This window comes from Heterodontus francisci, chromosome 38 (genome assembly GCF_036365525.1).
Source record: "Heterodontus francisci isolate sHetFra1 chromosome 38, sHetFra1.hap1, whole genome shotgun sequence".
NCBI classification, from domain to species: domain Eukaryota; kingdom Metazoa; phylum Chordata; class Chondrichthyes; order Heterodontiformes; family Heterodontidae; genus Heterodontus; species Heterodontus francisci.
The window spans coordinates 19,266,111-19,410,289 of record NC_090408.1 but is presented as its reverse complement, the minus strand read 5'-3'; positions in this window follow the sequence as shown (position 1 = coordinate 19,410,289).

Genomic DNA, 144,179 nt, shown 5'->3' with positions numbered 1-144,179 from the left:
TCAGCTGGTGGACAAGATATCTTTTGCAGGGTGATTGAAATTATCATGTGACAGAAATGGTTCAAGCCAGCTGTGACCTTCACAACCACAAACAGACTAAGTCTGGTCACAAAGGAGACTCTCCAGTCTTCTGCTGGCATTTGACAGAGTCCAGTAATTGACATCATGAAGAGCCTTAACTTTCTTTGGCACTGCTGCTTTGAGAGTGCCATATTAGATTATGGCCCTTTAGATCGACCCTCTCCCTGAGGTTTAATTTTCTCCTACAAGTCCTGAGCTTAAGAGTCCTTCCTTTCCATTTGGATTACTTCTGATCTGACAGGTTGATGATGTCATGACAGGAGGAAGATCTGCATTGCTGGCTTGTCCTTGTTGAACCTTACCTATATGCAATAGTTTTGACTATGCAGAAGGTGCAGTGTGGCCCACTTTAATTGCACCTATCCCATGTTTGATGAGTTTCATTGGTGTTTTGCCAATAGCTTCGCTAGTTCTGTTCCAAAATGAGAAACAGTTGTCAAAAATTGACAATCTCAATCCCAATGGAGAGCTATGTTGAACCACGCAGCACCACTATTTCCAAGTGTTAGACTGTCGTCAAAATTTCTCACACCCAAAAACTCACTTGCTATGAAATTAAATCTGTATCTGTTAAATGACTGACTGATATGATACACCTCCACTGCATTATTTAATGAGTAATCTTTGACGGGACAGAAAATGATGATTGGTATACAGTTATGAGATGTATAATACAAGAATCACTGATAGAAATTTAGCGTAGTGTATGTTATACATGTCATGGATGATATATTTCATGAACAAAGAAAAATAATAGCAAATTCTGCTCATTTGCAAGTTTGATTCAGTTGTGTGTTTTCCAAATAACTTATGTGAAACTAAGGCTGAATTTTCCTGGGCCAGTGATAACAGGCTTGGTGGGCTGGGGGGGGGGTGCGGTTGGGGGGTGGGGTGTTGGCGGCAGCATTGGGGGATTGGGGGGGTGGTTGGGGAAGAGTGCAGGAAAACAGTGAGGAGCCAGGTTGGGATGGCTCCCTGATATATTCCCGTCACCAGGGAACATTTCCAGGGTCTGGCCAGGAAGCAAATCCATCGCCCACTCCACAGAGGTGGGCAGCCAACTTACTTTAATAAGATTCCAATTAGGGGCGATTTAGCAGCCTCTCTGCCATTTTGAGAGCGACAGAGGGTCCCCCCCGCCCCGCCACATGCAGAGGCTGTCAACTCATTGAGGGCAGCCTTCCTGCAGCAGGCCAGGGGGCCATTGTAGCCAGAGGCTCCATGCCGCTAAGAGGGTGCCTCACTTACAAAGGGCCGCAGTCATGGCCGCGATCAATCCATCAGAGTGGTTTCCCCTTAAAGCATAAAGTGCATTCCAGTGAGGGCGCCTCCATGTTGAAGCACCCTCATGGTCCCCGACCTGCCTCAGCAGCACCCACTTCTCCTGGTGGAGCTGTCGTGGCTCTCGAGCTGCCAGCCCTCTGATAGGATTGTTAGCTCAAAAGGTGGCCAATTAGGAGGCTGCTTCCAGGAAGATTGCTCTGCCACTCTCAGTCCTGGGCTTGGGACCCCCATTTGGTCCCATGTCGAGGTCCTGAAGCCTGCGGCAAAATCTATCCCTAAATTTATGTACATGCCAGTGATCTAAGGTGTCTGAAATCTACATCAGTAATGTTCACTTTAAGAGCCACTTAACAAGAGCCTGCCAACTACTGGACTCCGCTATTCCACAGGTCCATTTCCACCAGTGTTGCACGCCTAGGCCAGGACTATCCCTGTGGATCCTCTCAAGCACCGAAACCCTGAAAATTGTGAGGTCAGCTCACAGAAATATCATTGATAGTTCAGTAGTACAGATCCCAGGTTAGTCAGGAGCAGTGTGCTGAGGGTACTTGGAGATTGTCAGTACAACTTCTAAAACACCAAGAATGGCTGAAAAACCCCACACAGCAGAGGAGGAGCAGGTAAGTGGGAAAGTGTTTGGCACAGAGAGCTTACTGTGAGGTAGCTGTACTGAATGGTTTTCGTGCGATCTTGGGCCACTTTTAAAGAATGTCTTCAAGCGGAAGGCTGGCAGAAGTACCCAACAAAAGGAACAGAGCATTATGAGGCAGAAAAGAAGAGAACACAATTTCACTGAGAAACATTTTTGGATAAGATGCAGCAAAAAGGGAGAAAGACTGCTGGATACCCATTGGAGGAAACCATAGGAAAATGTCGCACATGTCATGTGAACAGAGATGGCAGTAGCACTAAGTGTCACCTCTCTAATCCTCAGAACTGCAGACCAGTGTTATAAAACGTTCACTGGCCTAACGAGGGAAAGCTATAACACACGGGCCATTCTCCCTTTCCTTCCTTGGACACGCTGGGTACACACACCATTCACCTTTTTAAAATATTTGATGCGCAACTAACCCTTCATAGTGGTCAATGGTTAAGGCAGTCATTAACAGGGATCTTAAAATATGGGTAACCATCTTTCCTTTCTCCAATTTTGCAGGGCAATACCAGCAAATTGTAAACCGTGGCGCGGAGTCAACTCCCCCTTGTCCCCTTTATTCCCTATACCCAGTTGATCCTGGCCGTCACGTGGGACTGAAGTCCTCTTAATTCAGGCTCAGGCTGAGTGTTTGGGATATCAGGTTTCAGGAGAGCCACCCTCCAGCTTAATCCACAGCTACAGTTACTGGCTTAGTACAAAGAGGAGGAAACTCAGTCAGTTCTTTAACTATCAATTTACTTTATTCACCTTGTTGTACAATGTAAGAACAAGGATAATACACTTAGTTAGACAAAAGCATACAACTCCCACAGAGTTATACAGTTAATAACAAAACTAGCTAGAATTCATAAGCACACCTACTAGGTTCCTCTGACCTTTCCCTGACCTAGTCACAGAATACAAAGGATATTACCCGAAAAAGGGAGAGTTAACGCTGGCCAGGCGTTCCGTTCTCTCTCTCTCTTCTACGTCGTCGCCGCATCGCTCACGCAGGGTCTTCCGCTTCCACGATGGTTGATCTCCAGAGTTTTCACTGGCTCTATGCCCAAAAAGCTCTATTCTCACTCTTATCTCTCCAAATCTGAGCTATATCATTCCGGTTGGCTTAAGCTTGCTCACCTCGTTCACATCTTCTCTTAATTGGCCCAGGCCCAAAGACCCCGGTATCACACCGTGTCCAAATAAGGCCCTTTTCCTGTGATCGATCCTTTGTCTTGTCTCATAAAGTAACTAGTTCAAACTGGTTTTTACCAGCACAGGCCAGTGTCCGAGCTCCAGGTTACTGCAGGTCAAACAATCTCAGCAGTTTGTAACTGATTCTGTATTTCTTGCAGCCCCTGGCCAACAAAATTTATTACATCCACTATCTGATGCTACCTGGGAAACATCCCTCAATTGGAAGTCTTCAGCCAATTCACTCAAACCTGTGAGGCAGAAACTTTTGGTCAATGCCCATTAGAGGCAATAGATCAGAGGAGGCATACTGGGCATCAGAGAGCCGACCTCCTTTGAGGAGAAGGCCATGGAGCTGTTGTTTTCTAGCCATGGGAGGTGGTGAGATTGATGGAACAGTGTAGGTATCAGTTTAGTGAGTGCCCACCTGCACAAACACTTGGGCATCCCTGTGAACCAACACACTGGCACAATCTTTCAAAGCTTTCTCTGTTTCCTTTATCCCAAAGGGGTTATGCTCACCTATTGATAGCTTATTCCCTCCTTTCCAGCAGATTCATCACAGCGACAGATGGCAGAGGTTGGCGAAGAAAAGGAAGATGATGAGGAGAAGGTGCAGCAGGAGGAAAGGAAATTTTTCCTGATGGATTTCTTCATCCACACCAAGATCATGATAGATGTTGAGGACAAGGCCACATAGGAGTCTCAGGAGCAAGATCCAGCCCCATGTTCCTCTTCCACAACCTCGATCTCGCCACATACCTCACTTCATTGCTCAGTCCCATGCACAGCTCAGATACTTTCATTTGGGGAATTAGTATCAGTGAAGCTGCAGTGCCGGGTGATTCACAGGGCATGAGGGAACTGAAGGAGTGGATAATCAGTGAAGATGTACCACAACCGAGGCGAGGAGACATGGCACCTAGGTTACATGAGTACTATCCTGAAAAGGAGGATATTCAAGGAACATCACACCCATGTGCAGGTTCTTAGGCCAGTCTCCAAAGATGTGCAATAACTGACAGCTGTGATTCTAGAATTCACAGTCTTAATCAGAGAAAGTTTACTGCATTGCAGGAATCAATGATGCATGTCGCAGCTGCATGGGAATCTGCAGCAGTCTCCAACCTCAATAATCCAGGACCAATTTGTACCTCCTTCTCCACGAAAGCACAGACTTCAGTTCTGGTGGTGGTAGAGGACAGATTAGACAATATCCTGAGTACTGAAATAAAAGCAAAATACTGCTGATGCTGGAAATCTGAAATAAAAACAAGAAATGCTGGAACCACTCAGCAGGTCTGGCAGCATCTGTGGAAAGAGAAGCAGAGTTAACGTTTTGGGTCAGTGACCCTTCTTCGGAACCGATGTACTGATCTTTGGGCCCTGGTTTTTGGGATACTCGCTTATGATTCTCAGGACTTTCAGGATCTGATAGTTGCCATTAGACGAACAAGCCCACTGATCATGTGGACATAGATCCCGAGCATAGTGAAATGCAAGTGGTTCGATGTGATGGCTGTGCACAGTACAACTTCACTATTCGAAAAAGCCTGGACATGAACATTCTTTGGCAGAATACACAGAATAGATACATTCTAATGGGAAAGAAAAATTCCAAGGGGAGGACCCACTATCCGAGGTTAACTAAAAAAATTGAAGCGAGTATCAAACTTGAAAAAGCATATAATTGTGCAAAGATAGGTGGCAGGTCAGAAGATTGGACAGAATATAAAAAATAGCAAAGAATGGACTGAAATTTATTCTCCCACCGCCGATTTCAGTCGCAGGCAAAAACAATGGCTGCCACCTGTGCAGGCCACATGTTACGGAGCTGACGTGGTATTAAGTGTGGCGGCTCACTTAAGTAGCCAGGGCGGGTCAACCCCCACCGCCACCCACCCACCAGTAATGTGCAGGGGGTGGGCTGGCCATCTCCGGCAAAGGCGTCAGCTGCCTGTGTGCAGATGCTGACCCCATTTTTAAAAGGGCTTCGAGCCCTACTGTTCTATTTAAATATTTAAAGAGAAATTTAATTTAAAAAATTAAATACATTTATTCTGCACCTCTCCCACCCCCAATAACAATTACATTAATTACTTGCCCGCTCCCCCATCAAAACACTTAACTTGCCCAGCTGACCTTCCCCCCACCCCTGCAAAGTACATAAACTTTAAACGATAACCCTTCCCACCATCCCCGACACCAATGATATTACTTTGACACCGCTCTCTCAACACCCGCACTGAGAAACTTACCTCCTTCCCCCTCCGCATCGGCGTTCCACCTCAGTACCCCAGATGGGGATCTGAAGCGTGGGAGTGCCGGCCATGGGACGAAGATTGCACAGGGACAGACAGCGGGAAGGTAGGTTTCATTAATTCATTGATTTCAATTAACTTAAACATTTTTTTAATTCATTCATGGGATATTGGCATCGCTGGGTAGGACAGCATTTGTTGCCCATCCATAATTGCCCTTGAGAAGGTGGTGGTGAGCCGCCTTATTGAACTGCTGCAGTCCATTTGGGGTAGGTACACCCACAGTGCTTTAAGAAAGGGAGTTCCAGGATTGTGACCCAGCGACAGTGAAGGAATGACGATATAGTTCTAAGTCAGGATGGTGTGTGATTTGGAGGGGAACTTGCAGGTGGTGGTGTTCCCATTCATTTGCTACCCTTGTCCTTCTAGGTTGTAGAGATCGTGGGTTTGGAAGGTGCTGTCTAAGGAGCCTCGGTACATTGCTGCAGTGTATCTTGTAGAAGGTACACACTGCTGCCACTGTGCGTCGGTGCTGGACGGAGTGAATGTTTGAGGATGGGGTGCCAATCAAGTGGGCTGCTTTGTCCTGGATGGTGTCGAGCTTCTTGAGTGTTGTTGGAGCTGCCCCATCCAGGCAAGTGGAGAGTTTTCCATCACACTCTGTGCCTTGTAGATGGTGGACAGGCTTTGGGGAGTCAGGAGGTGAGTTACTCACTGCAGGATTCCTATCCTCTGACCTGCTCTTGTAACCACGGTATTTATATGGTTCAATTTCAGGTCAATGGTAACCCCCAGAATGTTGATAGTGGGGGGATTCAGTGATGGTAATGCCATTGAATGTCAAGGGGAGATGGTTAGATTCTTTCTTGTTGGAGATGGTCATTGCCTGGCACTTGTGTGGCGCGAATGTTACTTGCCACCTATCAGCCCAAGCCTGGATTTTGGCCAGGTCTTGCTGCATTTCTACACAGACTGCTTCAGTATCTGAGGAGTTGAAAATGGTGCTGAACACTGTGCAATCATCAGCGAACATCCCCACTTCTGACTTTATGAAGAAAATAAAGTAATTGATGAAGCAGTTGAAGATGGTTGGGCCTAGGACACTACCCTGCGGAACTCCTGCAGCGATGTCTTGGAGCTGAGATGATTTACCTCCAACAACCACAACTATTTTTCTTTGCGCTAGGCATGACTACAACCAGTGGAGAGTTTTCCCCCTGATTCCCATTGACTCCAGTTTTTCTAGGGCTCCTTGATGCCATACTCAGTCAAATACTGCCTTGATGTCAAGGGCAGTCACTCTCACCTCACCTCTTGAGTTCAGCTCTTTTATCCATGTTTGAACCAAGGCTGTAATGAGGTCAGGAGCTGAGTGGTCCTGGCGGAACCCAACTGAGCGTAACTGAGCAGGTTATTGCTAAGCAAGTGCTGCTTGATATCACTGTCTATGACACCTTCAAATGGCAGTCCTTTGTATAGAAATATAAAAACAGATAGTAAGAGTTTCTATAGATATTTTAAAAAGAAAAGAGTTAACAAAGTGAGTGTTGGTCGTCTCAAAAGTGAGTCTGGGGAATTATTAAGGGAAAATAAGGATATGGCAGATGAACTGAACAAAGCAGGGCACTTAGAAAAATTCAAGTAATCAGGCAGAGTCAACATGGTTTTTGAAAGGGGAATCATGTTTAACCAATTTATTGGAGTTCTTTGAAGAAGTAACATGTGCTGTGGATAAAGGGGAACCGGTGGATGTACTGGAATGAGATTTCCAGAAGGCATTTGATAAGATGCCACATCAAAGGTTATTGTGGAAAATAAAAGCTCATGGTGTCGGGGGTAACATATTGGCATGGATAGAAGATTGGCTAGCTAACAGGAAACAGAGAGTAGGCATAAATGGGTCATTTTCTTTTTTGGCAAGATGTAACAAGTGGTGTGCCGCAGAGATCAGTGCTGGGGCCTCAACTTTTTACAATTTATATAAATGATATGGATGAAGGCACCGAAGGTATGGTTGTTAAATTTACTGATTTGACAAATATAGGTAGTAAAATAAGTTGTGAAGAGGACATAAGGAGGCTACAAAGGAAGATACTCAGCAGGTCTGGCAGCATCTGCAGAGAGAGAAGCAGAGAGTTAATAAAAACAAGAAATGCTGGAAATACTCAGCAGGTCTGGCAGCATCTGTGGAGAGAGAAGCAGAGTTTAGGTTTCAGGACAGTGACCCTGTATCAGAGTTCTGTATTTCCAGCATTTCTTGTTTTTATTTCAGATTTCCAGCATCTGCAGTACTTTGCCTTTATTAAACAAAGGGAGATAGCTAGGTTAAGTGAGTAGGTAAAGATCTGGCAAATGGAGTATAATGTGAGAAAATGTGAAATTGTCCATTTTGGCAAGAAGAATAAAAAAGAAGCATTTTATCTAAATAGTGAGAGATTACAGAGCACTGAGATGCAGAGGGATCTGGGTGTCCAAGTGCATGAATTGCAAAAGATTAGTGTGCAGGTACAGCACATAATTAGGAAAGCTAATGGAATGTTATTGTTTATCGTGAGGGGAATTGAATACAAAAGTAGGAAGGTTATGCTTCAGCTATACAGGGCATTGGTGAGACCACAGCTGGAGTACTGTGTACAGCATTGGTTTCCTTATTTAAGGAAGGATGTAAATATGTTAGAAGCAATTCAGAAGATTTACAAGACGAATACCCATAATGGGCAGGTTGTCTTATGAGGAAAGGTTGGACAGGCTAGGCTTGTATTCCTGGAGTTTAGAAGAGTAAGAGGGAACTTGATCAAAACATATAAGATCCTGAGGGGTCTTGACAGGGTAGATGTGGAAAGGATGCTTCCCCTTGTGGGAGAATCATGAACTAGGGGTCACTATTTAAAAATAAGGGGATCGCCCAATTAAGACAACGATGAGGAGAATCTTTTTCTCTCAGAGGGTCATGAGTCTTTGGATCTCTTTTCCTCAAAAAGGCAGTGGAAGCAGAGTCTTTGAATATCTTTAAGGCAAAGCTAGATAGATTCTTGATAAGCAAGGGGGTGAAAGGTTATTGGGGGGTAGACGGGTATGTGGAATCGCGGTTACAATCAAATCAGCCATGAACTTATTGAATGGCGGAGTAGGCTCGAGGGGCCAAGTGGCCTACTCCTGCTCCTAATTCGTATGTTTGTATGTTCATAAAAGAGGGAAGCCCATCAACCCCTCCTCACTTGACTGCAACAGAAATTTGGGGGCTCAGGTCTGGGATGGAACCCAAAGAAAAATGGGAAATTGGAAGCAGAAAACCAAATTGATCCCTAGCATAATTTTAAAACTACAGTATTGGTTTTCTTGTGGTTTTCAGTGCTAGAGTACTAAAATGTCCACATTCGAGGCCAATACCTGGCTAGAACGGAGTGAAGTAACATGAGCCAGGATAAAAGTCCTATCTGTTAAAGAATTGAGGAATGTCACTGGGCAATTAGAGTTTACTATCCGTCCAAAAGCTAGGAAGTCTGAAATCCTAAAGATTGTGGCCATTTAAAAATTGACACTGAAGAACTGAAGACAGGCATAGAAACAGACACAGTAACATTAGTTAAGATACAACTAGAACAGAGGAGACTAGAATTAGAATTCCTGAAAGGAGAAATACCAGAGAGAGTTTCAGGAAAGGGATAAAGAAAGAGCTTTCCAGGAAAGGGATAAAGAATGAGCTTTCCAGGAATGGGAGAAAGAACGAGCTTTCCAGAGAGAGAAAGAGGAGAATTCCAGGAAAGGGACAATGAACGGGAGGAAAGGGAAAAAGAAAAAGAAAGGGAAGAAGAAAGAGAAGAAAGGGAAAAAGAAAGAGCTTTCCAGAAGGAGAAGGAGGAGAGGGAGGTAAGGCAGCTCGAACTAACTAGGGGAAGACCAATACAACCTGTGAATGCACCGCTAGTGAGGGAGGTCCCCCTAGCTCAGGACTATGTGCTGATCTCTTAAAGTTCTTCCAGTTGATACCAAGGTTCAATGAGGGGGACATGGAGGCACATTTCATCTCTTTTGGAAAGCTTGTAAAACAGCTGAAGTGGCTGGCAGAGAGCTGGACACTGTTATTGCAAAGCAAACTAACAGGAAAAGCCCATGAGGTTTAATCACTGTTGCCTGGTGAAAGTTCATCAGACTACGAGATGACTAAAAATGCTATCCTGGGCACATATGAGCTAGTACTGGAGACGTAATGCCAAAAATTCTGAACCCTCCGAAAGCAGCCTGAACAAACTTAGCTCGAGTTTGAAAGAGTTGAGCAGTTTGCTTTTGGCCAGCGGATACGGGCACTTAAGATAGAGCCCACCTATGAAAACCTCAGACAGGTGATCCTCCTCGAGGAGTTCAAAAACTCACTTCCCCTTTCCATAAGAAAACATGTGGAGGAACAAAAGGTTCCAAGAGCCAGGCAGGCGTCAATCCTGGCTGATAAATATACACTTATTCACTAGCCCTTGCCCTAAGGGAAACCCTTTCCTAGTCACCTCCAAAAACCTGATAAGGATATAGATGGGAGGGTGATAGGAGGATGAATAGCCATGAGTGAGAAGAGAGAGCTGGAAACACAGGGGGCCCTCCTCAGTCCAAACAGGATGGTGCTAAGAACAGGAGATGACTAAAAATGCTATTCTGTATGTTTCCATTGTAACAAGACAGGTCACCTTCGAGCTGACGGCCCATAGTCATATTTAGGGATACAGGGGCCACCTAATCCTTTCTGCTGGAAAAAGTAATGACCTTTCCCTCAGAGAGTGCATTGAATGCTAGAGTGCTAGTAAATGGTATCGGAGGAAAGTATAAGCCCATATCTTTATACTGGGTACACCTGGAGTGCAACCTTGTTTCAGGACCTGTAACCATGGGGATTTTCTCCAGTTTATCTGTGGACTGGCGTCAACCTGCTGCTGGGTAATAATTAGGCTGGGACGAAGATAGGAGCTTCCCCAGTCGCTTCATAGAGACCCAAAGCGGTCAGGGAGCCAGAGCAATTACAGGAAGAGGTACCTGGCATTTTTCCTGACTATGTCGTGACCCGGTCCATGGTCAAACAAGTTCCATCAGAGGAGGCTGAACTGGCACTGCAGACAGATGACCCTATCATCTGGTTATCTGACAACTTCTTTGGGAAGTTAGAGGACCCAAAGGATGGGTTCAACAGGTCTTCCTTGGTCGACGCTCAGCAAACCAACCCAGGGTTAAAACAGTTAGCACAGACTGCCCAAACTGAAGCTGAAGCAGAGGGAGTACCAGAGTGCTACTATTTAAAGGATGAGGTGCTGATGAGGAAGTGGAGACCCCCTCATAGACCTGCAGCCAAAGAGTGGACGGTGGTTCACCAGGTAATGGTGCTGCCGAGGTACCGTTTAGAAATACTGAGAAATATGAGGTTCCAATGGCTGGACATGTCAGTATCAGAAAAACCTAAGCCCGCATAAGACAGCATTTTCATTGGCCACAACTCCACAAGGATATGATAGAGTTCTGTAAGACTTGCCACATGTGCCAGGTTATGGGGAAGCCTCAACCTGCAATACAACCTGCACCCCTAATTCCCATATTGGCTTTTGGGGAACCGTTCAGCAGATTGCTGATAGATTGTGTGGAGCCCCTGCCAAAAACAAAAGGGGGCTACCACCATCTTCTCACCATTACAGATGTGGCTACTCAATTTCCAGAGGTTACTCCTCAAAGAACCATCTCTGCCAAGGTAGTGGTGGAGGGGCTAACGCAATTCTTCTGATATGGGCTGCTAGTTTGATCGGCCAGTGCGGACACGATGGGCTGAAAGGCCTCTTTCTGTGCTATAATTTTTCTATGGTTCTATATGGGCTGCCTGCTTAGATCCAGTCAGATTAGGGCACAAATTTTATGTTGAGTATTTTTCAAAAGATCATGTGTAATCTGGGCATAACCCAACTAAAGTTCTCAGCTTATCACCCACAGCCACAAGGGGCACTGGAGTGGTACCACCAGACCCTAAAGACAATGATCAAGGCATACTGCTATGAGTAACCCCATGACTGGGACAAAGGGCTGGGATTTCTTCTGCTTGCTATCAGGGACTCATCCAATGAGTCCACTGGCTTTCTTCCCTTCGGATTAGTTTATGGACATGAGGTGAGAGGTCCTCTTAAACTAATCAAGGAGAGGTTTTTGGGACACAGAGATGAATATTCCCTGTTGGACTAGATCTCTATGTTCCAAGAATGGCTCACAAGAGCCTGTGCGGTGGCTCAGGAACACCTACAAACCTCCTAGACAGCTATGAAAAGGCGGACGGATAAACATGCTAAGGCCAGAACATTTCAGCCCGGAGTTAGTGCTATTATCAATTCAGGAAGAACCATCGAAAGCCCCGTTCAGTGGCCTGTACAGAGTAGTAAAGAGAATTATATAATTGACATCCCAGATCATTGGAAAAAGCAAAGGCTGTGCCACATGCTAAAACGGTATCACAGCCAGGAAGGGGACAAACAAGCAAAGATTTATCAGGCAGTCAGGAAAGAGGAGGATGAAAGGGACAGTGAGGATGAGTTAGAGGGAGGCCAACAGGATTCCCAAATTGAACCCCCTACTGTCCTGTTAAATAACACTGAAATGTTAGGGAAATTAGATGCCGTACTCTCCTATTTAAACGCAGAACAGAAAGGAGACCTAACAAGACTGCTCAAGGCATTTAAAGGGATCGGCAGGGACAAACCAGGGTTCCCAACCCTAACCCTACACAATGTGGATTTAGGAGACTTCTCCCATAAAACAAAATTCGTACTGCCTAGGTGCCAGGAAAATGACCCAGGTTCAGGATGAAAATCAGTATATGCTAGAGCACAAGCTGATTGAGCCCAGGCAGAGCAGTTGGAGTTCCCCAGTTGTACTCGTGCCCAATCCCAGATAGAAAATCTAAACTAGAGACAATGAAACTGATGAGAATGTGTGCACAGTTTCTTTTTAATTTGTGACCTCATAATAAAATGCTCCAGTTGTCACATTTCATTTCGCTTAGTGGGGAGAGGTCATGCCAATTTGCTTTGTTGAATGATAATTTTCTTTAATCCAGTGACTGGAGATCTGTATTTATATTTATTTTTTAGAAAGATATTTAAAAACAGATAAAAGACGACTTTGCTGGCAGCTTAGGATGGCCACCTAATTTGCAACACTGCATCCTACACTGCTAGGCCTGTGAGGAGGGAGATGAATTGTCTGCTCATTCCCCAGCAAGAACAAAGACCCAGGGGGCTGGATTTTAAAGTCCCTCCACCATCGGTAATGTTGGCGGAGGGGGTGGAGGGGGGAGGGGTGCAATGTAGATCAGTGCGGCGGAGGCCAGCCACCAGCCCCGACGGCAGCAGGCCAGGTGCCGATCTCGGCGGCGGCGGCGGTGAGGCCTTGTAGCAGTTACTCCGCCGCTCGACAATGGGACCCCTCTCTTTCAATATGTAAATTAATTTAATACCTGATTTAATGAGGGTCCCTTCGCTTCCTTAATCACCAAACCGATCGTCATTCGGGTGGCCGACAATGCCGTGCCCTTGAATCCCTGTTCGGGGAAACGTGGCGCGACACCTGTGGGGAGGGGGGAGGAGGATTTTTTCTCTGTACAGGTGTGGGGAGAAGGGTAACATCGCTGAGACTTGGTCAAGGGGGATGGTGATGGGAAGGGGTGTAGGGCAAAGTGGGGATGGGTGGGGGTGGAGGGGGGGGGGGGGGGGGGGAAGGTCAGATTCTTAATAAATGGATTCCATGGGGATAAAGGGCAGGCATGTTTTGAGATGCCATGGGGGGTGGGGGGGGGGGGGGGGGTGGGTGGAGAGAATTAATTTAAAGGTAATTTATTTCTGCTTTTTGGTAATTCAACTGACCTGGCCCTTTAATTTTTAAATCTCTATTAAGGGCTTTAAGCCCTTTAAAAATGGCACTGGTGCCTGTGTATTGGCGCCAGACGCCGTAGCCTGCGAAGGCTTGCCCGCCCCCTCTATGTCATCGTGAGGGGCGGGCAACATGGCCATGCAAATGAGTTGCCGTGTTTGAAATCGCAGTGGCTCCGTGACGCTGTGCCCGTGCGGGCGGGGCGCATTCTTTTAGGTCCGCCACCTACTTCGGCGGCGGACTCTTAAAATGCAGCCCAGGAAGTTTAAGGAAACAGCTTGTTCTTTTTCTTTTAGCAAGAAGAGATACTGCTAACTGCTTTGTTTGAATCACTGAGTGACTGACATATGACAAGCCTCTCCCCATCTGTGGTTTTAAGCTTGTGTTTCTCTGCATTCGCAGAGGGAAGCTTCTAGACTCTGGCACGTGCAGACCCAAGTGGAGGTCCATTTCTTTCTCTTGCTCTCTCTCCCTCCATTTCCACTTACAAGCTTTGAACTCTGCCTGTTGACTGATCACCTTTGTGTACTCCGGCTACAATCAGAAACCCCGTTGGAGGAAATCATCTGCATCGCTGTCTCTAGGAGACCCACTGAACCAGTCATCTACATCTTCAAACTAAAAGCCTCAGAACCACCAAATTCAGCTAGAAGCTAGAAGCCAGCCAAATCACCAAACCCCGCAGACTGTATACCCCTTTGTTCTTTGAACTCTGACTCAACCAATCTACCTTTCCCTACTCTGTAACCTTTTTGTGTATGTGTAAACCTCCAGTGTGTATGTGTGTGTGTGTGTGTATGTGTGAGAGAGAGTGAAAGTTGGTGCACAGTTTATTATTTTCATTAGTTCGATTTAGATGCAATAAAGTTAACCTTTTTCTTTGTTAAACTCAAGGAAACCTGTCCCATTGGTTTTTGTTATGATCATAGTAAGTAAATAATCAAACACCTACTGAATTGGCCAGTTCATCCACTTTAAGAAAGAATTAAACCTGTTGTGGTCAAGGAGAGGGAAAAGAGGGAAGCCCTTCGATCTCTCCTCACTTGACCGTATTAACTCTAACTAGTGGAGAGTTTTCCATTGTCTTTGTGACCTTTGGTTATCGACGCTTCAGCCATTGGAAACAGCTTCTCTTTGTTTACTCTAAACCCTTCATGATTTTAAATATCTTTCATCATTTTGGCCCACTAAATAAATATATATATATATATATATATATATATATATATATATACACATACATATATATGTGTGTGTGTGTATATCGTGAGAAGACACAATATCAAATTTTTTATCAAATAGCAGATTGGCTTAGTTGGTAGCTTTCTTTTGCGGAGTCAGAATGTTGTGATTTCAAGTTTTTCAAGCTCCATTCCAAAATTTGAGAACATAATCCAAGCTAATATTTCAGTGCAGTACTGAGGAGGTGCTGTGCTTCAGATGAAATGTTAAACTAATAGCCAATCTTTCTGTTCAGGGGAACATTAGAGATACCGTGGCACTATTTCAGGAATAGAGAAGTGTCCTGGCCAACACTACTCCTTCAGAAACCACCACCAAGTGGTCATTCATCTTGTTCTTGTTGTATAACGTTGCTGTGTGCATCAATGTAACAGCAATAATTGTACAATATAAATCATTGTGTATGAAACAAGTGAGACATGATATACAGCAAGCCATCTGAAGAAGTCCAGAAAAATGGACTAATGCTCATTATCTTTCCACTTTAATGTGGTACTAGATAAGAATCACATCCTTCTCTCTTGTTTGATTGATCTATAGGTGGAATTCACAACTTAAGGATTAACTATTTGTTGCCACATAGATAAAATCATGGGGGTACATTTTAGATCCTGCCGTCAGCTGGAACACTGACATTAGTGGTATAGTCACCATGAAGTCAATGGGAAGAAAAAGAGGGCACAATGTATAAAGAGTAGTCATTGTGCTACCATCAGTTTTCCACCTGTTGGTGGAATTTAAAGTCTACCCCATTGTCCGTACTGATGAAATTCTTTTGTTTTTGGCAGTCTTCTTACGATAGTATCGCAACCTGGATTTGCTAACCTCAGATCTTCCAAGCTATAATATTTAGGGCACCAAATTCGGATTCAAGTCACAGTTACATACTTGTTTGAGGGACATAGCGAATACCTGCCAGGTACTAGGCCCAAACTCATTTTAAATATTTGATGGTTGTATATGCACATAATTCTAATGATACTGGGATCTTGGTTCTGGAAACTTTTAAACACACAGTTTCTTGACCGTTGCTTTCCCTTTCCACTCACTTTGAACATGTAAAAATACTAACTTCTTATGTAACAGAATTTACCAGCTCCTTCAAAGTTTCTTAGAATTATCTTGTATTTCATTTCACCCCATGTTTACAATTTGTTAACAATAATTACCTGTTTAAAACTATTGTCTCCATCCCCTGGGTTTCCTTTCTGCCTGGCCATGCCAATTAGAGGGTAAATTACGCTCAAATAATTGGCTGAAATGCTTGGCATACCACAGTAACTCTTCCAATCAGGAATATATTTGTGACAGACAATTAGAAACATAAATTTTCCTCTGTGTGCTATTTGTAGTGTAATTATGGATGTATTTATAAAGAGAACTTTTATGATTTCACCACAAGTGGTAACAAAGATGTCTTTCCAGCAAGACTCCTTGGTCATAGGATGTGTGGTCTTCTCCAGTCAGAATAGGTCTCCAATTAAGGTATGTGATGGTGGCAATGGTTAACCCATTATTCTAGAGTTTGAGGATTTTATGACAAGCCAAAGTACGAAAGAGTTTGCAAGTTCTCCCTGTGTCTGCATGGGTTTTCTCCGGGTGCTCCGGTTTCCTCCCACAAGCCAAAAGACTTGCAGGTTGATAGGTAAATTGGCCATTATAAATTGTCACTAGTATAGGTAGGTGGTAGGGAAATATAGGGACAGGTGGGGATGTTTGGTAGGAATATGGGATTAGTGTAGGATTAGTATAAATGGGTGGTTGATGGTCGGCACAGACTCGGTGGGCCGAAGGGCCTGTTTCAGTGCTGTATCTCTAATCTAATCTAATACAGTGTGTTGAATATTTCAACATTACAATAACTTGTTAATGTAAGTAACTTTGGGAATGGAAAGAAGTTACAAAAATTGACAATGATACATGGCAGTATATCCAGGTGATCCTTAACTGCTGAAGAGAAAATCAGAACTAAACTAGTAGCGGTCAATATTTTGAATTGGATACATTGACTTCTGTTGAATTGCGAATGAGAAATTATTGACTTGGCCTCCTGTAAATGATTCTATGGCTCTATGGGTTAATACAACTTTCTTAACGCAAGCTGGAAACCGTGTCAGGAATTATAACTGATCTAGAATGCACTGGCTGTGAGGAGAAATTTCTTTGCTGATATGGTTGTGAACTTTTAGAATTGTCTACCACTGAGAGCAATGGATGCTCAGTCATTGAGTATATTCAAGTCAGAGTTCAAAAGATTTTTGAATGGTAATAAATCAAGGGATATGGGGATAGTACAGGAAGGTGTATCTCAAGTACTGGGTGGCACAGTGGCGCAGTGGTTAGCACCGCAGCCTATCAGCTCCAGCGACCCGGGTTCAATTCTGGGTACTGCCTGTGTGGAGTTTGCAAGTTCTCCCTGTGTCTGCATGGGTTTCCTCCCACATACCAAAGACTTGCAGGTTGATAGGTAAATTGGCCATTATAAATTGCCCCTAGTATAGGTAGGTGGTAGGGAAATCTAGGGACAGGTGGGGATGTGGTAGGAATATGGAATTAGTGTAGGATTAGTATAAATGGGTGGTTGATGGTCAGCACAGACTCGGTGGGCCGAAGGGCCTGTTTCAGTGCTGTATCTCAAAATATATAAAATAAAAGGTGAGCCATGATCTTATTGAATAGCAGAGCAGGCTCAAGGGGCCTAATGGCCTACTCCTGTTCCCATTCCTTATGTTCCTATAAAAGGGTGATGGAAACAGATTCAGTAGTAACTTTCAAATGGAAATTAGATATGTGTTAGAAAATGACAAAAACTGCAGGGAAAGAGTAGAGGAGGGTGTCTAATTGGATAGCTTTCTCAAACAGCTGGGACAGGCACAATAGACCAAATGGCCTCCTTCTGTGCTGTATGATATTACATTTGCAAAGGAAATGTAGAGCTGATGGTTTACCATTGTCCTGATAACTAAAGGGAATGATCTGCATATGAAACAATCTAGTCACCTTTTGATGATTTTACTAAAATAAAAAAAAATTATATATACATGAGGGAATGGTTATCAATTCTGAATTTTGCAGTGCCAATCTTTGATATCTATGTCACATGTCATGCATTAAATTCCTAAACTAACTTGTTTCACCATCTTCAATGATATAGTGCGTAATATTTCATAGAAATATTCTTTGGGATAGTATTGGAGGAATAACCAACCTTTACTTAAAAAGATCTTACAAGTAGGTTGTTCAATAAATGAACAGATATTTTAGTGGTCAGGTCAACAGAATCACAACTGCCATTTAAACAGTCCCTTTAATACAGCTAAACATCCTCAGGTGCTTCATGGGAGTATAATCAGACAAACATTGGCATGGAAAGATGGTGGCGTAGTGGTGATGTCACTGAGCTAGTAATCCAGAGGCCCAGGCTAATGCCCCGGGGACACAGGTTCAAATCCCACCATGGCGGCTGGTAGCTTTAAGTTCAATTAATTAATTTTTTAAATTTGGAAGCGCAATTATTGATTGTCATAAAAACCTATCTGGTTTACTAATGTCCTTTAGGGAAGGAAATCTGCTGTCCTAACCTGGTCTGACCTACATATGACTCATGACCCTACAGCAATGTGCTTGACTCTTAACTGCCCTCTGAAATGGCCTAGCAAGCCACTTAGTTGTCAAGGGCAATTAGGAATGGCAACAACCCTGCCAGTGACACTCACATCCCAGGCAAGAATATAAAAAAGCTGAGCTAAAGGAGACATTATGATAGGCGACCAAATTCTTGGTCAAAGAGGTAGATTTTAAACAGTGTCCTAAAGGACGAGACAGGAGTGGAGAGGCAAAGAGGTTTGAGGATTGAATTCCAGAGCTTAGGTGGCTAAAAGCATGGTTTGCCAATGGTAGGATGAAGGAAGTGTGGAAAACGTACTTGACTGGTTGAGTGCCAGAAGGTTTAAAGTTTGAATTCTAGTAGTGTTCATCTTTTTCATGAATTAGGTATTATATTATAGAATAAATTTTATATTTTAGAATATGAGGAGAAAAAAGGCTGCATGGTGCTTGCCACACTATTTCAGTATTGCTTGACTGCTTGAAATTAAAACAGGAATCACGCCACATTCTCTTCATGTCTAATGGGCACCAATACTATACAGTCTCTCACTCTCCCAAGCCCTTGCTATACACAAGGATTTTTGTTCATGGCCTTGCTGAATGTGAAAACCTAATTTTAAGATTATACCTGGTATCAACCATCGGCATAAATGAGTAATATTTCTTGTCGCTTTTTAAACAGTTCAAATTTCTCTGATAGACCAATTTACAACTGTTTGAAAATGCCATTGTTCAGTGAGACTGGTCACCATAACATGTAAAATCTTTATTCTGAATTGTATTGAATAAACCTTATAATTTTATCTCCAAGTTGTAATTATTTCCTTCATAGTGCTTAAAAGTATTCCTGTTCTTGTAAATATCATTTTTAACTTGTCATTTTATTCATTCAGTTGTGTAAAATCATGAATTTTGCAGCAACTCCCTCTCGGGTCTCAAGCTCTTGAGAGTTTATTCTACAAGTGAGTTCGATCTGTTAACTTGAGTGACAGGATGGCAAGTTGAAATACCATGCTCTTTCTCAAGAGTGGAATTCCATTGCCCACACAGTTTCCCGTTGAGTATTCTGCTTATGCATGATTTATGTAAAATTTACATTATTTTCTAATTTAGCCTTAATGAGGGACATTACAAGGTAGCACTTTAATTCTTCCTCGTGATCTTGTCAGCTGGCTTCTCCCTTGTTGCCTAGGAGTGAGCAGTGGTCTACTTGATAAGTTATTTCGTTGGGATGGATAATGTTCATAAGACCCTCTCTGCCCAAACTAGAAGAAAAAAATGTCGACCTATTTTTATTATTTTGACCCCATTGTCGCTGCTAAGCTGATGAACAGGAATTTATTGACAGTAATATGGAGCTTATCACTTCAAGTCTGTACAGTTTCTTAGTTCTGGAATTGAAAGAAGCTTTACTTTTCTCTTCTTTGTGCTAGGAGATGTCCCAATCCTGAATAAGTCAAATGTTGGTTTGTGACATGATTATTGTATCATGTGCCTTGTATTATACAATAATAAGAGCATTGATTACTTTCGAGAACCTTTTCCTAATTGGCATATAGACAATTCCTTATAGAAGATGTCCACTGCTAAGCTGGAACTGTGTTTAAAATGGCCAGTTCCTTAAAAACCATATACTCCCAGTGGGGAAATGCACTAAATAGGCCCAATTTGGAGGGGAATTAGTAATTAACTCCTGCTCAGGGAATTGTGACTCAAGATTGGTATTTGGTCGTTGACCCCAGGCTCCTCTCTTTACCAAAGTCAGCTGAAAACAACAGGAAATACCTTGCTTACTACACTTTGACAGAATTAGTCAATTCAGATTTGTCGCTGTTTCATCAATATGATATTTGAGTCAACCAGTTGCAAGTAAGATATAGAGGGGAACTGTCTCACCTTGGACCCTGCTGAAACAACGGAACCATTAGTGGGTAGGGAACCCATTGAACTCTTCAGTGGGCTTTGCTGAGGCTCTTTAACTGAGGCACAGCATTAGGATCCTGGCTGTGGGTTCCCGTGCCAATCAAGGAGGGTGGGCGGGATGATGCATCAATTCTCTCAAAGGAAGGACTATTGATTAAAGGAACCATTGCATGGGTCAGAAAATCTCACCAACACTTAGATTTTTCAGGCTAAAGCACTGACAGGAATGGAGAGGAGATCTGGGAAAGCTGCTCCCTGGATATCTCACTCTTACCTGGAGTTTCTGCTGCTGGATTTGAGGGGCTGCAGTGAAGTGAGCTGTTTCAAGGACGGGAGGAAGTGAACAGCCTTTCCAACCAAGCAGGTGTGGATGGAAGTGGCCGAGGAAGTCAGCAGCAGGAATATGCTCCCTCCAACCTGGAGACAGTGCACCAAGAGGATCTAAGACCTCACCAGGGCATGACAGGTCAGTGGCATAACACCTTCAGGTGCCAAGCTCTACACTCTAACTTGCCCTGCATTCTGCTGCACAGCATACCTCAGGTCAGCATGTCTTGCAGCTCCACACAGATCTCTCCCTGCAGGCACCTTATGTCCCCAACCGAAAAGCCTACACCCACACTCGGCCTATTGCCCTCTCGCACCCGTGTGTCACAGTCACCCTCCACACATGGTGTACTTCCCTCCTCTGCACAAAAGCATTATGGGCCATGTGCTCTATTCCTGCTCCTATTTCTTATCACAAGCACTCACTCCGCTCTGCTTTGTCTCCTTTCAAGAGAAGAGAACACACAAGAGACCACCCTCCTCTGCTTGGCTGAACTTGTTCTCACACTGAACAACTTCTTCTTCAACTTCACTCACTTCCTTCAAGTAAAAGGTGTTGCTATGGGTACCCGCATGGGTCCTAGTTATGCCTGTCTTTTTGTGGGATATGTCGAACATTCCTTGTTCCAGTCCTACTTAGGCCCCCTCCCCCAACTCTTTTTCTGGTACATTGATGACTGTATCGGTGCCGTTTCCTGCTCCCGCCCTGAACTGGAAAACCTTATCAACTTTGCTTCTAATTTCTACCCTTCTCTCACCTTTACATGGTCCATCTCCGACATTTCCCTTCCTCGACTTCTCTATCTCCATCTCTGGGGATAGGCTGTCTACTAAAATCCATTATAAACCCACGACTCCCACAGCTACCTCGACGACACTTCTTCACCCTGCCTCCTGTAAGGACTCCATTCCATTCTCCCAGTTTCTCCGTCTCCGACGCATCTGCTCTGATGATGCTACCTTCCATGACATGTCTTCCTTTTTCCTCAACCAAGGATTCCCCCCCACTGTGGTTGACAGGGCCCTCAACCGTGTTCAGCCCATTTCCCGCACTCTACCCTCACCCCTTCCCCTCCCTCCCAGAACCGCGACAGTGTTCCCCTTGTCCTCACTTTCCACCCCATCAGCCTCCATATCCAAAGGATCATCCTCCACCATTTCTGCCACCTCCAGCGTGGTGCCACTACCAAAAGCATCTTCCCCGGTCAGCATTCCGAAGGGATCGTTCCCTCTGTGACACCCTGGTCCACTCCTCCATTACCCCCACCACCTCATCCCATTCCCACAGCACCTTCCCCTGCAATTGCAGGGGGTGTAATACCAGCCCATTCACCTCCTCTCTCCTCACTATCCCAGGTCCCAAACACTCCTTTCAGGTGAAGCAGCGATTTACTTGTACTTCTTTCAATGTAGTATACTGTATTCGCTGCTCACAATGTAGTCTCCTCTACATTGGGGAGACCAAACGCAGACTGGGTGACCACTTTGCGGATCACCTCCGCTCAGTCCGCAAGCAGGACCCCCAGTTTCCGGTTGCTTGCCATTTCAACACTCCCCCCTGCTCTCATGCTCACATCTCTATCCTGGAATTGCTGCAGTGTTCCAGTGAACATCAACACAAGCTCGAGGAACAGCATCTCATTTACCGATTAGGCACACTACAGCCTGCCGGACTGAACATTGAGTTCAATAATTTCAGAGCATGACGGGCCCCCCATTTTACTATTATTTTTAGGTTTTTTTTCTTTTTCCCTTTTTAAAAATATTTTTTTGTGATTATTTTATTTTATTTCATTTCATCTTAGTTTGTTCAGTTTGCTTTGTTTTTTTTCATGTTTGTACTTGTGGCTGTTCAATTTTCAGTCCGTTAACACCCTTTCTATACTAATGCTTTGTCTTTCAACACATCATTAACATATCTTTGCTCCATGACCTTCTGGTCAGCTATTCTGTGACCTTGTACTATCTACACCTTCTCCTTTGTTATCTCTTGCCTCACCCCCACTTTACTTGCTTATAACCTTTTACATTTCTAATATTTGCCAGTTCTGAAGAAGGGTCACTGACCTGAAACGTTAACTCTGCTTCTCCCTCCGCAGATGCTGCCAGACCTGCTGAGTGTTTCCAGCATTTCTTGTTTTTATTTCAGATTTCCAGCATCCGCAGTATTTTGCTTTTAAGAGAGCACACAAGTTGGCGAGAGAAATATACCTGGGGTGGGGGTGGGGGGGGGGGGGGGGGGTCGCCCAGTGACAGACACTTTGTTGGTCATTGGCAATGCATGCCCACCTGTTTTACTGGAAAGGAGGCCCTGCCCCAGAAGGCTGCAGATGTCACCAATGACCTGTCGTGAAAACCTGAGCCTCCTGATATACTTGCACATGTCGAGAGAGCTGATCCTCTGCCTGTGGACCCTGTGGTAAAGGTGTGACTTCCAAAAATTTGGCAATCACTTATCAAGCACTAAAAGCACCTTCTGAGAAGGGGTGCTGTGAGCAGCAGCCTTGCACCTGGCCATGGCCAGAGCCCTTCAGTTTCACTGATCAAAGGTTTCCCAGCCCGTCAGTTTCATTGAAGTAGCACTTCCCACAGTGCACTCACCTCAGGGACCCTGGAGAGTTCTATACAGTTCAGGAATTAAAACAGAACTTAATTGCTTATTATAATATTTAAATGTCTTACCTGACAGCTACATGGGGATTCCTTGCTCACCTTCAAATCCAAAAATGGGCGGGATAATGTTGGGCTCTGAAACCGACATCTCCTTTAGGGGATTTAACTCCCTGCATGCACCCAAATCCTTGCCTGAGAAAATCCCCATCACTTTACTTAGCGACATTTCGAGCCGTGGCTAATTTTCAGTTCTACAGTTCACTTGGTGAAACACATTCTAAATGGGGTCTGATTATGATCTAAAAAATCTGCTATTACAAGTACAGTCATATTTGTACTCCCCTTTTCACTTTTCCTCCACTGTCTCTTCCTATGTCATGCTGTGTGGTCAGTGTAAGGCGAGTCACTCAAGAGATTCTAGACACCATAGCCAAATATCTGGTGCACTGAAATTGGCATTGGACAACTTTATAGAGGAACTCTTCCTGGATCCTCACCACACTACCCTAAGGCAGAAAATATTGGAAAATTACCAAGTGCCTTTACAGACATGCTGTCTGACCCTCCCGATTTTTTGATAGTTACCTTGCCCAGTGTGCCTGGAAATTCTCTTCTCATTAATTCAGCATCCTGGATAAACCCCCCAACGTAGGAAATGGTCTTTAGGTTGCTCTGCATATTGCCTTATTCAACATATGGGGCACAGTTTGAACCGGTTCTACATATGGGATCAGCAAATATTCAGGCTGGACAAACAATTGCCCAAAAGGTCTTCAAGCTATAGTTACAGGAAAGATTGGAAGTTCTTAGATAGGACAAAGGCACACCAGTCAGTGTCATGTCTAAAGTTGACTTGAATGTGTCCTTTTGTGAAACGATAGAAGCAAATGTGTCCTGAAGGTTACAGTATGAATTGTGCCACCTAGCTCGCAGCTACATGTTATTTCCCTTCGCTAACCTTGTTCTTCTGGCCACCACCCCCCACCCCCCTTCCTCAGGAATACCCAAGAGCTACAGATCCAACACAAAAGCCTTCATTGGTTAGAAGTAGAAAATGGGACAATTTACACACAATGATATTTATAATGAACACAATTACAGCACATGTTATTGTGCACTCCTTATTACACCGTAAGTAAGTTTTAATACCTAAGTGCCTGTTATTCTAACTTTTCGCTAGATAACCTATAATTTTCACAGAACAGACCAATTTGCTTTGAGTCTTAAAAGTGTTGGATTACATTTTCATGAACTATTTTTTATGGGATGTACACCATCTGCTAAATACCCACTTATGTTGTGGGTAGTCTTGAATTGTTGACTGTTCAAATATGACACCAGTGGAAATTGCACTCTCGGCAGCTGTATTTATAATTTACGGTACAACAAAAGAAGTGTTGTATGTTTACAGAGTGAGGATTGGCGAATAAGAGAATGAGAACCAGTGCTGAAAGCAACATTACTGGAAACAGAAGATCGAACAACCTGGAGGGTTTTTTTTGTCATGATTCTAAAATAGTGTGTATTACAGAAAAGGAATTGGATACAGGTGCAGCATAATAAGTTATTTTACAAGTAATCAAGTATAAATAAATTAGCAAAAATAAAAAAAGGAAATTCCTCTGAATCATAACATTGTGAGTTCAAGTCCCACGCCAGAGACTTGAACAGGCAAATCTAGGCTGACACTCCCAGTGAAATACTAAGGGAGTGCCACACTGTCAGAGGTGCCATCTTGCAGATGAGAATGCACAGCACTATTTCGAAGAGCAGGAGAATTCTCCCTAGTATACTGGCCAAAGTTTACTCCTCAATGATCACTAAAAACAAAATTATCTTGTCATTTTCGCATTGTTGTTTGTGCGATTGATTTGCATTTCATATCAATGTGTTTATTTTTTGAGTAATGATGGCAGTTTGTTAAAAAAAAATCTTAATAGAATCAGAGGAATTCTTCTAAATGGTGGGGAAGATTTTTTGTTCTTTTCCCAAGGCAAAATAAGTTTTTTTTGGAGTGGTGAATTTACATCCTTGTCTTTTGCAATGATTTTTAGTTCGGGTGGGTCAATGAAGTAACGGTTGGATCTTATAGGATTTTTAGGGCTATTATTGCCCAAGCCTATTGATACACAGTCTCATTACCTAATAACCTATATTTGAAAAATCCATTTTACACATGTGCTTTATTAAAAATGTACGTATTTTCATCTAACTTTCCAACGGACATTTGTCAATGCTAAATTATTACGGTGCTACTTCAAAAATGGCACTTTTATGGATGCATGGTATACTCACAGTTATCACTTTGTTGCTGTCAAAACTTGAGCATATAATTTCGGCTGACACTTGTATATAGCACATGAGGGAGTGCTGCATTGTTGAAGGTAGTGTCAAGAGGTCAAACCAATGGCTCTTCGGGTTCTTTGGCTCGGTGCAAAGGCTGGGTGGTATAATGTGCTGGATTTTTGTTATGGAGGTGGGAAACGGGAGCCTGGTCTGGTTTCGGGTCAGAAACCGACCTCTGCTGGGAAATTGTTACAGATTCTCAAATGGGTAAGCCCTTAATTGGTATGAAGACTGGTTTCCTGTCCACTTAGAGCTGGTGGGGCTGGGAATGGAGGTGGGTCAGATCAAGTGTGGGGCTCGTGTAGACACCCCACAACAGCCATCATTGAGGCGGGGGTTTTCCTGAGGAAAAGATCTGCGTTTTATGCCAAAGCCTTCCACCAGAGGGACGTGAGGGGTCACAGCGGAGTTGGAAGTTTGGCACTAGGGGCAGGGCAGACCCTTCCTTCATCATGGCCGACTTGGATCTAATACTGGAGGATGTGAGGGAGAGAAGGGAGGTCCTCTTCCCAGAGGGTGGCAGGAGGAGGCCACCTCATCATGCTGCAGTGGGCACCTCTCTGTTCAATGTTAACCCCCTCCACCACTCTTCCTCCTCCTCCTCCCCCCCCTCTCCTTCCAGGGCCACACTATCCTCAAGGTCCAGACCTCTCTGGAAGGTCATGCTATGGAGAGCGCAGCAGACAATCACAATGACAGGGACTCTTGCAGGAGGGTATTGCAGGGTGCCACCTGACTGAAACCTGATGGCCTGCTCAATATCCTTTTTGTCCTTGTAATGAATTATTGTAAAAAGACTAAATCTGGTTGTCAGGCCTATGAAAATATTTCTGTCTTTGTCCCATACTTTTAAATCCATGGCAACTACCTCATTAAAGTCACATGCCAATGGAAAGCTTGCAACAGGATGTGACAGTGTCCTCCGATACAGTTTGCAAATTTCACACTTTTCACGAATCTCTTCAATTATCCTCGTACACTCATCAATCACACTAGTATCCTTTAGCAGAGTTTTCAAATCTTTAACAAGAAGGAAAAGCAAATTGTCTGTGTAACTTTAAGATAATTTGTTTTTTCCCCCTCTGTTTCTTATCACCTGATGTCCTAACTCTTCTCTAATACAGACTAGAAACATTAGGTTTTGTTAAGGGGATACAGTTATGCCCTGACTGGGGTAAATTGCAAACCCACTAACTCTCCAAAAACAATTGCCTTATCATGCTCCATATCAAGTTTCATTTGTGCCTTTTTCATAGAAGGTTTACTCAACAGTAAAGGTATCTCACTAGCGACTACATCAGCACTGATAAAGTGACTTACTCCAGCTATTTTACATGGAATTACTACTCTCGAGTGACTTCAATAAGTTGCCATTGTCAAACCTAAAGCAAGTAGTACTTTTATACTCTTTAATGTTGCATTGATCCTCACCACTGAGTGAATTCAGATAACATTTTAACCAATCTGCTCTACATACTATCAATGTACAAGCACTATCTAACACAGCACAGTTGAATGAATTAACACACTCATCACAGGACTAAAACTCCTTGTGACTGGTATAATTTGTTCAGATTCATCATTATCTTCCTCTTCTGCCTCAGAATCTTTCCTCATTGAGGACTCTGCTTCTCCGCTTTGAGCAGTTCATTCCATAATGATATATTGAGTCACACCTGAAGCACCTGTTAACTGTTCCTTGAACACCCCTGGGATTCATGCACCTATTCTTGCTGTTCCAATTCTGTCTTCTGCTGGGATAGCCAGACCTGCTAGAGATGCTTTCATCCTGTCTTTAACTTTTCCATTGAAATGGCAGTGCCTGGATCTGGACCATTTCAAAATCTGGCAGTCATCGAGTCCTCCATTCTTTGTGTCACTGCACAATGTCCCATTTTTTGACCAAGACTGCAGGAAATGACTCTTTCCTCAGATTTTTTTTTAAGGCAGCAGACATCTGATCCAACAGAGAGTCTTTTTCCAAGAACCGAACCCAAGTTAAAACCAGGAGCCTGTCCATATGTGTCACCCTAGCATAAAGTAGCAACTTAAATGCCAACACAGAACCAGGGATCTCCAAATTGAATTTCTTTAATCTTCTATACAGTCTTTTGAAGTCCATGATCTATAACTCCATTGAAAAACCATCTGTTTTCCAAAGTCTGACCATGCCTCATAGGCATTTAGTTAATCAACTTTCTTGTAAATCTCATCCAAGAATTCTAACAGACGATCCAAGCCTTCATTTGTATCCAACTGATGAGCATCCAATTCACAAAATACTCTACTTCTGATTTTACTTTTGGGAGGAAGTGACAACACCAAGGCCATACCTCGTTTCCTCTTTGATAGGGATGTCACCTGTCTCCACAAATCCACTTAATTATTCCAATGGTCATATGGTTCAGACTCAGAACATCGGAGGGTAATCATACCCTGACAATTTACACTTCCTTTCTGCCATTTTCCACAATCGGCACTGGGATTTTAGTTTTCGATACAAAAACTTTTTTTTCTTAGTTTCCAACCTTCACCTTTAAGCAAGATTTTGAACTGATCTAGCAATGCAAAACTGGGCATCCATGAGGCGCTGTGGGCCATCAGCAACAGCAGAATTGTACTCAACCACAATCTGTAACCTCATTGCCCGACATTTCCCCTACTCTACAGTTATCAAGCCGGAAGACCAACCCTGGTTCAATGAAGAGTGCAGGAGGGCATGCCAAGAGCAGCACCAGGTATACCTCAAAATAAGGTGTCAACCTGGTGAAGTTACAAGCCAGGACTACTTGCGAGCCAAACTGCAAAAGCAGCATGCGATAGACAGAGCTAAGTGATCCCATAACCAACGGATCAGATCTGAGCTCTGCAGTCCTGCCACATCGAGTCATGAATGGTGGTAGAAAATTAAACAACTAACTGGAGGAGGTGGCTCCACAAATATTCCCCACCTTCAATGATGGGGAAGCCCAGCACATCAGTGCAAAAGAAAAGTCTGAAGCATTTGCAACAATCTTCAACCAGAAGTGCCGAGTTGATGATCCATCTTGGGTTCCTCCTGAAGTCCCCATCATCACAGACGCCAGTCTTCAACCAATTTGATTCACTCCATGTGATATCAAGAAACGACTGAAGGCACTGGATACTGCAAAGGCTATGGGCCCTGACAATATTCCAGCAATAGTACAGAAGACCTGTGCTCCAGAACTTGCCATGTCCCTAGCCAAGCTGTTCCAGTAGAGCTACAACACTGGCATCTACCTGGCAATGTGGAAAATTGCCCAGATATGTCCTGTACACAAAAAGCAGGACAAGTCTAACCTGGCCAATTACCGCTCCATCAGTCTACTCTCAATCATCAGTAAAGTGATGGAAGGTGTCATCAACAGTGCCATCAAGCAGCACTTGCTTAGCAATAACCTGCTCACTGACGCTCAGTTTTGGGTTCCACCAGGTCAGCTTCTGACCTCATTACATTCTGTTCAAACATGGACAAAAGAGCTGATCTCAAGAGGTGAGGTGAGGTGAGGTGAGGGTAAATGCCCTTGACATCAAGGTAGCATTTTACCGAGTACGGCATCAAGGAGCCCAGCAAAACTCAAGTCAATGGGAATCAGGGGGAAAACTCTCCACTGGTTGGAGTCATACATAGTGCAAAGGAAGATGGTTGTGGTTGTTGGAGGTCAATCATCTCAGCTCCAGGACATCATTTCAGGAGTTCCTCAGGGTAGTGTCCTAGGCCCAGCCATCTTCAGCTGCTTCATCAATCACCTTCCTTCAATCATAAGGTCAGAAGTGGGGATGTTCGCTGATGATTGCACAATGTTCAGCACCATTTTCAACTCCTCAGATACTGAAGCAGTCTGTGTAGAAATACAGCAAGACCTGGACAATATCCAGGCTTGGACTGATAAGTGGCAAGTAACATTTATGCCACACATGTGCTAGGCAATGGCCATCTCTAAAAAGAGAGAATCTAGTCATCTCCCCTTGACATTCAATGGCAGTACAATTGCTGAATCTCCCACTATCAACATCCTGGGGGTTACCATTGACCAGAAACTGAACTGGAGTAGCCATATAGATACCATGGCTACAAGAGCAGATAAGAGGATAGGAATCCTGCGGCAAGTAACTCACCTCCTGACTCCCCAAAGCCTGTCCACCATCTACAAGTCACAAGTCAGGAGTGTGATGGAATGCTCTCGACTTGCCTGGATGGGTGCAGCTTCAACAAACTTCAAGAAGCTCAACACCATCCAGGACAAAGCAGCCTACTTGATTGGCCTCCCATCCACAAACATTCACTCTCTCCCCCACCGACGCACCATGGCAGCAGTGTGTACCATCTACAAGATGCACTGCAGCAACACGCCAAGACTCCTTAGACAGCAACTTCCAAACCCGCGACCTCTACCACCTCGAAAGACAAGGGCAGCAAATGTATGGGAACACCACCACCTGCAAGTTCCCCTCCAAGTCATACACCATCCTGACTTGGAACTATATTGCTGTTCCTTCACTGTCGCTGCATCAAAATCCTAGAACTCCCTTCCTAACAGTACTGTGGTGTACCTGCTCCACATGGACAGCAGCGGTTCAAGAAGGCAGCTTACCATCACCTTCTCAAGGGCAATTAGGGATGGGCATTAAATGCTGGCCTGGCCAGTGAAGCTCACATCCCATGAATGAATGAATTTTAAAAAAACATTCTCTGCTGCCATGTTTTACTCCAGAAGGCTTGTTGTTGAAGGATTATGCTGGAGCCAGTCTTTACTCAGTCTTGCATTTATTTTACAAAGTAAAAAGATCACAAACATGCAGCTCCTCACTCAAACCTTCACCCAGTTTCAATAAGTGTCTCCTTATATATTCTCAAGTAAGACCCTAATTACACCCTCCACCTGCATATCATTAAACACAATTAACACCCATTGTCATTTAGGTGTTACAACCTTGCACCCTGCTTTCAAAAGGGTCTTTGATCTGGGTTCCTCGTTCTCATGGTAACCAAGACCCCTGGCCTTTGTCTGGGCAAATTTTGTATGAGGTCACGTTTCCTCCGAATGTCCACTTTACACTGCATTAAAGATCACAGTTTTTAAAACATCATCTTCTTCTTCCTTGGCCTCCTTGTCTCGGGAGACAATGGGTAAGTGCCTGGAGGTGGTCAGTGGTTTGTGGAGCAGCGCCTGGAGTGGCTATAAAGGCCAATTCTAGAGTGACAGGCTCTTCTACAGGTGCTGCAGATAAAATTGGTTGTCAGGGCTGTTTTGCAGTTGGCTCTCCCCTTGCGCTTCTGTCTTTTTTCCTGCCAACTGTTAAGTCTCTTCGACTCGCCACACTTCAGCCCCGCCTTTATGGCTGCCCGCCAGCTCTGGTGATCGCTGGCAACTGACTCCCACGACTTGTGATCAATGTCACAGGACTTCATGTCGCGTTTGCAGACGTCTTTAAAGTGGAGACATGGACGGCCGGTGGGTCTGATACCAGTGACGAGCTCGCTGCACAATGTGACTTTGGAGATCCTGCCATCTTCCATGCGGCTCACATGGCCAAGCCATCTCAAGCGCCGCTGACTCAGTAGGGTGCATAAGCTGAGGATGTCGGCCACCTAGAGGACTTCTGTGTTGGAGATACGGTCCTGCCACCTGATGCCAAGGATTCTCCGGAGGCAGCGAAGATGGAATGAGTTGAGACGTCGCTCTTGGCTGACATACGTTGTCCAGGCCTCGCTGCCGTAGAGCAAGGTACTGAGGACACAGGCTTGATACACGCGGACTTTTGTGTTCCGTGTCAGTACGCCATTTTCCCACACTCTCTTGGCCAGTCTGGACATAGCAGTGGAAGCCTTTCCCATGTGCTTGTTGATTTCTGCATCGAGAGACAGGTTACTGGTGATAGTTGAGCCTAGGTAGGTGAACTCTTGAACCACTTCCAGAACGTGGTTGCCGATACTGATGGATGGAGCATTTCTGACGTCCTGTCCCATGATGTTCGTTTTCTTGAGGCTGATGGTTAGGCCAAATTCGTTGCAGGCAGCCGCAAACCTGTCGATGAGACTCTGCAGACACTCTTCAGTGTGAGATGTTAATGCAGCATCGTCAGCAAAGAGGAGTTCCCTGATGAGGACTTTCCGTACTTTGGTCTTCGCTCTTAGATGGGCAAGGTTGAACAACCTGCCACCTGATCTTGCGTGGAGGAAAATTCCTTCTTCTGAAGACTTGAACGCATGTGAGAGCAGCAGGGAGAAGAAAATCCCAAAAAGTGTGGGTGCGAGAACACAGCCCTGTTTCACGCCACTCAGGATAGGAAAGTGGTCTGACGAGGCACCGCTATGCTGAATTGAGCCTTTCATATTGTCATGGAATGACATCCAAGATGGCTCCTGGGCTGCAAGCTCCCTAGGAAGCTCCCTTGCTGTGCAACTCTATCCATGGCCATCTGCTCCCATTCTTCGTGCTTTCTCCACCAATCTACCCTCTTAAACTGTTTAAATTCCCCTGGCTCTTTAATCAGTACATTTTAGCCCTAACCAGAAGTTAACAGCTGGTTTAATGTTACCTTGGCCCACAGCCCTCTCCCAGCCATACATGCTCTTTGCTTTCTTCATTGAGCACTGAATTTTGCTGAAATTGACATCCAGTTTTCTGGACGCCTAGGCTACAGTTCTCTACTGGAAAAAAATTGAAAAGTACAGCTGGTGATACTCTGATCTTCTATCCTGTTGTTTTCATCGCCCAGAGCCTCCGCGGCCACGGCGTGCGGTGTCCAGTGCAGAGAGGTAGAGAGGAAGGAGCAGCGGAACCCTAGGGTAATAAGACCTAGTACAGAGGGAAAGCATTGAGAAAAAGGTGCCCCCGAACACGTAAAAAGCTACGACCCCGCCCCAGTTGACTCCATTGCGGAACGGCTTCTCGGCCACAACTTCAAAGCGCTCCCGGGAGATGTGCGGCTCGTAGCGCATCTGCAGCGCAATGTCGGCGGATTTCTGCTGATACTGGTGCCCGAGGCTGTCGCCCACCTCCCGGAGGACGCGGATGAGCTGTGACTCCGAGCTGCAAAATTTTTATGAAGATATGAAACAGGTTGCAAAGCAGACCCCTGTGGGTCTGATGACAATTGATGTGCGGCAGTGGTTTTGTGCTGGGTGATGAACCATTCCCCTTTGTCATCTCCATTAGTAATCCTTATGAGGAATCCTGTTAAATACAGCAGCAACCAACACACCAGGCACAGCGAGGTCATCTGGGATGGTGGGAACTGATGAAATGTTTTATTACCTGCACACCCTTCCCCGCCCCCCGCTTCCCTCTCCCAGCTCCCCCCTCGCACCCTCTTCCCCCACCCCATCCCCCCTCGCAACCCCTTCCCAGCTCCCCCCTCGCACCATCTTCCCCCCGCACCCCCTTCCCAGCTCCCCCTCGCATCCCCTTCCCTCCACCCGTCCCCCTCGCACCCCCTCCTCCCACCGGCATCCACCTATGCCTGAGCAGGTGCCCTAACAACCCCACTGCCTTGCGGGCATCTCGGGAGAGTCCAAGGCTAAGGGAGTAAACCCGAACAGAAAATCCGGAGCGGATCCCCGTAGGCGGTCATGTGTCACCTTTGGCATGTTTCTGGCAGTTCCTGCAGCCATACCGGTGCCAAACGCCGTGCTCTGCATTCCTTTGGACCCCACCAGAAAGGCTGAGAGGGGGGGTTTTGACGCTTGGGCAACTCACAACCCCCATACAATCGCCCAGGCATGCACCATGGAGAGGTCACTCCATAGTCGCCTCACAGCGACCGAAACAACACGGAAGGCAGCAGTTACGGGTTATAAGTCCAGCTCAATTGGCGTAGAGATTGGGCGCCATGGGTTGCCTTTGTCGGTGGGAGAGGTCATCGCACCTCACTGGACAGTTACCGCCCGCCTCAAACCGGGCAGCCCCCGGTCAATAAGGTTCTGTCCCGCCACAGTCCACCTGCTTCAATGGGTGCTTGGAGCTCAGGGTCATTGCCCGAAAAGTGGACTGCAACACCGCACCAAACAGCACAATAAAAAAAGGAAAGAAGGTGCCAGCCCTTCATTTTGCAACCTGGAATGTCAAAACTATGTGTCCTGGCCTGTCGGAAGACCTTACACAAATCAACGATTCTCGGAAGACCGCCATCATTAACAACGAGCTCAGTAGACTCAATGTGGACATTGCAGCACTTCAGGAGAAGGGGGGTTGTGAGTTGCCCAAGCGTCAAAACCCCCCTCTCAGCCTTTCTGGTGGGGTACAAAGGAGTGCAGAGCACGGCGTTTGGCACCGGTATGGCTGCAGGAACTGCCAGAAACATGCCAAAAGTGACACATGACCGCCTACGGGGATCCGCTCCGGATTTTCTGTTCGGGTTTACTCCCTTAGCCTTGGACTCTCCCGAGATGCCCGCAAGGCCTCCCTGCGAGTGTATCTCTAAGAGGGCAAGACTACACCTTCCACTGGCAGGGTAGGGATCCTGAAGAACCAAGACAGCATGGAGTGGGCTTCGCCATCAGAAACTCTTTGCTCAGCATGATAGAGCCACCTTTAAAGGGCTCAGAATGCATACTGTCCATCCGACTGCTCACCTCCTCTGGTCTAGTACACCTACTCAGCATCTATGCTCCAACACTCTGCTCCCCACTGAAGCTAAAGACCAGTTCTACGAGGAACTCCATAATATCATTAGTAGCATCCCAATACCGAACACCTGTTCTTGCTGGGGGACTTTAATGCCAGGGTTGGGGCCGACCATGACTCATGGCCCTCTTGCCTTGGGCGCTATGGCATTGGAAGGATGAATGAAAATGGACAGAGACTGCTTGAGTTGTGTACCTATCATAACCTCTGCATCACCAACTCGTTCTTTCACACTAAACCCTGTCACCAGGTTTCTTGGAGGCACCCAAGATCACGTCGTTGGCACCAGCTGGACCTCATCGTCACAAGGCGAGCCTCCTTAAACAGTGTTCAAACCATACGCAGCTTCCACAGTGCGGACTGCGACACTGACCACTCCCTGGTCTGCAGCAAGGTTAGACTCAGACCAAAGAAGCTGCATCACTCCAAGCAGAAGGGCCACCCTCGCATCAACACGAGCAGAATTTCTTATCCACAGCTGTTACAAAAATTTCTAAATTCACTTGAAAAAGCCCTTCAAAACACTCCCACAGGGGATGCAGAGACAAAGTGGGCCCACATCAGAGACGCCATCTATGAGTCAGCTATGACCACCTATGGCAAACGCATGAAGCGGAATGAAGACTGGTTTCAATCTCACTTTGAAGAGCTGGAACCTGTCATAGCCGCTAAGTGCATTGCACTGTTGAACTACAAGAAAGCCCCCAGCGAGTTAACATCTGTAGCACTTAAAACAGCCAAAAGCGCTGCACAAAGAACAGCCAGGCGCTGCGCAAATGACTACTGGCAACACCTATGCAGTCATATTCAGCTGGCCTCAGACACCGGAAACATCAGAGGAATGTATGATGGCATTAAGAGAGCTCTTGGGCCAACCATCAAGAAGATCGCCCCCCCTCAAATCTAAATCAGGGGACACAATCACTGACAAACGCAAGCAAATGGACTGCTGAGTGGAGCACTACCTAGAACTGTACTCCAGGGAGAATGTTGTCACTGAGACCACCCTCAATGCAGCCCAGCCTCTTCCAGTCATGGATGAGCTGGACGTACAGCCAACAAAATCGGAACTCAGTAATGCCATTGATTCTCTAGCCAGCGGAAAAGCCCCTGGGAAGGACGGCATTACCCCTGAAATAATTAAGAGTGCTAAGCCTGCTATACTTTCAGCACTCTGGGAGGGAGCAGTACCACAGGACATGCGCGATGCCAATATCATCACCCTCTATATAAACAAAGGTGACCATGGTGACTGCAACAACTACCGTGGAATCTCCCTGCTCAGCATAGTAGGGAAAGTCTTCGCTCGAGTCGCTTTAAACAGGCTCCAGAAGCTGGCCGAGCGTGTCTACCCCGAGGCACAGTGTGGCTTTCGAGCAGAGAGATCGACCATTGACATGCTGTTCCCCCTTCGTCAGCTACAGAAGAAATGCCGCGAACAACAGATGCCCCTCTACGTTGCTTTCATTGATCTCACCAAAGCCTTTGACCTCGTCAGCAGACGTGGTCTCTTCAGACTACTAGAAAAGATCGGATGTCCACCAAAGCTACTAAGTATCATCACCTCATTCCATGACAATATTTAAAACATCACTATACTACAAAATCCAGTGTTCCTCATACTCTGACTGGGGCTCCCATTGAAGGGTCAGTAGCCATCTCTTCAAGGGATTTCCCTTGTCCCCTTGAATCCATCCACACACTTGGGGGATGGAGTGAAGATCCAAGGTAGGCTGGACTGGCGGATGATGAAGGAGTCATGGCAGCTACCAGGAAAGTGAACGCACACGTGGGTCTGAGTTTTACAGACCCCTACACCCCCCCATCTCCACCCCCCCTCCCCACGCCGTGGCTCTCCCGCCGCTTGGCAATGGGAGCCAAATTTGCCTATGTAAATTAATTTAATTACCTGAATTAATGACTGGGGATCCGAGGTGGAACACTGGTGTGGAGGCAGGAGCATGTAAGTTTTCCAGTGTGTGGTGAAATTCATCTGATTGGTGTAGGGGATGATGGGAAGGGTTACAGTGCATAGTTTATGAACTTTGGGGGGAGGGGGGGATGGTCAGGTGGGCAAGTAATGAATTTTATGGCTATGGGGGTGGGGGGGGGTGCGGGTGAGAGGGGGCAATTAAAATTTTTACATTAAAATTACCTTTAAATATTTAAATTGAAAGTTAGGGCTCAAAGCCCTTTAAAAGTGGCATCAGCGCCTGCGCAAAGGCTGCTGACGTCATAGCCGGGGCAGACCACCCGCCCCCTCCACATTACCGGGGCTGAGGGTGGGGGGGTAGGGGGGTGTAGTCCACCCCGGCCATTTAAATGAGCCGCCACATTTAATATCACGGTGGTTCTGTAAAGTGCGGCCTGCACGGGAAGGTCATCTTTGTTTACGTCTGCTGCCGGAAGTATAAATTTCAGCCCGGGGAGGAAGCTCTTGTTGTATTTGCTGACCTGTTGGATGTTGAGGGAGTGGAAGCCCTTCCTGCTGATGGATCTCACTGGCCAGTTGCTGGGTACCTTGATAACCACATGGGCGCAATCAATGACGCCCTGCACCTGGGGGAATCCAGTGATGGAGGCAAAACTCAATGTGCCCTATGTCTGCACAGGCCCATTTATGTCAAAATGGATGTAGTCCCCTGCCCTCCTGACTATGGTATCCGTGAGCTCCCTGATGGCATGATGAGCTGCCGACTGCGAGATGTCATCTAGGTCCACAGCTAATCTCTGGAACGGCCTGGTTGCATAGAAATTCAGGGCAATGGTGACCTTGATGGCTGCAGGTAAGGGACTGCCATGGGGGGCTGTGAGGCCTTAGGCCATTGTAGATCAGAGAACACTGGTGCAAGACCATCTGCCTGGATAGATGTAGCCTCCTATGGCATTGCTGCTCTGTCATTTGCGGGTAGCTGACTCTTGAGCTGTGCACCCAATGGCTAGGGTAGCACCTTCTTCCCCTTGAAGCTCCCACTCACGTTATATTCCTCTGGCCTCCTGCTTGTACGGGAGATTGGATCTGCTGAAGTTCATCCAGGCTGCTCTGTCCAATGTCAGAGTAGCCTGTTCCCATCTGAACTCCCTCTGCTGGGCTTTGTGCGTTCACCAGCCCTTCTCCTGCCAACTCCAGCTGCCCCTGTGATGCCAGTGGCCTCACATCCCTTGTCAGATTCTGACCACTCAGCACTTAGGAAAGCAAGTCTTTCAGCTCCAGCAATGGCAACTCAGTGGCATTTCTGAAGCAGCTAAGCTTCATTTTGTGCCTCTGCATTATTGTAATCAGCCCTTCCCATAGCCCTCATGGTCCCCCGCGCGTTCATGACTTGTACATCCTGCCAAGTTCCAGACATGGCATCTTCCCCATTCCCATCCTTTGAAGATTGTAAACTGCTGCTGACAAGCCTGTTAATGAGCTCCTCAATGAGCTCAACAGGCACTTAATTGGAGGCACATGAGCTTGCCTTTCCCTCTCTCTTGGCATCCCTTTAAAAATTGCTTCATGTTCCAGAGCCGACCTCCGAGAACGTGATCTTTAAATCACGTGCACGCCTGCTCCATCCCCAGTGGACTTTAAAAATCTGGCTGAATGACAGTACTGATGTAGTGACAGTGCCGGTTAAAGAAAAAACTTGTATTTATATTGTGCCTTTCATGACATTCCAAAGCACTTTACAGTCAATGAAGTACTTTTTGACGTGCAATCATGTAGTAAATAAGCAGCCAATTTTCACACAGCAAGCTCCCACAAAGAACAATGTGGTAAAAACCAGATACTCTGTTTTTGTGATGTTGATTAAAGGACAAATATTGGTCAGGACACTAGAGATAACTCCCCTGCTCTTCTTTGAAACAGTGCTATGGGATCTTTTTTTCATTCACTTAAGAGGGATCTTGGCCTAATATTTCATCTGAAAGACAGCACTTCCAACCCTACAGCATTCCTTCAGTACTGCACTGGAGTGCCAGCCTAGATTTTGTGCTCAAGTCTCTAGAGTGGGACTGGAACCCACACCCTAGTGACTTCGGGGCATGAATGCTACCAACTGAGCCACAACTGACATCAACGTCATTATAGCAACAGTCCTGACACCTCAAAAGTAATCCATTGGATGTAGAATGCTTTAGGACACCCTGAGGTGCTCCTATGGTAAATACAAGTTTACCCTTTGTTTCTTCAGTATTTAAGCATCGGAAAACATTACCTCATCCTTTTAAACTATGCCACCTACATGTTTTCTGAGCCTCCAGCATTCTATTTTATCCACTCAAGCTTTAACTCAAAATTTTGCAAATGAAATCTATGATGCTGAATCTATTCTTCTGCACTCTGAAATATGTTGTAAACGTTAACAGTAGGAGATAGTGTGTAGCAACTATTTTCGTGACTATTCTTTCATTTTAAACAAGAGTCTGCTATTGAGGGTTCATTGCCAAATGTTGGGTAATGTTACAGTGTAAAGTGTATTTCAAAGCTATTGGTTCTAACTTATGATTTTCGGTTATTGTAGATGAATGTTTTAGCAAATATTAAAGAATTTTGTATCTGAATAATTAACATTCTTGTATTTATTTAATCACTGAAGTTAAATATTAAAGATTTTATATGCACATCTCTAAATAATCATTCTAACTTTTCAGTGCTGAATGTATCTGTCTCTTTGATTAAAAAACATAATCGATCACAATCTCTGGCAATTATTAATCACTTTTCAAATAATCAACGCATCACTAGTTTTAATGGCATCCATTTATTTTACTTTCTATACACTCTGTCTAAAAGGATGGCTGGCCCAATCGGTTGAGATAAATCGAGCTACACTACATCCAAAAGCTGCAAAAAGAGTTATAGGTAGTTGCTTGCAAGGATCATTATCTGCCTAGTGTATCCTTTCCTCTATTTATTAAGTCAAATCTGACTAAAGTAAATGCTTGGTAAACCACACAGCCAGACTCAGATAAACATGGGCCATTTATTTACGTTTGTACCTGACAGTTTGATGATACATGATTCTGGGAAGATTAATCTCTTTGGAAGGGTTTCCCCATCATTAACATCGTACACTTACACCACCTTGGCTTTGTGGTTACAATTACGCAATTCCATTTTCAAATGAGGTGACTTCATTTAATCTAGATTCTAATAATGATCAATACTGGTATAATTTGCTTTTAGAATCTTGGTCAGTGGTTAAACCATTAAACCATAAATTGACTAAGATGCTTATATACACATTGTATTTTCTCCCTTGCTACTGACTACAGTTCCTCTCTGGCTGCTCGCTCAGACAGAATTAGACTGAGTGCATTTTGGCAGCCCACAGCTGATTTTCAAACCTCATATTCTACCCATCACCAAGATCTTTTAGTTCCATCTTGGCAACACTGCCTGCCACCATCCATATTCCATCAAACAACTGCTAAAACATTACCCCTGGTCTCATTATCTCTAGATTTGAGTTTTCCAATGACCTACCAATGTTCCAAAATACCCACTATAAAATCCAATCTGTCCTCAACTAGCCTGCTCACACCCTCACCCATTTATCCATCACCTTACACTGGTTCCATCCTATATCGTTAGTATGCATCAGCAATTTCTTCTCGCGGCATATCCTTCCTGTGCCCTCTGTTACTCGGAGTCTGGCCTCCTGTACAACATGGTCCCTCAGCTGTTTCAACCCTACTCTCTGGAGCTCCACTTCCCCCTGCCCCTGCCTACCACACCCACCCCCAGAAACTGCTCCACCTTTATACTTCTCTCTTCCCCTTTAAGAGCCTCCTTAAAGCTCAGCCCTTCGACCAAAACCCCTCTAAGGCTTAGTGTTCATTCTTTTCTTCCTCTGTGCAGTACTAATGGGATGTCATTCTACTTTGAAGGCAATCTGTGAATGCAATTTGTTGTTGAGGTGAATTGAGCAAATTAAGCTTCTTTTTATATAATAAATAATTTGACTTCTAAAACCCAGAAATTTGTTTTGATGATTAAATTTAGAACTACTTTTAAGTGCTAGTCTTTGCTGTTGTCAAGTGTGACAACCAGAACTGGCAATTGCAAGTTTCCCACATATATTTTGCCGTTATTTATTCCCTCTCTTTATTTTACCCCATCCTGGATGATCATAGGGTGCTTGATTAGTTGGCTAGTTTATCACAAATCCAGTCAAATTTTTGATATTTGGGCAGATAGTTGATACATTTAATTGCTCATTTGAATCTGCATCAGTAGGTGCAGTGGGAGAAATCCATATTCTTCAGATAGAACCAAATCATCATCAGCAACCACCTGAACCATAGGAAGACAAGAAATAGGAGCAGAAGTAGACCATATGGCCCATGGAGCCTGCTCCGCCAGGAAGATGGGACATTGGTGTGATATCTCAGTGAAAGGATAGCACCTCCAACAGAACACCAGAATGACAGCCTACATTTGAGTTCAAACACCAATGTGTAGCTTGAACCCACAACCTCCTGCCTCAGAGCGCAAACTAGTGAGCCAAGTTGACACAGGTGTAGGCTATTGCAATGCTGGACTTACATTGTTCTATTCTATAGTGCTGCCAAATTCATAATTTTTCATGTCTCTCCCTCTTTTTCCATTTACCCTTGCCCCACGCACACTTTAGCCATTGTCACTTTTCCCAATACCTTGGTACATCCCCGGTGTGATTTCCACAGGACTAAGCCACTATGCCAAGGGACAGAGAACACATGGGAGCAGTTTATACACCCCCTAACAGTAGTTGTAATGTTGAGTTAAAGTATAAACCAGGAAATTGTAAGTGCATGCAAGGATAATGTTGACAGGGCTATAATCCTCTTACAGACTGGGCAAACCAAATTTGCAGTAAGTGTGGAGAACAAGTTCATGGAAGGAATTCAAGCTAGTTTTCTAGATCGGCATGTTGAGGAATCAACTAGGAAGCAGGCTATTTTAAATCCAGTATTGTTCAATGAGACAGAGTTAATTAATAACCTTGTAGTAAAGGAACCTCTGGGGAAAAGTGACCATAATGCAACATAACTATATCACTCTCAAACTCAATATTAAATTAAGTCCAAAACGAGGGTCTTAAATGTGAGTGAAGCAATCTCTATAAAGTATGAGGAAAGAGTTGGCTGGAGTATATTGGGAAACTGGATTAAAAGAAAGAATGGTAGAAAAGCAAGGGCAAACATTTAAAGAAATAACGTATAATTCACAATGAATATACATTCCTTCAGTAATGTTGAAAATAGAGACATGTTGTCGAAGCTTTTTGTCTTGGACGCATCAGGACAGCCCACAAGAATACCAATGTAAGAGAAAGCAATAACTTTCTACTGTATGAGAAGAGAGTGTTGATTGGTTGGCAAGTGAACTCTGATTGGTAGAGATGTTGCCAAGGAGAGTGCGCCAGTTTATGGTGACTGACAGTTAATTGTCAAGCTTTGTTTGAAATTGTAACCAGGCAGCTTGACTCTGATTGGTCAAGGCATTGCTCTGAGGAATGAACCAGCGAATGGCTGTCACTTATTTTGTTTAGCTAAAACAGGCGCATTGTGTGTACATGTTCTTTCTGTCTGCAAAGAACAGGGCCATGTGTATTAATATATGTCGCTTCCAGTACGCGCAAATGCACTACACCGCGAGCCCTACTGACAATCTTAAATTGGTTGGCAGCGTAATTCTTAGCACACTGAGGATTATTTAGCAAATGTTGTCCAATCGCGGAATCACATCAAATTTTTGACACTGTGTTTTGCATTTTGCAAGCATGGGCTGGTTGGGTATGGCCTGTAGCTTGACCGTTGCGAACAGCGGAAGGGGCATGTTGTTTGATACGATCCACCAGTCTTTGGGACATATGGCCTATATACCTAGCATCACACTGGCAACCAGCCCACCTCCACCATCTTCCGTGGCAGAGAGTTCCAATGTTGCACAACCCTCGGAGAAAAAAACAATTCTCCTCAGCTCTGTTCTAAAATAAGTTAAAGATAATATTAGGTTAAAAGGAAGAGGATTACAATGGGACCATTAGAACAACACAAAGGACAACAGTGACTACACTTCAAAAGTAATTAATTGTTTGTAAAGCTTTTTAGGATGTCCTGAGGTTGTCACAGGTGCTATGGAAATGCAAGTCTTTTTTCTTTTTATGCACTTCTGCATCAGTTAAAGTGAAAGACATTTCTGTGAAATTTCCTGAATTTCAGAAAAATAGAGACCTTGGAAGGAGCTGGCTATTTGAAGCCCACAGAACCTACTTGTCTGAAGCTAGGATACACTTGGTGAACTTAGTGCAATTTTTTTCCCACAGTTTTTGAAACTAATAGGATTGAAGTCTGCCATCCTCTTGGAGATTCATAAATACTGTTTCTCAGAAAAAGGGGGTGTGAATTGGACAAGATTCATGAAAGGAGGGCTTCAGCAAAAAAAGAAAGTTTGGGAACATTTGCTATAGATAGCTGGATGAGCCAGAATAATAGTGACAAGTATGAGATGATTACACATAGGGCTGAATTTTACCAGACCCTGGGTGGTGAGAACAGAGGCAAGGGGTAACCGTTAAAATAGTGGCGGCGTTGTTAAGCCACCAGGGATGTTTACCAGCAGTGAGCGGGAGACGGGCCAGGGTGTGGATCGGCTGCCCGCTCAATGGAGGTGGGAAGCTGATTTGCATAAGTGAAGCCCAATTATGGGCCATTAAGCAGTGCTGCCAGCAATTTACCAGCAGCAGGGTGGCCTCCTATCGTTTGGGGAGGCCAAACTTTGTGGAGGCGGCCTCCCTAAGGCAGCCCGAGGCATTATCGGAGCTGGAGGCTCCGTGGACCAAAGAGATTGCCACAGGCAGGGACGGCAGCCCCCACAACCCCAACGGTCCCCACAGGAGGAGGGGGCAGTCCCCTCCAACCCTCGGCCACCTGAATTACTTTTATTTTTAATTTACCTACCAGAAGGTGCCCCAAGATCTTTAACCTGCTTCAACACGCCCACATCTCCTGGTGGCACTGTTGAGACTTCAGAGCTGCTGGCCCACTGATTGGAGGCCACCTCTGGTAAAATAGTTCAGCTGATCCCACTGCCGGCAAGTGCAGGCTCGGGACCTAACCATTCACCCCGATGTCGGGGTCCCGAAGCCCACAGTAAAATTCAGCCCTTAGAGTTCACAATGTTTTTGTAATAGAACATTCAAACACTTACCCAATATGTATAAATATTGAACTTCACTTAATTTGGTAAATCAAACATTAGAGGTTTTTAAAGGTTGTGTGGACTTCCATCGAACAGGTCTCGTCTACTTTGATTGAGGAGGCCCTAGTGAAGGGAGTTATTCCACCCTCGCCTTCAAGATTGGCCAGATACAGCATATAAGAAACAATGCTAATTTTCTAGCCATATTAACTAAAGGCATTTACGTGTTCCCTCATTTCGGATTCTACATGAATTAGGCCAAATTTTGGAATTAACTCAAGGAAATTATGTATTAATTTTTTTCTTATCTGATTAAATGTAAGCCAGGGGCACTAATTAAACAATGATACACATCCTCTTCCAGCCTGGTTTAAAAGTGAGCTGAGGTAACTCACTGATATCACTAACCACGTAAGAGCAAGGTTCTGACCTAACTCATTAACAGAGAAGCATGCTCAACTAACTGAAAATATGGGACTCAGGATGTTAAAGGGGAGAGGGATGGTTCAACCCAAATAGATGCGACTCCAGATAAGTACCATCGATGGGTGGGATCTAAGATGCCTGCTTCAGCCTAGAGGACGGTGGATATACTGTGGGAATGAAATAAAGGTGTGTTCTTCTGTAAGGAATAAATGATAGGATTATAAAATAAATTCATGATGAATCATACAATACAGAGGAAATATAAATCAAAATTAGTGAGCAATTAAACAACTTTATTTGTTTGGTTGCAGCTAAAATAATAAACTAACTGCAAGAAAAATTGATGGAGCTTCCCAGTTAAATGTGCTTTTGGAGCATCAGTGAGTGATGTAATAAAATTGGATAACGGTTTGTTCAGATTGCACAATCCTATTTCATGTCAGTTGCCCAGCTACTGAACTGCTACCCAAACAGTGGCTTGATTCATCATTGAAAAATTGCCAGAAGTCATTCGCAGAACAGGATTTGAACAACTGGATCCAGCCTGTGTACACTCCTGTACTGTGCTCATACCAGGTGGCGTGTTGACAAGACAATTAGGTGGTTAATTTCCCGCTGAGTACAGTTTTTAATCGATTATACTTGTTTAATCAGTGTAACACTAATCGCAATAAAATTGTTCTGAAGAAGCGTTTGCGAAGATCTGCTCAGCAGGGTGATAACATTTATAATGCATCTTCACCATTTGCACCTTGAATCACTTTTTTTTAACCCTTCATAACTGTTCATGTGTGTATTTCTTTTGAAAAGGTGAACTTATACAAAATGCTTTGCACATTCCTAATGTTGAACAATATCCATTTCTTAATTTAGTTTGTGAGCTATATAATCTGCCCTTGATTTAAACAACAAATTAACTCTAATGCTTCCTTTGGTAGAATGGTTAGGCTGTAGTTTTTAAAGAGTTATTTCGACACCCTGCCACATAGAGCCAATGATCCTGCTAACTGCAGAGGTACAATACATCCTTACACCTAAAACCAATACCTAAAACAGATTATCTGATCACTTGTCTGACTGCTGTTTGTAGGACCTTGTGCATAAATTGACTGCCACCTTTCCCTACATTACAATAGTGACCGCACTTTAAAAAGTAATTAAAGGGCTGTAAAGTGCTTTAGAACATCCCCAGATTATGAATGCTACTATCAAAATGCAAGTCTTTCTTTCTTTTGAATATGTCCTGTTTGCCAAACAATGATAGTATGTGCAAGTAGCAGGATTACATCTCAGTCCTTGCAGGATAACCATCACAGGTGCACTGTTACTATGTGAATGGGAGTAGGAAGTTGCAATGCAGATTCTATCCACCACTTATCCTCTATGCCTCACCCTTTGTACTAAAACAATGTTCTCCAAATAAAAAAATAAATAGGTTATGGTCTAAAATGTTACTGCATCCTAGACTATTTTGAAACAGCGACCAACAACACCTTGCGATGAAAGCCAGGAGGAAATTCTAAGATAAGGCCAAGATCCAACATATTCAGATTCTGGCTTAACCTATGGGTCAGTTGTTGTATTCTCACTGATGGAAGTCCATCAGAAAGTTGTAACTCAATCTAGATACTTTGATTATGTTGTGATTCAGTAGAAAAGGGAAGTGCAAATTTATAGTTACAACTGTAGATAAAGATTTAAAATATGGTTTTAATTTTGTGTTGTGTGAAAAGGAATGACTCATTAAAATTAGTTATGCTAATAGTTTTATAAATTTTCAAAGTTACACCAAATCACAGAAGATTTGACAACTGTACACCAATACATGATTCTGTATCAGTACATCTATCTATATTTTAGTGAAGAAGTACTTATATACATACTTCAGGGGTAATTTGTAACTTTTAGCAATAGTGTCAAACAGGTAATATCATATTGGCAGCCCGCTCAACACCTCTCCTGATATTCCTACCCCCTCTCAGTCCATTACACTCCACCATCACTTTGAATATAACTCCAGGGTACCAAACATGCTTTCAAAAATAGTCTGGGAGTAGTGTCTGCAGAGCATCTTTTAAAGAAAAAAGCTGCATTGTTTCAGATGGTTAAGCACTCATGGTCACTTGCAACTCACAATCTAAATCACTTGAAGGCGAGAAATAAATCAGCTGGTTTGTAAAACTGTGATTATATATTACAAGGAGAATTTAGTATTGGCAGTTATAAAGTGAACTCTGCCTGTATGGATATCCATATTAATGCCAAACTATCAAATAGGAAATGGAGTGAAATTCAAGTAGGGCTGTAACAGACAAACACGAGTATCAGATAGGTTTTCAGCGTGCCACTTCTACTGCCAGTGAGGGAAAACATATTATAGGCTAATTTCATATGTCCTCATACCATGTCAGATACAGATATGATATGAATTATATGAATTACATAGTCAAATTACCATCTCAGCAGTGTACAGTGTTGATTCACCATGTTAATGCGTTCAAAGCTAATGTCAACAACAAGAAGGTGGCCTGCTGTAAACTCAGAAGGAGAATGACTTCATTGATTATTCAATTGAGATTAAAGTAAGTTTTTCCGTGGGGTAACCCAGCAGCTATCAACTAAACAGAAGTAGAACACTGCAGGGTCATTACACACTTTTTAGGCTCTGTTTTTATGTCAACTAAATTCCATTTAGACGTTCTTTTCATGCAGCCATGTGGCCAGTGAATGAGTGCCCCTTTTAAGTCTCTCATACCCTTATATACACATAAAAAAGTACAAGAGATTCTAGATCTGGAATAACATACTGCAATGGTTTTCTGAGCACCTTGTGTGTTGTTCATTGGTAAGATGCTAAGTGTACTCACTTATGTGTAGACTACAGGGCATTAAATACCCTAATGTAAGCATACCCTTTGTCTTGTTTGGAGCATACCATTGTGAAGCTAAGAGGCACTAAGCACCTTACAACTCTTGACTTGATCAAAGGATATTTGAAGGCCCTATTGATCAGCAGAGTCCAAGTGCCTTCTGCACTTACTACATTGACAGGGTTATACAAGTTTAACAGTCATTTGCTTCAGGATGAAAATTGCAGGAGCCCCATTCCAGCAGCTGGTGGATTCTGACCAGATAAGGGTCAGAGATTATGCAGTGGCATTCAGAACACACAGCCACTTTTAATTAGATATGGACAGCTACCATGTCACAGATGTATGGCTCCATTTATTTAAAAAAAGTTAACAATAAAAACCAAAGATTGTCATTGGGTGGGGCCTGGGAAGCTGCACCTTGGTCATGGTGCTGTTGGTGGACAGGAACATAAAGCTGAAAACGTGAATGGCTGAAAGTGAACAATATTTTTCAATGGTTTCACCCTGAGTTTTTTTCAGAACGTGGCCACTTAGAGGACGTCATACCAAACTGTCGGCACAACCATAAAAGAGGTCACAACCCATAGGGTGAAATCAAATTTTTAGAAGGGCAATTTTAGATGGCTGAATGTACAGTTTTTGCTAGTTGTGATTATACTAGAAGTTGGAGACCTGGACACCTGTGCTGAGTCAGGTGAATGTCTGAGGAGAGGAATGCCATGTCATTAACTAATACAGAAGCTACCCTGCCAAAAATGCCACAATCAGTGATCGAAAACAAATCCATCAACCATTAGGGAGAATTCAGCTCTGGCCCAAATTTTGTGGTGGTAACAACGGCAAAACTGTCAGTATTCACAATCATTTGCAATTACTTCACAGAACCTGTCAGAAACTTCAGGAGTCTGCACATGCACAGAATAACACAGAAACCCAGAAGTTGCTGTCAGTGATTTAACACGGTTCCAGAGAATGTGCAGTTGAGGTCCCACCGCGACCCCCCCCCCCGCCCCCCGCCAGACTGCAATCCCTAAGCAATCAGGCGAATTGACAATAATTTCCACTTTTACAAGTCTCTTTAAAAAGTTGCACCTTGTTGAATGAGGTGAAACTGGGTTTTTAAATGGTGGAATAACTTCATAATTACTGCTAAACAGCCTCACTGGCCTTGAAAATCTAATTTTGTATTTGTGGAATGTCAAATTTCTCCATTATAATAAAAAGAAAATTCTACATATTTTTAAATCATTTTTTAAAAGTTTGTCCATGATGTTTTAGCTTCTATCGTAATCTAATCATAATTGTTTATTTTGCTATCTATAAATTTAAATAAAAAATGATGATAATCAGTGCTTTTAACTTCCAGGTTTGCTGCCTGTGAATATACTTCAATGTGATTGGCCGCTTACCCTGCTTGATGAAATTACTGCTGCTGGACGCCTATAGATCCCCTTGACTTAGTGTCAGGATTAAACTGCTGCCAGGAAAGGGGAAATCCACATGACAGAGATTGCTCAATCATTGTGGGCAGCTTTCTTCTAAGTCAGCAGTGAGTGCTGTTGCTCTGCCACTGATGGCAATATCCAGCCCTATATTTACAAAAAGGCCATCATACCATATACTCTAGCCTCTGCTATGGCTAAATTGGACATGCAATAAAAGTGTATGTCTATCAAATTTTTGATTTTCCTTCCAACTGGTCATTGTTAACTGGATGAGAACAGCAAAAGAGATATGCAGGGTTAAGTCACATGCACGTCCTATGAGTGAGACCCTCCAAAGACGACTTATTTATTTATTTAGAGATACAGCACTGAAACAGGCCCTTCGGCCCACCGAGTCTGTGCCGACCATCAACCACCCATTTATACTAATCCTACACTAATCCCATATTCCTATCACATCCCTACATTCCCCTACCTATCCTAGGGGCAATTTATAATGGCCAATTTACCTATCAACCTGCAAGTCTTTGGCTGTGGGAGGAAACCGGAGCACCCAGCGAAAACCCACGCGGTCACAGGGAGAACTTGCAAACTCAGAATTGTACCCAGAATTGGACCCGGGTCGCTGGAGCTGTGAGGTGTGCAGTGCTAACCACTGCGCCGATTTATGGGAGGGAGTGATGTCACAAATTAATGAGTTAATATTTAGTTAAAGAAGCAGACACTTTCTTTTGGAACTAGATCACTTTGGCTTGCTGAATTGCTAATGGGCCCATCAATGTAAATAGCAGGTGTTTCCTGTAATCTTGAGTGTTACTTGTTAGTCAATTGTCCATGTCTAATTACACCTTACCCAACATATGAACAGATGAATTAGGAGCAGGAGTAGGCCACTCGACCCCGCAAGCCTGCTCCGACATTCAACAAGATCATGGCTGATCTGATTGTAATCTCAACTCCACATTCCCGCCTACCCCCAATAACTTTTCACCCCTTTTCTTATCAAGAATCTATCTACCTTTGCCTTAAAAATATTCAAAATCTCTGCTTCCACCACCTTTTGAGGAAGAGAATTCCAAAGAACTCACAAACCTCTGAGAGAAAATATTTCTCCTCATCTCTGTTTTAAATGGGTGACCCATTATTTTTAAACAGTGACCCCTAGTTCTAGATTCTTCCACAAGAGGAACATCCTTTCCATATCCACCCTGTTTCAATCAAGTCACCTCTTACTCTTCTGAACCCCAGCAGATACAAGCCGAGCCTGTCCAATCTTTCCTCATAAGACAACCCGCCCATTCCAGGTATTAGTCTAGTAAACCTTCTCTGAACTGCTTCCAATGCATTTACATCCTTCTTCAAAACAAGGAGACAAATACTGTACACAGTACTTCAGATGTGGTCTCACCAATGCCCTGTATAACTGCTCAAAACTTGATAATGGGTTTAGATTTTAGCGGACATAAATATAGTTACCTGACAATTAGTTCATGGGAATTGTATAGAGCCAGCACACTCACGTAATATTACTATTATTTGCAATATTTAATATGATATTTAGCTCAGCTGAAAACTTGAAATGAAGACAATAGACAGGTTAAAGGAAAAAGTTTTCTTCAGTTCAGGAGTATCTTCTGACTTCTCATATCTGGTCCAATGGAATTCTCCATGTCATTCCTTATGTGCTGGATTTTGTGTTGAAGGCAGGGCTCCTGGCACCAGGGCGAAAGCCCGCCTCTGCCTTTTCATGCCCCAATGCTGGAGTGATGCTCTGGGCTTTTTAAATTTCAGTTTCAGGAGCCAGGATCCTCAATCCTTTAAACATGGGGATCCCATCTCCAAAAGCTGATGGCCAATCAGAGGGCCGGCAGCTCAGCTGCATTGGCAGCACCAACGGGAATGGCGACCACTGCCGGTACTGTAGAGGCCTCGGACCCAGGCCCAGCACTGGAACATCAGACCCAAAGTGAGTGAGGTAGAGTTGCGGGGGCTAGATTGGAAGGCCCCCGGATAGGGGTTGGGGGGCTTGGTCATGCAGTCCAGGGTAGGGGGGTCCCAGGGGGTAAACTGGTTCCAGGCAGGGGTCCTCCTTGGGCTACAGATTACCCACGGAGGAGGGACCCCCCCAAACCAGCAGGGAGGGTGCCTCTTTTTACAAGGCGCCCACCCTACATGGCGGAGGCACCCCCCCCCCCACCCCACCACCCCCACCCTGCTGGTAAGATCACTTAATCATTAATAGACTACTACAATTGGCCTCTGGGCAGGAAGGCTGTCAGTCTATCCAGCCCCCAGGAAGATCGCTTGGTGATGGGAAGGCGATGGGTCTTCCAACCCCCACCCCTCTGCCACCCATCACGTTACTCCATGCTGCCCCGCCTCCAACCCCCCTCCAACGCCCCCTAACGGGGCCATATAAAATTCCGGCCTATGTGTGGGATGTGTTACATCCATTGAAAGTGAATTTCCAAGGGAGGGCTCTGCCAATGGGTTCATTGTAACTTTTGGCAGAAAAACTGCAGAAACCATGGAAAAATGTTCTTCATGCCATTTCCCAGGTCCTTTTGCCAAAGTTACCCCATGGAAATTCACACTTTACAACAAATTGCATTTATATAGTGCCTTTAACGCAGAAAAATGTCCCAAGACACTTCATAGAGACACTATCGGGCAAAATTTAACACCGAACCACATAAGGAGATTGACAAAGCTTTTGGTCACCAATCCTACAAAGAGGTAGGTTTTAAAGGAGCTTCTGAAAGGAGAGGAGAGAAATAGAGAAGCAAAGATGTTTAGGGAGGTAATTCCAAAACTTAGGGTCAAAGCAGCTGAAGGCATGACCACCAATGGTCGAATGATAAAAATCGGGGATCTGCAATTTAAAGCTTTAGCTGGTAGAAAAATAATCCAAGATGACAAAAAACAATGTGTATTTGTCATTCATGGATGAAATATTTTCCAAGAAGGAACTTTCATTTAATTTCCAAAAGCATTCTTTTAAAGGATAATTATGTATTGCAGGCGTCCAACACCTTATTTATGTTTTATAAAGCTCTGATTTGAATTTAAAAGCCTACAATCCAAAAAATTCTAGAGCGTAGTCTGAGATTATACGGTAAATTCAAAGATGCCATGGTCCCACCAGGGATCACGTTCAAAGTGAACATGGATTAGAGATAAGGTGACAGCATTATATCACCGATTTTCTCATCCATACTCCTTCTGAGCATGAATTCCCAGTGGGACTGCAAGATTGTTGAATATACCTTTAAATTTAATCCATCAAAATTATTACTGAAAATATTGTAATTTTTAATCCTCAACCATTTATCTCTGCAAGGGGTATATATCAAATATTAAAGGGGACAAGATCCACTTACAGGAATTGTGAAACTATTGAGATAGAAAATAGGTAACATGTTGGTTGGAAAGGCCTTTGTTTTGTTCCTCCTTACCAGCTTCTACTTTGGGAAGAATGCATATGGAAGATATTGAACAAAAGAAAGTTAGGTTAATTCAAGGTTAACTGCAAATTTCTCATTGCTGGCATCAAATTATCTTCCACATTGCCCAATTTCTACACCTCCTCGCCTATGCATTAAATAAAATTGGTTATCTTGCATTAATCAGAGCAGTAAAATAAATATATAGATGGAAAGAAAAGGAATTTATATTTGTGTCGCACATTTCATGTCCTCAGGGCATCCCAGAGTGCTCCACAGCCAATGAATTACTTTCTGAAGTGGCGTCACTGTTGGTTTGTAGAAAAACATAGCTTCATAGCATCAACCTTGGCTCAGTTGTACAATTCTTGCCTTTGAGTTATGAGGTCATCAGTTCAAAACCCATTGCAGAGTCATAAGCACACAATCGATGCTGAAACTCCATGCAGCACTGAATGGGTGATGCCTTTTGGAGACATGTTACACTGAGGACCCAACTGTCCCCTCAGGTGGATGTAAAAAATCCCGTGGGACTGAGCCATAGTTGATAGTATGAAACCACGGCTGGAATTTTACAGTAGGCGTGGATGGGAGCTGGCCACTGACTGAAATGTCGGTGGCGAATCCGCTTCCGCCTCGCCTGGGGATCGGACTTGTATTTTGCGGGTCCCCGGGCTTCAATTGGTGTGAGGTGGGACTTCCATCTGCTTGAGGTAGGAAGTCCCGCCTAATAGAACTGCTGACCAATCAGCGGGCCAGCAGCTCTTATTCCCAGCAGCGCCACTGGGGGCTTCTCCTGGCTCCAGGTCGCCTGCTTGCCACGCGTAAAATCCACATGGACGTGGGCGAAGGCCCATAAGTAGTCGTTAGGTGGCCACTTAAGGGCCTTGATTGGCCCGGGCAAGCGGGCCATTTTTTGCCACCGCCTACGTATAGTGGCGGCGGAGACGGGAATGGGTCGGGGAGGTCTCCCAGTGCCTCCCGCTCCATTTTACATCACCCCCCCCCCCCCCCCCCCCACTGCCACCATCCCGCTCGTTGGGGTGGCGTAAAATTCCGGCCCACATTTCAAATAGTACCATTTCGTTCATCTGAATAGGCAGATAGTTTAATATCTCATTGGAAATATGGTACCTCCAACAATGCAGCACTCCCTCAGCACTCCACTAGATTATATGCTCAAGTCCATGGAACAGGATTTGAACCCATGAATTTCTGGCTCAGAGGACAACTTCTAACATTGGAACAAGCTTGAAATAATATAATATACTGGCAGATCTCCCAAACCATTGATCACAATAAATCACAGTGCATGTTGCATGAAGGAGGTGTTTATCTCCACTGAAAGATATTTTGGAAAAGGGTTGTAAGAAATGTCTTTAGAGACAAGCTTTTTTGATTCATTCTGGAAACATAAGTGATGTTTTCTTTACCTACTGTAGATGGATAAATAAATATCAGTTACATAAATACATCTCTTCATACAATGTGAGGGAGCAGCACTTTACATTTAGTATTGCTGAAAATAGAGACATTTTGTCGAAGCTTTTTGTCTTGCACTCATCAGGATAAATCGCAAGAATACCAATGTAAGGGAAGCAACAAATTTATACTATGAGATCAGAGTGCTGATTGGTTGGCAAGTGGACTCTGATTGGTAGAGGCATGGCCATGGAGAATGTACCAGTTTATGGTGACTGACAGTTAACTGCCAAGCTTTGTCTGAAATTTAAACCAGGCAGCTTTACTCTGATTGGTCAAGGCATTGCCCTGAGGAATGAACCAATGAATGACTGTCAGTTAATTTGCACTGCAGCACTATATCATGGCAATCTAAACCCACCACCATTGTGTGAATCAGTATTCATTGAACTCGGCATCTCGCACACTTGATTTCAGTTTTAATGACACCATGTCTGCCCAAATAGATGGTGTTGCCATGGGACCCCCTCTAGGCCCAGTTCTTGCAAACATCTTTGTTGGGTTCCATGAGAAATGTGTCATCGAGGGAATGACACCTAACGTCCTACCTCTTGCATATTTCTGATATGAAGATGATACGTTTGCTATATTTGAATCCACAACTGCACGTAATAATTTCCTTACACGTCTTAATGGGTTCCATCCTGTGCTCAAATTCACTTTTGAAATGGAGCAGTAAAATGAGCTCCCTGTCCTTGAAATATGAGTTGAGAAATCTGTTAAGGGGTTCTCTACCACGGTCTACCGCAAGCCTACCTTCACTGGTCAATACACGCGTTGGGATTCTTACTGTTCCACGCGCTATAAGATTGGCCTTATCAGTAACCTCATAAATAGGGCCTGAGTCTTTTGCTCACCATGCAGGTTTAATGTTGAAATAGGACGGATCAAAGGCATCCTGCGTGACAATGGCTACCCTGATCAAATTAGCTCTTGCTGTATATCGCGCAAACTTATAAATAGGCCTAAGGCTGTCATTTTCATCCCTTAAAAGTGCCCAGTCTACCTCAGATTACCCTGGAAGGGTAATGTATCCCAAAAATCTGAGCAACAGGTGAAGCATCTGTTTCAAGCTGCTGCTATGCAGTAGCAACATGTGTGGTGTTCGCCACTAACAGGATACTGCTGTCAAGCCAAAAAGACGTTCTGCCTATCACACAAATAGTAATGTTATATATGAATTTCAATGCCAGTGTGATGCTAGGTATATAGGTCTTACATTCCAAAGACTGGTGGATTGTATCAAACAGATGTCCCTTCCACTGTTCACAACGGGCAAGGTACAGACCTACACAGCCAGCACGTGCTTGCAAAACTCAAAACACAGTGCCCAACATTAGATGTGATTCTTCGATTGGACAACATTTGCTAAATAATCCTCAATGTGCTAAGAATTATGCTGACAACCAATTTAAGATTGTTAGTCGGGCTCGCAGTGTGGTGCATTTGTGCATACTAGAAGCTACATATATTAATACACAGGACCCTGCTCTTTGCAGACAGAAAGAACATGTACACACATTGCACCTGTTTCAGCTAAACAAAATAACTGAAAGCCATTCACTGGTTCATTCCTCAGAGCAATGCCTTGACAAATCAGAGTCAAGCTGCCTGGTTTAAATTTCAAAGCTTGGCAGTTAACTGTCAGTCACCATAAACCGGTGCATTCTCCATTCTCTACCAATCAGAGTCCACTTGTCAACCAATCAGCGCTCTGTTCTCATATAGTATAAATTTGTTGCTTCCCTTACAGTGGAATTCTTGCGAATTGTCCTGATGAGTGCAAGATGAACAGCTTCGACACAATGTCTCTGTTTTCAGCAATACTCAAGTTCTGTACTACCAAACGTTTATTTTATATTTACTTTATATCGGTTTATCATATGGCTTTTTGATCAAAAATTAGTAAAACTGGAAAAAATGCTAATTTGCATGTTCTTCCTTTCCTCTCTACAGTAGCACATTGTTACCATGTTATATTTTATTCAGAATCCCTCTCCAAACTTGAATAATTTTGCTTCCAACACTTGCTCATATTTATCTTTACTCTGAGAACTCAAATCAAAGAAAAACAGCTGATGCAACTACTTAAAATATACTGCAAAATACAAAGACTTGCTTTGAGTTGTCCCACCAGAACCTTAGCTCACTCATCAGCTTTATTCTTAACTGTATCTGTGCTTAGCTTGCTCACTGTATTTCCCCATTAAAAGTTGCAGGAGGTCAGTTCGTGCACATAATACAGCATGTTTGTTTTTGATTTTATCTTAACAAAAGTTTAAGAGTCCATGCTTTCCCTTGTTTGAGATTGTTTTCAAAAATATAAACAAATTCAAATGATTGCTCATAATGATGCCTTCCATCATGGTCTTTCTATCTTTAGTAGGAAACAGGGCTTACAAACAGCAAGTACCATCATGCTCTGTGGATAGCTGGCATGGCGGTAATCATAAAAACAAAATTCAGCAAAATTGCAAGCACAAATGAATACCTGAAAGTGTGGCTAGCAACTTGCAGAGCCTCTTTAGCTAAAAGGAATGGCTCCTTACCTCTACAAACTATTGTATGCACACGTTTAATAGTTTTCTTGTAAGGTTAATATTTATTATGTTACAAAACTTTTCTCCATTAGTTAGTGCTCAGCTTAGTGAAGAATGCAACATGGAAAAGAAAAGTTGTTTTCCAAAAAATGATTTGAGGGATTGAGCTGGTATTTAATTGTCAGCTGCTGTTGACTGTCAAAGTTTGTTTTTTATTTGTATTTGTAGTTTTCAGACTTAGTTGCTATTTGCTAATTTGAAAGTTCCATGCTTGTTCTATTTTGAATAGCTTCTGTTTTATGAATATAAAATATATGAGTAACTCTTATCTATGCAAATGTGACGCAATATTTTCTGATAGCAAAGTCTGATGGCCAAATATTGTGCTAGGTACAATTCTTCATACATATTTTGCACACTTCACGCTTACTTCCTTTTTTCATCATACTTTGTTGAAGATATCCCTATTATAAAAGAACATATTCCCTCTATCACCATGGGAGATCAGCTTCTATTTTATGGTCAGTATATATTATTAGTAATAAATGGTTTAAAACTTGTTAGGTTTTTTAAAAATTAAAAATAGATTAACAAAAAAAGACAATAGATTTTCTCCTACCTTTCTTAGACTCTTTAGGCTTCGGTGGCGCATAAACACCAGCAGAAACTATTTGGGCAGAATTGCCTGTTTTTGTGCTGTACATTCCATGTAATTATCACACATTCCCTTACTGGTCAAAAAGAACTAAACAAAGGCCATGTAGGGAATTTTAGACAAAGGGCACAAGAGGAGGAAATTACTTGGTGAAGCATTTCTGCGATTTCCCATTGGATTGCCTGTATTATCCATAAAATGTAGAGGATAACGTGATTGAAAAATAAGGAGGATTATACTGGATGCTGAGCAGTCTATTTGGAGTGTGTTGTTTATGCGAGAACTCAGTTCAATGGATTAACATATCAAGAAAATATAGTCCTGAAATAGTTTAATCATGCACATCACTGTGGCATTATAAAGTACAGATACATACTATGTGCAGATAACTTACTATGTGACGTGTTTGCTTAAGCTATTTTGGATTGCTTAACCAGGTCTGGTTTAGTTAACTTGCTACACAGAGTGAAATTGAGTATTTCTTCGGATTTTAAAGTTAAAAGTTGCACCAAGAATGGTTTATTGGGAGTAATTATATACAAACTTTCTCAAAAGAGAAACAACTAGAGTATTGATGATTTGGTACATTCTGAACTGCCCTGCAGTGAAGTTTGTGTTCAGACTAAGTGGGTATCTGTGTGCACAGTCCAGTGGCTGGCTGTTGTAATTGTTGAGTAGTTCTTCAACTTGTCATGCTTGCTTCAGATTTGCCTATACTTTTTTTAAGTAATCTCTTTCTCCTCTCAGGCTTTGTGCCAAAGGATGCTGTCTATGCCATTACCGTAGCCCTTGTTACCAGCCACACACGAAACAGTGCACAGTGTTCAGAGGCTGAATAGAAAATTGCACTTGAGCGCCCTTACCTCCCCCTCCCCCTTTAACAAGGGGGCCCTGAAAGCTTTATAAATTTGCAGTGCTCTTGAAAATAAGCCCTTCACACCTGAAACCTTTCACACAGGCAGAAAAGCACCCCTTCAAACCCCTTAATTGCCTATTGCTTCCAAGCACGTTGAACAAGTGCATTATATGGCCGACTCCAAGACAAATGCCTGAATGCATGAAATGAAATGGTTTCTCCCAATGGTGTGTATAGTATTAAGACTGCAGTATCACTTTTTGTTGGCATACAGAGGCTGGAATCAAAACTATCAAAAATCACATCTATACATTGCATCCCCTTTGACCTCTGTTGCTTTTCTTGTTGTGCATAATTATATGAACAGAGAGTACTAAGAAAGCATCTTTATGTTGTCTGTAAGTTGTTCTCCATTATCTTTTTTCCAACATAATCTTTTGGAGTTTTGTGAATGCCCTCCAAATTCTCAGATCTTGGAATTGAAGGAAAATGTGCCCTCTTAGGCGAGCAAAGCCAACAATGAGCATACAACATGATATTTTAAGAACAAATGCTGTTAAAAATAAAACTTAAAAAGCAACTAAAAATTCAAACATAGCTTTAAAAAAGTATTATTTCATTGTAAATGTAATTTACACAAAAGTGTGAAGTAAATTTAGATGCGGCATTAACTTTTCTGTGGCCTTAGAAAACAACTTTGAGGTAAGATTGCACTTTTGTCATGTTAGTTTGTGAGGATGTTAATATATTCATAAGACATTCACTTGGCTATAATTTTAACTAAAGAACTAACCAGGAACTTGTTAATATAGTGCACATGTCTGTGAGAAATTTCTTTGTCCATTAAAGTTGTGGCAGAAGGAAATACATACTTTAACGCATTTGTATACTGACATTGCAAAGCACAATTTCATCCCATTTGTGTTCTTTCAATTTACTGTAAACTGCTAGTTTGTACAACTATAAAAACCAATACACATTAAGACAGTTATGAGTTAAATGCAGTTATCATATTGTGTAGCATGCTATTCTGCAGGTTTGTGTGGTTCACCGTGATCAAAATAGTAAGTTATTGCACAGATAGGATTTGTTAAGTGAAAACAGTAGGCATTTAATTGAAACAGAATACAGCAAGTCAATTTTGATTTTGGTTATTGTAGGTTTTACATTTTACAGTACAGCAAATTATGGACCTAATACTCAGAAAGGGAACAAATGACCATTAGTCAGAAGAGCCATCTTTCCTTAATGATGAGCATTTCTTTCTTTTATAAATAATTTCTTTGTTTTGGTCACATCAAGAAAGTATGACATTTGCAGTGTTTTAAGTGTCTAATTTACCTACCTGAAATCTCATTTCAATTCAGCTTTGTTTAAGTGTATGGAGAAACAGGACTTTCAGCTGTTAATTACATCTTAAATATTTCCTCTGCTCATTAGTTTATTTTCCTGAGGCAAACAGCAAAGCTCTGAATTCCTTGACAGGTTAATCATAAATTATTTTTAACAGCTACCACCCTTCAATGTTTTTTTTTTATCTTCAATCAGCTACTGCAGCCAATATACCCAGAATCCTGACCCACTGAAAGCGCTGGGGTCTCCCCAGATGTTCCTAGGGGAAAAAAAATCTAATCAGAAAAGGTAATCATCCTTGCACAGATGAAAATATGGGGCCCAGCATGTGCAGTACACAACTACAGACCACCAAAAAAGTCGACAGGAGTGAGAACTCCCACGTTTCTCATCTCGAAAAAAAATCTTAAGAAACCCCTGAAAGAAAATGAATCAGTTAATTATGTTCCAGCGCTAAAAACAGGACTAATAACCATAAATAGTCCATTGAGTAGCTCAGCTGTAGTATTTTTTTCCAGTTAGAAATAATCTGCTTACATAGTTAGGCAAGGCTAAGCTTGCTGACACTAATTACCAGCTGTTGTCCCTTCACGTAAAAGACCAACCGCCAAGCTCACTGCAAAGGGCCGACCATTCTCACAATACACCATTTGCAAATAACAACAAGTGGAATGAAATGCTTTTCAGCTATTGAGGGAAGCCTATCTCGCACCACTTTTTTTATTATGCACTCATGTGTAGGCTAATAATGTGAACTGGGAGAAAATGAACAGACTTAAAAATGAAAGGCAGAATGAATCAGGGCAATTGAGGTCCCCTCCTTCTCATTTTGCCATGGGGGGTTCCAGATTATCACTGAGTAGTCGGTTTAAGATGAAATAATGAATAACTCCTTTAGCTTTTAATGTTGTGTCCGTAGCCCATTGAATCTGGATACAGGATTTTCGCGAAGTTCTAAATACTGTGTGAAAAAAGCAGCTTCTCCACATTGTACAGCCATCACATTCTTAAGATCTTTCTCAACAGTGTTGTGCTAAAATAATATTTAAAAATCATGTGTGTATTTAAAATGGAACTGCTCTTAAATACACTCATTTCACTACTTTTGTTTAGCTCTGCAAAGTCTTCCCTAACACAGGGACATGCATGCCCTTTTTTAATTTATGTTATTTGCATGCATGGTTATCCCCTTCATCTAAAATGGCTTAAACCCTGTTAACTCATGCTTCCTTATCAGCCTCCCGGCAGCATTTGTGATTCATAGCAGTCATCAAAGTGATAATAAACTCATTCACAATACTAACAAACACAGGCTCCCAGTTATTTACGAGGCAAATTCACTTCGACTGCTACCGTGGATGAAAAAAATCAAGATGGTGTTGATTGATAAATTGACAGGTTAATTTACAAGCATATAATGGGAATAAGACCCAGAGGGATGACAGCCTGGTCTCCACTATGGCTGCAGTGCCATCTACCCAGCACCCAGGAAACTACAGCAGTTGGCTTTGTGTGACCAAATATGAAGATTACACATTTGAAGGAAGTAGAAAAAAGTGCATGGCAGGTTACCAATTTAGGTCATTTTAATGCAGTACTGGCAGTTGGCGTTGTCGCATTTTTACCACTTATTTCAATGACAATGGAAGCAAACTTTAACATTGCATAACAATCAGTTCAGTGTATTACATCTGGGATAATAGATGGATAATATGGCAGTGACTAACAAGGTTGTAATTCAACCCAGCAGCTGTGATATCATAAACCATAAGAGTGAAAGTTGCTCTGTTCCTGGACAGTCGCAGCACTCCAGTTTGAATTATAGCCTTTGAACTGACTGCCCATTGAATTGTTTTTAAAGAAGTCTACTTTGCTTCTCCTGAACATACTGGTATGATGAGAAGTGGTGTGAAATAGGTGAAAGGGTAATGAAGCAGGCAGTGATGTAGGGCCTAAATGAACTGTCTGCTATTCGACAGGCACTGCAGCATTATTATGGATTACTGCTAAATAAACTTTGCAGAAGATATACGTAGGATAAAATAGGTTTCTAGTGGCCTCCTTTTCACAACTTGTAGATTTGTAAAGGACAATAGAATAAAAATCATGAAGTGATTGCAGTTTATGAATTCATTGGGAGCATGTGACTGCTTAAGTGTGTGATTTTATTCATCTTTGATTTTATGTTATTTTCAGAAACTTTAGCAAAGGATTTTATGCTGAAATTATATAACACAGATATGTTTCAAACCGCAGTATTTTTGAAACAGTAAATGTCTTCAAAAGCTTAATAATGGCTGTGCATTACATTGAAACATATTTAGGGTCTTATTTGTGTACAAATGTGCAGTAATATTAAAATTCTACACTTCCTAATGACATGATCATTAAAGGATTAATCAAAGGTAGAAGTTATAAGCATATTTTAAATATAGTTACAGTGGGCTATGTTTAGAATATTCCCTTCAGAAGCCCTGTATATCAGAGAGTACAGGGTAATGTTTAATATGTGTTTTTTTGGTGAGCATAGCAATCCACCATCAAAGGAGTATTTTTAGTGGATCCATTCTTATTAAATATTATTGCCATGCTTTAAATAGAAATTTAACACTAACTTTCTTTCTTTCTTTTCTTTTGGGCTCCGATATGAATTTTGACATACTGATGTCATTGTTACCAATTAACCTAATGCTGTAGGATTATTAAAATTATATTAAAGCTGTATCAAGTGTGTGGTTTGGATCCACTTCATTATGTGCTGAAGGTAGTTGAGGTATCATAAAAGAGAGAAATAGCTTCAAGGAGTTCCTGTTAGATTTTCCTACCTTTTATAAGGTAAAGAAAACAAAATCAATTTTACCTCTTTGGGCTTCAGAAATCTAAGGTTGTCAATAGAATTAAGTATCTATTGTTCAGCTCTGCTGAAAACCATAAAACAGATGGATGTTGGCTAGAGGTCAAAGCTTTTTCTCATATATTTAGATTCACCGAGACTCAGAATAGTAGGTGTTATTGGATGGGGATTAAGAAAAGAAGGGTTTATGTGACATTTCTAAATTTCCTTTTATTCGAGGGATACAGTGAAGAAAATACATTTCTCATGTTTTTTATATTATCCTGCTATAATATTGTAGCACATTTTAACAGTAGCTTTGAGTTTCCCAATATAATGTAAAACCTTCTGTGAGGAACAGTTTTGTACTGAGGAATATGCTTACAGTTATAAAATGTAAGAGGTATGAATTTATGTCTGAACAAATATTCTCTTTACATGAAAATCCCAATTAACATGACTGATTAACACATATTGTTTACATTGGGTTTTTAATATGTGATTAATATTTAGATTATTTTTTCAAGTCTTTGAGCTAGATTGATATTTTTTCTACCTAATCGAAATTTCCTATTTTAAAAATCTGTATCTTGCATACTGTTCCAGTGACATAACTACAGTCCTAGTTTCATGGTATCTGTGGAATGTACTTGAGGAATTAGATTATTATTATTCTACCATTGTCTAATTCTAACTGCTGCAGTTCCTTTCTGTAACAGCTCCACAGATGTATTTAAAGGTACTAAAGCGTAAAGTGAGAGCAGAAGGATATTCAAATAAAGTTAGTCTAACTGTACAAGTTTAATAAACACCTGAGGGTCTGTGGCAGGCTTAATTAGTGCTAATGTGTAACCTATTTGCAGTAACATTTAACAAACTTTTCAGGAGCGTACACTCGTACATGATTAAGCATAAGTACTTGTGATATTTCATTAGGTTTAACTAGGTAACACTTACCTGTGACTTACTACAGTGTTTTCAACTGCCAGCTTCATTTTAGCAAGCTAATTTGATAGCCAGCACCTGATGTACAATGGGGAGCTAAAACGTGTACACAAACTCAGCTGCAGGTTGCATGAGTGAGAAAATAAAAATGTCAATAGGATTCAATGGAAGAGATTAAAAAAAGAATGTTTGTGCGTGAAATTCAAACATAGAGCTAAACTTATACACATTCTACATCATTCACTATTTTCCAAAAGATTTTCAGTCAAACCTCATTTTCAAAAAATATTGGTTTCTTTTTCCTCATGCTTGTTAGACCGCATTGATTTAAATATAACTTCTTATGTTCTTGTACTTGACTTCAGCTATTGTAAATGATTGAATGCTCCTCTCCAGTTGTGAAAAGGCACAGGGTTATCCTGTACAGCTTGCTTAAGATTGCTCACTCTTGGTTATTGTAGATTTTGAAGTGTACTCTGAATTTATGCAGGCAGTAAGGATTAAAATGCTCAATATTCATTTAAACAATTTAATTTAAAGACCACAATTAAATATCCCCCCCCCTTCCCAAATTTCCTAGAAAAATCTAGTGCTTTCTAAACTGCCAAATGGTTCAGTTAACAAAGAGTTCAAATCACCTTTCTGCTCCGGTCCCTCCTTGGCCTCTACAAAATAAAGTCCGCCCACAAGGGAAGGATTGCTAAGATGTAATTTCGTATCATACGAATGTGGCACCAGTGGGCCCACTGTGTGCGATCACACTGCAGAAGAGTGAGTGCTTTAGATCCCTTCATTGTGGAAGGGAGGCTGGGCTGTCAAACCAACTCTCCTGTGAAAACGTTCCACTGGGAACTCAGTCAGTAATAGAAAGAGCTTTGAGTTTGAATGTTAAAGTGGCCGCACATTCTGAGAGGTTTGTAATTGTTTTTATATTCAAAATGTACACCTGTACAATGTAGTCAGCCTTTACTGTCCCTCTGCCTTCACAGAAATTCAATTGGCTTCATTTTAAAAAAAAAATAAGTTAGCTGTTTGGAAGAACTTTGAGTACAAAAAATGATGTCCCTTTCACTCTAACTTGCTTCATGCTGCAGACGCTGTGCTTGGTAAACTAGTAGCAGCTTGTTAAACAGAAGGCTGTGGATTTTTTTTTAATACTGCTGACATTCAACATAGAGTAAAATGTGAGAAGGTAACAAGATAGAAAGTAATGCAGGAGAGAAAGAACGCCTGTACACTGCCAGCAAATAATTAAGAAGGGAAAAAAAAGAACTTAAACCAATGACCCTTATCGGCAATGAAAAGCTGAAGATTATAAAGTGTTTCATGCTAATTTCCATGGAGATTTCTTTAATTTATTGAAAATTATTTTCTTCTGCTTTGATTTGTCCAAATGGCTGCCCCTCACAGGTTTGATCGGGGTGGTCTTGCCCGTCACACTACGCCAACTGCAATCCCACTCTGCCCCCTCACTGGGCCAAGGCGTCATGAGATTACTCAAGCGGTTCTGACATCTCTATCAGCCTTCGCCACCACAGTGGCCCTTCTTTCTTCTTCGGTAGAATAATACATGGACTTTTGTCACATGACACCTTCATCAGGGGATGGCGGGGGAGGGGGGGGAGAGGGAGGGGAGGGGGGGGTGCGCTGGGGGCGCCTGAGCCTGAGTGCTTCACCCTTCCTTCTGATCCCTTCCTCCTGGTTCACGCTGCTATCTACCGCATCAAAGGAGATTTGAGGGTCAGTGAGTTACAGTCACCTAATATAAAGTCGTCAGCTTTTGTTGAAGTGGGTTGCCTGTGAAAAATCAATTCTTTATTGATTTAGGTATCCATATCTTTGTTATCCCACAAGACAGAATTGATAATTTTTCCATTAATGAATTGGACAAAAAAAAATGCTTATTGGGAGATCTGTTTCATTTCTCTTCTCCTCTTACTGTTGTCAACTTTTACTGTAATAGTGTTGTACTGCTAATGAATTCCTAGACATTTGGTGAATGAAACATTATTGTTAAAATATAATGTTTGCCCTTTATCACTGTAATGATTGGTGTTACTTTTTCACAATGTTAAGCTATCAGCTTCAGTGTTCTACAACAAGCAGTTTACTGTTAATTGCATTCTTCATTAGAGTAAATTTTAATCTTAATAGAGCTTCTTTCTGTCCTACATTTCTCCCTATAAGTATCCAACAAGGTGCTTATATGAGTATTAAAAAAAATAAGAAAATCAAAACAATCATTGCGGACAATTATTTCACTATGATTTGTACCTGTGTTAAAGCAACAATGTTATGCTAGAAAGTTCCAGACACTGCCACCAGTTAACATTTTCTGTTAATTCCATCAACACATTACACCACTACATTTTTCTGCAAACTTTTGCACCACGGGTGTTGACAGAAAGTATTGTATGGATGAAACTCAGGGACAAATTAGCTGGGAGGAATGGGTTGCCCATAATGAAGCCAGTCTGATATTTTTGCCCAATCATTTCACTTAGATGAACAGAAAATTGGGTTCGCAGCATTATTGGGTTGTGATCCCCACATGCCTGATATTTCTATTTGCACTGCATCCATGCATACTTTACGTTTATGTGCTATAGAGGAAAATCAGTCTCTGTGTCTGTAAATGCATATACAGCAAACTAATATTTTTCTGTTGTCACTGAGAGTGAAATACAAATCCAATAGCAGGGATCTGATCATCACAACTAATGGATGGGAAGGCTTGCAGATTTAAGTCTTGTCCCACTCAGCTCTCAAGAATGCTGGGGCACCTTTGAATGGAGGTGGGGAAGAAGGGTGCTCAAAACCAGGAGTCAGTCCATGGCAGTTTCTGGTGGGTGTAGACAGGGCAGTCAGCTCCTGGACTGGAGATGTGTCAAGCTAAGTGGGGGAAAAAAAACCCTGACAAAATTATAGGAAAATAAAATGAGCTGGAACCTCATAAAGGAATAATATGAAAAGAAAGAAATGTTTCAAGAACAAATGTGGACTAAGTGTTAATCATTTTAAAAGGTAGCTTTAAGAAAGCTAGCACGGAAATGGTGATGTGTGGCTTAAAAAGGAGCTCTGTTGTTAGCTGAAGCAGATGTTTTACTCCATCATGTCAGCTGTGCTGCGGGATTTTCATCCAAGTGTGAGCGCATGCAGACATAAAATGCCACCAATCAGAACTGGTGTTTTTTCAGCGCCAAATGGGTTCACCCAGAGCTGCTCCTCAAACTGCCAAGGTGGCACTGCAGCTATTATACAATGTCAAAACTTCAAAAGTGCCATGGTAGAAATAACAAGAAACCCAGAATGTCGTAACTACTGCCTCCAACTGTTCACCTATTCTGAAAAGTATCAGTGCTATTCTTGGTTTATTTCTCATTATGTGCAACAGGGCAGTAGGCATTTTTAGAAACAGGGTGCACTTTTTCATTCCCTGCTACTTCAGTTTATTTGTGTTGCCGATATGAATATGTGCTGGATGTATAATTAAAGCAGGAGCAACAGATTCACTGGGTGTTTTTATAAAGGGCATATTACATAAATGAGTAAAGTATTCACTAGGTGATTGGTGTATGGAATCATTATCGGCACCCATAAAAACATTCATATTATAATTCTGGTCAAGTTGTGTTTTAAGAAGTATAGTATGTACAAAAATGGGTATGTACAAAAATAGTTGCCAAGACGACAGTTCTGTACCCATTTTACAATTAACTTAATGCACCTGAAGTTTTTACTTCAGAATGATCTAAAACACTAAGAAGAAACGCTTATCCACAAATATGGGAATTCCTAGAAATAATCTAAGCCAATATTTCAAAAGTAAGAGATTATAGACAGAACGTACTTGTCAGGAATTTCACATTAATGGTTGCACAGTATTGCATTCTGTAATATTGTTAGAGAAAATGTGGCAAAACTGTTGTCTTAAAATATATTATTTTCAGTGTATGATGGCTAACACTACTGCTATTCAGTCTGCATAAATGATAATTAACATAGTTTCTTATATACAGATATTTCTATAAACCTTCACATTAATTATTTCTCTCTGAATGTTTAAATAAAATGAAATTGTATTGCGACTAAACTTATGTGGGCCATTGTGCATAAATATTACACTCATGTTTTATTTCAAGACACCCACTATTTTCCTCTCAGATAAAACTTAATCCTACAGGAACAAACTGAACCTGCATTCAAATAAAGCTAATTAGAATGTAATATTTGATTTTAATTGTAATTTGTCAGTAAACACCATAAAATCAAATAATGCTGTATGTTAATACTTGGCAGACTGTAATCAAATTATTTGAGCAAATATAATGAATAACAGAATTAAAACTTTTTTATTTCACCTATGTTATGAATTGAGAAATACTTTTTTTTCTATTGGGCATTTGTAGCAAATAACCTACCTAATATGAAAGGTGAGATTATGTTTAAATGTTTGACGCAGCAATGAAAGGTGATTTAATAAACTCCAAAAAAACTACAATATTACCAAAGTAGAGAAATAATTAATTGCTAAAAATATACAGAAAAGGGACATTTCCACCCTATATTTGTATATTGTATGACTGTGTTTCAATTAAAAAAAAAAGAATTATATATAATTCAATGATTGAATATTTCTCCTTTTAGTTTATGTTACAAAATGTGAAGGGCGAGACTGTCAAAATGATTTCTTTGTTCCGTACAAGGAAACATATGCATCATATCATTTTATATTTTAATTCAGCAGTCTGTAATTATCTCTTGCATTGTCATAACAGTTTATTTTCAAGTATAGAATAGTCCAATTATTACTGATATCCAGCTTTCCATGCACGGTCAGGATGTTTAGCAATAAATTTCTGGACTATTGTCTGATCATCTCATTTCATGCAGTAAGCACACACAGATAGCATTCTTTTCTTACAAAGTGAAACATACAATTCAGAGTGGAATTTTTAAACAGCTGCAAAGTCAAAGGCGTTCACATGGAGCCAGTGTCTATCGATCGCAAACTGTTATGTCAAATCTGCAGATCAAGAAAGCCACAATAATCTCTACCAGTAAATTTAGCACTGTAGAAAGAATTGCACATTGGAATGCCAATATTGTATGCACTAAATAATATTGTAAAATAACATTATATAATGTTAGTGTCGCTTGCATGCGATATTTTGTGGCAAATCAAAAATAAAAATTCATTGGTCCTAATCTATTCTCTCCCCAGAGTCAAGTATTTGCATTCACACTATTCTCCTGGCTGGGAAGATAGAACATGATGGCTTTTGAACAACCCATTCATCCATCAGCTCTGACTAGGAGAATTATCATGATGTGTGCTTAAACAGGAGGAAAAATGAACCCTTCTGGCAAGTTTTCTGTACCTGAGGCAACTTGCTCAAAACTGTCCAACTCAGCCACAAGGGAGACTGCTTCTGTTTTTAATTGTGGGCTCCAGTGTATTTTTACTTCAAAAATGCAGGCTGCAAATTGAAAAGAAATTGACCATAATGTCATTGTTTTACTGAGATGTGGAACCGTAAACCCGTTTCAGTATTTCCAATTCACATGGGAAGATACACCACATTCCATTAGTGGAGTACCAGTTTCATGGAGTTATGTTTACCTGTAATTGTGTAACAAATGTATGCCCCCCTAACCCCCACCATTGGATAAAGTCTGCAAAATGTGGACTTCAGCTACTAGAATGCAATACTTTTTGTGCTTTCTAAGTATCTGTAGGATTGATCATAGAATCTTACAGCACAGGAGACCATTCAGACCATCATGCCTGTGCTGGCTCCTACAAGAGCAATGCAATTCACCACACTACCCTACTCTTTCCCAATTGTCCTGCAATTTTTTCCATTTCAACTTGCTCTGTAATAAAAAAAATTATGCTCATTTCCCCTTTGCTTCTTTTACCCATTATCTTAAATCGGTGTCCTCTGGTGAATGACCCTTCCATCATTGGAAACAGTTTCTCCTTATTTATTCTATCAAAACTCTTCATAATTTTGAACCCCTTTAACCTTCTCTGCTATTTGGAGGAGCTTCTGGTTCCTCATTCCTGGTAACCATTCTAATAAATCTCCTCTGCACACTCTCCCAAGGTATTGATATCTTTCATAAGTCTTTGGTTGATGGACAGACAAGAGAGCTGAAATCCCTTCCATTTATTTTATTGAAAAGAAAAACCTGTATGAATAAAATGTTAGCAGTAAAGTAGACATTGGGACATATTTCATCCTGAAATTTGTTACCATTTTAATCAAAGCTCTGATGGTTAGTCCCACACATGTTTTAGAGTTAAGGTCTGTCTCTGCCTTTGGAGAGAAACACCCGTCGTCTGTTGTAATCTGGTCCAATAACCTACCATTCCGTTTTGCCCGGCAGGTAAGCTCCTTGTGAGCTCCGGGATTGAAACGGAGAGGAATACAAAAGTCATGAACTGAGTTGACAATTGGGTCACAATTGCACTGCAAAATAACAAAGTCTCACTCATGGCGAGTAGTGCAGGAATTGGCAGCATGGTACTGGCACCTGAAGACCCTATGACAGTCTGTGCCCCAATGAGCTGATCTAGCCTCTGAAGACAACTGGGTAACTTACTTTGACAACACCCCTAACTAGGAGAGTACTGAGTTTCTGAGGAAGGATTTCCAGTAGTATTATGATTATCAACAACAACTTGCGTTTATATAGTGCCTTTAACGTGTTAAAGCATGCCAAGGCACTTCACAGGAAATATGAACAAAAAAAAATGAACACTTTCCACAATAAACACACATTGAAGTACACAATACAGTTAACACTCTTAACAAATGGCAGAGTACATGGAATGGCTTACTCTGACAGTGCAGGGAATGCTCTAAGTACAATAGAAGGAATCAGCAATTGCATGATAGGGGAACGTAAGGCTTACAGCTGCTAAGTTTCATTGGCGTCAATGTGAATATGAATCTTGCTTATATTTGAATCAATTAGGAATGCATAAGCCATCTGAAAATGTGCTGTATTTCAGAGGTGTAATTTTAGGTCTGATGCCAAATATGTAATATAAAGACAGTTTAACATAATTGTTAATATATAATATTGTTTTAAATGTAATTTGGCCCTTCTTGCTACTTTACTTGTTGGTTTCTTTGAGCTGAAAGCTGTTCCCACAGCAAATGTTATGACTTGTACTTTTAACAGTTAATAGTTTTGTACATTGCACATGGTGCCCCTTAAAGGATAGTACTTTCATAAGCAGCTGTGCATTTTTAGGCTATTCTGAATTACAGATGTGTTGTAATTTCTTGTGTTAACATTCCTGATGTGATGCCTGTTTGTAAAGTGGGTCAGCTGTCAGGATTGGGTGCACTACCATCACTACTGTAATGGCACAACCAAACCTGCAAGTGCCACAAATACATTTTCACTTAATTTAAATACTCTGCACAAACCCTAATGACTATTCATTCATATCAACAAGTTCAATAAAGCAGCTGCATGTTCTACAGAGGGATGGGGGATATGGGACTTAAGCACATGCGTACTATTCATGAACGTGCAAGATACAAGTGGAATAATATTTGTGGTTTTATGTCTATCAACTATTTCAAAATGATAAATATTTTAAGTAAAGGGCTATGAAAGAAGCGAGCAGGAAGTCACATTAGTTTTGGATTGGCCTAGCAAAGAGCCAGTACAGATATGATGGATTGAATAGCCTCCTGCTGTGCTATGAATTTGTTTGGTTCTGCTTGTGGATTTGCCACATTTATATCTGCTTCACTGATAAAAATGAAATTGAAAACATCAGGTGGTTTAATTTCTTTTGTCCACTATCTTCAGTACATCTGTTAGCATAGGTTCCTGACGCTCCTATTTTAAAGAAAGAATTGTGTTTTTTCTCCTGACCTCTGGATGTCCCAAAGTAATTCACAGCCGATAAAGTATTTTCAAATTGTAGTCACTGCTGTAACGTGGTGAAATGCAGCAGCCAATTTGCACACAGCAAGATCCTACAAACAGCACTGCATAAATTACCAGTTAATCTATATTAGTGATACTGTCTGAGGAATAAGTATTAGCCAGACCCTTTCCTGCTCTTTTTCCAATAATGCCATGGGATCTATTACATCCACCTTAAGGGCAGACAGCTTAACATCTCAATCAAAGGGCAACACCTCTGACAGTACAGCACTCCCTCGTTACTGAATTGGACTGTCAGCTCAGACCAGATGCTTAAATCTCTGGTACTCTAAAGTGGGCTGGGAAAATAGACAAAAGGGAAGGTCAGTAGATGAGCAGTGGCAGACTTTTAAGCAGATATTTCATAACACTCAGCAAACATTTATTCCGGTCAGAAGGAAGGACTCGATGAGAACGATGAACCACCCATGGATAACAAAGGAAGTTAAGGAGAGTATCAATCAAAAACAAAGGCGTACAATGCGGCAAAAGCTAGTGGTAGGCCAGAGGATTGGGAATTTTTTAGAAACCAGCAACGGAAGACGAAAAAACTAATAAAGAGGAAGAAAATTGATCATGAGAGTGAATTGGCAAAAAATATAAAAACAAGCAGTAAGAGCTTTTACGGGTATATAAAAAGGAAGAGAGTAGCTAAAGTAAGTGTGGGACCCTTAGAGAATGAGACTGGGGAATTAATAACAGGGACATGGCAGATAATTTAAACCAATATTTTGCATCGGTCTTCACGGTGGCGGACACTATAAACATCCCAACAATAATAGATGAGCAAGGTGTAAATGGGAGGGAGGAACTTGTAACAATCTCTATCATGAGGGAAAAGGTGCTTGACAAGTTGATGGGGCCAAAGGCAAACAAGTTGCGAGGACCTGATGGCCTGCATCCAAGGGTTTTAAAAGAAGTGACTGCAGAGATTGTGGAGGCATTGGTTGTAATATACTAAAACACACTGGATTTCAGTAGGGTACCAACGGATTGGAAAACTGCTAATGTGACGTTCCTATTCAAGAAAGGAGGGAGACAGAAAGCAGGAAACTATAGACCAGTTAGCTTAACATCTGTCATTGGGAAAATGCTAGAGCCCATTATTAAGGAAGAAATAGCAGGACATTTAGAAAAACATAATGCTATCAAACAGTGTCAACATGACTTTATGAAAGGGAAATCATGTTTGACAAATTTGTTAGAGTTCTTTGAGGATATAACAAGCAGATTGGTTAAAGGGGAACCGGTAGATGTAGTGTATTTGGATTTTCAGAAGGCCTTCGATAAGGTGCCACATAAAAGGTTATTGCACAAAATCCAAGAGAGGTGACTTACTTCCTCATAAGGATGCAGGAAATATTCTAGAACAAGACAACACATGTCACGGCAGGTTCAAAAGCAATGGAGACCAGAGAGTGAGTTACCTTCCTGCTCTTATGTGAGTAATAGCACAAGGCACATGGCATTTATTAGAAAGAAAAATAACTTCAATGTGATAAACAATTTTTCCTGGAGTTCCTGCTTTTAAGTGCAATAAACTGTTTTTCTACTTTCTGGTTTTAGTTTTCTTATACTACTGGTTTACCAAATTTCAACAATCTGTAAGGATTATTGCAGCTTTAAATGTGCCTTTTCTTGAGATAACCTACTCCTGACTGTAATGACACGCTCAGTGTCAGCATCAAATACTCCTACCTTACTTTGGAAGAGCAATCCTGCAGAAATAAGATGTACCTAATGTCAACATCGAGGGCTCCAAGAATAACCTCCCACCCTTCTCCTTCTCCTTCTCATCCCTACTTACTCCCACCTTGCATACTTTCTCTTTCCCACTGTCATGCCCCCTCATGTACTTCACAACCTTCAGGCTTAAGATCAATGGTTTCAACGACTTCAGATCATCTTTTTCGAACAGCAGGTGCTGATTATACATGTGTTGCCATTCACAGCTCCTCTAGAGATATCTTTTGTTTCTTTACTTGTCCCATTACCAGCCCCTTTTGCCTTTCATCCCTTTTGTCATTTTCTGAGTGCATCCCTCCACCCTATCACAGACCTTCCCTTTTGTTCTTTTCTTCCTCCTCCTCCAGTGCCTCTCTCTCTGCTTGCTTAAAAATTGTTACATTTCTGACTTCCAGTTCTGATGAAAGGACATCAACCTGAAACATTAGGCTAGATTTTATGAGTGCGCTGCACTCCGCGGTGGCACGCTGTGAGAGCGGCGGCCTTTTGATTCCTGGGATGGCAGGACTGACGTATGAAGAGAGATTGGGTCGATTAAACTTGTATTCGCTAGAGTTTAGAAGAATGAGAGGGAATCTCATAGCAACCTACAAAATTCTGACAGGACTGGACAGACTAGATGCAGGAAGGATGTTCCCGATGGTGGGGGAGTCCAGGACCACAGGTCAAAGTCTAAGGATAAGGGGCAGCCTCACAGCTCCAGCGACCCGGGTTCGATTCTGGGTACTGCCTGTGCGGAGTTTGCAAGTTCTCCCTGTGACTGCGTGGGTTTTCGCCGGGCTCTCTGGTTTCCTCCCACAGCCAAAGACTTGCAGGTTGATGGGTAAATTGGCCATTGTAAATTGCCCCTAGTATAGGTAGATAGTAGGGGAATTGAGGGAAGGTGGGGATGTGGTAGGAATATGGGATTAATGTAGGATTGGTATAAATGGGTGGTTGATGGTCGGCACAGACTCGGTGGGCCGAAGGGCCTGTTTGAGTGCTGTATCGCTAAATAAAAATTAAATAAATAAAATAAGAGCTCAGGGTATTGAGGGTAATGTGTTGGCATGGTTTGAGGATTGGCTAACACACAGAAGGCAGAGAGTCGGGATTAATGGTTCTTTTTCAGGTCGGAAAGCCATAACTAGTGGCGTGCCACAAGGATCAGTCCTAGGGCCTCAACTATTTACTATCTATATTAATGACTTGGAGGAAGGGACAGAGTGTAGTGTATCCAAATTTGCTGACAATACAAAAATAGATGGGAAGGCATGTTGTGATGAGGACACAAAGAATCTGCAAAAGGATATAGATAGGTTAAGTGAGTGGGCAAAAACTTGGCAGATGGAGTTCAATGTGGGAAAGTGTGAGGTCATCCACTTTGGTAGGACGAATAAAAAGGCAGATTATTATTTAGATGGAGAAAGACTACAAAATACTGCAGTACAGAGGGATCTAGGTATTCTGGTCCATGAAACACAATAAGTTAGCATGCAGGTGTAGCAAGTAATTAGGAAAGCAAATGGAATTTTGGCCTTTATTGTGAGGGGGTTAGAGTTTAAAAATAGGGAAGTCTTATTACAACTGTACAAGGTGTTGGTGAGGCCACACCTGGAGTACTGCGTACAGTTTTGGTCCCCGTATTTAAGGAAGGATATACTAGCATTTGAGGCAGTTCAGAAAAGGTTCACTAGGCTGATTCCTGGAATGAAGGGGTTGTTTTATCAAGAACGGCTAAACAGGTTAGGCCTTTATTCATTGGAGTTTAGGTGATCTTATTGAAACATTTAAGATTCTAAGGGGGCTTGACAGAGTAGATGTTGAGAATATGTTTCTACTGGTGGGGGAATCTCGAACATAGTTACAGAATAAGGAGTCACACATTTAAAACAGAAATGCAAAGGAATTTCTTCTCTCAGAGGGTGGTGAATCTCTGGAATTCTCCACCTCAGAGAGTTGTGAAAGATAGATCACTAAATGTATTTAAGAAGGAGGTAGATAGATTTTTGAAATCTCGGGGAGTCGAGGGTTATGCGGAGCAGACCCAAAAGAAGAGTTGAGGCCTGAGACAGATCAGCCATGATCTTATTGAATGGCGGGGCAGGCTTGAGGGGCTGAATGGCCTACTCCTGCCCCTATTTCTTATGTTCTTATGTTGAACCCACAAACTTCTGACTCAGAAGCAAGATTGCTATGACTGAGCCCATGCTGACACCTCTATAATAACAGATTGGACACTGTGACTGCATACCAGAGGCATTAAAATAATAGTATATCTGCTTGTTAAACTGCATTGCAGTACATGGAAACAAGTGATTTAATTGTAATGGCCACCAGCCTACCAGCTGGCCCCTCACCAAACAATACCCTGCAATCCTTTGCACCTCACTTTATGCTTTCTGATCCCCATCACTATGTATTCCTCCCAATATACACATTGTGCTGCTTTTTATGATTAGGTAGAGTTATGTCAGTTGTGCTGAGGTGTGTGTTGCTCCTCGGGTGTAGTTGTGATTCATGCCATGTGAAGAATAACAATTGGACACTATGGTCTGATATTAAAGTGAAGGTGGGTTCCTTCAGGGGAGTGGAATTACATGGGTGAAACTCGGAAGTCAAGTCAGCGGGTTAGATTCTCTAATTTCAGCTTGATTGGTGTAATAAATTTTGACTTGCAGATTTTACATCTCCAAGCTGTACAGCGGGTGTGATGTGCACCCACAAGACACAATCTCATCTCCACTATTGAAAGGGAAAATGTAGAAATGGAATTTGGAGGTACAAGGAGGTGTTTATAATGGATGCAAAGAGAGCCAGGGCAGCACCCAGACTTTGGATGACAAGGTGTCTGCCACCTTAAACAGGATGACAGGTACCTTTTATATCCGTTGCCTTACAATGTGTCATTGATCACCAAGCTGATCTGCAGCAGAGTGGTCGTAGTGATGTGGCGCTGGCCCAGAACAGGGATGATGGCGAGAGGGGACATGGAAGTGGGAACTCCACTCTAGACGTTCCCACTTCCCACCCATTGACCCCCCTCCAACCCCCCTTCAACCAGTACCCCACATGTTGCCTCATCTCCCAATGGTCAAGTCTGCCCCTGCGCAGGTGTAGGTGGGGCAGTCTATGACAGGTCCTTCAGAGGCTCCCAAATCCAAAGGGTATAGGCCGAAAGCATCTCCGTAGTCAGAACAGGGATCTGAGCAGCCTGCCTCGACCTGTGCTGAAGTCTCATAGGGATGCACCACATAGGACAGATAGGAAACATAAATTAAAGTATTTGTAGTTTACCAAGTGTATGTACATGAGTGTTTGACAAAAAGTTATGTTAGGTTTCTTTTTTTTATAACGTCATGTAAAATTTATTGTATGCCACTGTTTCCGTGTCTTGCCCATTATTTCGTTCTGAGTGGTAACTCACCCTTTTCATTTTTTTCATGATGACTGTCAATATATAATGGGACCCATTAGATGGATGTGCAGTGGGTGGATGTGTGGTTGAAGATCTGTTTAGTGCAAAGTGAGTGGGGTGGGCGTGGGGGTGGGGGGTGCGGGGGCAGGTTAGTTCTGGTGGTGGCATTCATTTGGTATGTGTTCCAGTTGCAATAATTAATTAAACTTTCTAACTAGGAGGGCATCCCTGGCACCTTGGGCAGCAGTGTATGTGGATGGTATGGCGATGGGTGCCCCATCTTCATATTCCTCATCCTCTTCAATGTGGTCCTCATCAAAAGATGCCTGATGACCGCTTTAATCCTCCTTTACCTGTAATGATAGAAGAATGCCTGATAAAACTTGATACTCGGTGGCAAATCATCATCATCATAACATTAGGCAGCAGTCTTTTTAAGTGAACCTAGAGAGTTAGTAATTCTGGTTGTCTTCATATATTGGAGCTAAGTTTCATTTGGTAGGTAATATTAATAGGTTCCTCCATATCCAAAAAGCCAAGCATTGTGGGTCATGAACAAAATCGGCCCAAGACCTGATCGTCTCAAATATTCTTTTAGATCATGAAACTACAGAAATCTCTTACTGGTTAGGAATTAGGCACAATGCATTTACTCTACCATTGTCTCTGACTGCTGCAATTAAAGTTTCCCTCGTATGCTGCTTGTCCCAACTGCAAGTGCCTCAAACTACTCAATTTCGTTCTGGTTTTTGTATCCTTGACATATGTATGTTGAAGGAAGCTTGGCCTATAGCAGGTAATTCATCAAAATACAATATAATTTATACCCTAATAATTCTCACTGTTCCTTCAGGAGGCATAGCATAATATACCATGCTTTAATTATTGTAGCTAAATTGTAATAATCACGCTTTGCTTAAGATTCCTAAACCTCCTTTGCAAAAGCATCATACTTCCTGTTAATAATAGTCCCAAAACCATGGCATAAATGTCAAATTTGTGATAAAGCATTTTTCGAACAGAGGATTTCCTCAATGATTTAGGACAGGATTATTGACAGCTTGCACAAAAATGGAAAATTGCTGAAGTAGGTTAAAAGTAAATCTCCTGGTTATTAGCTCCATTGAAAGACCGCAATCACATTTATCGAGTTCAGTGTCAGCTGACAAATAAAGCTTGAAATTATAGTGTGTGATATTGTATGATGCTTAACACATTCATATGAAAGTATTTTAACTGGGGTGTTAACTCATTTTCTTAAGCTAAACTAAGTTTAAATAGTAGGAAAAGTAGCAGGTAAGTGTTTAGAAGGTAATATTACACAGTATAAATCCTAGGTTATCCATACTCATTGAGATTGGTCCTTTTTATATATGATGTGAACTGGTGAATTTTTAACCTATTAACATTTAACTACTAATTTATTTAGATGATACAGCTCGGCCCCTCCTGAGGTCCCCGCCATAGATGCCAGTATGCAGACAATTTGATTCACTCCACATGATATCAAAAAACAGCGGAACCCACTGGATACAGCAAAGGCTATGGACCCTGACAACATCCCATCTGTAATACTGAAGACTTGTGCTCCAGAACTAATCATGTCCTTAGCCAAACTGTTCCAGTACAGTTCCAACACAGGCATCTGCCTGACAATGTGGAAAAAGGATAAATGCCAGTTACTGCCCCATCAGTCTACTCTCAATCATTAGCAAAGTAATGGAAGATGTCATTGGCAGTGCTATGAAGTAGCACTTACTCAGCAACAACTTGTTCACCAATGCTCTGTTTAGGTTCCTTCAGGGCCACTCAGCTCCATACCTCATTACAGCCTTGGTCCAAACATGGACAAAAGAGCTGAATTCCACAGGTGAGGTGAGAGTAACTGTCCTTGACATCATGGTGGCGTTTGACCAAGTGCAGCATCAAGGAACCCTGGCAAAATTGAAGTCAGTGGGAATCAGGGGGAAAACTCTCCACTGGTTGGAGTCACACCTAGCACAAAGGAAGATGGTTGTGGTTATTGGAAGCCAATCATCTCAGCCCTAGGATATCACTGCAGGAGTTCCTCAGGACAGTATCCTAGGCCCTGTGTGTGTACACGTTCAGACGTGTGGCTACAAGATCATCTTAGTCATGTAAGAGCTATGATGTAACACACCATGTGATTCTGAGTGTTAGGCACTCTAGAAGATACACCTGTTCAGTCACCATCTCAATGTAATTGCTGCTCTCTCTAAAATCAATAAAGAACCCACAATATTGCGTAGCTGATCCCATCTTGAGTGATCAGTCTTTGTGTACAGTCTATACAAACACAGAAGTTCAAGGAACACACAATATGTTGGCAACTGTGAGATTTCTGAAGACCCAAAGGTGAAAATGGTGTTAAGATTCTGAAGAGAGCACATTTCTTTTACTCTTGGAAGATCAGACCATGTTGCAAGTTTTTTTTTAAATCTCAAATCTGCTCAGCAACAGTCTGGATCTCCAACACCCTAACCCATCCAGCCTTCTTCCCTTCGAAGCAGTACAGTCAGCAGCAGTGAACTTCTTTTCACTTTGGGCTGTGAGGTCAGGTGGCTGCAGACTTTGGTTGTCTCAATTGAAACTGGATTCCCAGGTCAGCTTTTCAGATTGGGTCAATTTGAGGAAATCTGGGTGAGGGAACACTGTACAGAGGTGACAGACCCCATTACTTTTGCAAGGTGCATCAGACGCTTCAGCACCATCATGGCAGTAGGCTACTGGGTCGAGCACACAACTGGCATATTTTCAGTACAGGGAGTGCTGCAATCTGTCAGTGAACAGCAGAACAGGCTATAGTCAAGAGACAGAATGGAGGAAATTCCTTTGTTTGTCCCGAAACAGCAACCATCAATATTGCTATTTTTTGACGAAAAATCACCATCACACTTTTGGGTCTTTGATTTTTCTTCGCACCAAATCCACCCTGCATGGGTGGAACTAAACAAAAGTGCATGAATACAGCAACAGGTGCCACAACCTCCAAACCTGATCATTAGTGGTATTGCAACTAGTCTCCACAAGCAAGCTCCAAACCAGTTCACCAGTGGAACTGCAACTACCCTTTTTTCCATTGCAGAAGACAACACCACACCATCCAAGTCTGTTTAGAAGTGGTACTGCGAGTCTTTGTTATTTTGTTCTTAGGTGCAATGACACAGAGTCATTACGATCATGGCAACACCTTTCCTACCATTAATTGGAAAGCATCTGACCTGCTTTCAGAGTTTCTTCTTTTCAAGCAGAGAGTCAAGCTTTGTTTCAGGGACTTGGCTATTACTGATCCACAGAAGCAAGCAATAAAGGTACACATAGGTATTGGCAATGAAGATCCACGTTGTCTCAACACATCTGGTCTTAATGGTGAAGAGCCTACAAAGATTTGGTCCACTCTACAAGACCAATTACATCTCGAGCTTGATTTTCGAGTGCACGAACTTGAATTCATGTCTTTCAGATAACAGCCTAGCGTAGACCAGTTTGTCAGTTGTTATCGTACAAAAGGCCGAGAGTATGATTTTACTGACCCCAAAGTGGCATCATCGAACTTGTGACTGCATCCACACTGATGGAATTCTACCCAAAGGATCTTTTGAATAAACTTAAAGATTACGCCATTGACGCCTTATTGATGGATGGCCACAAACTTGAGTCCATCATCACGGGTCAACAAAGCCTTCAATCTCTGTGTTACAGAGACCATCAGTGCATTAAACAGGGATTCCAAATCCAAGACACCATGTACAAGGTGGGGACTATGTCATCCGCCCAAAGTCTGTCCAGCACTTCAGTCCATATTTTTTTTATTTGTTTGGGGGATGTGGACTTCGCTGTCTAGGCCAGCATTTATTACCCATCTCTAATTGCCCTTGAGAAGGTGGTGGTGAGCTGCCTTCTTGAACCGCTGCAGTCCATGTGCAAAGCATGCGGTGTCAGGGGCCACTGGAAGCAGCAATGTCGCAAAGCCAGGATGGACACTGTGGGCAAGAGTATTGACAACAAACCATCGGACTGCAGGACAGCTCTGAGCCATATCAAGTTTGACAATTCTCCTTCACGACACAACTGATTCATCCACGGAGATTCGGGTGACACTCGCACTTCTGATCCTGAAGATCAGAGTACAAGCACAAGTGAGTGAGTGGAACAATCATTCCATGTCATCAATGTTACTGAGCACATTGATTTGATTACTCCCCTAGAAGCATTTACATCCATTCGTATTTCAGTCCAGGAAAAAAGGGCACAGATTTGCTCTGGGCAAAAGTGGACACAGGCAAATATTTTACCTCTACACATCTTGAAACACATGTGTTTGGGTAATTGGCATGCCAAGATAACTCTGACCAACGCTCAGCTAACTGCTTATAATGGGTCCCCAAACCCATGTCTCAGATCCATTATGATTAAGTGCTGTTATAATGATTCTGATTGAATACCTGACTCTTCTATGTTCAAACAAATGGACCTGCTTTCACTGGACTGCACACTAGCTTTGAATACCATCCACTGCATTGGGCGACGCCAAGCATTGTCTCCCTCCAGTCCTCAGACGGTAACTAGAAGGAGCCTCGCAACAAAGGAGTGCAATGCAGGACCAATTGGAAAATTTTCCAGTTCTGCCCATACTGTGGTCATAAGATAGAAGCTCTCTACAACTTCTGCACATCTTGTGGTTTCAAGATTCCTAAGGGTGAGGATGAGGAACAACCTGTTACATTCAATATACAGCACTTCCAGTGCGAACTGCATCCAGTGCATGAAGTTAGAGATGTTCTTCTAGAACAAGGAAGAAAAATGAAAGAAATGCATGATAATCACATTGGGAGTGAACTTCTTAAATTAGCTATTGGTCAGCAAGTTCCCATTCAAAACCTATCACCTGTACAAGGAATTCTGCAACAGTCTCCAAAGTTCGACCAGAACCACGTTCTTAAAAAGTAACTATACCTATCCCAAGTCCATGGAAGACTCCATTACAACTCATACAAGATCGAAGGCTAAATCTCAAACAGAGTTTACAAATTCTTCTTCTGCAAAATCCAATTCACAAACGTGTTCCAGTATCTGAGAATTGCTACTGGCAGAGTTATCAAACCACCTTTAAATTTTCACGTTTAATGTTTTTACATATTCTTATTGTCTTTTTTGTAATATCTCCTGATACTTGCATATATATAGTTAACTTCTACTTGCCTAAAGGAGATGTTTAACTTTGTAAACATATTCTTTTTCCTTTCGAAAAAGGTGTGCACATACAACATCCCCCTTTTACTAGGTGTGGCTACAATATCATCTTAGTCATGTAAGAGCTATGTTGAAACACACCACATGATTCTGAGTGTTAGGCAGTCTTAAACACACACCTGGACAGTTACCACCTCAATATAAATGCTGCTCTCTCTGGAATCAATAAAGAAACCATAATATTGTGTTACTGATCCCATCTTGAATGATCAGTCTTTGCACACAAACACAACACATCCAACCATCTTCAGTTGCTTTATCAATGACCTTCTCTCCAACATAAGGTCAGAAGTGGGGATGTTCACTGATGATTGCACAGTGATCAGTACCATTTGTAACTACTCAGATACTGAAGCAGTCCAAGCCCACATGCAGCAAGACCTGGACAACATTCAGGCTTGGGCTGATAAGTGGCAAGTGATATTCATGCTACACAAGTGTCAGGCAATGATCATCTCCAACAAGAGAAAATCTAACCATCTACCCTTGATGTTCAGCAGCAGAATCCCCCACCATCAAAATCCTGGTGGGTTACCATTGATCAGAAACTTAACTGGACCAGCCGTATAAATACTGTGGCTATAACAGCAAGTAAGACGCTGGGAATTCTGCAGCAAGTAACTCATCTCCTGACTCCTCAAAGCCTGTCCAGCATCTACAAGGCACAAGTCAGGACTGTGATGGAATACTCTCCACTTTCCTGAATGAGTGCAGCTCCAAAGGCGCTTGAGAAGCTTGACATCATCCAGGACAAAGCAGCCCGCTTGATCGGCACCCTATCCACCACCTTAAGCATACACTCTTTCCACCAACAGTGCACAGTTGCAGCAGTGTGTACCATCTACAAGATGCACTGCAGCAACTCGCCACAGATCCTTTGATAGCACCTTCCAAGCTCGTGACTGCTACCACCTAGAAAGACAAGGGCAGCAGATGCCTGGGAGCAACACTACCTGCAAGTTCCCTTTCCAAGCCACACATCATCCTGACTTGGAACTATATAGCCGTTCCTTCACTGTCACTGGGTCAAAAATCTGGAACTCCATCTCTAACAGTACTGTGGGTGTACCTACACTAAATTGCCTGCAGCGGTTCAAGAAGGCGGCTCACCAACATTTTCTCAAGGGTAATTAGGAATGGGCAATAAATGCTGGCCTGGCGAATGACACTCACATCCCACGAATGAATAAAAAAAAAAGCACATAGTCCCCAGTATAAAGAGCCAAGATCCATCCTACGACCCACCGACCCCAAGCCAGAAGCAAAGGAATAGGTAGGTAACTCTCAGGTCACATCAAGACCCATGTCTTATGGATGTTTCTGGACAATGACAGAAATAGTCCCAAAGCAAAGAAACCATTCCAGCAAATGTTTCTGGCACAAAGGTAGGATTGCTTGGATTTGACAAAGTAAGCAATCTGTTGGGAAGACATTACATCTAGTCCTTCCAGTGATACACCATGTAGGTGTAATAGAGTAGAATGGTCACAGTCTATCAACATGCATACTACAAGGGAAAACATTATGGCACATCATGTTTAACAAATAATACACCTTCACTTTATTTCAAGACATATTGCCTTACAGTTTTCTGTCAAGTTTTTCTTTAGAAATTAACATTTCCCACAAACAACAATAAGAAGAAATAATTATAAAAAGAATCTCTCTAATTAAACATTATGGTAGGACTCGAGGAATTATTTTTCCACTTGTAACCCATTGACCACATACAGTTTTCTGCAGTGGCTTGCTGCTCTATTTCTACAAGCTTTATCCTGTATCACCTTCTCCTGCACTAAACGTTGTTGCTGCTCCACTTCACAAACAAGCGCCTGCCTCTTTCCAAAGCTGTGTTATACAGCTTGTAACCATAGGAATATAGAAACAGCAGTTGGCCATTCAGCCCCTAGAACCTATTCCATCATATAATTAGATGGTTGATTTGCAGCTCCTCCATTTGCCCATCTTTAAACCATATTCCTTGATACACTTACCAAATAAAAATCATTTTGTCAACTTGCTCTGTATAGAGGCTATGGTGTGGTCCAAAAATTAGAAAAATTATCTCAGTACACAAAACGTCTAGTTGATGATGGTTCTACCTCTTAAAAGTTCTTCATTATGGGCTGCTTGTTGGAAGACTGTAATGAATCACATTTTTAATCAGTAACTCTCAGTTACAAGGAGATAACCATCACTCTGACATAAATGGAGTACACACAACTCCTTTAGGACATGGGTCTGGCAATCGTGCATTCATACATTTAAATCTCACCAGTGGTCACAGATCTTTAGGGGGTTTGTCAAATGGAATGTTTTTTATTCATGACAAATTCCCATGCAATAATGCCCTGTATCTTTGGAATGGTACACTGTGAAAAAACTCCGTCAGCATCCCTTCTGCACCTCCTGATTTTACTGTACATGTGGGCTTGTTGAAACAAGACCTCAGTTGCAAGCTGAGTGACCTTTGCCTTGCGTGGAAGAAATCTATGGCAAAAAGTGTCATTGTCACTCCTACAGTTACATCAGTGTTGATGTAGCTTCATAGTTGTAGGTCTGGTTCCAGACTGTCACATAGTTCCAAAATGGCTTCCATTAATGATTAGCCTTCTTATACAATGCCTCTCAGTAAGGTCAAGGCAACTCTGCTGCCAGTACCACATGCTGTCTGGGTTAGTGTTGGATCCTTGTTGGTCTCCTTGGACTTTGCCTCCCTGGGGTCCTCTGATGCTTCTGCTCCTCCAACACTTCCAGCAAAGTAAGACTTGCTGTTGTACCCATGGACTGAAACTGCTGAGTTCCTCCTTTCAATGTCTTCTGCTTTGCATTATGCTGGATTATTGCCAATTTTTTTTCAATGTCTTAATACCACCTTTATAGCAAACATCATTAACATGATATGTGCTGGAAGGTAAGCATGAGATAATTTGCACACTCATCATTAATTGCTGTTCAACAAGCCACAACAAGCCAAAAGAAACATTAAAGTAGGGCCTGTGTGTTAACATTTGATGATCTGGATCACCCCAGAAGAAACTTTAGGAACATGCAGAAAAAATTAGTGAATCTTCTATTAATGCTAATTGATGGTACATTAGCCTATTGGCTATTGTACCAGGCTATGAAACCCAAAGATTGAGTTCAAGTCCCAACATGGTGAGTAGGGAAATGGAATTTAATAAATCTGATAATTCGTCTATTACCCGGAAAATAATGAGGAAAGCTGTTGCATTGTTGTAAAAACCCAACTAATTTACTAATGTCCATTATGAAAGGGAACCTACCATCTGGCCTACTTGTGATTCTAGTCCCGCATTATGTTCCAGTCCCGCATTATGTGATCAACTCTTTATGCTCTCAAGGTAACTAGGGATGGGTAATAAATGATGCTTGGCCAGTGTCACACCAAAAACATAAAAGTTGCCACATTAAATGCACGCTTAGTACATGTATTAGATCAAACACCCGGAGGAGCTCCTGCCTTCATGATAGCTTCAGTGTTGAACATTACAGTGAGGCTCTACTGTATTTATATACACGCAGGATGCTGTAAGTGTTGAAAGATAATACAACACCAAAACTGAAAAGTCCAATCATTTTTCCAAAATAACAAGCATTTACATTCATAAATAATTTACATTTTACTGTATAATTTTCATATGGATGCAGATGAATTTGATGACCTTTGATGCTGAATTTTCCATCATTTGCTGCAAAGTCTAAGAGGATTGTCTTTAAGGATAATTGGTTAGTGGAACTACAAATGCAGCTGGTTGCACATATTTCTACCTCCAGACTGTCGTGCTAAGTATCCCGGAGAGAGCTGGACCGTGCTGCTCTTACTATCCTACCAAATCCTATCTCATGCTTATTTGTCCTGCTTCCAAAGGGAGAAGCATACACACAATCCACCAGCTTACTCATTTCCTGGCCTTAGAAATGAGAAGGTCCAATCCACAGACTGGACACAGTACACCACACAGACACACAAGCACACACACAGATACACAGACACACACACACACAAAATTAAATAAGCTGGGGTCATTTTTCATTACATTCTCCTGGCATTAATGAGCTGAAAATTAAGTTGGTAGCCTTATCGCCCCATTAACACGGGAATGCGATGGTTCCATTTTGAAAGGGTACGACCGCTGGGTGTCCAAAGAGCCTGCTTGTTTCAGTTGAAGGGCCTGAGAATATAACCTTGACTGCTTCCCCCTTGCAACCTGTACCCTCTATGATTGTGAACCCCAAGTACTTCACTAGCTATCTTCAAGGCCCCAATCTGACAAGCAGCATCAGAATGCCTGTTTGATGCCCCACAGCTCGCGTGCTAAATTTAAATGAGGCTAGGTTTTCTTAGCTACTGTAACATATGGCCAACCAGTGCACTCTATCCACCCAAAATAATCAACCCTGGTAACTGTATGACATTTAGATGTCCACAAGTGGTGCAAAGACTGTCAATCTGGTAAAATACCAAAGGCTGTGGGCTTCCTTTGCAGTGACTCACTGCGCTCAACATCCCTCCTGCACCTTCTTTCATAGAATTGTAGAATCATAAAATATTCCAGCATGGAAGGAGAACATTCAGCCCATTGAGTCTACATCGGCTCTTTCAAAGAACAATCCAGTTAATCCCATTTCCCAAAAACCCTGTAATTTTTTCTCCTTTAAGTATTTATCCAATTCCCTTTTGAAAGCTATTATTGAATCTAGTTCCACCACCCTATCAGACAGTGCATTTCAAATCCTAACCACTTGTTTAGAACAAAATCCCCATGTTGGCTCTGGTTCTTTTGCCAATCACCTTAAATCTGTGTCCTCTGGTTATTGAAACCCCAGCCATTGGAAACTGTTTTTCTTTCTTTACTCTTTCTAAACCCTTCATGGTTTTAAACATTGAAAGCCAACAGCTAATCAAGGAGACCCCAAACTCCCACTGCCCACATCAGCAACTGGGCTCACATAGATTTCAGTGAGCCTCTATCACACCATTCCTGCCCAAACTAAGCCCATTATAACAAGGAACGTCCATAACCCTGCCAACCCTTATTATCCCATGCTAATAAATTGTTTTAAACTATGCAAGACCTTCACTGTATTGTAAGGTAACCTGTAATTCGCCAAGCCCAAGAAGGCATGTAAACTTTGTTGAATTATTTAAAAATATTTTTTATTAAAGAAGTGTATTTGGAAACCTCAAAGATATATTCTAATAAAGGAGCCAAATATATATTAAAGTTAGCTAGACTGGAATCTGAAGTTTCAACTGAAACAAGTATAAATTAAGGTAATTAGAATAAATCCTATTGCAAACTCAAAAATATGTCATAATAATAGGGCAAGAAGACTTGTCTGTGGCTGTGCATGCAAGCACTGATGGTGCAGTGCTGACTATAACCACTACTTATACCCACTGTCATGATTCATTCTCTGTGTATGTATTTTGTGGCCGATAAACCTTTCTTAAAATTCTCTCAGTTCTGTCCTATTGTTCCTTATCAATGATAATGAGGAGTCCTATTACACATAAGACAATGTTTGAAGAAGCAACTTTAATATAGGATAAGCTGTAGTTCATATTTGTGAGATATATAAATTTCTTGGGTTAAAGTTTCCGCTTTGGTCACAACTGGCAATTCTGGTGCAAATTGCCCTCAAACTTGCACCTTTTTTGAAAACTGCTTCCCCCCCTCCGAAGTTTCTGCTCAAACTCATTTGCATATCAGCAAAAGTAAAATCTGCCATGAACCAGTACAATTGGGTAACGTTTTAAAACAACTTTTTTAATAAAACTTTTGCTTGAAAAATATTCCTTGATATATTTGGGAGTGGTAACTTGGTAAAGTTTGATTAATATGGCTGAAAATAGGTTTATCTCAAAAAATAAGCATTTTAAATTGGAACGTCAATCCACCACCTGAGTAACTGGATTTTACTGACAATGAAAAAAATTATAGAAAAGTCTATTTTTGAGTTAAATTCGGCTATAGTTGTCAGTTCCTTATTAAATTTTTTAAAACATTAATTCAAAACCTTTCAAAATGTACATATTAGAGGCCTCACGCCCAAAAGTTCCAGCTTAATTTTTAGAGCCTCCTTGAAGACCTGCAAGCAGACGCAATTAGCGGAAACTCCCAATAGTGATTAACTCACCCTGGGGGGTGTGGCCAGGTTAGTGGGAAGGACTTGCTTCCAGTGCGATGTTTTAAAACTAAGGTAAAACAATTGCAGAAGCTCATTTTGCACTGAACACAACTTATGCTTAAAGTTCTGTGATCTTTTGCGCTGATTACATGGATATTGAGTGAACTGCAGCACAAAAAAACAACTCAATTGGGCGGACTTCCAGGCCCTTATTTTAAACACCAGGTATATGTCTTTTTTATTTAAAGCTGTCCTGCAAGGATTTCTAATCTTTGACATAATTCCAAAAAAGAATGTAAAATGGGATAAAGATAGGGAAGGTGTTGAACCCAAAGAAGGAAACTCTTTTTGATGAAAGGTCACAGACCTGAAACATTAACTTTGTTTCTTTCTCCACAGATGCTGCCAGACCTGCTGAGTATTTCCAGCCCTTTCTGTTTTTTTATTTCAGATTTCCAGCATCCGCAGTATTTTACTTTTATTGAAGGAAACTTCTCATGCTGGTTCTCTCAATTATATCAGTTATACGGAAGAATATACATAGCACAGTTTGAAGGCCAGTTAGTTGTTTCTTTTCAGTGAAAGAGTTCAGTGGTTTAAACTGTAAAAGAAAGCAAGAAGCTGCCTTGTTCATCTGCTGCAAAATACAGGGCATTCCAAATGCTGACGTTGCAAGTGGAAGATGTACAACCACAGTAACACAGGCAGGCTTATGAATGTGATGGAGGGGAATCTTCTGATCTTTGGTATTATACAGGTGAGCACAAACGTGTTTGTCCTTGTGGTATAACAGGAGAAGGCTATACCTCTGGCACTCTGGACAAACTCACATGCTCGGGATCAGATCTTCAGTTTAGCTTCTTGTATACACAGATATAATAATATAAATCTCATCTCTTGCAGCAGGTTCCCTGACTTTGGTGAGACCAGAAGATTCAATTCATTTTTTCATTACTCAAGCTTGATAGGCTTACAGCATAATTTTACAAGAAATTAAATATTGTACTCAGACGATTATAGATTAGAATGGACAATTAACTAATGGAGGCTGTCCATCTCACTATCTCGTTTTGGGTTAGCTTTCGCCAATCTATTACTCAAACCAGGAAGTGCCCCAATCACTACAGATCACCTTGATTAACTCGGATTTTAAGATCTTGCGGGTCCCATCATGTAAGGCACAAATCTAGGTTGGGAACTCTATCAACCTCTGGAGATACTGCATATGAACATTGCCCTCTTGCAAATATACTTTCATTGTGCCGAAGCTGGGAGTCACAATTTTTTTGCCAGTGGAAGGATTGGCTGAAGGAAGAGTTAATCGATGCTCAGGCTTCAAGCCTGAAGTGCTTCTCTGCCATTAGTGGGTTTCTAAGTGGGGTCCGCAGTCGCAGATACAGAGCCATCTAACCATTGTTTCTTTTCCTTTGATAAGTACAGGCACCACAATCTCTGGAATGAAGAAAGGCTGCTTTCTGAATAACGGTTATTGATGTGTATAATGATGTTTCATTGGTCAGGTCCCTCTTGAAAGCTAATTGAATGCAAATCCTTTCTATTCATTTAAGCAATGGCATTTATATAGACAGATCTGATCCCACACAGGTACCAACTTTGACACTTTAGGCTGAATTTTCCCATGGGCTTCTGGACCCCAACATCAGGACCAAACAGTGGTCCTAAGACCGCACTTGCCGGCAGCGGGAATGGGACAGAGATATTCCCAGAGGCGGCTTCCAAATTGGCCGCCTCCAAGCCCGCTGTCCAATTAAGGATGATAGGTGGGCTCCCAATGCTGCAGGCCCAATCAGAGGGCTCGCAGCTCTGAAGCTTCAGCAGCCCCACCAGGAGAGGTGGGTGCTGCTGAAGCAGGTCATTGACTGCAATGGTGCCTCAACATGGAGGCGCCCTTGGAGAGATAAGTTTAAAATAAGACTTCAGTGGGGCCAAGCAGGCAGGTCCCTCTGATTGAGGGCCATTTCTGCCCACGGTCCCCTCTTTGTGCCTCTGGCTCTGAAGGCTCCCCGGATTGTCGCAGGGCAGCTGCCTCCATGGAGATGGCGGCCACCCCATGCCACAGGGGGCCATTCCACCACTGCAAAATGCTGGTGGGCCATCTAAATCATCCCTAATTGGGGTCTTCCTCCATTCAGAGAACACCCAATCAGGATCCCTGTCCGCTGCTGGGAAACATCCCTGGCGGCGGGAATGTATTGGGGAATCAGCCCGAAGCGGCTCCCCACTATTTCCCCAGTGAACCCCCACTTTCCCACCCCCCCCCCACACCCCCAAACTCTGTCTCCGAGCTCACCATCCTGGGTCTGGGAAAATTCTGTCCTTTGTTTCCAAGGAAAAACTCACCTGCCAAAAGTTCAGTTGATGCTTCCTTTCCACAGGGAAAGAAATGAAGGTGATGCCCCCTTGCAAATATAACATTTTCCTATATGCTTGGTATGTGTGCACATTGCAAACTGCCTGCTGTGCTGGATGGCTTCCATGGTTATTTGAAAAGATCCAATAGCATTGAAGATTCATTGCACTGTAACTTCACTAATACACCAAAAGCTTTCCCTGAACCAGGTGTTGTTTGCAGCTCACCCTGCAGCAGAAACCTGTCTCATGAGGTGGCAAAGACAAATCTCTATTACCTCTGGCCACAGCAGGTGCATGTGGAGGAGGTCTATAAATGGGGGTCCCTGGGTAGTGATGGGTTCAGTAAAACACCTCAGGTGATGTGACACCTGCATTTGTTAACCATTCATGATCTCGCCATCCTCATGTAAATCATACACCCTGTCCAAAGGAATTTCTATCCACACCCCTTTATATGGTGCTACTTTAAAGGCAACAATAACCAAGAATAATGAAGAAAAAGAGATGAAAAATTTAAAAAATGCACAAATGACAGACAACCCTGCAAAATCAAATACTGCATGGAGTAAAATGCAAGCAAATCTCAAATATTGTGAAACCAAACCCCTTTACCACTAATCCCACAACTCCTGGTGAATTAATTTAATATCATGTTGTGGGTGGAGTCTCATCTGAAGTTATAAGATTCAATATTGGAGCTTGTTTTACTAATTATGTGATGTAAATGAAGTTTCATCACCCATCCCCCATCAAAATGGCATGTTGCATGGTACATTAATCCTCCTCATCTTCTCTGCAACCTTTGACACAGTTGACCACACCAACTTTCTCCATATCTCTCACCCATTGTCCAGCCCAGTGGGACTATCTTTTCTTGGTTCCACTCTTACCTATGCAATTGTAGTCAGTGTATCTCCAGCAATGGCTTCTCTTCCCATCTTCACACCATTACCTCCAGAGTTCCCCAAGAGACAATCGTTAGCCACATCCTCTTCCTCACCCCTTGGTGACATCAGCTGCAGACATAAGGGGCTAGATTTTAAAAAGCCCTCGATGATGAGATTCATGGCAGGCTTGGGGGGGTGGGGGGGTTAATTTTGGCTCCGGATGAGGCCCGCCACGGACCTCTTCACCAGCAGGGTCTGACTCAATCTTCCCAGCGGTGGCATGGCTCCGTGGTGGCCCCCCCACCGCTGGGTGACGGAGCCACACTTTAAATATTCAAATCAATAAAGTTAATTAATTTAAATATATTCACCTGCGATCTTGAGGGCCCGCCGTGATCTTCAGTGTGGTGGACGGCACTCCCGCACTTTCAGATCCCTGTCCAGGGAAACAAGGCACCACACTGGTAGGGAGGGGGGAGGAGATAAGTTGATCAGTGCAAGTGGGGGGAGGGAAACAAGGGTCAAATACACCTAATGGGTGTAGGGGATGGCAGGAAGGGTTGAACCTTAAACTTTGTGCAGTTTGGGGGAGGGAGGTCAGATGTTAAAAGTAAGTGTTTTGGGGGGAGAAGGGCAAATAGTTATTGTAATTGTTATTTGGGGGTGGGAAAGGGATGTATTTATTTAATTTTGGGGGTGGGTCACTTTAAAAATTTAAATATCCTGGCAGGGTTGGCCGCCCTTTAAAAATGGCATCAGTGCCTGTGCACAGGCAGCTGATGCCTTTGCCAGGGACGGACAGCCCACCCCCTCCCCATGACTGGGGGGAGGTTGGGGGGGCCACTCCAGCTCCTCATTAAATCCAGCCCAAGGTTAGCTTTCACATGTATGCTGATGGCTTCCAGTTCTACATCTCCATCACTTCTCTCAATCCTTCCAGTGCCTCTGTGTTGTCAGGAAAATTGCAAATGTCACTCCATTATTTAAAAATGGAGAGAGAGAGAGAGAGAAACCAATTAACTACGAACCTCTCTGTTCAATGTCAGTTGTGGGGCAATTACTGGAACCTGTCATTGGGGAAGAGTGAGTGAGCACTTGGACAAAGATAAGCTGATCAGAGATAGTCTACATGGATTTATGAAGGCTAGACTAATTAGCTGAATTTTTTGAGGAGGTCACTAACTTGGTAGATAAGGGACTGTCTCTGAATGTTATTTATATGAACTTCCAGAAGGTATTTGATAAGGCACAAGAGATAATCAAAAATGGAAGTGCATGGAATTGAAGGCAATCTTGCAACGTAGGTTGGAAATTGGTTTGGTGTTAGGAGACAGAGAGGAGGGACCAAGGGAACATACTCTGATTAGCTGGTCTTCAGTCCTGATGCAAACTACCAATTCCCCTCCCTAACCACTCTCAGGCTGAACTAGGCTGCTCGCAACTTTGGCATTTTATTTGACCCAGAGTTCAGTTTATGATCCCATATCACACAGGCTGCTTGCTTCCGTCTCCATCATATCCTCAAGTATATCTACGACTAAAATACTCAATTGCACCTTTGTTAACTCTAGACTCGACTGTCACAATGTTGTCTGCTGTCCTGGTCAGCCCATTATCCTCCAACTTTCATAAAGTTCATTTCGTCCAAAACTCTGCTGCCAGTATCCTATCCGCATCCTCTTTGCCCTTGCACTAGATACCAGTTCCCTCAATGCCTCAAATTTAAAATACTCATCCTTAGGCTTAAATTGCTTCATGGCCTCACCCCTACTTATTTCTGACACCTCCTCCTTATAAACCCTTCCCCACCAAACTCTCAATTCCTCTTATTCAGCCCTCTTATGCATCTCCTGCTTCCCTTCTCCCTACAATAGATGACTGTGCCTTCATCTGCCTTGACTCACATTCTGGAATCACCTACCTGAACCCCTCCTCCTCTCCTTCTTTAAAGCCCTACTGAAAACCTACCTCTTTAACTGGATGGCACCGAGTACAGAATTTCTTCAGCAGTGCACTGAAGTGTCAGCTTAGATTATGTACTCAAATCCTGGAATGGGGCTTCTCCTGGCCCAGAGGTGAGACTGCTACCAACTGAGCCAAGCTGAGACTTAAAATTGAAATGTAACAAGAATACTAATGGAATGAGTGCTGGATTAATGTAATCTTTATTCTGTTGAAAATCTCCTTGAAATTGTATGGAAAATGTTTTGTGCTCATTTCACAGAAATCTATGCATAAGACAATTTAAAAACTGCTCTCATGTACTGAAATCATTGAAATAATGAATTTGTTTCTCTTTCTTATCTATAAAATAGTGCTCAGAATCTTTGCAAAAAAACCTAAAGGAAGCTGTTCCTTTCCCATGGGGTGTACAATTTAGAACGTCGATGAAAATACTTGACAGATTACTAGAAATGCTGGAAATTTTCCAAGCTCTAAAATTCAACTTCTACAAACATCTTATTGTGACCCTTTGGTTAAAGTATGATCTGAAGTGAGTGTTCAAACTGGATAAAACCAGATCTCTTGATGGCTCAGTGGGTAAATGCACCACTCGGCCCGGTACTGTATTATACAGACCAGCAATATCTCACCTTTGACTCATGGCTTCAGAGATGAAATGCTAGAATTAGCCTCTGCATCCGTGGGCTGGTGTAAAACAGCCAGGACACTTTCTTCTGATTCCCCTCCCAGGTCAAATGAGGCCAGAGTTGAACTTGGAAAGAAATATTTGAATAATGAGATTTTAATTTGAAATATTTATTGGTCTAATAATATTTCCATTCAAAGTCTTTCAACGTGGTTCGCTTGATAGATATTTAGTCAAATATAAAAAGAAGTATTGGTAGAATTTTTTGCATATAACTTTTGTTCAGTAAAGGTAGTGTATTATAGATACTGCTCTGAGGGCCGTTAGTGGCGAATGAATTGTATTCACATTTTCCATAACGTTAGCAAGTTATAGTACCAGTTTTACAGATGGAACTGGAGCCACAATGTCTAGATGAAGAGTGTAGAGGCTGATGATCTTCCTTAAGTGCAGCAATCGCAATTTTATAACTCGCATCCCAGGGGTCTTGTACGGTACTGCAAACCTTCTAAATTGCCATTTTGAGTTAGGAATGTCACAGGAAGTCAAAATTAAGTGGCTTGATACTCTTGCACCTTGCATCTATGTGTGCATCACTGGAGATAGAAACATTGCCTAAAGCCTTTATGGTTTAAAAAAAAAGTAGTCAATAAAAGATGGATCCATGCAATATTGATCAGAGCTACACTGAGTTCTTACAGTGTTAGGAATTAAAAACAAGGTGAAATCTAGATTTAATGCTGCTGGCCTCCAAGGATTATACGCATGGCCATACAGCATATTTACTTATTGTGCAATATAAACAGCACCTTTTGATGGCCCATAAGTAAGCCACTTGTCAACAACATCTATTGATTATTGAAGCAATTAATAGTTCTCAAGTATGTTAAGCCATCACATTCACATTATAATGTTCTAGTTAATTGTGCATCATTATCTCACACACAGCATTTTACCATAAAGCCGATTGGAATGTAATTTGCTTAGGTAACATTTTGTAATTGCACAGCTAATATACTGAATAACAAAAATACTATGTGGAGCTGTTAGACTATCAGGGGTTCTGCATTTATTATATAGGGCCAGGAATTAGGCAACATATACACCACTTGACTGCCAGACAGTAGGAGCATTCTCCTCGATAATAGGTTAACTAATTAATAGAAATTGTATCTTCCCTTCCTAACACATTAGAAGCTATAGTTAATTTGAGGCGAAATAATACAGTCTATGTCAAAGCTTTAGTGCAGTGCTGAAGAAGTGCTGCACTGTTAGAGGTACCATTTTTCAGATTAGATGTTAAAAGGAGGCACTGTCTGCCTTCTCAGGGACACATACAAGATCACATTCCACCATTTGAACAGCAGCAAAGAAGTTTGACTGATATCCTGGACTTATGCATATAAGTTCTCTGGAGTGCTCAATGTATCATAGTTTAGCAGACTTTGATGATATTTAACTGAGAATGACATAATCCAAAGCATTGGTGTGTACAGTTGTATTGTCCTGGAGGTTATAGGGACATGGTTCATTATATTTCCAACAAGGCATAGAAAAAGTTCAAATGTCAAGAATGTGGCTGTATGTTCCCAACACAGCAAAGTGCCAGTATATTAGATTTGCCTTGCTGGCTGTTTTGAGTGCAATGACTTTTCAAATTCTCAAATGCCATGTGTTGACTAATGTGCTGCATGAAACCTTTATGCTTTTTAACTGTTGGGGCAGCCCATTGCATGCTTAAGACAAACAATTCCACATCTGGAGCCTACATATTCAAATATCCCAATCATAACTATCAGCAGCAATGTCGACTTCACAACAACCAGATGGTGACTTGCTAATTATCAGGGTCAAGATCTGCTCGGCAAATGCTTAGCCAGCTTTCCTTGTTTTGGCATCAACATTCTGAAAAAAACCGCTTCCGGTCAATGAGGTCATGGGTGGAGCACTCCATACAAGGTCTCATCTTTCTCCTTCTGTAATGAGAATATGTAATGCTTGTATCATTGGGCAAATACTGAAATTCAACATTACTGATCTTCATACTGCTTTAAAACCAGCACTATTGGTTTCATTCAGTTCTTGTGACACCCGATGCAGTACGACTTTGGTTCTCCCTCCTGTCTATCCTTTCTTGATCAGAAATCTACATTCAGTGCAGCTACGTTTTTGAAAATATTGGTTTTACTTTACTTAATGATACAGATCAGTAACTAAATGGTGGATCACAGCTCCAGGGATGAATGGTCTTCTACTGTTCTTGCACTCCTACTTGTCTTTACTCCTTTTACTTACTCATAGAAGCAAAGTTCTCCAATTTCATGTTTTCCATAGTATGACATGCCATTGATAGATAATCATAAAGTCATTCTGGGTATCTTTTCATCCAAAAGTCTTGGAATATTCATTCCTGAAGCCATTTTTCTGGTGGCAATGTTGAGAAGGTATTTTGGTCATGGTTGTAAATGAACTGAAGCCATTATTGGTCACTTCGTAATCATGCCTCTGGTTTCCATTTTCCATTTTAATGTTGCAGCTAGATATAAACTACCTGAGGAGTCTAGGTGTACTGTGTATTTGACAGTACATGTCACATATATGGTCAACAGAAGAATAAAAACCCACAGGGGAGATTTCCTTTGCCTGTGCCCTGGTGCAGTGGAGATTGGAAAATTGGGGGCATTGGAGGCACCTACTCAAGCTTCCTCTGTTAAAATTAATGGAAAATTGGTTGGATTTCTTTACAAGTGTGCAAGTCTGCCTGATTTTTCAATATTTTCTGCACCCAAGCCATCTACTCGGTCATGGTACAAAATCAGGAAGTTATCCCCTTATTTCTCCTGTGTTTCTTTCTTTGCATTTCCAGTTCTTCCCCTATCATCACACTTCCAGCTGAATTTGGGTCTTGACATGTCCTGATACCGTTCGACTTGCCTTCTGCTTATTTGACAGTTGACACTATTGTTGAATGCTCCTTCTACTTTGGATGCCTCGTTATCTCCTGAAAGTTGTTTACAAAGCATATATGGTATAGTTATGGTACCTACCATTGATATATGACACCATATGTGAAGCTGCAGTGAAATGTTCTTAATTACCTTCCTATGCACCTCCTATCTCATTAAATAAACTGTATAAAATCTCTTTATTTTGTACCCCACTTTAATTTGAGTTGTGAGTTAGGATGAATTGAAACTATAGGTTACTGTTAGAACACCACATTATCCTTTAATGTACCAGCTTTGAAAATTAATACTCAACCTTTTTACATGTGGGCCAATGCTGTGTATTCAAATGAATTCTCAGCTTGCAAAAGGTTAACATGAAACAAAACAAAGTCTGTGTCATTCTCACGTCAACCGCTGAAGGGCATTGCTGAACAATAACCAATGGGAGCCCATAGGCACAGGGGAACATTCTATTCACAGGCAGTCTGCAGTGTACTAAATTTGCTAACAATACAATACAAACAAAACAAGCCCATATTAGATCGCTTTGAGTCACATATTGTGTTCACCACTCATAGGGCTGGAATTTCAATCAGGGGTCGGGAACTGGAAGTGGGGCGGGTTCCAGCTCCTGACTCTGCATGGCATGCTTTAAGCATGCCCACTGGGATTTTCAAACCCTCAGCCAATTAAAGGCCAGCGAGTGGGCTCACCCTACAATCAGGGACTTGGGCGGGCTCCTGACACTGGAGGGTCAATGGGAGGCCCTCCAGCACCAAATGATCTGAAGGTGGAGAGAGAGAAGGAGAAGGCCAGGTAAGTTTTTTTTTGATGTTTTAAAAGGCCACAGCTGCCTGACCAAGATCCTGAAGTGGCAACCCCTCCAGGGGAAGGCTCGCAGCCACAACTATAGCCTGGCAGTCGTTATGGCTCGGGGTGGGTCCCTTGCATGATCCATCGCCACTCCCACCCTGAGCCCACCATGTGTGCTGCCCTCATTGTCGATTGGAAATTCCAATCGGTGCGGGAGCGGGGCCTTAATAAGCCCCATTATTAGCAATAATTGGACTCTTTTGGATGTCTGCCAGTTCCCAGCAGGCAGTCGATCTGACCCCGAGCCTCCTCATTCAAAATGGCTCAGGGCGGAGATACAAAGAACAAAGATAATTACAGCACAGTAACAGGCCCTTCGGCCCTCCAAGCCTGCGCGATCCAGATCCTCTCTCTAAACATGTCGCCTATTTTCTAAGGTTCTGTATCTCTTTTCTTCCTGCCCATTCATGTATCTGTCTAGATACATCTTAAAAGACTCCATCGTGCCCGCTGGCATGGAGGCCAGCGGCGCCAAATGACGTGACTGCCCGCCTCCAATCCGGACCAGAATGGATTTCAAAATCTAGCCCAAAATGTTTGTTTTGTTATCGTTATAGTGTTCCAATGACTCTCCTGTAGAACAGGAACTGAATTACCAGATGAAATGTGTGCACAGTGCTACACCATGCCCACACTGACTAGCTTTAATGATGAAATTGGTTATTTAAATTGGTGTCGATTAAAGTTTACGATTCATCATAAATTTGATTGATCAGCATCAACATAAACGTTGCAGCATTTTACCAGCTGAATATTTTAAATACTGATTAGACGATGCATACAGCACCTCCACACCACACAAATATGGGATTCTACATAGTACTTACTGTCACTTCCCACTCAGGTCCCAAATACTTATCAATAATTCACCATTTACATTCTTATTGACACTGTCCATATGTATAATCACTTTTCTCACTTTTTTTTTTACATATGATTTCATCCACACTATTTCCTTCGAGTTCTCTTGCTGCACTAGACAAGCACGGATGGCCACAGCTCAATTCAAGTAGATTCAAGTGCAGTGAAATCCTTTGGAACAGGCAGCAGCTCACACTGCAACAGGAGTCAAACATATTTTATATTGTTTTTATTGCAATATTCAACATTTAAGGAAAGCTAAATCACATTGAAGTGAAACCCTGTTTCTTTCAAGTACATTGTCAATTTTTGACTTGTAAGTCAACCATGAAAGCAACCAGAATCTACAGTACACATGCATAGCACAGGGAATTGCGAGATAAAAATAGATAATTGTGAATTATTCATTACCAACACTATTGTGAGCTATCTCTATCACTTTGTTGGACATGAGAGGACAGTTATTATTTATCTGTAGCTCGCAGTGCTATGAAAACCACCATTAACTCATTGGCCATGAAAGAACTTCTTGTGGTAGGAGAACTTCTCTGCAGGTTTGAGTCTGGCCTGTATAAGATGGTCTCCACCTCTTACGGTAAATGTCTTCTTTATCGATCATTCCCATAATTGCTCCTAGAAACGAATGCTACTAACTGACAACTAATATTAGAACACTTAAACAGCATGATCTTATTCAAAGCAAAATGCATCTGCTATGAATCACTCCTAGCAATATAAATATTTCTACCACATCTGTGGTCATTTCCAGGGCTAATTGGCAGGCTATATGTACTAAGACATAAAAGACTGCATTGCAAACAGTAGTTGGCAGCAAATGCTTTCCATTCTCAGATTCCAAACTGCGAAGGTGTATAAGAGCTAGTTAAACGGAAAATTTGTGCTATCTGATTGAAATGCATGAATCAATGCAAAGTTTTTTTACAACAATGCAATGTTGACGTTCTTTCCCTGGCTATCTAGCTGTGATTTATACTTTTAAAAATTAATGTTATTAATAATTTTGATTGAAACAGGCACTGAGAAGGATTTCCATCTAATGCCTCATCAGCTATGAAGGACAATACACTTCAAACACTGAAATAATATCAAACTACCAACAATTGAAAAAAACCTTCCAGAACCAAACCAGAGAGTACTTTCTTATTTGGTTTAATGATTTGAACCAGATACGTAAATTAAAATCAACTATATTAATTATAACACCTTCTGTAATATAAGGTTACATTGAGCAAAGGAACAGGAGTCAGCCATTTAGCCCTCCAGCCTGTTCCGCCATTCAATGAGATCATGGCTGATCTGTGATCTAACTCCATTTGCCACCTTTGCCCCCTAACTCTTAATACCTTTGGTGAACAAAAATCTATCAATCTCAGATTAAAATTTACAATTGATCTAGCATCAATTGCCATTTGCAGAAGAGAGTTCCAAACTTCTATCACTCTTTTTGTGAAGAAGTATTTCCTAATTTCACTCCTGAAAGGTCTGGCTTTAACTTTTAGACTATGCCCCTAGTCCTAGGCAGCTCAACTAGCAGAAATAGTTTCTCTCAATCTACTCTACCTCTTCTCCTTAATGTCTTGAAAATGTCAATCAAATCACCCCCTAACCTTCTAAATTCCAGGGAATCAAGATATTAAGGAGAACAGGTTAGCTTACATTGAAGCATCCAGCAATGATATTGAGTGCCCTGTATAGAGTCATAGAGAGATACAACACTGAAACAGGCCCTTTGGCCCACCAAGTCTGTGCTGAGCATCAACCACCCATTTATACTAATCCTATATTAATCCCATGTCCCCTTCCACATCCCCACAATTCTCCTACCTACACTAGGGGCAATTTACAATGGCCAATTTACCTATCAACCTGCAAGTCTTTGGCTGTGGGAGGTAACTGGAGCACCCGGCGAAAACCCACACAATCACAGGGAGAACTTACAAACTCCACATAGACAGGACCCAGAACGAAACCCAGGTTGCTGGAGCTGTGAGGCTGCAGTGCTAACCACTGCACCACTGTGCTACCCTGCCTTTTACAACTTTCCCACTGAAATCCTCTCCATCTCTATTTTTCAAGGTGGAGGAGAATCACGTACTCCACTCTCAGCCAAGGCTGGGTCAAAACTAATCTCATCTCTTCTCTCAACCAGGAGTCCCTGCAGTGCGATAAACAGGTTGTTGTAGCAAAAGCGTTATTTTTTCAATGTTTATGCTGATTAAGGCGAATGATGCCAGCATTAGGCAATACAGAACATTCCCTATTTCAGGTAATAAAGGGCCAGTTTTATGACTATGATAATGACCAGATAATCTGTTTTCTAGTGATGTTGATTGAAGAGTTAATATTGGCCAGAAGAACGGGGAGATCTCTCATGATCTTCAAATAGTACGATGAGATTTTTATGTCCAACTACGAAGACAGACGGGGCCTCGGTTTAGCATTTCATCTGAAAGATGGTACCTCTAACAGTGGAGCACTCCATCAGTATTGCACTGGAGTGCCAGCCTGGATCTTGCACTCAAATCTCTGGCATTATCAAACCCATATTGATTAAACTGAGCAGAAAGAAGTCAGCAATTTGTACTTCTCATCAATTTGTTGACTCAGCTCCACTAATACAGTCAAGACTCTCATTGGACCTTGGATCAGGGTCTCCTGGGATGCAACCATCAGCATAGAAAATGCATCACAAACTGTAGAATCTACACCTTATAGGAACAGAAGCTGGGCCATTCTCACCAGCAATCGCAAAGGTGCATGTCAGGCCTCAGGAGTCAACTAACCAAAGGCACCAAAGGCTTTGAACAAATTACACATCCGATCCTCAATAGGAAACAAAAGGTGCAAAGTTACTAAATAATGCATACTTGCTCTTCCTTTAGGGGCCCGGGAGAAGGGGACAGGAAGGGAACCATGAATCAGGGGAATGAGGAGACTGGAGTTAGCTGTGAAAGATATATTTTCTCCACCTTCAACGGCTCATATATCCTTCAGCCATTCATCAGCAACTGGCTTTGTTTTGTCAGTTTTTATATTGTTTTTTGTCCAGTGTGTCTCGAATTGCATCTGGGATTTCCTGAGGACAATATTGTGCACAGATCACACTTTGCACTGTCACACCTCTAATTAGAATTTCCAGGGAGGAAATTCGTACTTGAAGCAAAACTTAATCCTGGCATGATGCCTAAAAAAATGTTTAAAATGTGAATGAAAGCAAAACTCACCACAAAAATAACCCCAATCGACAAAGAAAACCAGAGACTGAGCAGGGAATAACATACACACTAACAAGGAAATTAATTGGGACCATTAAATCTTCTAATAGCATGCATTCCTGTCTGATCCTATTGAGCTAAATTTTTAACTTTAACACAGTAGGTTTCCCAGTAAAGCAATGGTTCTTGTGTAAGGTAAAAATGCGATAGGTCAGAGAAGATGGTGATTAAAAACATTTGGGGAATAAATTGAATATTTTTACCTTTGCTGTACCTGTTCTGCTCCATTGCCCATGGAACTGATTGGAGATTGCACAGCACTTGTTCCAACCAGCTCCAATCTAAGATGGCAACCTGGTTCTTATTAACATCATAGGTCCCTGATTTGTATATAAAAAGGGGCCTAGCACTTGAAACAGGCAGGCGCTTTGGATGCCTGACCCCTTTCAAAATGGAGCCAACCAGATCGTCAAGGTTAATGTGGCACTAAGGCTATGACCCCATTTTGAGACCATTACCATCCCACTAGCTGAGGCAGGTTAAAATTGACCCCAATGTGTAGAAGAGAACTTTGTGATGTCAGACCAAAATTTACCTTTCACTTGTTTTAAACTGTGCTCCCTCCACTGTGTTGAACAATAATTTAAATATACCTGTTCAACTTATACACCTCAAGAAGCTCAATATTCAGTCATTTCCTTTCAAGGCTGACGAGCCCATTTTCTCCAGTCTTTCCTCATACCTGCCATCCTCATCATCCATCAGTATCATGGTCCTTCTCTGCACTTTCTCCAGGGTGTGATGTTTTGACTTGTAATTTGATGACCAGAACTGAACACAACTAGTGTACAGTTCAACTTGTACTTTATTGCTTGGCCTGTGTAGTTCAGCATTTTATTTGTTTTCTTGAACGTCAAGTCTACTAAAATCCAAGATCTATATCAACTTCAACATTAGTGATTTCTACACCATTCATGGGGTACTCATATCATCCCTTGCTTTTTTTCCAAGGCTCAGCACGTTACACTTGCCCATCTTACATTTCAACTGCTATTGGACCAGAGTTTGCGGATCAGCGGTGAAAGAACGGTGCTCACCATTCATTTTGCTTACAGTTGCCCACAGACTTTTTCTGGGCTTTTGTGTAGTAATCAATGGTTACTAAAGTTCCTTTTCAGCACTACAACCTCTAAAGGAGAATCTGTCATATGTGTGAGCAAAGCAAACAACAGTGTGTCCCTAAAATCAATCAGATTGAAGAATCCTCACGGAACCAAGCAGAATCTAAACCAGGAAGTATAAATGAGAATGTTTAATTCAATGCAAACTCATGCAGAGGAAACAAAATAAAGAGAGGGAAAGAAAGATGGGATTAGGAAAGAGAGGCAGAGATAAAAGAGACAGAAAGAAAATGTAAAAAGAATGTTATTTTAATTTTTTTAAATCTCCAGCAATAATTCAATTCTGAAGGAATGAGACTCCACACTTACAAAATTAAATTTTCAGGGTCAGAGAGGTTGTTTAGCTGGAATTAGGACTTATCATGCCATTAAAAATTCACACAGAATCATAGGAGCAGGAGTAGGCCATTTAGCCCCTCGAGCCTGTTACACCATGCAATAAGATCATGGCTGATCTTTAACCTAACTGCATATACCAGCCTTGGCCTCATATCCTTTAAGAGCATTCTTACTTAGAACTGAATGCACCAGCCCTAACATTTCCTGGTGTGCTTTGTGGGTAAATACTGAGTAAGTACTACAGCTGATGCCTTCATGTATTTTAATGCTAAATCTCTTGGTGAGTTACTGGTGCAGCAAAGCTTGTGGAGGAGTGGGATAACTCGGACAGCAACTTCCAAATTTCCATGTTCTACTGTGCATGTGCAGACAACAGCAATTGCAGTCCAATTTACTCCTTAGTGACAGTGAGTGTTAATAGCCTCACCAATTTTGTTATTGCGAAATCCAGGCCATTGTTTCACACAATGACATAGCTTGTCTAACTTATCTCCCAGACTGCCTCTTCAGGTTCAACTGACCATCCTAGTTTATCATCTTAAAATGAGGTCAGTAGCCTTACTGGCCCATTAACCTGACAACATGCTGGCTCCATTTTGAAGGGAGTCTACCACTGGACGGCCAAAGCATCTGCTTGTTTCAGGTATTAGGGCCCTTCTTGGCAAATTGCACTCCTACGACATAAATACAACCCTGGTTGCCATTTTCCACGAATCACACTACACTGGTTCCAATCTGTTCCATGAGCAACAGAGTTTGGAGTGGCTCAGTAAAAGCATGTTTGCAATTATTTTTCTGGGAACAATATTCTGGGCTGCTGCTGCCCTGGAGTAAACCTCTTGGTGATCACAGTCCCCTGAACATACATTGTTGACAGCCGGGAGGGCTTGATATTGGTAGGCCTCAATCTGGCGAGCTGCATTAGGACACCCATTTGCAGCTCACCTGCACTCTATAAATGAGACGAGAGCCTCAAAATCGCAGCCACGTCTTTGCTTTGAGGGTGCTCTGCTGGCCAAGTGCACAAAAAATGAGAAAGCCAATCCCCAGGTCATTAATGTAAATTGGAAATAGTCAGGGTGCTTACTCCAATTGAGGGATACTTCACTCAGCACTGCCCCCAACATAACTCTTCTGCTTCATGCCTTTCACATCCGCCCCCAACTTTTACATTGGATCTCCACCATTGTAAGCATTTGTGGAGCTTTGTTCAAGCATTATTTTGGAATCAAATTAAACCACACAGTAGAGCTTCCTACAGTCCACTTGGAAAAAGCCAAAGGTAAAACTACCTCACCACACATATGAATGTTTATATTAATCTACATAAAAATATAAATTATTCTCAAAGCACAATTCTGGAATAGGATTTATGTCCTAGCCTTAAACATTGATATCTTTTTTCTGTATCACTCCTTCCCTTTATGTGTGTGTAAAAATCAAGATAAATTTGACCTTCAGTTATATGTTCCTCAGTAAGAAATAATCTAACATTTTCCACTAGCTGTTAATAACAAGGTGCAATCTAAGATGGCAGAATCAAATCTTGTTATTGCATTGATGTGACGACCAAGGTTGATCTGCTATAAATGACTGTAAGATATAGCATTTGTGAGCCATAGAGCAACTTGGATGTAGTAAACATCTCCAGGTGCTTCAGAGGAGCATTTCAGACAAATATTTGACACTGTTACATGAAAAAGGTATAAGACATGTGACCAAAAGTCTAGTCAAGGATGTGAGTTTTAAGAAGCAATTTGGAGGAGGAGGGGTAGAGAAGCAGAGAGGTTTAAAGAGAAAATTCCAGAGCTTAAGACGTAGGCAGCTGAAGCATGTCCGACAATGGTGGAGCAATGAGAATCATGGATGAGGAAGAAGCCATACAATCATAATAGTGTGTTATATGTTTTCATTCTATTTTGATGATACAAACACATGTATCATTAATCAAAGTAGTGAAGAGATTTGGTACAATGAGGGCTATGAGCAAAGGCTTGGAACATTTTTGGAAGATTATTTAAGATGGCTGCCTTCAATTTTTTTTATTTATCAGTTAAGTAACATCTGCTGAACAGTCCGAGTAACGATGTAATTAATGAGTCATTGAATGGCATTTTTAATTATACTAAACGTAGTCAGGGCATTTTGTAAAGTGTCGTTGGTGGGTCAGCATTTTAAATTGCGTTTCAAGCTGTGATGTTAATTAGCATAATCGCCAGCTAGTGTCTTTAAAACAAATGCATATTAAGAAATGAATGTGCTCATCTTCACACCGTGGATGAGCACAATCAAAAATGTATCATAATTGCCAAAATGATCTTCCAATTATTTCAGTGCTGTTGTTATCCGCTTGATGACAATCTGCAGGTGCATCAACTTTGTCTCAAAAATATTACAGATTTTAGTTGAGTGTGTACCTGATTGTTACAAATAATTCAATTAAACTTAACAACCCATTCATTATCATCAGCCTTTGTAGGACGAGATTCGCTCCATTTTAAAAAAGGCGTTTACCCTCCTTTCTATTACTTGTGTCTCTCTACATCATGCATTGTACAAAACAACTTGGATCTATGTTGCACTCATAATGTACAAAAAAATCTGAAGGCATTTTACATTGCTGCAGTAAGAGGAATGGAATGCTGAGCCAGAGAAGCAAAAAAGGAAGGTTGAGGGCTTGGTTGAGAAGATGGTTTTTAAATGGAGGTGAGAGATGTAGAGGCAGTGATGTTTAGCAGTGAAGTCCAAAGTGCAGGGCCTCAGCAGCCTAGCTCAGAAATTGGGCAAATAGGCAAACAACCTGTTCTCGGCTTCCTCCAATGATGCTGTTCCAACATTGCCCGCTTGGAAGTGTATGAGAGCAGAGCAGAGTGTGTTTCCCCTTCCCACTTCACTGCTTATGAGGAATGAGCTTGCTGTTTTCTTGCAAAATGGTGTGGAAAGTATAGGCACAAAGTCACAGTCTATCATTCTATAGAACAACACACTTCAGCTTCAGCATGTCCCTAGATGCAATGTGCGATCAACCAGTTCTGATTATTTTTTCCAGATTATATAAATAACTACATCTATAGATTACATAGTGCTTGTAGTCTCGCTCTGCCTTTGGAGGTGCTGCTGAGTGGCCTTCCACGCATCCTTTTGCTCTCAGCTTTGACCCAGTCCCAAATGCTGACGATGAGGTCATTTGAATAAAAAGTAGAAAGAAACCCTTGTCTTCCATGACTTGATGTCAATTGAAAGATAAATATTGGCTAGGATAGCAAGGAAACCCCCCTGCTCTTCTTCAAAATAGAGCTATGGGAATCACTTACATCCACCTGAGAAGACAGATGGGACCTCAGTTTATCATCTCATCTGGAAGACCACATCCCTGACAGTGCAGCACTCCCTCAGTGAAATGCCAGCCTAGACTCTTTCTCAGGTCTCTGGAGTGGGGCTTGAACCCACAGCCAACTAATTCAGTGGCAAGGGTGTTACCAATTAAGCCACTACAGGCATGCCCTGGTACCAGTTAACACTGCTGGAGTGCCTCGTCAAAGGAGACAGTGACAGTTGAGGGCCACAAGCCATCACAGGGCCGCAAGCCAGTCTAGCCCATGTTTACATAGGTAACACTTTAACAGAATGCTCCTCCTGAGGGGCAGCATGTAGATGGAGCCATAGAGTCGTACAGCATAGAAACAGGCCCTTCGGCCCTCCGCATCCATGCCGACCATAATGCCGATCTATATTAATACCACCTGCCTGCATTAATTCCATATCCCTCTTTGCCTTGCTCATTTAAGTACCTGTCCAGATGCCTCTTAAATGTTGCTACTGTTCCTGCCTCCACCACCTCCTCTGGCATCTCATTCCAGATACCCACTATTCTTTGTGTGAATAATTTACCCCTTTGATCCCCTTTTAAGCTCCTCCCTCTCACCTTAAATCTATGCCCTCTAGTTTTAGTCACCCCTACCATGGGAAACAGACTCTGGCTATCTACCCTATCTATGCCTCTCATAATTTTATATACCTCTATCATGTCCCCTCTCAGCTTCCTTCGCTCCAGGGAAAACAGACCCAGCCTATCCAATCTCTCTTTATAACTCAAGCCCTCCGAACCAGGCAACATCCTTGTGAATCTTTTCTGCACCCTCTCTAGCTTAATCACATCTTTCCTGTAGTGCGGCGACCAGAACTGCACACAGTACTCCAAATGCGGCCTAACCAACGTTATGTACAACTGTAACATGACGTCCCGACTCTTGTACTCAATGCCTCAGCCGATGAAGGTGAATGCAGTCCCATCCAGCTGGATGATGGTGGAAAGGTCATTGGAGGAGGATGGGGTGACCAACCTTGTCAAAGATTGCAAACAGCTCGAGAAGAATGAGGAGGGATAGTTTACATTGTCACAGTCACATAGGATGTCATTTGTCACTTTGCAAGAGCCATTTTGGTACTGTGACAGGGGTGGTACCTGATTGGAGGGATTCAAACATGGAGTTCCAGGAAAGATGGCCATGGATTTGGGAGGTGATAACACATTCAAAGATTTTGGAGATGGGACGGTAGTTTGCAAGAATGATGGGGTCACGGTTTTTTGTTGAGGAGAGGGGTGATGACGGCAGATTTAAAAGGAGAGAGGGACAGTATCTGCGGTGAGAGAATCGTTAGCAATATCAGCTAACATGGGAGCCAGGAGGGGAAGTTGGGTTGGCAGCAGTTTAGTGGGAATAGGGTTGAGGGACCAGGAGCTGGGCCTCATGGACAAGATGAGCTCAGGGAGGGCATGTGGGGAAATAGGAAACAAATTGGAGAAAGATGCATCCATTTGCCACATGCATGGCCATTTCCACTGTTATCCCAGACCAACCATGAGGCTTCTCTTGGCAAACAAGGGAGCAGGAAGGATAGGAGTAGATGGGCAGTGAACCAGGTCCCCACATCCCCCACCAGCAATTATATGCAGCAGGCAGAGACAGAGCAATCAACAGCTACCCTGACAATTGTAGTGGCTGGGGAATGGAGATGTGGCAGAAAGTTGACCCTTTATTGAGATTCATATGACATTGCTCGAATATTTGTCCACTATTTTAGCAGAGGTATTAACATATTTATTTTAAACAGAAGTTAATATCTGCGTTAAACTAGTAGTAGAGGCATGTCACAAGAACCTGTTTTGCATTTATTGCCCCATGTCATCAACAAAGCTTGGCTTATATGCTATTAATTATAAAGATGATTTTACAAATAAGAAATTGTAACATAAAAGCTGTGAGTTCCTCTTTTCTGCAGCTGTGCTGGATCTTCTATTCTGTTGAAATAAATTTCCAGGATCATAAACCTTATACAGGAAATCATTAGTGTATCACCCAGAGCAAGCGCTCTGCAGCTTGGAATTGATTACTTTTTTGGCTAGACTTTTTTGTTGGACTGAGTAGATTATAATTCACGGCTGTCAGCCATCAAACTTGCACGTCATAATGTTAATGTGAATCAGCCTTCAAAGAAAGTTTTGAGGACTTTTTTTTGAAAGGCTGCGTGAAGTCCAATCCATTCTGTAACATTATAACCTTTGGCAAAAATGTTTTCTTTTGTGCTACAACTAATAGACATTAATTTGACCCATATTGTAGTCATCTTCTTTTGTTTAATATATTACAGATGTTTGCATCTAAGCATGAAAGAAGTGATTAATAACTAAGATTTAATTGTAGTTTTTTTTTTCAAGTTTGACTTTTATTTTGGCATCTTTTCCTCAGTTAACTGAGTTCCCAATTACCGTAAGCCCATTGGCTATCTGCTCTGGGGAGACGAAGTGCAGTCAAGAGTAACAAGATGAATGAGGGTAAATTATCATTGTAACCTCGGAACACTTTGGTGTTTAATATTTTTAATATAATTTTTCATGTGGTAGGCGTCACCATTTTGAGGTGAGTGGAGAGATGTAAGTATGCATTTCTAGATGTTGGTAATGTGTCAAACAATCTAACAACATCCTGACACAACAGTGTTACACAGGTTAAATAAGTAGTCCAAACATGAATAGAGGTTACCAGTTTCCGACATAGGTTTACGATGTTGGAAATGGGTTTTAAGTGCCGTCTGTAAAAACAGCAATTAAACATATTCTTTGGGGGACACCGGATGAGCCTTACAGTACAAGCCAGTCAGAGTGTGCAGTGATTGTGATCTGCTGCATGAACTCACTTTTTGAACTAAGTAAAGAACACAGTCAAATCCAGCCACGAAGGAGGAAGAAGTGTAACTGCCTTCGATTATAAACTTAGAAAGGCCATTCAGTCCAACAAAACTGATTTGTCTAGTGCACTAACTTTCCAATTAAATTATCTCTATTACCGTCCCTGGTTATAGTTGTGGCTCAGTGGTAGTGCACTTGGCTCTAAATCAGAAGCTTGTAGGTTATACGTCCCACTCCAGAGACTTGAGCACAAAATCTTGGTGCTGTCTTTCAGATGAGAGGTTAAAACTGAGAACTGAGGCCCTACGTAGACATAAATGATCCTGTAGCACTATTTCTAAGAAGACCAGAAGAGTTCTTCCTTGTATCCTGGCCAATATTTATCCCTCAACCAACATCAACTAAAACACATCATCTCATAGAATTATAGAATGGTTACACCACAGAAGAAGGCCAATTGACCTGTCGTGTCCCTGCCGCTCTCTACAAGAGCAACTCACCTAGTCTCACTCACCTGCCTTTTCCTCGTGGCTCTGCAAATTTTTTCACTTCAGATAATTATCCAATTTTCTTTTTGAATGCTTCGATTGAATCTGCCTCCACCACATTCTCAGGCAGCGCATTCCAGATCCTAACCACTCGTTGCGTAAAAAAAAATTCTCCTCATGTTGCCGTTGCTTCTTTTGCCAATCACCTTAAAATCGGTGTCCTCTAGTTCCGGATCCTTCCACCAATTGGAACAGTTTCTCCCTCTATCTACTGTCGTTCAGCACCCTCATGATTTTGAGCATCTTTATCAAATCTCCTCAATCTTCTCTTCTCCAAGGAGCACAGGCCCAGCTTCTCCAACCTATCACATAACTGAAGTTCCTCATCCCTGGAACCATTCTTGTGAATCTTTTCTGCACCCCCTCTAATTTGTTTGTGCATGCTTAGCACAAATTAACTGCTATGTTTGCTACATTACAACAGTGCTTATACTTCAGAAAATACTTCATTGCCTGTAAAGCACTTAGGAACATCCTAAAGTTGTGAAAGGCACTATATAAATGCAAGTTTTCTCTGTTGTTCCAATCATTTAATAATTTTTGAAAAGAGGTCCTTTCTAGCATTTGTTTTATGTGGCAGCTTGGTTCAGTTGACAGTGCTGTAGTGTCTGATCTTCAATGACAAAGATACTTGTATCTCGTTAATTAGGATTTTTTTTCCACTTGTGAGGGATTTCAATGTTTTTATTCCTGATCAACTGGAGAGTTAAACAGAAACAGGGCTGAAGCATTTGACGAAAGGTCATCAACCTGGAATGTTAACTCTGTTTTTTTCTCTCTCCACATATGCCTGACCTGCTGAGCTTTTCTAGCATTTTCTGTTTTCACTTCATATTTCCAGCATCCATATTGTTTTGCCTTTGTTGAAGTATTTGATAATGTATTTATGCAAGACTCAAATAATTAATGGCTTCTTCATGAATTTAACCAAGAAGATTTAAAATATTTTGAAAACATTGATTAGATTTTGAACATTTTTGAAATTCATACTGACTCTGCATTGTACATTAAAGTATATCATTTTAGTATTTATTGAACAATTTATATAGATAAGTACACCAAGGTGTCAAAATTAAGCAGCAATTGAATATTATTTTCTCAAGCTTAATCTCCATGAGAATAAAGCTGAAAATCTTTTAAAAATTAATATTAAAGCCTGTTCTGGCTCCAGCTCTTAAACTGGATCCATCTAATCCCATTTTCCTACCCTTTCCCTGAATCCTTTCATGTTGTTCCTTTTCAAATATTTATCCAATTCCAATAGCCATTTGTGCTAAAACATTCAATGACATGGATATGTAAATGCACCATTGCAAGATTTTTTTTTTCAAATCATTATTTTTGCTAGATTTCGGTTACCTCAAATATTTTATTTTTGATTCTGGAGATTTTTAAAGACATCTTGGTTATGTTATGAGATTTCTGATTGAATCTTTGACGTCAGTTGAACTCATCAAAAGTGTGAAATCACTTTTATGATTGTAAGAAAACCTTTTGGAGAATGATGAACTGCAGTGGTCTTTCAAAACACAATTAAAATATATATTTTTGTGACGGGAACTATAATTATTCCATTTGGATCATTTCAAAAGTATTCTCACACATTTCTAAGGACAAACACATTGATATGGGGGAATTGGAGAAAAACATCTCATTTGTTCATGAGGGTGGGTGGTCAGTAACTTACTATGGAATGGTTTTGATTATTATAGACCCTGGGTAGTTGGTTTGGACAATATATTTCCGTTTTGTGTTTTACAGTGTTGTGGAGAACAGAAGCTTGCTTTTCAGTTGGGGATAGATATCTTGTCCTTCATGGTCTACCTCCATGTCACTACTTACTTACATTTGCAATCCTACCTTCCCAAACATAGCCTACTTGGTCATCTCTGGTATGTGTCATAGGGCTTTATCCTCGGTGCCCTCTTATTTAACATCTAATACGAGCCTTTAACAACATTATCCATAAGCAGAGGCTCAACTTCCACATATATGTAGATGACAGCCAACTCCATATCTGCGCCATCACAATTGACTGTAGAGCTATTCCTGTGTGAACAGTGGTGCTGAAGATATAAGGCTGACGTCATACTCAACATCAACTCGTGGGTTGCAACTTTCTACAGATCAACTTTGGCAAAATCAAATTCATCCTGATCAGTTTTCACCGCACCTGCTAATTCCAAAAAAATTCACTAGGTACTCATTTAGGCCAAGGCTGGAGGTGCACAACCTCCAGCCTGGAGTTACACTTCTTTACAAGCATCAGTCCATGACAAAGACTATCTTTAATCACACAAAAACAGAAAATGTTGGAAATACTCAGCAGGGCAGGCAGCATTTGTGGAGAGAAATATAGAGTTATTGACCAGGATTTTACGTCGGTGTGGAGGCCACACATATCAGCTTTAAAGTTGAGGATGCGCTCACCTATGCTGGGCCTGGGAGCCATGCAGAGATTTTATGTGGCCCAGGCCCTTAATTGGCCTCGAGTGGGACTTCTGCCCCCGAGGCAGGAAATCTGCCTCCAGAAGCTGCTGACCAATCAAGGGGCCGGCAGCTCCTCAGTCCCAGCACCACCACCAGGAGTGGTGGCCACTGCTGGGACTGCACCCAGCTTCAGGAGGATCATGGACGCCGACACTGAAAAAGGTAAGTGGGGTTTTGGGCCTCGGCGAGGCAAGGGGGGTCAGTTGGCGAGGGGGGCGGGGGTTGCAGGGAGAGGGTAAATGAAGTACAGTGGGGGTGGCTTGTGACACGGAGGTGAGGGGGTCCTCAATGGGGCACAGAGTATTATTGTTATCTTGTTTCACCTCTTGCACTTTGGCCAGCTGCACTTCTCCCTTACCTCCTCTGCTTCTGAAGTCCTCATCCATGCCTTCATCAACTGATTAAAATTCTCCTCGCCATCCTTCGCCATTCGAAAACTCCAGCTAAACCAGAATTTTAATCCTATTCTGCACACGGTCCTGCAAACCAATCATTCCCGTCTCTCTTTTCCCCAACAAATTAACTTCAAGGTCTCAATTTCAGATCTATTTGTTGGGCATGCCCTGTCTGGGTGATATTCCCAAGCTGTGCATTTCAGTTTGTATCCTCCATTCCTTTGACTTCACATCAATGCAGGTTGGTGCTAATGAAGTTTGTTCATCTGTGAATTTCCCTTTCTGGGAACACAGCAAGAATGAGAGTTTGGAGAGGATGTAACAAATCTTTTAGGTTTGCTGTGTACACTGTGGTGATGCTTTTACATGCAGCGATAAATCAGTAGAATTCTGATGGATTGTTTCATTTCATTTTTTATTTGTTTTACAGCTGCTTGGGTTAAACATTTACAGTGGTTATTATTCTTTCCTCTACTGATTTTTTACATCTTTTTGAAAAAACAGACTTGCATTTATATAGCACCTTTCATGACCACCGTGGTGACTGAAATGCATCTAAGGATACTGAGGAAAGTGAGAGTGGAAATTGTGGAGGCACTGGCCATAATTTTTTAGTCTTACTTAGACTTAGGGGTGGTGCCAACTGGAGAATTGCAAATGTTACACCTTTGTTCAAAAAAGGATGTAAAGATAAGCCCAACAACTACAGGCCAGTCAGTTTAACCTCGGTGGTGGGGAAACTTCTGGAAACAATAATTCAGGACCAAATCAATAGTTACATGGACAAATGCAAGTTATTTAAGGAAAGCCAGCATGGATTCGTTAAGGGAAAATCATGTTTGACGAACTTGCTGGAGTTTTTTGAAGAGGTAACAGAAAGCGTTGATGGAGGCAATGCTGTTGATGTGGTGTACGTGGACTTTAAAAAGGCATTTGATACAATGCCACACCAATAGACTTGTAAGCAAAATTATAGCTCATGGAATAAAAGGGACGGTAGTAACATGGATATGAAATTGACTGAGTGACAGGAAGCAAAGAGTAGTGGTTAATGAATGTTCTTTGGGCTGGAGGAAGGTTTGTAGTGGAGTTCCCCAGGGATCAGTGTTGGGACCCTTGCTTTTCCTGATATATATTAATGACCTGGACCTGGGTTTACAGGGCACAATTGGAGAAGTTGGGACTGTTTTCATTGGAGAAGAGAAGGCTGAGAGGAGATTTGATAGAGGTATTCAAAATCATGAGGGATCTGGACAGAGTGGAAAGAGAAAAGCTGTTCCCACTCGTGAAAGGATCGAGAACGAGAGAGCTCAGATTTAAAGTGATTGGAATGCACTGCCTGAGAGTGTGCTGGAGGCAGGTTTAATCAAGGCATTCAGAAGGGAGTTAAACTATTAGCTGAAAAGGAAGAATGTGCAGGGTTCTGGAGAGAAGGCAGGGGAATGGCGTTAGGTGAATTGCTCATTCAGAGAGCCAGTGCAGAGATGATGGGCCAAATAGCTTCCTTCTGCGCTGTAACAATTCTGTGATTCTGTTATAATGTACGAAACACGGCAGCCAATTGCGTACAACAAACCCCCACAAACAGCAATGTGATAATGACCAGATAATCTGTTTATTTTGTAATGTTGATTGAGGGATAAATATTGGCCAGGACACTGGGGATAACGCCCCTGTTTTTCTTCAGGATAGCTCCTGGGATCTTTTATATCCACCCAAACAGGCGGATGTCACCTCACTTTAACATCTCATCCGAAAGACGGCACCTCCAACAATACAGCACTCCTTCAGTACCGCACTGGAGTGTCAGCCTTGAATTTTGTGCTCAAACCCTGGAGTGGGATTTGAGAAGAAATTTGCAGAAGTATTTAGGTGGAACTTTAGTTTGTGTGATAGTGTAAAACTGGTAGTAGTGCGCAGCAGCTGATTTTACAAATCTCCCCATTAAGTCAAGTGAAATAAAAATTGTGGGAAGATGTAAAACAGGCTTCGGATTTACCATCAGTCATTATACACTATTGCACAAAGTCAAGATCTACCCCATTCAGTAATGGTAATATTACATCATGGAGGAAGTCTTTTATTTGTATCATGTAAATAAACGTACGCTAGAGTTTTCACTGAAACATTTCTTAATGACTGTCTTTCGGATAAGACATTAAACCAAGGCTCCATCTGACCTCTTGGGTGAACGTAAACAACCTCATGGCACTACAGAGCAGGGGGGTTCTCCGGGCCAATACTTATCCCTAAACCAATACCTATCAAAGTAGATTATCTGGTCATTATCACATTACCGATTGAGACCTAGTGTGCAAGTTGCCTATTGCATTTCCTATATTGTAACAGTGACTACACTTCAAAAGTACGTCATTGGCTGTAAACTGCTTTGGGACATCCTGAGGTCAAGAAAGGAGCTGTAAGAATTCACGTCTTTCTTTCACTCTTTAATATATTCAAAAACATGTACCTTCGCAAGAAGCTTCTAGTTCTGGCTGATCATGTTGTTATTTGAACTTGAAAACACGTGTACTCACTTTTCTCCAATTTCTTCATTTCTCTATCATATTTGAGAAAAATAAAAGATAATCCTGTCCCCAGTAAAAGCTGGATATTCATCCTAAAGGCTAATGGGGCTGTCTACCAATTCTTACTCAGTAATGTGGTGCTCCACCTTTAAGGAATTTGAGAAATCCCAGGTTTCATCAAGACATTTTATCAGCCTGCAGATTCAGAGCTAATTCAATAGAAATTGTTTAATGGTTTGAGATTCTAATAATATTGATTTCTATTTCCAGAAGGAGTCAGGTATCAAAAAATAATTGATAGGAGATTACATATCACATGCAGCAGATTAAGACACGCTTCCTGCCCACGGAGAGCAGTATCCTTTAAAGTGTACCTTGGCTAGTTGCCCTGTCACTTTCAATAATAACTGATCAAGATCTAGAAGGTCCTATTACTTGGTGAAAGATGCAACAGTAATTGAGGAACTGCTTTATGTTTCACTCCACTACCACAATTTACCATTGACCTGGGCCTTAATTCTTTACCAATATTTGCCACTGTCCTCTCTTTGAAAAGTGTTTGCTGAAAACTCTTCCATTTCAAATAACATCTTCATGATATAATGGTATCACACATGCTAATCTTTGTCTATGCAATGTTTTCTCACATGTCGTACATATTTTTAGGGCACCATTTCAGCAGAATTGACTCCAATATGGCTTTTTTTTCAGGGTGGGGGGGAAGGAACGTGTTCTATTTTCTCAACTTTCTGTTTATGTTATTCTATCCAGACATACATTAAAATGCACAAAATACATAGGGTCCTTTTTGAGCATTTTGCCAATGTTGCAAATGGCAATTTGCCTTGGTACTGGCTTAGGCATACTGCACAAAGGTAGCTCATACCTCAAGGATTACAGACATTGCATTACTTTTATAGGTTAGTCTGACTTACACTGTTTTGGGAGATTTATACTTAATGAGTTAGTGCTTTATGAATTGTGTGAAGAGTTAAGAAAATTTGAGAACATTATGCTTACATCAATTACATGCTGCCAGTATCAGTCATGGTGCTCATTGCACTCGCCTTATGTACAACTTGTGCCTTTCAGACATCTGCTATAAGAGCCATTTAGATATTCAGCAGGCAATGCCCAAAGCCTCTATCAGGTCATAGCTGGCTTTCATGAGTGAGATAGCAGAGGCTTGAAATTGTTCTTCGCAACAAACTTGTTAATACATTGATATGAAATTATTTGTTTGCTAATTTTAACAAGGCGATTAACCTAGTTATTTTAAATAGGTTAAAGTCTTTGGTAAAGTAATGGGCAGAGGGATTTCATGTGGACACATCTTTGCACAGTGTGAAAATGTGCTCTGGAAAAGCAGGAGGAATATCAGTATTTTATCACAAACCAGGATATTTACATGAAGGAACGGTGGAGTTGTCAAAGGAAAATGCAAAAAAAAAAGATATTATCACCAAGAAAGTATCAGTAACTGTAAATCAAAGGTTTATGCAAATTATACTGTATGTCATGATGGAAGAGAGTATGAAGGAACTTCCATGAGCTAAGTCACCATTTCTCAATCACCACTGCTATTATGTTTATAAGTTGAAGTTACACATAACCAGGGATAGCTATGTAGAGAACCCCAGACAAATGATGTGTTAGGGCAAAGGTAATGTGTTGTTCAGAAGCCAAATGCCCCCATCTCAAAGATCATGTACTTCTGGTATGGATGCTGAGATTTGTGCCAGATTGGTGAAAATTGTGTTTTCTGTCTCCAACAGGACTTTACCAATGGAATTAGTAACATTTAACCTGTTTCCCCATAATTAGTGGCCATGCAGAGCCAGTCTTCAGTACTAGTGGCATAGCAGCAATGTGCTCATGAGGCTGCTGTCTTTCAGGACAGCAACACATGCCCACCTACCTATGAGCTCCCTTAAACATATGTCCTACACATGTGCCAAGAATAAAATAGAAGTAGCAGGCCCATCTTAGGATTCAGGAATGGGGAAGCTGTTGATGCATTGGGAAGATAAGGTCAAGTGAAGATCTCCAATATCAGACTGGCACAAATTGCAGGGTACAATGGGTAGCCTCTGTCTCCCCTTGATGCTACAGCCGTGTGTCTGCCTGAGTCCCGCCCACTGCAGTTGGGCATCTTCCTCCTCTGGGCCCTCAGAAGAAGCCTTTTTTAAAAAAAAAAGACAAAATTGTGCAGTATGTAGCACAACACCGATATCCTTGAGACCTTAGCTAGAACATAATGCAGAGGACCTCCAAACCAATCAAAGCACTTGAAGTCTTCCTTCAGAACTCCATAATCTCAATGAACGGTGGAGTGGGCTCGAAGGGCTGAATGGCCTACTCCTGCTCCTGTTTCTTCTGTTCAATATTGTGCTATATAATGGCTTTGGTGGCAGAATGGACCTCGAAAAAGGATGCTCAGCTGGTCAAAAAGTGACATTCACCATGGTATTGATCTCCCCAGAGTGAAGCAGATACTTTCCCTGCTGGGTGAAAGAGGGTAGGTGCAGAAAACTGTCTTATAATGAAGGCATCATGTTGGATGCCAGAAAAGCAACCATTTACTTGCTTGGTGTGGGTGCTTCTCATTACAGATCAGCAGAATATTGAGCAGTTTGCTTCTTGTTGACACAGATGATGGAACTGATGAAGGGCACTTGTATAACCGAATGAGTACAACAGAACTTTCCATACAGGAGTAAAATACTGTGGATGCTGGAAATCTGAAATAAAAACAGAAAATGCTGGAAATACGAACCAGGTCTGGCAGCATCTGTGGAGAGAGAAGCAGAGTTAACTTTTTAGGTCTGTGACCTTTCATCAGAACAGGGAAAAGTTAGAAATGACTTTGAGCAAGTGAAAGGGGGGAAGGTGGGAAAAGGAATGAAAAGGGAAGCTCTGGGATAGGGTGGAGAACAGGAGAGATTAAGTGACAAGAGGGTGCAAGGCCAAAGGGAGTGTTAATTGGGGCAAGAAACAAAAGGTGTGTTGAGAGAATGAGTGAATGGCAGGATCATGAGCAACTGCCATCCAAAATCTTCCATTTTGTCATTTTTCCCACCCTCTTGCATTTCACTTGCTCAAAATCTATTACATTTCTAAGTTTCCCCAGTTCTGATGAAAGGTCACAGACCTGAAACGTTAACTCTGTTTTTCTCTCCACAGATGATGCCAGACCTGCTGAGTATTTCCAGCACTTTCCGTTTTTATTTTAGGACTCCCTGCACATGCGGCAATTCTGCCACTTGGTACAGTTGTGGTGCCCAGTTATGTTGCTGCTAATTGTGACCCTAAATCACTGCAAACAATCCATAAAAATATTAAAGAGTGGTTTCATGCTTCAGCATAGCTCAATAAATATGATAGGATAACCAGGTAATCTAAATACTGCTTCTCACATTCAGAGTGTTCAACAAAACATCTTTTATGGAGAAGTAGGAAAAATAACATGAAAGTCTGAGCCTTAGTTTTGTCTTCAGGGTATTCTCAAGCCAAAAGGAAAGGACAGCACAAGTTGTGGAATTCCCACAGCTTTTCCTGCCCGTGATCTGTACTCTCTCAGAGATTAGATGTTCTATGAAGCACCCTGACTGAGAACCCATCATAACAAAACCTATTGGAATTGTACAGATGCTGGGCCTCAATCAATTTTACTTTGATTAAATGCAGCTTTGGACAGACCGAACAAAGGATCTTATTGCTCTTAAGCCAAGCATTTATTGCCTGAAACAATTTTCTTGAAACATTGTAAGAGAAAGGTCTTAAAAAAATGTTAGGATGAAAGGTAAATGAAGTGGCTTAATTTTTAAAACTATATTTCAAAATGTTCTTCATGGTAAGTGGATGCATGTCGAGATTTAGAAACACCTGCACAATTCAGGAGGTCTGGTATGTGTGTTTACATTTCAGTTCTGTCATGTTTGTTCTGATGCTCTCAATGAGTGCATACTGCATTAGTCTATTCAGTGCCTTTTCAATCCACATAACTTCCATTGCCATCTGATGTGAGCATGCTGACAGCCATTTGTTAATCAGTACTTGTTTAAAAATTTTTATCCAGATTGTTTGGACATTTTACAATGTAGAACAAGAGAGTTAGTTATCATTTTACAGTCTTTTGAGCAGTAATGTGGGAATGGAGGCTGCTGCAAGGAGGGGTGTAGAGTAAGTTGTTTCACTGTTTAAATTGAAAGCACTCTGTCATCATTCACAGTGTAACACTGATTGATGAGATGTTGAATAGGTATTGGTTTGGTTAAACATGACAAAGTGAAAGATTTACGGGCAGTGGTTGAAGAGGTTTAGAAAGGTCTGGCAATGGTTCAGTGCCCTGTTATGGCAGAAGTGACCTCTGACTCTTAAAAAAAAGAGTCAGTAAAATATACCAGCCGCTGCTTGTGTTTATCGATTTACAATGTGTTCAGCATTTGCTAGTTTTTGAAGAGTGACAATAATGTTTCATTGTGAACAATTGAAAAGAATGTGAAAGTTAAAATTTTGAGATACAGAACTAAGAACTTTACACAATGCAATGACATCATACTTAAACTTTTCCAAACATGCCCTGCATTTCGTCTCAGTTACGATAATTACAAAAGAAGCAAATATAAAGGAAGGCTGTCTGAGGGATGAGTTGGACCTTATATCAGGAGCCAGTACATTTTGACAAAGGAGAGATCAGTAAAAGTATTGCAAGAATATTTCTCCCTTAATAGTTGGTTATTGTTTATTAATCTATCTTCTAAACTATTGTTACATGTAGATATTGGTCCACAAAGAAAAATCTGTCAAAATTGGAATTCTATAAACAATATGATTTGTGTCACTCTGTTCATGTGTGTTGTTACTTATTGAAAACAAGTACAGTTCTGAACTTCATCTCTGAGCCCCATGTGTAAAAGCTGCACAATAATGCACAAAAATGACTTTCCTTCCAAGTCAATGTCTTTGTACTGCATGCCAAAAGTATTTACAAGAACTTATTGCAGCTAGCCGTTAAAACTGTTAGCCAAAGCAAACATTGGAGCCTGAGTTTTCTGGCTCACTCCTGTTAGTAATATTTTCATGCTGGATCTGGGATAGATAAGCCCAGAAAATTGCTCGGTTACCCACCTTGCCCCATTTTAAAAACATGCGTCTACCTGTAAGCGGCTGGGTGAGTACAAATGATAATAAAATGAGGGAAACATAGGGGTGGGGGGTAATCTTGGCTTAATCCATAGAATTCGGTGGAACATTAACTATACACCCAGCCCAATATCACTCTCTATTGACGTCAATGGAGAATAAACATAGAAACATAGAAAGTAGGAGCAGGAGTAGGCTATTCGGCCCTTCGAGCCAGCTCCACCATTCATTATGATCATGGCCGATCATCCAACTCAGTAGCCTGTTCCCGCTTTCGCCCCATAACCTTTGATCCCTTTACACCCAAGAGCTATATCTAACTCCTTCTTGAAAACATACAATGTTTTGGCCTCAACTGCTTTCTGTGGTAGCTCACCACTCTCTGGGTGAAGAAATTTCTCCTCATCTCAGTTCTGAAAGGTTTACCCCATATCCTTAGACTATGACTCCTGGTTCTGGACTCCCCCACCATCGGGAACATCCTTCCTGCATCTACCCTGTCAAGTCCTGTTAGAATTTTATAGGTTTCTATGAGATCCACCCTCCCCCTCACTTTTCTGAACTCCAGCGAATATAATCCTAACCGACTCAATCTCTCCTCATACGTCAGTCCCACCATCCCAGGAATCAGTCTGGTCAACCTTCGCTGCACTCCCTCTGTAGCAAGAACATCCTTCCTCAGATAAGGAGACCGAAACTGCACAGAATATTCCAGGTGTGGCCTCACCAAGGCCTTGTATAATTGCAGCAAGACATCCCTGCAGCTGTACACGAATCCTCTCGCTATGAAGTCCAACATACCATTTGCCAGATTTACTGCCTGCCGCTCCTGCATGCTTACCTTCAGCGACTGGTGTACGAGAATACCCAGGTCTCGCTGCATACTCTCCTCTCTCAGTTTATAACCGTTCCGATAATAATCTGCCTTCCTGTTTTTGCTACCAAAGTGGATAACCTCACATTTATCCACATTATACTGTATCTGCCATGCATTAGCCCACTCACTCAACTAGTCCAAATCACTGTGAAGCCTCTCTGCATCCTCCTCACAACTCACCCTCTCACCCAGTTTTGTGTCATCTACAAATTTGGAGATAATACATTTAGTTCCCTCATCTAAGTCATTAATGTAGATTGTGAATAGCTGGGGCCCTAGCACTGATCCCTGCAGTACCCCTCTAGTCACTGCCTGCCATTCGGAAAAAGACCCATTTATCCCTACTGTTTGTTTCCTGCCTGCCAACCAATTTTCTACCCATCGCAATACACTACCCCCAATCCCATGCGCTATAATTTTACACGCTAATCTCTTATTTGGGACTTTGTCGAAAGCCTTCTGAAAATCCAAATAAACCGCATCGACTGGCTCCCCCTCATCAACTCTGCTAGTTACATCCTCGAAGAATTCTAATAGATTTGTCAAGCATGATTTCCCTTTTGTAAATCCATGCTGACTCTTCCCGATTCTAGCACTGTTCTCTAAGTGCTCTGCTATAAAATTTTTGATAATGGACTCTAGAATTTTCCCCACTACTGACGTCAGGCCGACTGGTCTAAAATTCCCTGCATTCTCTCTACCTCCCTTTTTAAATAGTGAGTTACTGGAGCTACCCTCCAATTTAGAGGAACTGTTCCAGAGTCTATAGAATCTTGGAAGATGACCACCAATGCATCCACTATTTCTAGGGCCACTTCCTTAAGTACTCTGGGATGCATACCATCAGGCCCTGGGGATTTATCAGCCTTCAATCCCATCAATTTCCCCAACACCATTTCTCTACTAATACTGATTTCCTTCAGTTCCTCTCTCTCACTAAGCCTTGTGTTCCCCAACATTTCTGGTATGTTATTTGTGTCCTCCTTTGTGAAGACAGAACCAAAGTATGCATTTAGTTGGTCAGCCATTTCTTTATTCCCCATAATAAATTCCCCTGTTTCTGACTGTAAGGGACAAATTGGACAGTGTGCAAAATCACCCTGCATCCATTTCCCAATGGGAGGGTTGGGTTAAAATTTTCCCCAGATATGACCTCTGCCATTTACCCTGATTGAACGTGCATTGCAATGGGTTGCCTGTTTAATCATGCGATGTAGCATGCAAAGGTTAGCAGACGAACAAAATGGATTAATGCCAATAGTAAGGGTGTTCCCTGTGCCTCTCCAATCATAGCAACGACAGGCTCCCAAAGAGCAGAGGTCACTTTTAAGCTAGTTTTCATCAGTGGTTCTGAGGATGCTCGTGCTTGCAGGCTCCATGGCGTTGGGCTGATTTCTATTTTGATTCTAGCTGGGCACCCAGACAGAAACCAGAGATCATGCTTCTAACCTGCAAATGGCCCCAAGGTCAGAAAATCATCTAGGACAGGGTGGGAGGGTGGGAATTGGCATGGCAGGCAGAATTCCCACCTCAACCGGAAAATCCGGGTTTCTCTATGTGCACAGAACAGCTTATCATAATGCCTAGTCTATCCCAATGTGATTATGTGAAAACATCATTGCAAATGTTACTGCACCTTACCTGAGCACAGTTCACAATCTACAAGGCACAAGTCAGGAGTGTGATGTAATACTGTCCATTTGCCTGGATGGGTGCAGCTTCAATAACACTCAAGAAACTCAACACCATCCAGGACAAAGCAGCCTGCTTGATTGGCATCCTATCCACCACCTTAAATATTCACTCCCTTCACCACTGGTGCATAATGGCAGCATTGTGTACCATCTACAAGATGCACAGCAGCAACTTGTCAAGCCTCCTTCAACAGCACCTCAAAACCCACGACCTCTACCATCTAGAAGGACATGGGCAGCAGATGCATGGGAGCACCAGCACCTGCAAATTCACCGCCAAGTCACACACCATCCTGGCTTAGATCTGTATCGCTGCTCTTTCGCTGTCGCTGGGTCAAAATCTGGAACTTCCTTCCTAAGAACATTGTTGGTGCACCTACGCCCCAAGGACTGCAGCAGGTCAAGTTTCAAGAAGTTTCAGGGACAATTAGGGATGGGCAGCAAATGCTGGCGTAGCCAGGAATGCTCACATACCATGAAAGTATATAAAAAAGTAAATTCTCTTTGAGAAAAACAAAATTATGTTTGACATTGATACCCATGAAATAGAGACTTGATCTAACGTTTCAATACATCGCAGCCAATATTTTAGTACTAAATCTTTGTTGTAAACTATCAGTTCCCTTTCTTCAGAATTCTGGCCCTCAGCCCCAAGACAGTGTCACACCGTGAAGTGTTTCAAGGTTGTAGCTTGAGACTTGATGTAAAGCTGAAGGGGAATTGAAATACACACATTGGGCTTTTCCGTCGCTGGCGAGAAAAATGGCAGCCCTCATGCACAGGCTGCACGCCGTCATGCCGTCACGATCGAGTGCAGTGGCTTATTTAAATATGCACGGTGTACCGCCCCCAATCACATGGCAAGGGCGGCCTCAGCGACGCTGTGAACAGTGTCAACTACCTCAGTGCGGGTGCTGACGCTAATTTTAAAGGGCTGCCAGACCTGCATAGACACTGCAGATTTGAACCCTGTACTGCCCACCACCCTCCCCCAACTACTGTAACTAAATGTCTGACCCCACTACTCCCCCCACACTAGAAATGCAGAGTTCACCCCGTTCCCCCACCTGCCCCCCCCCCCCCACTACACTAAAAATGCTAAGTTTCCCCCCTTCCCCACCTTGGTGGCACCAGCTTTCCCTGGACACATGGAAGATCCCAGATAGCCAGTAAGATCGCGGGATATTGTAGGTAAATGTATTCATGAGGTTTATTTAAATATTTAAAGTCGGGCCCCGTCGTCGAGTGGCGGGGAGACCACCACCGGGAATAGCGGGCCCGGCAATCCTGGCTTCGGGCTCCGTGGCGGGTCACTGCTGCTGCAATCTTCTGCCCCCCTGGCCCCCCACTCCCACACCACGTAGCCCAACAAAATTGGGCAGCATAGTGGTGCAGTGGTTCGCACCGCAGCCTCACAGCTCCAGCGGCCTGGGTTCAGTTCTGAGTACTGCTTGTGCGGAGTTTGCAAGTTCCCCCTGTGACCACGTGGGTTTCCGCTGGGTGCTCCGGGTTCCTCCCACAGCCAAAGACTTGCAGGTTGATAGGTAAATTGGCCATTGTAAATTGCTCCTAGTGTAGGTAGATGGTGGGGGATGTGGCAGGATATATGGGATTAATGTAGGATTTATAATGGGTGGTTGTTGGTCGGTGCAGACTCGGTGGGCTGAAGGGCCTGTTTCAGTGCTGTATCTCTAAATAAAAATAAAAAATTCAGCCCATTATGTGAAGGCAATTCTAGGGAAAAAATTCAGAAAGCCAAGAAGCAAACAGCTGCCATTTTGTAAATTCTTTTGAGATTATCACAGAATCATATGCTTGGAATTTCCCCAGAGTTGCTGAGGACAGGTTGCATAGACTAGGCTTGTATTTCTTCAGTAAAGATTAACTAATTGAGGTGTTTGAGATGATTAAAGGAGGCTGGTTGGCTAAATAGAGAGAAACAATTTCCTCTGGTGGGGGAATCAAGAACAAAGCGAGTATGAGCTTAAAATTAGAGCCAGGCTGTTCAGGGCTGAAGTCAGGAAGCACTTCTTCAGACAAAGAGTAGTGGAAATCTGGTACACTGTTCTCCACAAAAAAAACTATTGAGGCTAGATCAATTGAAAATTTCAAAATTGAGATTGATAGTTTTTTGTTCGGCAAGAGTATTAAGGTCTATGGAACTAAGGTGGGTAGATGAAATTGAGATGCAGATCAATCATGATCTAATTGTATTCTGGAACAGACTCAAGGGGACGAATGTCCTCCTCCTGTTCCTATGTTACACCGTCACTGTAGCTTCTCTGGAAGTGCATCGAATCCCTATTTATGCAAGTAGATGGGACTTCTGCCCTACTTCCAGTGAAGTTGCAGTGATTGTATCTCTAAGGAAATTCTGGGTAAGGAAAAAAAAATTGTACAGCACAGAAGGAGACCGTTCCACCTATTGTGGTCATATCAGCTCTGTGAAAGACCTGTCCCCTTCTTCCTATTTCCCTTGCCATTTCTTTGACATTTCTCTTTTTCAAATTAAGTGGTAACTTGTGTTCATTTTAAAAAGAAAAGCTTTGGGGATTGTCTGTGCTTGCTTTCTCCCACTTGCTGCCATTTTCAGTCTCACTGCTGCCAGTCAAAGTGGATTTCCAAATTATATTCTGAGTATATCCCTTTAAAAGATTTCAAACGCAACAGGGATGAAGGAACTGCTGAGAAGTATGGGGGGTATTTTCCAACAAAAAAAATGTCAGATTTCCATGACATGAATTAAGGGTCAAAGTTCAATTTTCACTCCCTTTGAAAAACAATGGGAGTCTTAACTTGCTGTCTCTCTTTTATTCATCCAAAGACCCCATGCTTTCTTTGTATAGATATACTAAGGACATTGTGTAGACTAGCAACAGTGATGTCTTAATGTTACTCTAGAAATTTGGCATTCGTCCCTGGATTATTTTTTTTTAAACGCAATGTGCATTTTTCAACCGTTGAGGTCATCGAAGGGCAATGGTGCCTCAGTGTTAGTGTTGCTTTCCCAACTTCAGCAATGGTTAGGTGCAAGTTTTTCTAATTCTAATTTTTCAATGGTTTTTCAAACTAGCATCGCCAGTTTACTAACCTATAACGTGATCTATGAGCAAGCATGTGTTGTGAGCTCATGCCAGAACTTGGGACTGTGTTATTTCGAAACCAAGTCCATTTCTTATCCCATACAGGAACCAAATAAGGAAACCAGTCCAGGTTGAATTTACACACATTTCTTTGTCCCAGTTTCCCCTTTTCTGAAGGTAGGGTAGGATTCCAGACCTCTGCTGGCTTTTCCAATCTTTTATCTGCAATACCAGGCAATGAATGTTGCCAGGCTATTCAACTGTGGAGCCATCAATGCAGGTTCCAACCCTTACCCATTTCCAGAAGATGGCAGTGGATAGCTATCAGGATGGAAAACCCTGCCAGATATTTTTTCCTCCTTAACTCTGTATCACAAAAGCAAATTGTACTGCCTATTGTCCCAGCCGAGAACAGCCAACTCAAAAGAATGAAAGGAAGACTGGCATTCATATAGGACGTCCCAAAGCACTTTACAGCCAATGAAATACTTTTGAAATGTAATTACTGTTGTAATGTAGGGAATGCGCAACCAGCTCCCATAAACAGCAACATAATAATGACCAGATAATCTGTTCTTCAGTGATGCGGATTGAGGGATCAATATTGAGCAGGACACTGGGAAAATCTCCTCTGTTCTTCTTCAAAGTAGTGCCATAGTATCTTTTATGTTCAGCTGAGAAGGCAGCCAGTTCTCAGTTTAACATCTCATCCGAGAAACAGTTCCTCCGACTGTGCAGCTCTCCCTCAGTGCAGCAGTGGAGTGTTAGCCTAGATTAAGTCCTGAAGCCTCTAGGGTGGAACTTTAGTCCACAACCTTCTGATCTGATGTGCTAGCTTTTTGGGGTCATTATTCATGGGAAGAAGTGATATGCTTTGTTAGCCACAAGCCATCCATTAATTTTCTTGCCTCAAGTGTTCAGGGAGGACTAAATTTGAAAATATGAGTGCATTGTGACAACTTCCAGCATATCAGCTTTGATGTGTAGATCCTTTACACATTATCACAGCAGTACATTCAGGGAGTGGAAGCCCTTCCTAAGTTTGTTGTATAAGTTTGCAAAACAAGCTAGGTGCTAGCTATTGCACCCTGGACCTCAGGAAAGCCAGAAATCCAATAAAATTGGGAGGTCCCATCAGGCATATTTCTTGTTGTGATGCCATAGGTGATTAATTCCCTGGGTCTCCTGTAAAGTCTGTCACCTGACAAATGCATTCCCGTGCGGTACGCAGGTTGAAATGACACAGATTGCCAATGACTTCCTGAAATTACCCAGTCCCATACTAGTTAAGTGTGGTCACCAGCTTCATAGTCACAGGGAGAGCAGGGTAGGCAGGTAACTGTGTCTGCAGTAAGTAGCAGAACCCTCTTGTCTCCTGGATGAAGCACACTGCTCTAATACACAGCACCTCACTAAAGTCCTGTGTTGCTCGTTTAGTCAATGGAGAGGTAATATCTAGTTGGGTCCATCCTCAGTAAAAGCTGCCCTATTCTTCTTTGCTTCATCCTATGTTTGTCTTCCTTGTCCTCCATGATAATGGACATTACAAGGATGTGCCCGTAGGAAATGTCATACCTGCTCCTAAGCATCACTCACTGTGGGTGGGGATGATTAAAATCTGTTAATGGTCTCATACTCCCAGGAGCAATTCCAAGTAAGTTCAGATGTGTGTGGGCAGTCAAAAAACAAATTGCTGCCAAAATTATTCTCAGCCACAGAAATCACTGTTGCACTTCTCCATAGTCTTCAGGCTCCCAAGCTTCTCATTACTGCCTGCCTCAGCTCATTCCAGCAATAGCTGCACCATATAATTTTTTTTTTAAACTGACCCCTCACACATAAATGTGTAAAAGCTACAGTACCACAGGCTTTCATTGTAATAGATGTGATCAAGCTCACTCGGCACTCGGGGGTAGATTATGGGAAGGGCCAAAAGGAAGCTGTGCGAAGGGAAAAAGAAAAATCGATTATGGCGTGGAACGCCAAAGGAGACAACTTCCTCCCCATTTTACTGTCAAACAAAACTTGCCTACATTAATCACAGAAACAGCACTGAAACAGTATGGCATTTAGGGGCCCTCTTGCTTATTCTTGCAGAGGAACATAGGAACAGGAGTAGGCCATTCAGCCCATCAAGGCTGCTGCACCATTCAATACGATCAGGGCTGACATCCACTTCAATGCCTTTTTCCTACACTATAGGAACAGAGGAACATTAACATAATCTTTCACAATTCCGGTAGTAAAACAAATTGAGACACTCTCATACAGATGCACAAATACATGTTTACACATCTTTTTATATCACCTATGGGTTGAACAATAAAGTGGAATAAAATTAACCTTTGGAAGCAATACCAGTGTCGTTATAGTTTATTGGAACAGGAATCCAACTGTTAATAACCTTTAGCATTGTTTTTTTTTCTCTCACTGCAAATGAAATGATGTACAAGCTTCACTGGGGGGTGCCAGGGTTGTGATCATAAGACCCCACTACTGGATCCACCTCTCAACCTTGCTGCTTTATACAGATGTGCATTAGCTTTTTTCTTTATATTTTCAGTTTAGTTCATTTAGCCTGCAGGTTTGTGCTTGGGGTTAGTTTAAAAGGTTAGTTAAATGTTAATGGATGTTAATGTTGCAATTAAATTGTTAAATCAATTGAAAGCTGCAGACCTACCTCACTCAGCTGGAGCTGGAAACCCAAGCTGTAATAGTTCATGAATTAAGAGCTGTAAACCTGGGTTAGTCCAATTAAAAGCTAAAACTCCCATTTATCTTATTTCCCTTCAGTATTGCATTCTAAGACTGTGAGGCGATGCTGTGCAAGACAAGTTAATATTGGGAGAAGAATTAAGGATTGCAAAGTAAACATCAACCTCATTTTAAAAGCTCATCGCAACAAAATGTGCTTTCAACTGTTGCACAAAAGAGTGTGGCATTTTGAGGAAATAAGTTGTACAATAATATGTTGCAATGTGAACTGACTGTCCAGGTGCATTACATACAGAAGGTATGAATACGTGTATTCACTAGAGCGATCGGGAGGTATAGGATAATGGCTTCCTGATGGTGAGTTAGAAAGTAATAACTGAATCAATAGCTCCTGATGACACCATAAGCGGTGAAAGTGAAACAATCTTCAACATCACCAGAACTGCAAATTGCTGCCTTGTAAGTGTGCCAGGCATTTTTAGATTTTAATATTTCTTTCTACAGCTTTGAGTTGCTTACTGTGCTGCTGTGAAACAAATGGTCGAAGAGATAGGATAATATCAGTAATATTGAGATCGACCGGCATTGTGTGACTTGTGTTATTGAAATATCAGGGGATAATGAAGACAAAGAGGTAACAATATGTAATATGATTCCATTTCAAGCTGAACCTTTGCTGCTTTGTTGGTTGCTGAACTGAAGTTTGCTCCTTTGTTGTCTCCGTCCTTAAGGCGTCTCCCTCCAAACAGGCCCTCAGGATTTAGGGATGATTGCCTACTTGTAGCAACCCCTACCCTGAGTATCTTCCTTGCCATACTGAGCTCCCTGGTCCAAGTTCTCTAAGATTTCCCTTGGAGATCACACAAATGTATATATTGACTGCCACACCAGACTCAAGCTCCCTCTAACCCCCACCTCTCTCCATCAGCCACTTTCCGGTCCTTCTCTCTTTTCCTCTTTATCTCCTCCATCCATTCTCCTTAAGATCATCCTTTTCCAGCATCATGCCTCCATCCCCTTTACTCTCCACTCAATATTTCTCCACAGTCTAGCATCTTTCCTGCATCTGCCCAAAGCTCAAGTCCCTGCTGAACAAGCCTACTGCCTCCGTCTACTCTCTTCCCTTGGTACTCTCTGCTGCACACGTTGTAGCACTTTTCATTAGCCTTCCACATAGCAGTTTCACATGTCTCAACTTTAGTTCCCATCAATCATCCCCAGCTCAATGCCCGGAAATTAATCTGTTTAACCTCCTTCATGTCCTTCAAATCTCTTCTCTTGCTCACATCTGACTCATCGATGGAATGTTGACTGTAGTTACACTCTGGATTCCCCACCAGAATATTTGTTCCCTTGAGCACAAATCTTTCACCATCCACAGTCTATGATAGAAACCTGGCTTAGGAATCACAGCTCCTTCCCCCTTGTTAAAGCTTCCCAGTTTGACTACATATTCCATAATTTGCCTGACCAGACTGGAGTGGTGGTAGCACAGTTCTTATTCCAAAGTCTCATCTCTGTCTCTTCTCTTACTCCACTAGCACCTTCTTTTCTCTTCTTTTTCTTGCCTTCTTCCATTTCTCAATTAAATCCTTGTAATCTACAATCCACTCAAACCCTAAATTAACTTCAGTCCCAAGATGTGCAAATTTCTCTGTTCCCTTAGCCTCTTACTGAGTGGCTCCACATCCTCAGCTTCCTTTGTCCCAACTACTTTGGTCTTCTGCCATTACTCAATCTCACTCCTCATAATAGACATTGTTCCCCTCTTGACCTACCCATGGCTTCTCCACCTTCTAGTCTCCCCATCCAGCTCCCAACTACTCAATTTTACTGACACCCATGTTTTGCTGAAATTCCCTTCACTCGGACACCAATCTTCCTTTTTAAAACTGCCATAACCAGCTACCACTCCAAAAATATCTCTCTGGCTTTCTTCTCCAACTATGGCCCACCTGACTCTAATCTGTCTTTACTCTCTCAGATTCTTCCCAGTTCCATGCCAATGCACCCAAAACACCCTGTTTCAATAACTTCAATCAAGCCTTTTCTATGCTCACAACACCAAGACTGCTTTGGTCAAAGTCATGAATGATATCTTCTGTAACTGTGGCTGCTGTGTGCTGTACTTCCACATCCTCCTTGATCTCACTGGAATGTTGGATATGGTTTTCCACACTAGCCCCCTTCGGTACCTCTTCTGTTTTATTCATGTCTATGAGATTGGTCTTCTGTGGTTCCATCCCATCTATCCCAACATACTTCCAAAAATGGCTTTTCTTCCTACCCCCACTTTCACCACCAGTTTTCAGATATTTTTCTCATCTACATACTGCTATTCAGTGCTATCATTTGAAGGTGCAAGTACAGCTTCCATGTGTATGTTGATGACACCCAGCTCCACTTTCCACCATTTCTTTCAACCCTGGAATTAACTCTGTGCTTTCTATAATGCCTATCCGGCATTAAGAAAAAAAGGAAGATTTACATGTCCTTAGCTCTTTTCATGACCTCAGGACGTTCCAAAGTGCTTTACAGCCAATAAGTACGTTCGAAGTATCGTCACTGTAGGAAACACAACAGCAATTTGTGCGCAGCAAATTCCCACAGATAGCAATGTGATAGGACCGGATAATTTGTTTTTTATTGATGTTGATTGAGAGATAAATATTAGCCATGTCATTGGGGAGAGTTCCTCTGCACATTTTTGAAATAGTGTCATGGAATCATTTATGTCCACCTGAGAGGGCAGATGGGGCCTCAATTTAAGGGGAGGCGGTGGCATAGTGGTATTGTCACTGGACTAGTAACCCAGAGACCCAGGACATGGGTCTGGGGACATGGGTTCAAATCCCACCACAGCAGAAGGTGGAATTTGAATTTGAATTCAATTCATAAATCTGGAATTAAAAAGCTAGTCTAATGATGGCCGTGAAACCATTGTTGATTGTTGTAAAAACACATCTGGTTCACTAATGTTCATTAGGGGAGGAAATCTGCTATCTTTACCTGGTCTGGTCTACATGTGACTCCAGACCCACAGCAATGTGGTTGACTCTTACATGCCCTCTGAAATGGCCTAGCAAGCCACTCAGTTGTATCTAACCACTACAAAGTCAATAAAAAGGAATGAAACCTGACGGACCACCCAGCAACGACCTAGGCATCGGAAACGACAACGGCAAACCCAGCCCTGTCGACCCTGCAAAGTCCTCCTTACTAACATCTGGGGGCTTGTGCCAAAGTTGGAAGAGCTGTCCCACAAACTAGTCAAGCAACAGCCTGACATAGTCATACTCACGGAATCATACCTGACAGACAATGTCCCAGGCACTGCCATCACCATCCCTGGGTATGTCCTGTCCCATCGGCAGGACAGACCCAGCGGAGGTGGCGGCACAGTGGTATACAATAGGGAGGGAGTTGCCCTTGGCATCCTCAACATTGACTCTGGACTCCATGAGGTCTCATGGCATCAGGTCAAATCTGGGCAAGGAAACCTCCTGCTAATTACCACCTACCGCCCTCCCTCAGCTGATGACTCAGTATTCCTCCATGTTGAACAGCACTTGGAGGAAGCATTGAGGGTGGCAAGGGCACAGAATGTACTCTGGGTGGGGGACTTCAATGTCCATCACCAACAGTGGCTCGGTAGCACCACTACTGACCGAGCTGGCCGAGTCCTAAAGGATATATCTGCTAGACTGGTTTTGCGGCAGGTGGTGAGAGAACCAACAAGAGGGGAAAACATACTTGACCTCCTCCTCACCAATCAGCCTGTCGCAGATGCATCTGTCCATGACAGTATTGGTAGGAGTGATCACCGCACAGTTGTTAAATGGGATAGATTTCAAACAGATCTAGCAATGCAAAACTGGGCATCCATGAGGTGCTGTGGGCCATGAGCAGCAGCAGAATTGTACTCAACCACAATCTGTAACCTCATGGCCCAGCATATCCCCCACTCTACCATTACCATCAAGCCAGGAGACCAACCCTGGTTCAATGAAGAGTGCAGGAGGGCATGACAGGAGCAGCACCAGGCATACCACAAAATGAGGTGTCAAGCTGGTGAAGCTACAACACAGGACTATCTGCGTGCAAAACTGCGTAAGCAGCATGCGATGGACAGAGCTAAGCGATCCCATAACCAACGGATCAGATCTAAGCTCTGCAGTCCTGCCACATCCAGCCATGAATGGTGGTGGACAATTAAGCAACTAACTAGAGGGGGTGGCTCCACAAATATCCCCATCCTCAATGATGGGGGAGCCCAGCACATCAGTGCGAAAGATAAGGCAGAAGCATTTGCAACAATCTTCAGCCAGAAGTGCCGAGTTGATGATCCATCTCGGCCTCCTCCTGAAGTCCCCAGCATCACAGATGCCAGACTTAGCCAATTTGATTCACTCCACGTGATATCAAGAAACCATTGAAGGCATTGGATACCACAAAGGCTATGGGCCCTGACAATATTCCGGCAATAGTACTGAAGACCTGTGCTCCAGAACTTGCCGTGCCCCTAGCCAAGCTGTTCCAGTACATCTACAACACTGGCATCTACCCTGCAATGTGGAAAATTGCCCAGGTATGTCCTGTACACAAAAAGCAGGACAAGTCCAACCCGGCCAATTACCGCCCCATCAGCCTACTCTCAATCATCAGTAAAGTGATGGCAGGTGTCATCAAAAGTGCCATCAGGCGGCACTTGCTTAGCAATAACCTGCTCAGTGACACTCAGTTTGGGTTCCGCCAGGGTCATTCAGCTCCAGACCTCATTACAGCCTTGGTTTAAACATGGACAAAAGAGCTGAACTCAAGAGGTGAGCTGAGAGTGACTGCCCTTGACATCAAGGCAGCATTTGACCAAGTATGGCATCAAGGAGCCCTAGCGAAACTGAGGTCAATGGGAATCGGGGGAAAACCCTCCGCTGGCTGGAGTCATACCTAGCGCAAAGAAAGATGGTTGTTGGTGTTGGAGGTCAATCATCTCAGCTCCAGGACATCACTGCAGGAGTTTCTCAGGGTAGTGCCCTAGGCCGAACCATCTTCAGCTGCTTCATCAATGACCTTACTTCAATCATAAGGTCAGAAGTGGGGATGTTCGCTGATGATTGCACAATGTTCAGCACCATTCGTGACTCCTCAGATACTGAAGCAATCCATGTAGAAATGCAGCAAGACTTGGACAATATCCAGGCTTGGGCTGATAAGTGGCAAGTAACATTCACGCCACACAAGTGCCAGGCAATGATCATCTCAAACAAGAGAGAATCTAACCATCTCCCCTTGACATTCAATGGCATTACCATCGCTGAATCCCCCACTATCAACATCCTAGGGGCTACCATTGACCAGAAACTGAACTGGAGTAGCCAAATAAATACCGTGGCTACAAGAGCAGGTCAGAGGCTAGGAATCCTGTGGTGAGTAACCCACCTCCTGACTCCCCAAAGCCTGTCCACCATCTACAAGGCACAAGTCAGGAGTGCGATGGAATACTCTCCACTTGCCTGGATGGTTGCAGCTCCAACAATACTCAAGAAGCTCGACACCATCCAGGACAAAGCAGCCCGCTTGATTGGCACCCCATCTACAAACATTCACTCACTCCACCACTGCCGCACAGTGGCAGCAGTGTGTACCAGCTGCAAAATGCACTGCAGCAACGCACCAAGGCTCCTTAGACAGCACCTTCCAAACCCGCGACCTCCACCAACTAGAAAGACAAGGGCAGCAAATGCATGGGAACACCTCTACCTGCAAGTTCCCCTCCAAGTCACACACCATCCTGACTTGGAACTATATCGCCGTTCCTTCACTGTCGCTGGGTCAAAATCCTGGAACTCCCTTCCTAACAGCACTGTGGGTTTACCTACCCCACATGGACTGCAGCGGTTCACCACCACCTTCTCAAGGGCAATTAGGAATGGGCAATAAATGCTGGCCTGGCCAGCGGCGCCCACATCCCATGAATGAATAAAATAAAAATTAAGTTTATAGGGGTCGATTTCTGGCTTTGCGCTGCCACTGGGGAGCTATATCCACCCGCAGAACATATCGGAAATGTGGGTGCATGCCGCTTGTGATTTTCCAGCCATGGTTAAAAGGTCACATCCGGCTCATGCTTAAGTTTCCAGTATATGCCATCAGTGAGTGAGGGTCCTCTGCTCGATCAAAGTCAGAAGATTACCCCAAAAGCCTTAGCTGAGTCAGTTTAATGGTGTCTTTAACGCATCGGTGCAGACTCAATGGGCCGAAGGGCCTCTTTTGCACTGTATTATTCTGTGATTCTGTGAATATTTCCTCTGACTGAACATTAGGAAGACCAAAGCCATTGTTTTCAGCCATCCTTCTTCCATCCTGGCCACTTAGGCTGAATCAGGTCATGTAAATCCCTTGATGCTTGTTTGACTCAGAGTTGAGTTTCATGCCTCATATGGCATTCATAATCAACCTCTGTAACATTGCCACTACCACTATCTCATCATCACTGATTCTGAAACCATTCTATACAGTTTTTCATTTTTAGATTTGATTTATCCAACTCCGCCTTCCTGGTCATAAACTCCGACCCATCAAGAGCTCCAACTCATTCAAAACTCAACTGCTTGGGTTCTGTCCCACATTAAGCCCCATGCCCTCACTCCTTTCTTTGCTGACCTGCATTGGCACCCATGTCCCCAACACATTAATTTCAAATCTTTATCTTCAGATCCCTGCTCCTCACCCCATCCTACCTCTGAACTGCCTCCAGCCTTATACCATCCCTTACCCTGCTCGATCATCGGTAGCAGAGCCTTCTGCTGCCTCATTCCTATTCAGTGGAACATTCTCAATAAATCTTCTCATCTCTCTACTTCTATCACTCTTTTAAAAGTCTATTTAAAACCCATCTGTTACATGAAGCTTTCTGTCGCTTCCCCTAACTCTTAGCATCTCTTTATTTAACATTTATTTTGTCTTATTGTAAAGTGTCCATTTCTATATTAAAGATGCTCTATAGATGCCAGTTTTCTTGTGGTTTTAAATACATTCCTCTTTGCTTCAAGTGCATTAGAAAATTTCATGCACAACAAACTATCCATTTAATGAACACACATACATTGTTCGGATGAGGGCTACTTCAACACTTTGAAATTCTGTTCGCAGCAAAAGGATGGTTGCGTCAGCAGGTGAAAACCTGAATTTTCTTTTGAGAATTTGTCTATTTTCAAAGGCAAGAGCATAGCAATATATCAAGAATAATGAACCAAGAAACTTGCATTAATATAGTGCCTGTCGCTTCCTCGGGACATTTCAATGGAACCTAACAATCAATGGATTACTGTTGAGGTGCAGTTATTGTTGTTTTCTTGGGAAATGAGTTGTAATCAAAAGTTTTGCAATGCAAAAAATCAGGCCTAAACAGCACCAAAAACAATGCAGCAATAAAGATACTGCTAAAGTAATATAACAAGCAAAAAAATCCCACAACCTTCCCAGCCAAGACTAGAATATTGTGAGTTTCACTGGATGTCAGAAATGTAACTCCCCCAATTACTGGGGAGGCCACGAGGTTGCTCCTCCTGCTCTGTCTCCCTTCCCTGTTGGAACAAAAGAAAGAGTGGAGGAGATAAAACTATCAGAAGTGATAAGTGGTAGCTGTTGGCTTGACTTGTCATTAGATTTGTACTTAGACTTTCACATATGATGATGACAGCCAGCCTCCTGACTCACCAAAGCCTGTCCACCATCTACAAGGCACAAGATAGAATACTCTCCACTTGCCTGAATGGGTTCAGCTCCAACATCATTCAAGAAACTCGACACCATCCAAGACAAAGCAGCCGGCTTGATCGGAACCCCACCCACCACCTTAAACATTCACTCCCTCCATCAATTGCACACAGTGGCTGCAGTATGTTCCATCTACAAGATGCACAGCAGCAACTTGCTCCTTCTACAGCACCTTCTAAACTGTGACCTCAACCACCTAGAAGGACAAGGGCAGCAGACATATGGGAACACCACCACCTACAAATTCCCCTCCAAGTCACGCACCATTCTGATTTGGAACTCTATCACTGCTCCTTCACAGTGGCTGGATCAAAATCCTGGAACTTGCCTCCCTAACAGCACTGTGTGTATACCTACACCACATGGACTGCTGGTTCAAGAAGGCTGATCACCACCTTAGGGCACTTAGAGATGGGCAATACATATTGGACTTGCCAGCAGCGCTTACATCCCAAGAACGAATTAAAAAAAAGGAGACTTTAATCCTAAGAATGTGCCTTGAATTAAAATGCATATCCAGTGGTGAGGCTAACTCATAATGTCACCCAGTCACTGCCTGATCGTTTAGCATATGTTTTAAAACTTTCTTCTAAGTCTGCTACAGATTCTACATTAATGTCTGCTCAAAATGAGTGAACTTACAAAAGTGGAAATATGTTGAAGATCAATTGTTAATCAATCTATTGTAAAACTCTCTGGTATAAAATCTGAAATGTTTTCTGTCCTTCAGACATGAGATATTTTATGCATCAGTTCATTATTCAGAGCAAGAATGATAATAAAAATGGCCCAGGTTATCTCTCATTCAACACTCTGCCTGGACCTTGCATCAGGAATCAAAGGTTGGATCAGGAGTGCAGCTGCTTACCTGAGATGCCAATAGCTGTGACTCTTGTCACTTGTCTCTGGGTTTTCTAGTTGCCATCATGATTGCAAGGACACTCTGTGTGCTTATAAAGGAAAGTTCAAACTTACATTGACAGTTGTCCACGCCTTGCTGCTGGGCCGCTTTGGGTTGAGTGGAGTATTGGCACAAGACCCAGTGTCAGCTTCCTGGGGCACCAATGGAAATGGGCACCCCTTGATTTTAAATTGAGGCAGTTAAACAGAAAAAAAAGATTTGCATTCATATCGTGCCTTTATTGACCTCAGGACATTCCAAAGTGCTTTACAGCCAATGAAGTACTTTTGAAGTGTGGTCACTGTTGTCAAGTAGGAAACATGGCAGACAATTTGCACACAGCAAGTTCCCACAAACAGCATTGTGATGATGACCAAATAATCTGTTTTTGCATTGTTGATTAAGGGATAAATATTGGCCGGGACACCAACGATAACTCCCCTGCTCTTCTTCAAAATAGTGCCATGGGATCTTTAATGACCCTCAAGAGGGCCTCAGCTTAATGTCTGATCTGAGATACAGCATCTGCAACAGTGCAGCACTGGAGTGTGAGAGGAGATAGATTTTTGTGCTTAACTCCTGGAGTGGGACTTGGACCCACAACCTTGTGAAGCAGAGGCAAGAGCGCTTCCAACTGCACCACACCTGTCACTTAAGACAAGAGGGCTGGAAACACTCAGTCCTATGTCATTTGCATTGTGATGCTGGGCTAGAGCCTGGGCCTGTGTCTAGGCTTCATACATTTCTATTTTAGAATTCCCCATAAAACCCAAAGAAGTGCAAAGACCCAACATAATGAGTCTTCCTTCCTTCATCCATCATTAGCAGCTGGGAAGTGAGTCTAACCCATACATTCTTCTTCTTCTTTGGCCTCCTTGTCTCAGGAGACAATGGGTAAGTGCCTGAAGGTGGTCAGTGGTTTGTGGAGCAGCGCCTGGAGTGGCTATAAAGGCCAATTCTAGAGTGACAGGCTCCTCCACAGGTGCTGCGGAAAAATTTGATTGTCGGGGCTGTTACACAGTTGACTCTCCCCTTGCGCTTTTGTCTTTTTTCCTGCCAACTGTTAAGTCTCTTCGACTCGCCACACTTTAGCCCCGCCTTAATGACTGCCCGCCAGCTCTGGCGAACGCTGGCAACTGACTCCCACGACTTGTGATCAATGTTACAGGACTTCATGTTGCGTTTGCAGACGTCTTTGAAGCAGAGACATGGATGGCCGGTGGGTCTGGTACCAATGGCTAGCTCGCTGTACAATGTATCTTTGGGGATCCTGCCATCTTCCATGCGGCTCACATGGCCAAGCCATCTCATGCACCGCTTACTCAGTAGTGTGTATAAGCTGGGGATGTTGGCCGCCTCGAGGACTTCTGTGTTGGAGATACAGTCCTGCCACCTGATGCCAAGTATTCTCCGGAGGCAGCGAAGATGGAATGAATTGAGACGTCGCTCTTGGCTGACATACGTTGTCTAGGCCTCGCTGCCATAGAGCAAGGTACTGAGGACACAGGCTTGATACACTCGGACCTTTGTGTTCCGTGTCAGTGCGTCATTTTCCCACACTCTCTTGGCCAGTCTGGACATAGCAGTGGAAGCCTTTCCCATGCGCTTGTTGATTTCTGTATCTAGAGACAGGTTACTGGTGATAGTTGAGCCTAGGTAGGTGAACTCCTGAACCACTTCCAGAGCGTGGTCACCAATATTGATGGATGGAGCATTTCTGATGTCCTGCCCCATGATGTTTGTTTTCTTGAGGCTGATGGTTAGGCGAACTTCATTGCAGGCAGCCGCAAACCTGTCGATGAGACTCTGCAGGCACTCTTCAGTGCGAGATGTTAAAGCAGCATCGTCAGCAAAGAGGAGTTCCCTGATGAGGACTTTCCGTACTTTGGACTTCGCTCTTAGATATGCAAGGTTGAACAACCTGCCCCCAGATCTTGTCTGGAGGAAAACTCCTTCTTCAGAAGACTTGAACGCATGTGAAAGCAGCAGGGAGAAGAAAATCCCAAAAAGTGTGGGTGCGAGAACACAGCCCTGTTTCACGCCACTCAGGATAGGAAAGGGGTCTGATGAGGTGCCGCCATGTTGAATTGTGCCTTTCATATTGTCATGGAATGACGTGATGATACTTAGTAGCTTTGGTGGACATCCAATCTTTTCTAGTAGACTGAAGAGACCACATCTGCTGACGAGGTCAAAGGCTTTGGTGAGGTCAATGAAAGCAATGTAGAGGGGCATCTGTTGTTCGCGGCATTTCTCCTGTATCTGACGAAGGGAGAACAGCATGTCAACGGTCGATCTCTCTGCACGGAAGCCACACTGGGCCTCAGGGTAGACGGGCTCGGTCAGCTTCTGGAGCCTGTTTAGAGCGACTCGAGCAAAGACTTTCCCCACTATTACAGTGAGGAATTTCAGTACCATGGAGCACCTAGGTGGGAACCCTCTCCCATATCGTGAACAAGCAGACTAGGCTCAAAGTGGTGATATTTGATCAAACTAATAACCTTAAAAGTGTTAGATACAATAGTTTCCAGTCAGCAAATATTTGATATTCACTGGTTTACAAAGGATATCCTAATCGGTGGCATAGTTTTGCCATTCTCTGTCCATTTTGCAGCCAATGATTAATCCTGCACTGTGCCTCACAAACAATTGTTGGTAACAATTCTGTATAGTATTATGTGGCACTAAGGGAAACAAGTCTAATGTTTAAATACTAAAATCATTCCTCCAAGCATGTTAACGTTCTTTCGGAAGCAAGCAATACAGATGGTTAGCAGATAACTGACGTTCTGGTGCCTGCGAGGAAATTAGAAGCCCAATGTGGTTTTGTGGGCTGGGTTTTTTGTGCTACATTCCATTTGGAAACGTTCATGTAATCTGACTGTTTTCAAACAGAGCTGCCTTCTATAAGCTTTAGGAACCAGTACTAATAGAGAAGACCCGTTCTTTGCCTCTGAGCATCAGACAGCCGGGCTCTTGGGGAAACAACAGAAAGCCATTAACTAACCACAGTATTATCTTGATCCTTGGGAGGAATGAGGTATGGACAGCTAATGAACTAACCTTAACATTTCAAACTGAATGTCCCTTTGGGAACTCCTCTAGATCAAACAGTGTGACAGATCAATCTCTGATCCCTAAATCACGGGAAAAGGTTATGCACTGCCTCAGAGGAATTCTGGGATTGCTGTATCTCTCTGATACTATTCCCTCTTTTTTTAGTCAAATTTGTCTTTATTACCAGAAACGCAGAGTCTGGCAAAAACTCATTCAGTTCATAACTCTGCAGACAGAAGGTTTGTGTGATATGGAGCTGATATTTTTAATAAATTATTACAGTAAACTGCATAATTTTATCTCAGTGCAAATGTAGCCATTACACTTTTGTTGGTTCAGTTAGATTTTGCTTTATCATGATCTAAGTATTTTAAAGTTATACCCTTTGGGATTTTCAGGAGCCAAGAGATTGCCAAATTTTTTTTATATCTTAGTATAATATATTATTAAATGAATATCATATCCTGATTGATAGTGCTATTAGAATAAACCCAGCATTGGTAACTTAGTGCAGTGCTGGAAGACAATAATAACATTTCATGTGCTGCAGTTTCTATTATTTGATTGACTGCAAAGCCCTGAGAGAGTGGCTCATTGAAAATGGGCAGGCTGCTTTGAGTCAGCTTGACAAGAAGGTCCTCTGATGTTACACTAACAACCAGGGTGTTATAAAGCAAGACTAGCATATTGGATGTTCATGTAATATACTCAATGACCTCAGAGTATCAGACCTGGCTGCTATGACTGACCTCATTGCTGACCATTAGTATTTTTACTTACTTAAAGTTTGGAAAAATGTATGTAAATTCTCATGTTCCATGCCATGATATAACTTTTGCAGGGGTGTTGCACTTTGGGAAAGTTGGAACTGAATGAAAAATAAAGAAAAGAGTAACTTAAGCTTGGTATTGGTTGTACTGGATGAACCAAAGGGCAATTTCAACATTCCTATGCTCCCATTGTGGAGGTGGCTTGAAAGGATCAACAACCACCAATACTGCAGACCAATTCTTTCCCTTGCAATCTCTTCAGACACAGACCCCCAGGAAAATGGGATTGCTGAATTTACCCTTGCACATCACTATAACTTTCTTGATTAGAGGCTAGAAAAGAATGGCACTGAGTTCACTATACAAGCACTCACATCAAACTGCTCTCGGCTTTATATAATGGAGGCATTAACCTATTTAATTTGCTCACCCACTGTTTTTTTCAGGTTGTTTTTCTTCAGGTTTGCACTTGCTGCTGTTCAATATTCAGTATATTCACACCTAATCTGTACTAATGCTTTGTCTTTCAACACACCATTAACATATTGTTTGCCTTTGCTCCGTGACCTTTTGGTCAGCTATGTGGCCTGGTCCAATCTGCACCTTCTCCTTTGTTATCTCTTGCCCAACCCCCACCTCACTTGTTTATAATCTGTGACTTTTCTAATATTTGTCAGTTCCGAAGAAGGGTCGCTGACCCGAAACGTTAACTCTGCTTCTCTTTCCACAGATGCTGCCAGACCTGCTGAGTGATTCCAGCATTTCTTGTTTTTGAACCTATTTAATTTGATTGGTTGAACACTTCTGTTGGGATAACACAAAGAAGAGTTTGATAGGTGTGCAGCAAGCATTTGCCAAACGTGATTCCAAAAAATACCATTTTTCTTTTCTTTTTAATTTGATTGTTTCTGTGAAGGAACCAATGCTATTGACGTGTTCTCAAGCACAAACTGCAGAACTGCCATTTTGGAATTAAGACTCATGTATCTAAGCTATCACCAACATTTGCATGGTACAATATCATGGTATATGTGTTTTACTTTTCACAAATCACAACTTATATCTTTGCTGAGAACATTTATTATGTTTCTGGAAAATGCTGACTCCAGCCATTTCCTACTTTTGTTAAAAGGGCTGATTGGGGAAACCTTTATAAATGGTACAGTAGCATAGTGATTATTCTGCTGGACTAGTAATCCAGAGGCCTAGAGTAATAATCTAGAGTTGTGAGATCAAATCCCACCATGATAATTGAGGAATTTAAATTTAGTTAATTGAATAAATTGTGAATAAAAAGCTACTGTCAGTAATGGTGATCATGAAATTGCCAGATTGATGTGAATACCCTAACTGGTACATTAATGTCCTTTAGGAAAGGAAACATGTTATCCTTACCTGGCCTGGCCTATATGTGAGTCCAGAGCCACAGTAGTGTGGTTGACGCTTAACTGCCCTCTGAAATGGCATAGCAAGTCACTCAGTTGTATCAAAAAGCCATTATAACGGACTGCAGTGGTTCAAGAAGACTGCTCACCTACACCTTCTCAGTTAGGGATTGGCAATAAGTGCTGGCCTTGCCAGTGACACCCACGTCTTGTGAATGAATGTTTAAAAGAAAGACATCAAAACCCTTTAAGCTATGGTTTGTATTTTAGAAATAGAAACTTCATGGAACCTTCTGAGTAGAGATGCTTGTACAGGTACACTAATTTTGCACAATACCACAATTAAGCACTGCTGAACACTCAGGAACATCCTAAGATGTTGTTTTAGACAACATTTCAACAAGATGCTTAACAGTGCACAATAGCCTGGAACCTGAGTGGAACAAGCAGCTTGCATGCTGCCATATTCCAAGGAAGGGTAGAGCTAAATGTAACACTCAAATTCATATTATTAGTAAAAGTTGATTAGCTTGCACTCAATAAATATTGATAAGTTGGTGGCTCAGTGATATAGTCAGAACTATAATATTAGTCCCAGTCACAATGACCCTAGGCAGGTGACCTGGAAAACTTGCAACATCAGACTCTAGAGAGCACTGCCTAGTAGCACAACCTTGAAAGGTTTGCTTGTATCACATTTGGTAACTGGTTGACCTAACACTCTGATGCCTGTTGCAGTATTTGAGAGCATTGTACATGAGTGTTGAGTAATTGGCCTTTAATAATGTATCTCCAGAGAATGGAGCTTTAGACAGTCATAGTATTTCCATTCTACTCTGAAATCAAATAATATCCAGTGACAAAGAAAGTATTTAGTTCACACATTCTGTTTGATATTCCATAATGCAAATTGATATCTCTGTTTTGATAGTAAATGTTTACCTATCATAGCTAATGAACACTTTTCATTATAAGTGAATGCCTATCGAATAAAAATGGGTGACAGTGCCTCAAGGCTGTCAGTCAAGGAGCTGTATCTATTAAAAGTGTGATTATATGTTTGAAGTTGCCACTGTTGTATTTTCACCCTTTAACATCAGGAGCTGTTTGGCAGAGACCTAGATTGAAGGCCCTTTCATGGCCAATGGGTGTGAAACCAGCCCATAATAAAGCAAATGCAACTTCTAAGTGACAAGTCTCAGAAAAAAATAACATCCTCAAAAAATCATCATTTTTCTCATTGGGCAATTGAGACCAGTGTGTAAAACAATGGAATAATGTTGGTTTTAGTCCATTATGTAGATTTCAGGTATTCTTGAAGTCTTTTTATTTACAAAAAAATCATTAAAGCTCGAGGTGACATTTGCTAAAATTGCAATGTGACCTGACACATTCGTTTGTTTTTAAAAAAAACAGTGACAGCTGTTCTGTATGGCTTCATTCAACTTTGAAATCTTAGCTATTTTAGTGGACATCCCAGAACAGGATGATTAATGAATTCACTTGAGTAACAAGAAGATACAGCTACTGACCCATAGTTTTAGTGCAGGTATTGATGTGAAACTAATGAGAAACCTGAGGCTTGGATCTGGCTAGTTTATTCCAATTACCAAACAACTTATCACAATTAAGAATTAATAGCTTTCGATCTTTACTTTTAGTGCTGACAAGATGCAAAGTTTCAGTGGAATCACTATGAGGCATTAAAGTTCCCAAATATGTTTTCCAGGGTTAATTGCATTAAGAGTTGTATTGATATGATATATGCTTATGATATTGTATTAAAAAGCGTATTGTATCTTGCAAAGCTAACTTTTGTCTAAGTGGTTGCTCATAGTCAGCAGAGTGATGGGTTAATGTTATTTATTGTGCAAAAATCACAGTTAATGGAATAAAAATTTGATGTGATGCTGCCCATTTTGCATTATAGTCCAAGGCAAATTTCAATCCCAATGTTTTAGCGAGACTGAGCAAGTAGTACTCAGATTAATTTGGATTGCACCCATTCTCTTCCTTCCTAAAGTGAAAGACTTAGCCTAATTTGAAGACTTATGAAATCTTTTGAGCCTGTAACTCAGCCAGACCACCAATGAAGGCAGTCACACATTTCTACCAGACTACAAGCAAATCAGACGCACTGATCACTGCTGAATGGTTAGGAAATCAAACATGCAAACTAGTAGTAAACTAACAAGGAATCAGAACACATTGACCTGGTGGCTGGGGGAAATGCAGTGGATGTGGTGTATGTGGACTTTCAGAAAGGTTTTGACAAGGTACCACACAAGAGGCTTTTGGAGAAGATTAAGATAGATAGAATTAGAAGGAAAGGTAGCAAAAAGAATTTAATCCTGTTTAGAAGAAAGGAAACCGGGTAACAGTTAAGAACTGTCTCTCAGTGCTTGTAAATGCAAAGCAGAGGCATACAGAGTTTGGTTTTGGGACTTTATTTGATCCAATTTAGCTTTATTTAATTTTAATTAATTTTATTTAATTCATTCATGGCATGTGTCACCGACAATGTGAGCATTTATTGCCCATTTCTAATTGCTCTGAGAAGGTGTAACCTTGTGAGCCACTACAGTCCCTGTAGATTAGAGTTTTTTTGTAGTCTTTCTTTGGCCTCCTTATCTCGAGAGACAATGGGTAAGCGCCTGGAGGTTGTCAGTGGTGTGTGGAGCTGTGCCAATTCGAGAGTGACAGGCTCTTCCACAGGTGCTG